The sequence below is a fragment of the Triplophysa dalaica genome, chromosome 12, assembly GCF_015846415.1.
Source record: "Triplophysa dalaica isolate WHDGS20190420 chromosome 12, ASM1584641v1, whole genome shotgun sequence".
Taxonomy (NCBI): domain Eukaryota; kingdom Metazoa; phylum Chordata; class Actinopteri; order Cypriniformes; family Nemacheilidae; genus Triplophysa; species Triplophysa dalaica.
This window is the reverse complement of record NC_079553.1, coordinates 2,415,334-2,516,265: the sequence shown is the minus strand read 5'-3', so window position 1 is coordinate 2,516,265 and position 100,932 is coordinate 2,415,334. Positions and strand designations below refer to the sequence as shown.

General features: G+C 37.2%; 6 protein-coding genes and 1 long non-coding RNA gene across 11 annotated transcripts; 4 read left to right on the top strand and 3 right to left on the bottom strand.

Moving 5' to 3' along the window:
* The first annotated feature begins 7,738 nt into the window (after window positions 1-7,738).
* On the top strand, window positions 7,739-42,214 carry col6a4a (collagen, type VI, alpha 4a). Its single transcript, XM_056762854.1, has 41 exons — window positions 7,739-7,790; window positions 16,649-16,745; window positions 17,196-17,786; window positions 18,105-18,659; window positions 18,789-19,406; window positions 19,497-20,051; window positions 20,140-20,703; window positions 22,182-22,757; window positions 22,982-23,557; window positions 23,668-24,017; window positions 24,196-24,274; window positions 26,265-26,410; window positions 26,811-26,903; window positions 26,989-27,042; window positions 27,819-27,890; window positions 27,992-28,018; window positions 28,981-29,025; window positions 29,246-29,299; window positions 29,432-29,494; window positions 29,649-29,714; window positions 29,805-29,858; window positions 29,946-29,981; window positions 30,192-30,254; window positions 31,731-31,793; window positions 32,213-32,275; window positions 32,369-32,431; window positions 32,523-32,573; window positions 32,664-32,699; window positions 32,804-32,866; window positions 32,938-33,000; window positions 33,085-33,120; window positions 33,240-33,276; window positions 33,380-33,391; window positions 34,152-34,645; window positions 35,033-35,123; window positions 36,053-36,721; window positions 37,513-37,612; window positions 37,706-37,824; window positions 38,902-39,072; window positions 40,197-40,241; window positions 40,422-42,214. The coding sequence occupies exons 2-41, from the start codon at window positions 16,670-16,672 to the stop codon at window positions 40,592-40,594; spliced, it is 7,662 nt and encodes a 2,553-aa protein (XP_056618832.1). The 5' UTR covers window positions 7,739-7,790; window positions 16,649-16,669; the 3' UTR covers window positions 40,595-42,214.
* A 2,127-nt stretch (window positions 42,215-44,341) lies between these two features.
* Window positions 44,342-58,362, bottom strand: pik3r4 (phosphoinositide-3-kinase, regulatory subunit 4). 2 transcript variants are annotated; one of them, XM_056762851.1, is made up of 21 exons: window positions 58,167-58,362; window positions 56,570-57,329; window positions 56,354-56,487; window positions 55,664-56,267; window positions 54,446-54,580; window positions 54,156-54,377; window positions 53,851-54,024; window positions 53,612-53,757; window positions 53,204-53,407; window positions 52,365-52,566; window positions 52,239-52,259; window positions 51,257-51,354; window positions 50,614-50,836; window positions 50,337-50,502; window positions 49,552-49,716; window positions 46,290-46,501; window positions 46,030-46,161; window positions 45,347-45,447; window positions 45,181-45,269; window positions 44,982-45,102; window positions 44,342-44,886 (listed from the first exon to the last, which is right to left on the bottom strand). In XM_056762851.1, the coding sequence occupies exons 2-21, from the start codon at window positions 57,285-57,287 to the stop codon at window positions 44,716-44,718; spliced, it is 4,038 nt and encodes a 1,345-aa protein (XP_056618829.1). In that variant the 5' UTR covers window positions 57,288-57,329; window positions 58,167-58,362; the 3' UTR covers window positions 44,342-44,715. The 2 variants fall into 2 exon arrangements, with proteins under 2 accessions (XP_056618829.1, XP_056618830.1); XM_056762852.1 differs by lacking the exon at window positions 52,239-52,259.
* On the top strand, window positions 47,874-49,378 carry LOC130433133 (ictacalcin-like). Its single transcript, XM_056762853.1, has 3 exons — window positions 47,874-47,984; window positions 48,835-48,977; window positions 49,087-49,378. The coding sequence occupies exons 2-3, from the start codon at window positions 48,840-48,842 to the stop codon at window positions 49,225-49,227; spliced, it is 279 nt and encodes a 92-aa protein (XP_056618831.1). The 5' UTR covers window positions 47,874-47,984; window positions 48,835-48,839; the 3' UTR covers window positions 49,228-49,378.
* A 151-nt stretch (window positions 58,363-58,513) lies between the features above and the next one.
* Window positions 58,514-64,694, top strand: decr1 (2,4-dienoyl CoA reductase 1, mitochondrial). Of its 3 annotated transcripts, XM_056763099.1 has the most exons (10): window positions 58,542-58,673; window positions 59,163-59,362; window positions 59,471-59,528; window positions 59,654-59,740; window positions 59,864-60,011; window positions 61,240-61,339; window positions 62,193-62,265; window positions 63,100-63,246; window positions 63,558-63,620; window positions 63,702-64,659. In XM_056763099.1, exons 1-10 carry the CDS (start codon window positions 58,611-58,613, stop codon window positions 63,759-63,761), a joined length of 999 nt encoding a protein of 332 aa, XP_056619077.1. In that variant the 5' UTR covers window positions 58,542-58,610; the 3' UTR covers window positions 63,762-64,659. The 3 variants fall into 3 exon arrangements, with proteins under 3 accessions (XP_056619075.1, XP_056619077.1, XP_056619074.1); XM_056763097.1 differs by having other exon boundaries at window positions 58,514-58,566; window positions 63,558-64,694; XM_056763096.1 differs by having other exon boundaries at window positions 63,558-64,672.
* A 528-nt stretch (window positions 64,695-65,222) lies between these two features.
* calb1 (calbindin 1) lies at window positions 65,223-73,566 on the bottom strand. Of its 2 annotated transcripts, XM_056763101.1 has the most exons (11): window positions 73,362-73,566; window positions 73,004-73,080; window positions 70,601-70,675; window positions 69,849-69,929; window positions 69,688-69,744; window positions 68,746-68,823; window positions 68,591-68,646; window positions 68,459-68,498; window positions 68,319-68,372; window positions 66,465-66,536; window positions 65,223-66,377 (listed from the first exon to the last, which is right to left on the bottom strand). In XM_056763101.1, exons 1-11 carry the CDS (start codon window positions 73,438-73,440, stop codon window positions 66,264-66,266), a joined length of 783 nt encoding a protein of 260 aa, XP_056619079.1. In that variant the 5' UTR covers window positions 73,441-73,566; the 3' UTR covers window positions 65,223-66,263. The 2 variants fall into 2 exon arrangements, with proteins under 2 accessions (XP_056619079.1, XP_056619078.1); XM_056763100.1 differs by having other exon boundaries at window positions 68,591-68,823.
* Window positions 73,567-77,400: 3,834 nt separating this feature from the next.
* Window positions 77,401-90,557, bottom strand: pnp4b (purine nucleoside phosphorylase 4b). The gene is made up of 6 exons (XM_056762771.1): window positions 90,436-90,557; window positions 89,292-89,464; window positions 84,514-84,617; window positions 80,466-80,641; window positions 80,182-80,372; window positions 77,401-78,571 (listed from the first exon to the last, which is right to left on the bottom strand). The coding sequence occupies exons 1-6, from the start codon at window positions 90,456-90,458 to the stop codon at window positions 78,333-78,335; spliced, it is 906 nt and encodes a 301-aa protein (XP_056618749.1). The 5' UTR covers window positions 90,459-90,557; the 3' UTR covers window positions 77,401-78,332.
* A 954-nt stretch (window positions 90,558-91,511) lies between these two features.
* On the top strand, window positions 91,512-100,358 carry LOC130433168 (uncharacterized). Its single transcript, XR_008908546.1, has 3 exons — window positions 91,512-91,644; window positions 96,131-96,353; window positions 98,802-100,358. It is a non-coding gene; the product is annotated as an uncharacterized LOC130433168 (long non-coding RNA).
* Window positions 100,359-100,932: the final 574 nt, after the last annotated feature.

The window sequence follows — 100,932 nt, the reverse complement described above, 5'->3', positions numbered from 1 at the left end:
ATTGTATCACATACTTCGTTTATGCTAAATTGCTTCATAATAAATTAAAGAAGGTAACGAAACAGCTCTTACTCATCTAGAAGCAGCTCTCGTTATGTTTTATGAGTATGAGTTTTATGCGTGTTTTTGTTTACATGTACATGTTATTGTTTACATGTACATGTTAAATAGTTGTACTCAAACGCTAGAAATGCCCTTTAGTGTATGATAGCTTTGTTGTTGCTATTCTATCATGATAACAAGGAACATGTGACGGACACCAAGAAACGGTTGTTTTCGAATAAACTAAAATAGATTCCAAAACATCATGATATCGACCAAAAGAAATGTGGTAAAAAGAAGTCAGAAATTCAAAACACACTGGCATTATTAAGGTAAGATTGTAACATTGAGGTTCTTTCAGGGCCATAGATTAAAAATGGCCTTTAAAATGTTAATGAGCTTAACTCTGACCTCTAGTGTTGAAAATGCTAATCGAGTCTGGGCATCGTTAAGCTTTCTCAGACATTTCTTGTGGCTTCATGACTTTATTTATATGAAGGAATTAAAGAAGCCTCAACATATACTAAACACAGCCTAATTCTATGGTAATATGAATCATTTTTATTTAACAGTACATTAATGTGCAATGTATGCTGCAGTATCAATGTGTTTGTGCTTATGACGGTCACATTATATTCCAATGTAAAATGAGGACTGAAATAATATAGTCAGATGTAAAATTTTAGGAACAGTAAATAAACCTTTACAGAGCATCTATATATTGTTTTTAATGTTTTTTTGTGTGCATACGGTCAGGTGTCCCTCATGTTTCCCTTTTTTTACTGTATTCTTGTGAATTTTAAGTCAAGTCACATCAATTCAAGTTAAATTATATCCATCAAATCGAGATTTTTTGCAAATGTTGCTTCTCATGTTTTTGTTTATGCACAAATTCAGTTGTGTGGTGAACATGAAATGCCTAGAGATGGTTAATACCAAATAAACTGGCTGTTGGCAAGACATGAAAACATCAGTCTGGAGAATTTTATTATATTTTTTCTTTCATTTAAAAAAAGAAGTAAAGTTGTGAAGTTGGAGTGACTTGATGAGCAACAGATGATATCATCTGTCAGTGTCTCTCCTGGCATGTTATAGTTCAATATGGTTCACATTCTGTTTGAATTCAGTTAATATATGCCGTATGGGTGACCTTATGTAAGGGAGTACAGTCATTGTGCATCTGGCCACGGTCAAAAAGTTGAAAATCCCTATGACATGCCAAAAATGGCAGATAATGAGCCAAAGACAACAGCCATCTGTTTAATAAAATATGTTTATTTAAAAAACACTTTAAGCTCACATTTTAATGCTGCAATTGCCAAAAAGTAAGTGTAATAATAGAATTCTTCCATGTTAAAAACATTATTTCATTACTGTTTTTCATTTGAAAAATCATGTGGCAGGTTTTAATGTTGGTTTAAGAGTGAAACATGCAGAAATCATTGTGATTCCTTCTAAACTTCATACATCTTTTACACAAGCTGTATGGGCCAACTATGGGTCAGAAAAAGGTTTCCCCTACACCGCATGATGGTAGTAAATATGTGATAGATATATAGATGTGGCAATATGTGTTAAAATGATGTTGCAATGGTAAACAGTGAGTGTATGGCTTTTGGAATGAGAAAAGATTTCAATCTTTTGTCAGAAGTTGGAAGCCTTTTATTTCACATGAAACAAAATGTCTAGGTAAAACTCACACACTGGCTTTAATTTTAAAACAAGTATACTTGAGGCCATATAAAACTGAATACATTACTGTGGAAAGGAAGTTTCCATTTAAACTCTTAAAAGTGTTCACACCATATGTTAGACTGTAAACAAAGGAAGCTCATTTGGATGATTGCTGTAATTAGGAAACTTAATCAAAGGACATCAAACTGCTCCTCGACTTCAAAATCACCACAGACTTCTCTCACAGGTCTAGTTGTTACATGACATTTTTCTGCTTCTCCTAGTGTAACAGGCAAAACAATTACAATACAGCAAAGCTGAACTTTTACACTGAAATTTATGGAACAGATTCTTATTGCCCCCTGGGCAATAAAAAATTACTTGAATTACTTACAAAGCCTTGAACGGTTTAGCCCCTACTTACTTAACTGAGCTTTTATCACATTACAACCAATCACGCTCTCTACGATCTCAAAACTCAGGACTTTTGATGACACCTAGAATAACTAAATCCACCAAAGGGGGTCAAGCTTTCACATATTTAGGACCTAAACTCTGGAATAGCCTTCCTGATACTATTCGAGGGTCAGACACACACTCCCAATTTAAATCTAGACTAAAGGCACATCTTTTCAGCCAAGCTTTCACTTAATGCATAGTTAATGAAGCAGCTACGCTAATTTTTCTCTTTCTGCCTCCGTCTTGGGATGCCCATCCCGAGGTAGGAAGAAATTACGCCAGGTGCAGATGATCGACATATGGCCGTCCCCAACTAGAGATTACACCAGCTACAGCTGCATACTGACTGACCATCCCAGCTCCATCTAAGGCAATTCCACCACCACCCAAGAGAAATACGACCATCCCAGCTCAGACCACTCCATCCCCAACCAGGAGCAAAGACGGACTACTTGTCACATTAATGCTGAAGTTACAATACTTGGTATTTAATGCTAAACTTACATCCCGTGTCAGCAGTTTGAAGTTATAGCTGCATTCAGTGGCCCTGATTGGAGGTTCCTGGGTGGGAGTTTGTGGGGAGTGGGGGGGCTCGTTGGTTGTGGTTGGGGGGATTCATTTGCTGGGGCTGTGTGGGTCCGGTTTTGTTTTGTGGTCGATGTCAGACAACAGAGGAATAAAGTTACAACATGCCATTACTATTTTCCTCGGTTGTTCATCTGTTTTCTGGTGTCGATTGTGGAGTGGGACTGGGTTGGACCTGCACGGTTTTCGTCGAGTGGGACTTTCTAGGTTACGGATGGTGGACTCTCCCTCTTCCCCGTGGATATTGGCTCAGTGGCTTTTGGTCGGGGTCACTGAGTGCAGCTATGACATGTCAGAGGGGATCTGGCCCTCCCGGCTGAGCCTGGTTTCTCCCGAGGTTTTTTCTCCATTAATCAATCATTGGAGTTTGGGTTCCTCGCCACAGCAGGGCAGTGTTGGCTTGCTCACCGGGAGACTGCATTTATTTATTTATTGTTTATTTATTAACTAGATATTATTTATTAGAATGATCTCACTCGTTCTATAAACACCATGCACTGTGCTGTGTTTTACCTTCTCTGTTTTTCCTGTTTGCCCCTGTAAAGCTGCTTTGGAACAATGCACATATATGAAATGTGCTATATAAATAAACTTGAATTGAATTCTTATGATGAGTTATGTTTCTAGTTGAATGTGCAGATCTCCTTAAAATCAAATCTCACTATATGGATGAAAATCTTAATAAGATCATGTGGACGGCTAATCTTAATGCGTGTTATCCTTGTTTTCCTTATTTAGTTATCACACTTCCAACTCAATTTTAACATTAAGGATGTTAAAATTATTTTGCATGGATAGGCACAGCGACAGGTACTTTGCAAAATCCGATCCAACTAATTTTTAAAAAAAGACTTAACCGGTTTTGTATTTGGGTCCTCCATCTGTGTCCTATAAAGATTGTGTCCATATAAAGATTGTTCACTCCAAAATGTCATCCTTTAGACGCTCGTTATTTCAGACCTTAATGACCTACTTTCTTTCTCAAAACACAAAATAAGATATTTTGAAGAATGTTGGTAAAAGAAAACCGTTGTTCCCCATTAACTTGCATTGGCTTTGTCTCCATACAATAGAACTTAATGGGGACCAACTGGTTTTGTTTACCAACATTTTTCAAAATATCTTATTTTGTGTTCTGAAAAAGATAGAAAGTCATACAGTTTGCAATGAAAAGAGGGTGAGTCAAGGATAATCATTTTTTGTTTTGGTGCAAACTGTCCCTTTCATGCCTTTGGTTTCTGTTACTCTTTTTTGACTGAGGAGAAAGATATTTCAACCAAAACTTCCACAGAATCACAGCATGCTTCTGGCCTCAGTGATCCATCCAAGTTTTCTTTTGGCTAAAGTGCTGTTATTATTAAAGGGAGCCTAATCTGTACCAGAAAAGTAAGAGCTTGGTTTCACATGACTATCTAAAGGCCATGAAAAGTGGGCGATAATAAGAAAGAACTTTACTAATGATCCAAACGGCTGTTGAGAAATGTATTATAACAATGTTTCTCTTTTCCCTGGCCGCTGTCTGCTGCCAGTTCTCGCAGTAAATCACAGTTGATGTGATACTGATTAATGACAACAAACTTTTGTTTCGTTCAGGCTCCAGAGAAGTATAGCCAACAGCTTAACACATCAATCTCTGGCTCCCATTGACTTACATTGTATGGGCACAAAAACAATTCTCAAATTATTTTCATTTGTGTTCCACAGAACAAAACTGTTATATACCGGTTATAAACTACGAGGTTGAATTTAGATTTTTGAGTGAACTATCCTTTTAGTAAAGGCATTATAGTTTTCTATGACAAGCAACAGTTACAGCAAACAGTTAATAGAACTTTCTTGAAACTCTGCACTGTTCGACAGGGCTTTTAAAAGAGTCTCCGGAGTAGAACGAGGCAAAGTTGATGAGGTAGTTGTAACGTTAGATATCAGGATTAGTGCAGGTCAGGAATGCCATCCGTTCCTTTATTGCAGTGATACACAAATCAGGCTCGAGAGAGGTTCTTTAATGTCATACGCCAAGCAATCTGCTCTGTCCGTATTAAGTCAAACGTGGCATGTTCTTGAACACTTTGATTAGCTTTTTCAGGTATGTTTTATCAGAGTTGGGGCTAAACTCGACAGGAATATGGATCTCGCGAGCCAGATTCTGAGGATAACTGCTTTATTGATGCACGTTAAAAGCACCCCTTGAGCATCATAGGGACCTGTTATGTTAATCTATTAACACTTCCAGAGAAAATGATTAAACATTCTATTTGTCGAATCATATCGTAGATTATTTAGAGCATTAAGGCATGAAGATAATCTATAATTATGGTTTGGAGCCAAAAGATTAATGAGGAACTATGTGAAGCAAAAAGCAAAACATGAACCTATGTAGGTAACTTTCCAAAATGAGAGTAAGAATAACTTCCTGTCAATGTGTGCAGCAGTGCTTGAAGGAGGAAAATCATCCAACAGTAAGACAACAGTTGGGGTCTTGATTGTTGTTCAGGGCATTTCTTTTAATAAAAATGTCTTATTTTTGTGTCTTGTAGTCAATGTATTATAGTCAATGTGCAGATTAGAAAAGAAAATCTAAATGTCTTGATAAAGAACATTAAATACATAGACAAATAAAACTTGAGTTTATGTCAATGGTCATACAGAAAAGTTAAGGTGGTCTCACATGTGCTTCTGATAAAATCGCAGTAAATGTGGTTTTATGTTTAGAGGAAAACCAGGTGCAGACCCACAACATACCCAATTGACTTGACATCAACTTATCTTAATTATCCAAACCACATGTGGCAAATGTTTTTTTTTTATTGCATATACATAACTGCCAAATATGACAAAGCTGTTTCAAACAAATAAGTGATCGGAGGTAAAGAAAAAGGGTAGTGAAGATATTTACACATATGACACTACAGATGTTAACCTTTAGGAACCTCAGTGGATACAGAACCTAATGCTATGTGGTTTATAACCACGTTGGTTCAACAACATTTCTTGTTACTGGAAAAACAAACAGACATCTTTTATAGAGTACATTGTGGTAAAACATTTAAATGGACATAGAGAACACAGTTTTAAAGCTTAATGTAATAACGTTATATACTGTTATTTTTAAGTTAAAGCTGAGGTGATAAAGATTCCCAAAGAATCCACTTTGTTGGCAAACTTAAACAGTCATTTAAAGTGTGTTTGTGTAATGACTCAAACCAAAAACAACATTTTCATAGAGACATTAGCCAAAATAAAAGGCATTTTTGGATAATCTTCCAGTTTTGTTTTGAGAAGCAGATTTTACACAAAATTAAGACTTAGATTAAGACTTTCAAGTAAGTCTTTGTTTTCTTTTTATAGTATACAATTACACCACTCAGTAAATTATGTTCGAGGGTTTTTTCAGGTATATAAAACAATACAGCAAAACATGTGTCTCATGCATATAAAACATGTAGATCATTGGATTGTCATTTCATGTAGAAAGAAAACAATCAGAGACTAGCAGAAACAGGAATGTTTTCTATTAAATAAAAGCTGCCAAACAGACCCTGCCGTTTTTATAGAATTTCTGAAGAACTTGTGATTCATTTGATTTTCTCTTGAGAAACCATCTGTTTCTCATAAAAAGGTTAAAAACCTAAAACATTTTTTTAATAGACTTTTAAATAGAGTTGTCATGTTAATACAATAAACAAACAAGGTTATGCTAAAATATAAATGCTCTATAAATATTCATAATGTTTTGCAAACCAAAGTTCGCATTAATGTACTCTAGTAATGTAGGCTACTGAATAACCTTAATTATAATAGCATGCATCATTTTCCATTCTGTTTTTTCTCTAATTTAATCTATAAAGAAAAACTTGCTGTTATTAAGTGCGAAGTGTCACCACGAAGTACAGTGTGTAGAGACAACTACAGCATTAAACAATTGGTTGTCTGTGGTGTTGTCACTTTATAATCTTGCTCTGACCTTAGGACAACACTACTGATAAAGATCGGATTATCCAGCCAATAGCAGACTTCATTACGTGATACATGACGTGATTCTTGCATGCATTTATCAACTTTATTTATATAGTGCTTTTTACAATTTTCATTGTTACAAAGCAGCTGTACCTACATTACACATATTGTCTATAAGCAAAACAATTAAAGTTATACCTTTAAAAACAAGAAAAAGGTGAAAACACAGAAGACGGACGCACCCACAATCAAAACACATCACACACAAATGCGCAGACACACGGACGCGCGCGCACACGCACAGACAAGCACGCACAGACAAGCACACGCACAGTGAAAGCATTTAAGATAAAGGAGAGAGAAACACACGTCAAATATTAAACATAGTATAAATTCCTGTATGCGATATTAATTAAGTAAACTTTAAAATTCTTATTAATGTGGTTACAGCACTCTAATGCTCCAGTTATTGGTAACTTCCTTGTACAGTACAATTATCTTTAGTTCCTTATGAATCTTCCTGGATTGTTGTAAGGTTCCCACACTAAGATTAAATTCATGAAATGGTTGGGGAGTTGACTTGAAGTTACATCCCAGGGTGAAGGAGATGTACTGTACTGGGATTCATTCCAAGTTATATTGCTCAAAGCTTTGGAGTGTGAGGAGAAAAGAGTGTGTTCTCATCTCACTAACATTTGCTCTCTGGTTGACATAGCCATCATTATTATTCCCTTACCAGACATTTTGGTAACTATGTACATTTGTGCCTATAATAGTTACTGGATTTTGATCTGACTAAAAACGATAAAATCTCAACCAGACTTAATAATCTAACGTTTTCTATGTTTCCCTTTTTGTATTGTAACGAAGTAAATAAATAAATACTGCTCTGCTCTTGAATCTATGTAGAAAAACAACTTGATTGGAGAAATTAATATATTTAAAAATGTATTAGTAGCTTACATGTAGTGAAAAGACTGAAAAAATGGAGGAGGGGTTATGAGGAGTGGTCAGCTAGACTGGTTTACACAGGCGCTCGTGCAGTGCATCTCTTGTCTCGCACTCCAGTAGATGTAAGTACACACGATGCGTTTTTTATCTTGAGATGATTTAAGTATAGGCTTACAGATTAACCATTCTTGTATATGCATTGCATTAAATTATGTTTGTCTTATGCATTTCACTTTTTAAAATTTTTGAAAATCGTTTGGGGTTGAAAATATTTTTAATTTTTATTTATATGCATGACTTTCAGCATCATTACAGCCATTATGTTTTCATTCATGTGCATAGTAGCCTATTTGTGATAATAGTGATGCAAAAAAATAGCGCAGATTTGCACTGGTTGTGCTTTTACGTGATATTTATGTTATCAAATAATAAAGCCTGCGGACAAAAAGTTAGAGAGAGAGAGGTGAGGGTCGTGCATGCCTTTGTTCTGTTACGTGTGTGTTTCCAAGGATCATAGGACTAAATGAACACGAAGAAGCTCTTTCACAGGATTTCTTTTACCAAAGTAGTTATTCGAAGTTAATCAATAATATTAATTTAATTTAATAAAGAAAAAAAGAAATATTTTAGTAAATACAATTAAATAAAAAATCTATTTTATTTTGCGAGTGACTTTGTAAAGGGCTGCTGACATCACATCTTGTAATGCGCGTTCATGTGCAGAGCCATTGGAGAGAGAGAGAGGGGCCCTGTCCCAAATGGCGCACAAATTTCGCAGTCCGATGGCTGTCTCATTTATCTTTTTAGTGCTCAGAAGTCTGCTCGCGAGCGCCTCCTATGTGCCCTCGATGACGCAGACTCCACTGAAGTCCCCTACCCAGGAATCCTTGCGAACGCCCAATCACAGAACAGATGAGAGGAGTGTCGTGGATGTCAGACATTTACGTAAACATGACGGATACATTCTTAAATGTATGTTTTGATAAAATTCAAAATTAATTTATTAATTAGTTACTAAATCACATTATTGCTTATTTATTTTCGATTTTTTTTTAATGTATTCATTTAACGGCTTTTGTCTTTAAATGGGTTAGAAGTTTACCTCAGTTGGTCTGTTTTGTCGCAGCTCCATGCGTTACTTGTAACTTCCGGTAAGTATTGAGAGCCTCCGTGAACTGTTCCATTGAAGTCAACGAAATTGACGCAACTCTCTCTAATGGCTCTGTTCATGTGGAGTAATCTACCAATTATCATTGTTCTTTTTCTGCATCTCCCGTGCGGGATTTACATGTAAACGAAGGTTAAAAAAATTTTGCGGACCCACAAAAAAAGTTTAAACTGCAGTCTCAATCTGCCATTGATTTAAATGGCACTGACAGACAGCGTTCTCCATGTATTGCAATCGGAACCCCCTCACTGGGTTTTGGAGATAAGCAAGGTAACATCGGCTGGTTACCCACCTGGTGATTTTCAATCTTATATTGACACGTTAGAACAAACAGGCATTAATATTTTATAATAAGAAAGTAATTTCGTAAAACTAGGTAAACGCTTTGTGTGTTATTCCTTACGTAGAAGAAGTAAACTGTGTCATCATCTTGATGCTTTTGATTGAATCAGGTGTTGTCGTGATCTTAAAGCATTTGAGCTTGGTTTAAAGTGTTTATTTTGGTGTTTTCTGCGGAATCTAGTTAAGGACTTCCGGTTCTATCGCTCCAAAGTCTATGGGGTTTTTAAATGGTTTTTTGGTAAATCGGCCGAATTAAGGTCTGTGGTAAACAAAACCTCTAAATTTTTTCAACGTTTTATTCTATGACATAAAACACACCCATTATAACTCGCTTAAGATTTTTTTAAAGCATTATTGTGTTTTTAAAACGTCGGTTGCTTACAAGTTGCTAAAAGCGATCACTTCCGTTAGACGTCATCGCGTATATAAAGCTCACAAATAATGCAACATGGGCACACAATCTCTTAAAACGTAGATGCGGATTAATTCACGGAGTAATTACTTACCAGGAAACACATTTTTACTAAGGTTGAAAGAGTTGTCGGAGGCTTGGTGGTGGTGACGTTGATATCGAGCGACCTTAAGTGTAGTCTGTTTAGCATTGTGTTAGCTTGTTACTTCTGCCGATTGTATTTCGGCTTCAAAAGTAACAAATGTTGTGTTAACTTGTAAAGATTATCTTGATAGAGAAAACGGGCAAATATCATAAACCTTTGTTAATCACAGAACTTTTTTTTGCGATTTTCCAAAAGTATATTGTAAAAGTGCATAGGCTTTGGGTCGAGGGAACCAGTGCGGCGCTTACCTCCGTGTAATCCTACAAAAATAAGTAATCTCTGACACTGGATTGAGAAATGGGCCTTACTTCTTGACAGACTCTCAAATGATTGGTTCGGTGATTCATCTGTTTTATCCCCTCCTTTCTGTCAGCCTACTTTAATCTGATTGGTCAGATGATCAAGTCTGCTGTTATTGGTCTACTGCATAGGGAACGTAAGCGGGCTGTACACCAAGTGAGGCAAATCTGACACTGAACTCGTTCTCTTGATTCAGAGTCTACTTCTTTTTCCCCAAGCCACTCACTTTTCCGAACATTACACACTGCATGAAATGTAATGTTAAAGGCCATTGTAATACTTACTCTTTAATCAATCCATTTATGTAAACTTTTCATGTAGTACATACTCCGTATCATTTTCAGAAAACTTTCATACCAAATAATTCCTGTAAGACGTGAGAGCTTGCATACAGTACAAAGTTGCCAATCAGATATGAGGATGAAACATTATTGCAACACTTCCCCTGGGACAAGACTGAACTCCATCCAAATTGTATCTACAATAAATTACATCTAGAAATTGTGTTCATATTAAACAAAATGCAGTATATGGAAAAGTTATAAGAATAAATAATATTCTTAGAAAAGTTAGATCCATTAATTTTGGCTCAAAAAAGCCTTTTAGTCTTAAAGGTACCCTCTCCTGAAAAAGGAAAACTCTCAAAGTTAACAAAAGCGGTTGGGCCTGTTCCGTTTAAATTCCTTACCCTTCGGCTCGCCTCCATTTGCTGTAATTGCCCCGGATGCCTGAGTACTCACTGCCATGACCCGGCCCAGCTGCGACAGACAGTGTCATGAATTACTCATCCTCAAATCGTTCGTCAGCCCAAGGAACTCTGTTTATATTCAGAACACAAATTAATTCACGAGAGCATCCGGGATCAACACTGAACAACGCAACCGTGTTAAGCTATAACTAAAGAAGAGATGCTGCATTTTTTAATTTAAATATGACAGAAAAATTGGTCAAATGATAATCTCAAAATGATGAGTGTAATATATATATATATATATATCTTCACAGTGTGGGGAAAAATATATAAGCATCCGGCACAACTCCCTTATCCAGGCCCTGATAATCTCAAAGTTGGATTACTGCAATGCTCTCCTTGCTGGTCTTCCTGCAAAGGCAATCAAACCACTCCAGCTGGTTCCAGTTAAAGCCCGTATCAGATTCAAGTCACTAATGCTTGCCTACAGGACTATCACTGGATCTGCACCGGCATACTTTCACACCCTCCTACACCCCACCAAGAACCCTGCCTTTAGCAAACCAGCGGCGTCTTGTATTGCCTTCTCAGTAAATTGCATTCCCGCTCATTCTCGTCACAACTACTTCCTGGTGGAGCATTCTTCCTAACTCGGTGCTTTCAACCCCATCTCTCACAACATTCAAAAAACGACTTAAAACCCATCTTGTATGTGAAAAATTAAAAAAACTAAACTCTCTTTCTCTCAACAAGTATTGGTCTAGCTTTTGTTGAAACTAGTTACTTTGTATTAGCACATATTGTATTATTGCTCCTGTATGACAAATCGCTTATTGCTCCCTGAACTCTCTGTAAGTCACTTTGTATAAAGGCGTCCGCTTTATGACTAAATGTAAACATAAATAGCCTACACCCCCTACGGACAAAAAAATTGATATTGGCCGGTTTCACAAACACAGTTTAGCTTAAACCAGGACTATGCTTTAGTTGAATGAATAAAGATATTTATGTCGCTTTTATAAAAATGCCTTGGAAGAAAACATTAATGGTGTGCATCTTGAGACAAAACAATGGAACTAATATATTTTAAGACATTTCTGGGCAAGTCATATTCAGTTAAGACGTGTCAAACATTCAATTTAGTCTGGAACTAGCCTGAAGCCTTGTCTATGAAACCAGGCCATTTTGTCCTAATAATTTCTGAGCCAAACATGGCTAGATTTAAGGAAAATGTCAGACTCTTTGGTTCTCTTGATATGTCAACTCTATTTAAACAGTTTAATTACTTCCACATGTAAGACCTGCTTTTCTCTTTTATACAAGGACTCAACAATCTTTTCCCTCAGTTTCGGCCAGCTGATTCTCTTATCATTCACTTGGTTGTTCTCACGAAAGATTTAATAATGATTTCTAAGATTTGTTCATTTGTCCCAATCTGCATTTAATCAGAACATTTGACATGCCTGGAGGAAATTCGCATAATAAAGAGTCTGACTGCCAAACTGCTGCATACAAAATTCTTTCTCTGTTAGAAGTCGCCTGAAATAAATATGTTTTCCACATGGCTTGCTTTTGCGGGTTTGTTAGAATACATTTTTTTTATTACCTTGGACCGCCTTTAGCTTTGATTACAGTACGTTCAGTGTCAATGTCAGTGTCATCGTTTCAATAAGCTTCTGCAATGTCCAGAATGTCCATTTTGTGCATTCATTTTTGGCCAAGATCTGTATTGATAATGTGAAAGTCTGACCGCAGCACATATCAAAGATTCTCAATGGGGTTAAGGTCTGGACTCTGTGGTGGTCAATCCATGTGTGAAAATGATGTCTCATGCTCCCAATACCAGGATGAATCCTGGTATTGTCATCTTCGAAGATGCCCGTGCCATCAGGGCAGAAAGAACCTATTGAAGGAATAACCTGGTCATTCAGTATATTCAGGTAGTCAGCTGACCTCATTCTTTGGACACATAATGTTGAAGAACCTAGACCTCCAATCCAATGGGAGGCTCTTACCTGTTTGCTTAGTTAAATCCAGGTAGTGACTTTGTTTGGACGGGCAGTGTAGATTAGATGTCATTTCCTTTGCGCTCCTGCTCTGGAATGGCTGGTACATATGCATATGTTTACGAGCATGCGTTGTGTGGTGCTTAAACCCGGATCTACTGTGAATGTGGAAACTTAATGAACTGGCCTTGTTCATTGTTTCATACTGTTGTGTGAAGTATGAAGTTTTTACATTCAAAAACATCAAAATCAATAAATATTATGTTTCTACCCAGGTTTTGAGGCCGGCTTGACAAACGCTCGGTTTTAATGGGCAAGAGTAATGCATAGTAAAAAATGTTTTAACTCGCATAAGATTGCTGAGCCATTAATATCGGATCCAATATTGACGGCACAGCACAGTTTTTTTATTTAAGTCTCTCCGCAAATCCAGCGTCGACCCGTTCCTTTTCCACAAAGGAATCCACGGTAATGTTTTACCCACGTGAGCTGGAACGACTTTAAAAATAAACTTCAACTATGTATTACTAATGTCGGAATCCGAAAGAAGGTTATGCAGCGACTGTGTTCCTCCACAACCATGCACTGACTGCACAATACCTAGCAATCTTAAACGGCATGTTTATTGCTTGCTAGCTCTAACTGGTACCGCGCAACTTGTGTTACTTCAGTACTGTCATGGGCAAACCAGTGGGCGGGGCTAGAGAAGTAATCGTTAATATTCTTCTGTGGAGGCAGTGTTCCACAGTGACGTCATAGATAGGTGCATTCCAGGACCTGCCGTTCGCTTGGCCTGGTGTCAATAACAGTTGTAATTTCAGGAACAAGGGAGTTTTCAGCTCACTTTCAGACACTTACAGGATGTTAGCTTGAACATGATTCTCTCTTATATAACAAAAGCTCGGGTTAAAATTGATGTCTTAATTCATGACTCCTTTAACACGGAAGTCAGGATATAATCTAGTTGAATTTAGTCTGTATTTTTGTTTTATACTTTATATTATTAAAGCTGAACTACTGGAGTGACATGGACTATTTCAACGAGGTCTTTACTCACTTTTCAGTGCTTTGAAGTTTGGTTGTTGTAGTCTATGGAGGAGTCAGAAGGTTCCCGGACCTCTTCAAAACTATCTTAGTTTGTGTCTGAAGATAAACAGAGGTCCTACGGTTGACGTCTTGAGGGCGATTAATTTGAGTAATTTATGATTTTTTTTCGGCTTTTCCTAAAAGGATGATCTCAACAGGCTGAAAGGGTGAGGCTATAGAAACTATACGAGTTTTGGCTATGGGTACAAGCTTTTGAGCTAAAGTTTGATTTTAACCATATGTTACCTTTGTAAAGCCCACGCAATTTGTAACTGCACTGGAGATCCAGACCAGGTGCTTGTGAGCGTATGCACCATGCTGTCATCTGTCTTGACAGTAACAAAAAATCTTACCATGGAAGATCGTTTGCAAGGTGTTAAACGTATACAGCTGTGTTATAACCCTACACAATACATCAAACTGATTCTAAAAAAACATAAAAGCTTTGTGTTTATTGGATTTGTATGTGCACCGCAACTACGATGTCTGTCACTATTTAGATGTTTTCTCTTTGGGAAAGCACCTCTGGTCAAGGTGAAGAACACAAAAACCAGCAAACACCAAATGCTAAGCTCTGTAAAGTCTCTCTATGCCCATCAAATGCCATGGCGGTGAGTCATGCATGTCTGAAGATTAAGTTAGGGGTTGTGACTTCATTGTGATTGGTTGTTTAAGGACCAGTCAGTGAACAGATATTATTTATTTGATAAAAAGCAGATGTTTTTATTGGTTTAAACCCAAAGCCAGGTGTTGCGTTTCAATGGACGCAGGTTATTATGGGGTTAAGTTCTGTTGCGTTCTCTGGCATTAACATTTTGATAGCTTCACAGCGTGAGGTAAAATATATAAATGGCCTTCACTCTACAGACAAATCATTTTAGATATTTAGTCCTAATAATTTCTGAGCCAAACATGGCTATTTAATATACTTGAGATCATAAGACCGGAAACAGGCATGAAATAAATATTACAAACAGAAATTTGTCTCAGGAAAATGTCAGACTTGGTTCTGTTGATCTGTCAACTCTATTTTCACAGTTTAATTACTTCCACATGTAAGACCTGCTTTTCTCTTTCATATAAGAACCCAACAATCTTCTGTTCCCACAGTTTCAGGCAGCTGATTCTCTTATCATTCAGTTGGTTTTTCTCAGTAAAGATTTAAAAAATGATTTCTAAGCTTTGGTGTTTTGTCCCAATCTCCATTTTATCAGAACATTTGATATTGTTCATAAATTGAAGAACACTATACATGAGATCACAGCCTGGAGGAAATTAGCATAATAAAGAGTGTGACTGCCAAGCAGCTGCATACAAAATTCTTTCTCTGTTAAAAGTCTCCTGAAATAAAGATGTTTTCCACTTGGCTTTCATTTGCGGGTTTGTTAGAATAGCAAAACTTTTTGAGCTGAAGAGCAAAGGATGTGAATATAGATTAGATATCATTTCCTTTGCGCTCCTGCTCTGGGATGGCTGGTACACATGCGACTTTATCTGTGTAGGAAATGTTTATGTTAAAATAAACAGGATTGGAATAGACGGAATGGATTGAAAAATACTCACATATGTATGATCTGGAGTCCAGATGGAAAAGTTTGCTTTGAAATCATGTGCCATAGATAATGGAGTGTTTACCGTCACCGGATAGCTGGGTGGGTGTGACAGCAAGAGTTAGAACCCAGGAGCAGGCAGCATTATGTGGGTAACAAAAATACTTTTAATAAAAAGAAGCAAAACACAAAACAAAAACCCACGATGGGGTAAATCAAGAAAACAGAATAACATTAAAAAACGGCAGAACATAGACGACTAAGACTGGACTAAACTAGGAAACACTTGACATAAACTCTAACTAAACTCTGATTAAGACTTACTTGACAATTTAACGTTAACAAGGAACGAGAGGGTTGGAACAGACACGGACCGGAGAGAGAGTATGGCGATCAAAAAGATCTTAAATTCTCTCTCTCCACATGAAACCTAAGGCTTTTCCATGACTATGCCACAGACCAAGAATAAACATGACATGTTTAGGCAGAATCATGAAGTTTACAGTAATATCTGGTTTCAGACCACACTTAAGTCCATAGCTCTCCGCATTGTACAAAAGTTTGTGGGTACAATTTTCTACCTTTTTATGTTGAATTTGTCTACTTGTTTTATTAAATGTCCATAATGACATTTGCACTTATTGTAACCAATAACATGACTTAATCAAATAGTTCAATGCAAAAGCTGTGTCGAGATGCATTTCTTGTGTTGCTGAAATTTGTAAGTATTGCAAGCTGTTGTGTTCTTCAAAATAGGAGCAGACTGACATTCCTTTCCATCCCACCATGAAAGATTGGTGGTCTCTGGCAGTGAGTGCTTGTCTTGAGGGTTACTGGGTCATTGTTTGATGTTTGACCTGAGATGTCACAGATGACCTGCTCAGGCCAATTATAGCAAGTCTTTACAGAGAAAGCAAGCATTTATTTGCCTCTTTTGGTAAACGTATTGTAGAATATAATGTTTTTGTTGTAGTAGACATACAGAATGGCTTTGTCTATGAGTGCTGTTTGACATTGCTATTTCTGTCTGTAAAAGGAATAATTCACCCCAATACTTCTTTTAGCACTTAAGCACTCTCATGTCATTCCAAACCAGACTTTGTTTGTTCATCAGAACACAAAAGAAGATATTTTAATGAGCGTTGCTGACCAAACAACATTGACTTCCATATTGTCGATTTTTGTGTTTCGCAAAAGAATGAGTAATATTCAGGTTTTAAGTGACATAAAAATGTGAATAAATAGTCACTGTGAGGGAATTATAATTTTTTTCTATTAAGCCATAGGAGTGCTCTAAGACAATGGGGATGACACAGGGATTTCTTTTTGGCTTCATCGTTGCATCATGTTTCCTTGCGAGCATTGCACAACAGAAAGGTAAATACTGTCCAACATGTCTGATTCACTAAAATATATATGCTTTGAATTGTTTTTCATAATGGAATAAGTGTTAAATCTTATAGGGACAGTTCACCCAAGAATAAAAATTCTGTCATCATTTTCTTACCCTCCTGTTGTTTCAAATCTGTATAAAGAACTTTGTTCTGTTGAACACAAAGGACGATATTTAGAATAATTTATGGAACCAAATTGCTCTGGCACACCACTGAGTACTCCTACTTTGAAGTCAATAGTGTCCTAGAACTGTTTGGTTACAAACATTTTTTCAATCACCGTTTTTTGTGTCGAACAATAAAATGTATACAGGTATGAAACAACTTGAGGCTGAGTAAATTATGACAGAATTTTCATTTTTGGATGAACTTTCCCTTTAAATTCAGAATGTCAAGTGTTATAGTGTTTTGTACATTGTGCTTGCATCGATAGAATGCCAGGATGAAACTTTGGCCTTTGACATTGTGTTCCTCATGGATAGTTCCAGCAGCATCGCCGTTCGAGAGTTCAGAGATATGAAGGCGTTTATCCGTAATGTTGTGAAGGGAATGGAAATCGACTCTAAAAACGTGCAGGTTGGCCTCGTTCAGTTTAGCATTGATCCCCACAAAGAAATTCTGCTGGGGGACTACGCCAACAAAGCAGACTTGTTTCAGAAAATAGACAAGATCCCTTTGCGACAAGGAGGCACATTCATGGGGAAAGCTATGACCTTTCTTAAGGAAAGCTATTTCACTAGCGCGGGTGGTAGTCGGATCGATCAGAAAGTGCCGCAGATCATCGTGGTGGTCACAGATGGAGACTCAACAGATGATATAAAGGCACCTGCTGAGGCTCTTCGAGCAAAGGGTATTATCATCTTTGCCATTGGCGTTGGCGAGACCAATAGCACCCAGATGAGGTCCATCGCCAGCAGCCCAGCTGAGCGTTTTGTGGTTAATATTGAAAATTACGAAGCGCTGAAAGAATTGACTACAACAATGATGCAGACTGTGTGTGTTTTGATGAAGGATCAAGGCAAAGGTAAATGAGCTTCTGTTTCTTCTGTAAAGCCTGTGTCCATTATGATGTTCAGGGCAAAAACGTACTAATTGTCTTTCATAAAGAAAATTAAATTCATTTCCAAATTTAGTACATATGAATATTTTGCTAAAAAACCTCACTATTTTATTTTAAATGAACATATAAATCCAATTCTTATTTATTTTTCTATTTAATATTTTTTACATTTAGTGCTACAAATTCTATATTTAGAAAAAATATTCATTAAAAGTTAAATATAAAGGAAGTCAATTTATTGGTTGTTTTTATTGTCATGCCTGCATTGCGTGTCTGTTTCAGCTATTGCACAAAAGTTTGCCGACGTGTTTGTCCTGGTGGACAGTTCGGCTACGACCAAGAAACAAGAGATAAGAGATATTCTCACCCAACTGGCTGTTAACCTCAAGGTGGGCGACGGATCGAATAAAATCGCATTGGCACAGTTTGGCGGGACCGTCGTCAAGGAGTTTTTATTCAGCGACTACATGGACACAGCGAAGGCAAAAGAGTACATAACCCGATTTGAACCTAGGCCCAAGGGAGATCGGAAACTAGGAAATGCCATGGATTACGTTCTTAACAACTTTCTTAACACGGAATCCGGCAGCAGAATTTCCGGAGGCTACAAGCAGTACATACTGGTAATGAGAGTTGGAGAATCTTCAGACTCTGTGCTCGGGGCCACACGTAGAATGAAAAACGAAGATGTGACTGTTATAGACGTGAGATTGGAAACAGATTTACGCCGCCTGACACCTGTGTTAAGTGGTTACGAGTTTAAACAGGATATCACACAAATAGCTACGGATATCACAGAAATCATTGAGACGGAGGAGGTTTTAAATGTTACAGGAGGTTTGTTTGTTAGTTACTTGGTGCAACTTTAAAAGTTATCTTGATGGTGTTTTATTTTGCTGCCTTGCATTAAAAGAATTTTCTCTAAGCAAGCTATTACATTCTCACACAGTCTTTGTCTTTGAACAGATTGCAAATTGGCCCAAGTAGCTGATATTGTGTTTATCGTGGACGAATCAGGCAGCATTGGGCCAGAAAACTATGATCTGATGAGACAATTCTTGCATCGCATTGTGAGCGGTCTGGTGGTGGAACCTGAAAGCGTCAGGGTGGGATTGGTGCTTTACAGTGACAAGCCAAGTGCTGGATTCTTCTTGGACTCTTTTGGGAACAAGAACGACATTCTGAACTACATTAAAATCCTTCCATACAGAGGTGGAGGAACCCAAACAGGCGCAGCCCTGACGTTTGCCAAAGATAATCTCTTCACTGAGACAAGAGGCAGCAGGAAAGCTCTTGGCGTCAAGCAGATCGCCATCATCATCACAGATGGAGAGTCGCAAGATGATGTCACCGATGCTGCCCCTAAACTTAGACGTTCGGGAGTCACCGTGTATGCCGTCGGGGTGAAGAACGCCAGCAGCGAGGAGCTGCTAAAAATTGCATCTTACCCCCAAAAGCAGTTTATGTTCAATGTGGAAAGTTTTCAGATGCTTACGTCGCTGGAGAAGAGTCTTAGTAAGAGCCTTTGTAAGGATGTGGTTAACAGAAGGTTTGATAAGGACAACAAACACACCCTTAAACAAGGTAACGTGGGATTGTATGTCATATTAATCAGTTAATCTTTTTTGCTTTGGATTAGTTGATTCTTATCTAATTCCGTTCTGTGATTTTTAGCATGTGTGAACACAGAAGAAGCCGACATTTATTTTCTCCTCGACACTTCTTCGGGCACTCGTGCAGACTTCGAAGACGTGAAGAACTTCATACTATTCCTTCTGAAGTTGTTCACCATCGGACAGTATCGTGTCCGCGCGGGGATCGTAAAAGCTGACCGCACGCCCACGCTACAGTTCAGTGTGAAGGACCACAAAACCAGGGAGACCTTAGAAAAAGATGTGAGAAACATGCTTCAGCCCAGCGGAGGCCCAGAGATGGGCGTTGCACTAACGTATGTGGCGGAGCGCTTTAGGGAGGCTAATGTTTCTCGGGAAGCTAACGTGCAAAACATTCTCATTATCATCACCGATAAGAAATCTCAAGATGATGTGAGTAAGCCTACAGCTGAGCTGAGCAATCTAGGCGTTTTGGTCTATGCCGTCGGAGTGGGGGTTGCCGATCGGGATTATCTCTTAAAAATGGCGGATGACTCAAAGGTGTTTTTTGTCACAAACTACGATGCTTTGAATGTTATCAAGACCGATGTTCTTACCGATATTTGCTCACAAGAAGGTAAAACTAGAATTGTTTACAGGAAAAAATGATCACGTTTTACTGGTTTGGTTTACTGTGAGCTCATCTGTATTGTACTTTTTTAAAGCCTGCAGGAGCCAGGTGGCAGATGTCATGTTTTTGATTGACGGCTCGACTAGCATTGCAATCGAAGACTTCATTTCAATGAAGACATTCATCAATAAATTGGTAAATGGGTCTGTCATTGGACGAGATGATGTGCACATTGGTGTGGTCCAGTTCAGCACAGACCCAAAGGAGCAGTTTCCCCTGAATAAGTTTTATGACAAGACAAAACTGCAGGAAGAGATCGACAAAATAAATCAGTTAAACGGGAACACTTACACAGGAAAAGCTCTCTCGTTTGTTTCCCCGTATTTCGACGTGGGCCGCGGTGGCCGCCCTGGGATTTCACAGTTCCTCATAGTTATCACTGACGGGGTGGCCCACGACGGGGAGGTCGCTGCCACCCATGCCAAAGCCATCAGGGACAAGGGTGTGGTCATTTACTCAATCGGTGTGGGCAGTGTTGACACCGCACAGCTTCTGTCGATCAGTGGGAGTGCAGATAAAGTGTACCTGGAAAAGGATTTTAAGGGAATTCAGACCTTAGACAAAGACCTTCAATTCAAGATGTGCTACACGGTCACAGGTGATTGTACACGTTTCATTGTTGTCATTTTTACATAACTGTTCGCCACACAGACCTGTTGAGAAAACCAGCTTGGTTTGTGTTTTGCATGCTAGATTAGTATGGCGATAGTCCATAGGATAGATAATAACTAGTAGTAAAATTATTCTGAGATCAAAGTGACTTTTGAGAGATTTTGGGTATATGTGAGGATTCTATAGTCTGTTTCTCGGGAAGAATCTGAAAAGGAAATTGTTCATTAAAAGGAAGGAAGGAGACGAGAACCAGAAGACATTTAAACATTCAAAATAAATAATACGGCGGCGAACAAAACATAAATACAAATACAAACAAGTTCGGGCCCGGTCCTCTCTCTTCGACGGTCCGGTCACTCGTTCTCTTATATGCTCCTGATCTCCTACGTGATTCGAGACCGGTGCGCGCACAGCTGGCACTATTTAACAATTACTCACCGATCTCGAACCACGGTCTCGCCCCGCCTACTCCACTACAGAGATGTCATTAATCTCTAGAAAAAAAAATAAGACATGCAACAATACATTGTTTCATTGAATATTGTGATACAAAAAAACATCAGATATGGAACTTAGAGCTATGGCGATTCTTTTATATTATGATTTTTTAATAAGTTTAAAGACGCAGTCACACTAGACTCCATTGACTTCCATTCATATGCATGCAAAGGGCAGTTCATCCCCAAAAATCGGTCACCATTTACTCACCCTCAAGTAGTTCCAAACCTGTATTAACCTCTTTGTTCTGATGAACTCCGTGAAAGATGCTCTGAAGAATGCTTGTAACCAAACAGTTCTTGGCCACCATTGACTACCATAGTAGAATAAATGACAATTGTAGTCAAAAGTGCCCCAGAACTGTTTGCTTTCCTACATTCTTCAAAATATCTTCTTTCGAGTTCAGCAGAATTTTTTTTCCTACTTTTATAGTCAATGGTGGCCAAGAAGTGTTTTGTTACAAGCATGCTCCCAAATATCTTTCTATGTGTTCATCATGTGAAGAAATTTATGCAGATTGGAACAATTTGTGGCTTGGAAAAAAACAAACAGAATTTTCGTTTTTGGGTGAACTGGTCCTTTAAGAAGTTATCTCTTAGCTTAGGTTTAGCTTTCTTTATCCCTTTCTTAATTTTAATTTTAAGTTAATATTATTTTTTTCTTATGACTGACGTATATTAATTTCATTCTTTTTTTATTTAGATACAGAAGGTTTGGTCAATGTTTTATTTTTACAAATATTGTGACACAATCGTAAGCATACACCTAGTATTGTGCATCACTAAGTGTATAGTTACACCACTCAATACATCTAATTTATGTTTTTTCTGTATTGTGTACTGTATATGTGAAGAACACATTATTATCTCCAGTAATTCATATTATGTTTTCAAGCACACCAAAAATAAAAGGCTGCCATCTAACAATGTGAACGATCATTAACACTTTTTTTTGTTTCACCTGTAGATTGTCAGAAAGAACTGCTGGCCGATGTCATTTTCCTTGTTCAGTGCACCAGCCAGATTCGTTCCCCGGAGTTTCAAAAAAACATCCTTAACTTTTTAGTTTCTGTGGTGAACAGCACACAGGTCAGTGACAATCTCATTCGCATTGGCGTCATTGTCTACTCGGACACTCCAAGTCAATTCACTTTAAACCAGTACAGCAGTAAACATCAGGTACTTGATTCCATAAAAAATCTCAAATATTCAACTGGAAACGCCAACACAGCTAAAGCCCTTGAATATTCACTCGCTTACTTCAATGAAGAGCGCGGTGGGCGCCAGAAACGGGGTATCCCTCAAATGTTATATTTGATCACAGACGGACCGGCTAGAGACAAAAATAATTTAAAGGCACGCGCTGAGGAATATGCGGCAAAACATATCAAAGTGTATGGAATCGGAGTAGCGAATGCCAAAAGGAGTGAGCTGGAGATTATAACCAAGAACAAAAACAACGTTTTCCAGGTTGATAATTATAAGGCTCTTCAAGGTTTGCAAAATAACATCTCCGGTACGCTGTGCAACATGTCAAAACCAGGTAAAATATTTTGTACCCGTGTATATTTTTGTAAATCAGTTGATGAAACAGTACAAACATTTTTATTCCCAGAGAGTATAATACATAATGCTAAATCTACAAATGGGTTAAAATTTTTTACTAAAGCTTCAAATCAACCCATTGGCAGATATTTCTAGCATAAAATAAAAAAAATTATGTTTAGATCACGATCAGCATTATCTCAAATATCATCTCTCTTTAAGAATGTCAAAATGAAGTGGCGGACCTGGTGTTTCTAATTGATGGATCTGAAAGCATCAAAGAAGATCAATGGAAAACTATGATTGCCTTCTTGCTCGACCTTGTGGACAAGCTCCGTGTCACACGGGACCTTTTCAGAATTGGTGTAGCCCAGTTCAGCACCCGGTATCAAAAAGAGTTCTACTTGAATGAGCATGAAGATGCCAAAGGCGTAAAATCAGCTATCCAGCAAATCACACAAATTAAAGAAGGGACCAAAATTGGAGCGGCGCTTCGTAACGTTGTGGAATTCTTTGAAGACGGCAAAGGCAGTCGCAAACAAAATGGCGTACCACAAAACCTTGTGCTCATTACTGATGGCGATTCGAGTGATGATGTGACCGCCGCTGCTGATGCTCTCCGGAATATGAACATTAATATTTTTGCCATTGGTATAGGGGAAGTCTCCATGTCGCAGCTCAGTTATATTGCCGGCTCGCCGGACAGGTTATTCTTGGTGGAGAACTTTGACAGCCTCAATCTGAGGGCAGCAACATTTGTTGACGCCCTTTGCACCAATTATCAATCAATTAGTCCAAGTAAGTAATAGTGCCATTTGTCTGTGTCTAACGTAAAATTGTGAGAATCCTAATCACCTTGTGGTTCGACTTTGTTGGCAATGACAACTTTCAACTTGTTTCTTTGACAGGTTGCTCCATTGACATCGCAATAGGATTCGATATCTCAACGACCAGTTCGAGTTCTCCGTCCATTTTCAAGAGCCAGCAAAAGCTGCAGTTTAGTCTGCACGAGATTGTCCGCGATGTGTCTGTCGTACACAACCTGTGCTGTGCCACCGAACCAACCATCAATAACAACATAGGTTTCCGTCTGGTCAGCGCTAATGGACAGAAGATTAATGATTACATGTTCGCCGGGTACAGTGAAGATGTGGTTAATAAAGTGGTGGGGCTTCAGAATCCACAAGCACTGAAATTCAACTCGAGGCTTCTGGGCTCGTTTCAGGAGATGTTCAAAGCTTCTAAGTCTTACATCAAGGTGAGTCGGGAAGCTATCAAAAGAGGACCAAACCATTTGTATGAAAAAGTGAACTAAGGATAACAATAAGCACGGACTAGCAATGGTTGATGTTATAACAAAATTTAGGTGCCTTCTCTTAGGACCAAGTTGGTTTTTATTCCATTAGAATGCTGATTTTTTTGGGTGTCCCCTTAAGGTGCTGATCATCTTCACAGACGGATTGGATGAGCCTATTGAGCAGCTTCTGGATGCTGCAGAGAAACTCAGGAAAAGTGGTATGTTGACACATTTTGTTTTTTGCAATCATGTGGATTTCATGATGCGCGAGGTGCAGCTGGAGGGCAGCAATGATTTTCTCCATAGTAATTCATTATCACTATGTTTAAAGACCTGAACAACGATCAGGTAATCCCAAATATCTGTCAAACCTTACTTGTAATAATCACTAGTTTCTTTTAAAAGAACAAGACTTTAATAAATAGATAAAGTGAAATATCTCGCATTTAGCGTTTCTTCCCCATAGAGGTCCATTATAAGGAAACGGCTTAACTTACCGAAACAACGACCACGAAATACCAAATTAAATCCATTTGTTTACAGCTGATATCAAACATAAACATGATAACAGAAAAGTTCTCAGTTTGTCGCTGCCTTGAGCCACGTTATGTGGTTTCTTTATAATGAACATCTATGGTGAAAAACAAGTTTAACGTCAGACAATTCTTATCACAGGAATTAGTGTATCGCAAGATTTGACATAAATGTCCGCTTCCCTGGTCATTGTTTAGGTACGTTAAACCTCGGAAATAATTTGCTGCCTTCCATCTGCACTTTGGGCAGTGCCGTGACGTCATGTGCAAATAACCTACTTCTTTAAAAGACTTGTTGGATTTAATGTCTGTTCGAAGCTACTTTACGTCTGAGGTGCTCTTATTAGGATATACAGTAACAGAAAAATGGCATTATTTAAAAAAAAAAAATATTTTGCCATTTTGTCATTTTCAATCTATGTATATAGTAGGTAAGAGTGTAAAAAATCCTGCAAAATAGGAAATAGTCTGGCAGCTAGGGCGGCAGAGAAAAATATAAAATGGCTTTTTAGTGAAGTAAGAGGACATGTTTGTCTCATTTTTCACATTATACAAACCTGTTAATTTACAGTTTATGTCTGTAATTTGGCTTTTTCACTACATTTCAAAAATGTCTGAAAATTCTGTAATATTAAACAGGGAAAGTATTTTTTTTTACAGTGTAAGTAAATTTAAGAACTTTATGTGAGACGTATATGTAAGACCAATGTAAAAAAAACATGTTTCCTAAAATTCAAGAAACTTATTGACAACATGTCTCCTGAAATTCAAATAAAAATATTGTCTTTTTTATTTGGATTTATTAGGATTCATTAAAAAATTGAAAAATACGATTATTGTGGACATGAAGATAAAAATCCGACTTGTCCTGTAGATGCATTTCCTCTCAGGAGAAGCGTCCAGTCTTCGCTCTTGCAAGATCCGCCATCTAAATGGCGAGTCCGCCATGGTGCGAGCGCAACAGGCTCTGAAAGGGAGTGAGAGATGAGACTCTGATTGGTTTACTGCATGTTACGCCCAAAAAACACCCATTACTCCTTAAACCTGTTGACTCTCGGAGTCCTTTTTGAGCCAACACATGAGAACGCATGTTGGAACTAAAATGGCGGTAACTCATGAATTCATTGGAATAAAGACTTATGGTCGGTCTCGATTGAAAAAAGAAAAGTAGCTGATTATTGCTAAAAAAAAATATTGTAAAAAATATATAAAAAAAGTTTATGCTTTTATTTGATTAAAAAATACGGGTCGCAAGCGGATAACAAAAAATCTCAGCTTACTCTTTATAAAAAGAATCAATTATTCTCCCTACAAAAATTATTTAAAAAAACCCAAAGAAATTTGTATTTTAGAGTCTTAGAGCTTTCCAATGATATATAGATTATCATGATTTGATTAGAAATTACATGCACAATATTGATCCAAACTTAGGTGTCCCGTATACGGAACGGGTGACTGTTAACAGGCTACGAGAATCGGGACATCCCGTTTAACCAAGCGCCCGTGCGCGCCGACCGTTTTCCTGTCATTAAACTAGCAAAAGTGGATTCGGACAGTGAGCGTCTGCTAAATGACTAAATGAGTACACCTGCGGCATGCGCTTTAGACCATGCACTTGGATCGTGAAAATAGGGCCCTATGCTTACAAAAGCTTATTTTGTGGTATGCTAAACAGGTGTCCATGCTCTACTAACCGTGGCACTGGATGGATTTAGAAACACTGCTGATCTGCAGAGGCTGGAGTTTGGACGAGGGTTCGGCTACAAACAGCTTCTCTCCATCGGCATGCAGAATGTGGCCAGTGTCATGCAGAAAGAGATCGTAAGTCACAACGAATCACATGACACAGAATCATGGATTGCCCGTGAGTCAAAGGCTGGAACTTTGAGGCAGTCAGACATGGTGAACTGAAATGCATCCGGAGAGCTTATTAATTCCTTTTAGTTTATGGAAGTACACAAGTTGCCTCATGAGTCGCTTTAGCGATCAAGCAGTGTTATGACTCTGGTGTTGATGAATGGCTTCCTGTGAGAAGAAGGGTTTGGCTGCTTAAGAGAGGGTAACAGCCGTAAGTACTTTATGAGGTTTACAATACAGAGAAGAAAGATGGGAGGATGTCTAGTGCCTGGTTCAGTTTGTCAAAAACAGATTTTGATGTGCCAAACATAATATGAAATGTCTTTCCGTCTTTCTTTATCTCTCACTTTCTTCTAATCTTCAGGATACAGTTGCTTCCAGGTTGTGCTGTAATGTGCTGTGCAAATGCTCTGGTAACCAGGGAGTACATGGACCCTACGGTCGTCCAGGGCTTAAGGCATTTATGACTAAACTTACGCTTAACGTTTACCTAAAATTAGAGAAAAAAAAGTTTGTGTCTCACATACTGTACTTCTATACAGGGATTACCCGGACAGAAGGGAAATCCTGGATTCCCCGGGGATGAAGGAGAAGTTGTGAGTTGTTCATTACTTCAATTTACATCGCATTTCTTTTTCAGATTGTTCTGATAAAATATCTTTATGCCTTTGCACATTACTGTGTTACTGTGTCTTTACATAATAATTCAACTAAAAGCTAGAGATGCACCGATACGAAACGTATCCACCTATACAAATATATAATGATACAGATTATGAAGATTAAACAATTATTAATTTACTGAATGTTATTAATTCATATAATCACTATTAATATTGAATACAAACAGGTAATGTTTCTAAAACTGTTGTTCTATATACAGAGCACAGGTTCATTGCATTGCATATCGGCCCTGGTCATCAGGTGTTTTCAAACTATCGCTTTATTTATGTCGATTATTGGCCGATATATCTGTTCATCTCCATTTAAACGTATATAACAACTCTTAGTTATTTATGAGTCATTTAAGATGATTTTTTAGTGTCCCCTGTATGGGTCGTTCTGCAACCAAGTCAACTATGTCATGAAACTCCACATAGGCCTATATGCAAGAAATGGCTTTTTGAATATCTTTTCCCCGTAGTGACCTCATGTATGTGTACATGAAAGAGTTCAATCAAAGGTCATTTTTAAGCTGCTATGCTGAGGAGACTCTATTTGTAGCACTATTTGTAGTTTTACAATAGGATTCTGGATCAAAATCCTAGGCATATATTTTAAACCAAGAGTAATGATGAATAAGTTGAGCCTCTTTTAATATCTAATGATGTTGTATGACTCTCATGTACTGTTCAATAAATGCGTGTTGCAGGGTCGGAGAGGGCCGCCCGGTTTCAATGGAACACAAGGATATCAGGGATGTCATGGAAGGAGTGGAATGAAGGTACATAACAACCATTCAATGCTTTTTGTACCACATGGTTTTATATTTGCCTTTAATGCCTAAATATTCTAGCATTTATTTTTGTTTGTTTTTTTCGACAGGGTAGCAGAGGTTACAGAGGTGAAAATGTGAGTTTTATCATTTTTTTAATACATTTCCATTTCATAAATATGTGGATTGCTTTGGACTCAAAGCCATGGCATAGGGCAGTGGTTCTCAACCAGTATAGTATTTCAATGGAAACCATTAGTTTCTGTGATGATTTCTTTAGTTTTTATCAGCTGGGTTGTTACATTTATAATCTATAATCATATACAGGTATGTCGCCTAATTATTACTAGACAGGATTCATTAGCCGCCATCTGTTTTTGGATTACTTTAGGGAAATTCTTAGCGTTATGGACGTGACATTTTGCGTTATGGACGTGACATAAAAATGCTCAGAGAATGAATTTGTTACGATTATATTGAACCATCTGTTTATATTTTACTGAACCCTTGTTGATAGTCTTAACATAAAAAAAATGTCATAATATAAAAAAGTTATTTTTAAAAAAGGGAAATAAACATGCGTTAGGGATGTGACAAAAAAAGGACGCGGAGACGATAAACTTTGTAGGATTTCTTTAAAACAAAATGCACAATCCTGAAGCAATAATACCCAATGTATGGAGAAGTGATGCCTCTTTATAGAACATAAAATAGTTACTTTATACTTATTTTCATTTGTCCATTTATGAGGAATATGTAGCGTTATGGATGTGACAATCCTGAAAATGGCTCTTACCTGACTACGAATAATCATACACTAAAAATAAAATAAAAGCTTTGATAATGTGAAGAGAGATCTCACATGGGTATTTGAGCCACCAAGTGTTAAAATCTGCTGGTAAAAACAAAAGAAATTCGTGGTAAGGTTGATAAACATCTGGAAATTTACGTTTCCCCCTGTGAGTCGACTTGTTTTATAGGGCTGCACTTAAATTGAGTTCCTGTCTTTTTCGCTTTCATACGACATGTTATTGCAAATGATGTAACCGCTGTTTGCTCATTAAGCATCTGAGGTTCATTTCATCTTTTCCTTTCACAGGGAGATGCAGGAGAAGATGGTTTGAATGGAGTCGATGGTGAACAGGTAGGAAACATTTTGTGGATTTGTGGCTTTCACTGAATAGTCTTGGACTACATAAAAATATAACTGATAACCAAACACACATCTTTTATTTGAGCTGGTATTTAAATTGGTATTTAGCCGATTTCTGCCAAAGTTATTTTACTGAAACGTTTTAGGGAGTTACCTTTTACCTTTAGCTTGCTTACTGAGGCCTTTCTAAAATGTATTTTTTTCATTTGAGGGGGTCGTTGGAGGAGCAGGGAGTCGAGGGGAGCGAGGATTTCCAGGCAACCCTGTAAAGACCATGTTTTCTGTCTCTCTTTCTCTTTCTACTTATTTTTTATTTTTTTGCAACTTCACAATTATCTCTAGTAATATAAGTTAAGTGCAGGTGAAAAATGTGATGTTTATTGTTTCAAAACGGCAGGGTCCTCGCGGCATACGTGGAGACCCTGGAGTCCCAGGACAGAAAGGTCTTAGAGGAGATCCGGTTAGTAGACTTTAGCTGGACATCGAAATATCTGTAATTTACCAATTCAGGTAAAACAAGATTGTAATCCTTTGGCTGCCTTTGTGTCCTGTAAGCGACATTTGGAAAAAGAAAATGCAGTAGTGCCTTGATGTTCGATTTATATTATAAACAGGGAAATTCAGGATTAGACAACAACTCCCCTGGTCCTAAGGGTGATGTTGGCAGCCCAGGCGTACAGGTATGGGACCTTATTATACATACAAAACATTTTATTTCAGTATTAATCCGAGTCTTCCATGCTGACAAATTAAATCTTATGCATAAACAGGGTGAACCAGGTCCAGATGGTTTTGTGGGTGAAGCTGGTGATGCTGGCAGACCGGTAAGTTTAGATATCATAATATTGTATTAAGGAATACACATACTGTATAAACCCTGTTTTTATATTGATAGATTTTTATTGTTGTAGGGGTCGAATGGCAGAAGAGGTTCTGTTGGTCAACCGGTAAAGTACTTTGAAAATATCAGTATTATTATATCAGGATTTTGCTCAATTTAAGAGAGGTTATCATCTTTTAAAGGATAATGCTTGTGGTATATTACACATCCCACAAATAAGATTTGCATGTGTTTTCTTGTCAAATGCATGTTTTTAGATCAAACTAAATAAACTGTGATGCAAACAAATTGATTTAATGAATGAAATTGTTTTCAGGGTCCCAGAGGTCCTCCAGGAGAGTCAGGGTCACAGGGACCTCCTGGGGCTTCGGGTCCATTGGTAATTTATAAATTGATTCTATTTTTTAAAAATCTGTTTTTAGAAACTATCATTCCTATGCCCTACTCCCTTAGAAGGGCAGAGCCCTCAGAGTTTAGACTTTGTAGTGAATAACACATTTGCGTGCCATTATGTAGATGTCTGGAATGCACTTTGCAAAGGAAACAACATAATTTCCTCATTATCACCAGCTGGCATGTTCCTGTGACAACGAAACATTATGTCCGTCAGCAGATGCCGCTGGTTTATTTATTTTCGGGATCATACACTTAGACCTCAACACCAGAAACACAACCATCAATGGGGACAATCATGAAGCATCATTCATTACAAAATAAAGAACTCTTAGCACAACAGGCATTTTCAACAACAACTCCATAAATAAAGTTAGCAAACACACTGGAAACCTAAAAAAAATATTCAAAACATATTTGCCACAATGGATGCTGGGAACTTATCTGTTTGTTGAGATTACACACTTGTGCAAGTTTTGGACAAAACTTGAGTATATAATGCCAGTTAAACACTTTTCAAAATATAATATGTAGTGTTTATATGGCGGCAGGCCATCCACTCACAAAAATAAAGTTTTTATATACTTAAGGTTGGAAATTTACATAATATCTTCATGGAACATGATCTTTACTTAATATCCTAATATTATTTTACATAAAATAAAAATCTTAATTTTAACCCATTCAATGTATCTTTTACTAAACATGTTCCCATGCTACTCAAGACTGGTTTTGGGATCCAGGGTCACATATGTGAAAACTTGTTTTGTGAAAAGTCTTGTTTATTTCTAATTTACCAAAATATCGTACTTAACTCATTCGCCGCCAGCCTCTTTAAAAAAAAGTTGCCAGCCTACGCCAGCGTTTTTTAACATTTTCACCCAAATTTAATGGCTACAGTAATTTTCCTTAAAGAATATATGGAATGAAATAACAGAGTCTCAGCTTTTAAACAAAAGAAACCGTATTCTTCTATCTTCATTTGTTCGTTTTTTATCACTCCGTAGATGTGGGTGGGTTTCTTTAAAAATGCATCACTTTGATTAAACAGCTGAGATAATTGCCGTTTCTTGTCAAAGATTCCGCCCAGATTCCACTCAGAACAATCATTAAAAACATATACGTTCTAGGTTCTGGGATTCTGTTCTTTTTGCCAGTGGTGTGTAATAGCGCCACCTGCTGTACAACAGTACAAACACTGATTGCCTTAATAACTCGCCTTTGGCGGGGAAGCGTTTTTTTAATGACGAGATAACTCGTCAATGGCGGTGAAAGAGTTAATGATATGAGCTCAAAATGTACTTGAGCTAAAATTCCACCAAAACATTGATGCTAAATGAAAATAAGTTTACCACAATGATTTGCACCACAGAAATGTATAAGAAGCATGAAGTCGGCCGAAGCAAAAGATTCTTACACTGTGTTATTTTCTTCACATTTGTTCTCTTGTGTCTCTGTTTAGGGTGCTTTTGGTCAACAGGGTCCTGTCGGGCAGAGAGGTTTTCTTGGTCTGCCTGGACCTCAGGTATATGTTCAAATAATAATTTAACAATCTTACTGTAGAAAGGTTCATTAAAAGGAAGGAAGGAGGCGGGAACCGGCAGACATTTAACAAAGATTTAATATAAATAATATAACAGTCGGCAGCCCCTCACGGACGACCGCCGGCGAACAAAACATAAATACAAAACACAAGAACATAAATATAAACTTAACATATGTTCGGGCCCGGTCCTCTCTCTTCGACGGTCCGGTCGCCCGTTCCTTTTATATGCTCTCTATCTCCTACGTGATTCGAGTGTGTGCGCACAGCTGGCGCAAATTCACAATTACTCAACGGACTCGAACCCCGGTCTCGCCCCGCCTACTCTACTACACTTACGTTCTTAGTGTTGCCCTTCATACAGAATCTAATGAATGAGATTATTGATCTCTCTCAAACAGGGATCTCCTGGCTCTCTAGGAAGGCCTGGATCTAAAGGAAGCATAGGCTCCAGGGGACAGAAGGTATGACCTTCATTTCAATAATCTTTATTTAGAAATCTCTGCATTTGAATGCTAAACTCTATTACTGTTTCTCGTCTCGCTGTTGCCTGGCAGGGTCAGCCTGGTGATCCTGGAGTTAAAGGAGCTCTTGGCCTCCCTGGCGTCAGAGGACTCCAAGTTAGTCAATTCAACTGCTGTTTATATTAGATTGATTCAAAATGTTTTACAATTCTGAGAATTGATGGATCTTGTTGGATCCGTTTAACAGGGAATAGACGGTTCGGATGCTTATGGATTCCCAGGACCCAAAGGACAAAAGGTTGTGCAGCGTTATGCTGATATATTTTGTTCTGGTGAAGTTTAATTTGGCTTGATTCGATAAATCTGATACTGTTTTACTTTGTATAAGGGGGATACAGGTTTCCCAGGTTATTCAGGACTCCAGGTGAGTCTACATCCAATTCCATCCTCGGAAGAGCAGAATTATATGTTGTAGGATGTGACCGTGTGTTTTTATCATAATACAAATCTCACACCATTGACCTTCAGGGTGAGCAAGGTGATAGGGGCATAAATGGAGGTGTTGGTCCTAAAGGCAACGGTGGAAGAGGGGTAATAACAGTATTCCACGTTTTAATTGTTAGCCTTAAAGACTCAGTTGTTAACTGAATTTTTGAAAACAGGGTAACGCTGGAAGGGCAGGACCTCGTGGTGATCCTGGTAGTCAGGGGATGCCTGGACACAGGGTATGTCGATATTATTCATATAAATCATACAATTATAAATATTTGAAGGTTGAAGAATCCAATAGCTTTTCTGTTGTCCTGTAGGGTCCAAGAGGACCGGTAGGAACCAGGCAAATGTCTGTAAGTGTGTGGTTTTCTTACGAAATGCTTGAATGTCTTTTGATGTTTTATTTTCGGTCTTGTCTGGAAGATACAGTAGAATTGATTTATTATATTCAGACCTTGAGTTTTTTTTCTAGGACTGTTCGCTGATATCGTATGTTCGAGACAACTGTTGTAAGAAATTTGATCTCGTCTCTATTTTATCTAGTCAAAATCATTTATATCATTATGGCTAAGCTATGTATTAACCATCATGTTGTTTTTTATTTCCTGACAGTGTGCTGTAAAGGTATGTCACAATTCTTTGCGATTATTCAATTACAAAGGAATGTGGAAAAGAGAGGCACAAATAACCCATTATTACAGATGAAATCTGTCATTTTTGGGGGGTTAAAAACGATCGAAAATGTGACCCTGGACCATAAGGGTCAATTTTTTGAAATTGAGATTTAGACATTGTCTGGAAGATGAATAAATAATCATGGTTTGTTAGGATGGGACAATATTTGGCTGGTATACAACTATTTATTTTTAGGTTAAAATCGCCTTTGAAGTGGTCCAATAGAGGTGGTGCAACAGGCCGTTGCTAAGAAGAAACAGGTTTGTTTTAACGCTATCTGTTGGCTTGCCCCTGTAATGCCATTGTAGAGAGTAGATGAACCTGAAAGCAGGTATTCTAAGCTTTAAATAGATAGCGTTTTTTTTCCAAAGAACAGTCTGCAGCAAGAGAAGTTTGATGCCGTGATTTATTTTTTGTTCTAGATTTTGCTGCATCCACTCACAAAGATAAAGTTTTGTACCTATATTTTTATGGAACATGATCGTTTACTTTATACCCATACAACTTACGACTGGTTGTGTGGTCCAGGGTCACAAATTAGTTTTTTTACAAGTACATAGAATATCAGCGTTAAAAATGTTTCTGCAATAGTAATGATGAGTTGATAAGATTTCATTGGAATCGTCAGTTTGACATAATTTTTAAAAGATATGGATGTAATTTTAAACTATGAATATTAATAATTTTTCCCACCTCAATTTCTCATAAGATAAACCGAAATGCCCTGCCAACCCCACCGATCTTGTGATCGGCTTAGACATGTCTGGAGACGTGACCCCTCAAGCCTTCGAGCGCATGCGTTCCACGGTCCTCACCCTGCTGGACAACATCAATGTCGTGGAGAGCAACTGTCCCACGGGGGCGCGTGTGGCTGTGGTCTCCTACAACTCCTACACCAAATACCTGATCCGCTTCACAGACTATAACCGCAAGCAGGAGCTCATTCAAGCCATCCAAAGAATCGCCCTTAAAACCTCTACCAGTCGTCGCAATATCGGTTCCGCCATGAGGTTCGTTGGCAGGAACATGTTCAAGCGCGTACGAAAGGCCACCCTGATGAGGAAGGTTGCTATCTTCCTTTCCAACGGGGAGTCTCAGGACACAACATCTCTCACCACAGCCATTCTAGAGTATAAAGCTCTGAACATTAATCTTGGCGTCATCGGATTGAAAAATGTGCCTTCTATTCGAAGAGCATTTGAGGTAGTTATGGACACTTAAAGTAAGAGTTCACCCAAAAATGAAAATTGGGTCATCGTTTAGAACACAAAAGAAGATATTTTAAAGAAAGTTGGTGACCCAACAACGCCGGCACCCATTCACTTCTATTGTATAAACACAAAGCCAATGCAAGTGAATGGGTCAACAACATTCCTCAAAATATCTTCTTTTGTGTTCTGTGGAAGAAAGAAGGACCTACAGGTTTGAAATGACAGGAGGGTGGGTAAATGATGACAGCATTTTCATTTTTGGGTGAACTATCACTTTAATGCACTTGTTTGTGCGTGTGACTAAGAAATTTGACGACAAAATAAACACAAACTTTTCTAAATCTTATGCCATATTTCTGCTATATTTTGTGTTATGCAGGCCGATGAATCTCAAAGTTTTATCTTCACCGTGGCACGGGACAACCAGATAGCTTCTCTCAGTAAGATCCAGAATTGTGTTATCTGCTTTGGTAAGCATCCCTTAATCACTTAATGTATCTTAAAGGGATAGATCAACTAAAACCTCCAATTTGGTGTTTATTTACTCACCCTCAGGCCATCTGAGATGTAGGTGATATTTTTTCTTGAGTAGACCCATAAAGAAGATTGTTTGGTAAATCCACAGCCCTCTCTGCTTCATATAATGGGAGTCTATGGGGTCCACCTGTCTAAGAGTTCCTAAAGCAAATAATTCCAAAAAGCGGCTCCTGGCGACGTTGTGTGAAGTGACTCGCTCGATATTTTCATAAATTTGAACGTCATTTTTAATAATATTAGCCATACTGTACAGCCTCAACACTCCCTTTCTACAGGTGGCACTAAACGTACCAGACGCTGGCGTGCCATCCACCACCAAATACTACAAGAAGAAGATTGCGATTGTGTGCAGAGGCAGCACATTATGGTTAATATTGTTAAAAATGACGCTCAGTTTTATTAAAATATCAAACGGTTCGCTTCACGAAACGTCAAAACGTCACCAGGAGCCGCTTTTTGGAATTATGTGCTTTAGGAACTCTTAGACAGGTGGACCCCTTAGACTCCCATTATATGAAGCAGAGAGGGCTGCGGATTTACCAAACAATCTTCTTTATGGGTCTACTCATCTCGGATGGCCTGTGACTGAGTATATAAACGGCAAACTGGACTTTTTGGCTGAACTATCCCTTTAAGTCCTTGCTTAGTTTATATAAATGTTTCCAGAAAAGTGTACAAAAATTAAACATTTCATTGATTTTATTTTCGTTACACTTACTGTATGCCGGTCTTGTGTGTTTCTTCTGACTTCACTTCATGAATTTTAAGAGAAACATCTAAAACAGAATTCTCTCCCCATGGTTAAAAGTACAACCTCTCCTGTGAAATGAACTGTGATAATATCTATACGTTCTCTCCTAAGATCCTTGCAGACCAGCTAAAGATTGTGATGGCACCAACCTGCAACCCTCTTCTCAAGAAGTGGACCTTGACCTGGCCGTGATCGTCGACGGTTCCCGTAGCATTCTGGCCGATCAGTATGAGGGAGTTAAAGAGGTTCTTGGCAGTGTACTCGATCAGATTGTCGTGAGCAATCAGCCCAGCAGGGCAGACGGACAGGCGAGAGTTGCTCTCTACCAACAGAGCTCTACATACAGCGAAGCCCAGTCTGGTGTGAAAGTCATCTTCAACTTCCAACAGTTCCAAGATCATAGTCTAATGAAGAGAAGCATCGACCAGGAGTTAAAGCAAACCGGTGGCTCTTCCACGCTGGGTCTTGCAATGGAATACGCCATCATGCAGAGCATCCTCACGGCTCCTAAGGCGCGTAAAAAGAAAATGGTGCTGGCCATCGTCGGCGAACAAACAGCATATCACGACAGAGCAAAGCTGGATTTTATCTCTAGGTTGGCGAAGTGCGAAGGTGTGGTCCTGTTTACAATGACAGTGGGCGACCACTTTAACAATACTCAGGTGGAGGAAATGGCCAGCTATCCTCTGGAGCAGCACATTATTCGCCTGGGTCAATTGAAAGACGGAGAGCAGGACTACGCTCAGCGGTTTTTAAGAACATTCTTCCACATCCTGAGTAGTAAGAAGCTTTTCTTTTTCTTAAAGTGACAGTTCACCCAATTTTCGTAATTTTGCAGCTTGATGTCGACATATGACTTTCTTTCTCCTGCAGAACTCAAAGAAGATATTTTAAATCGTTGGTTACCAAACAATATCGGCCTCCGTTGACTTCCATTGTATGGACGCAAAACCACTGAGACATTTCTCAAAAATATCTTCTTTTGTGTTGCACGGAAGAAAGTCATGTAGTTTTGAAGAAAATGACAGGATTGAAATTGCTTAAAGGAGCTTTGCTAAATGTAAAAAGTAAGACGAAATGACTCGTAATGCCAATTTGATTTTACTTATAAAAAAAAATTGAAGGCATCAAAAACCTTTTAACAAGTGAAGCTGTCATGAGCAGATGATCAGGGGCGGACTGACAGGTAGGACATTCGGTCAAAGTCCAGAACGGCCGTGCAACCAACGCTCTATGGCTGTGACCAGGGAAGATCGGTGGACATATTATAAACGAGAATGCACGCAACTCGAAGGCATTAGCGAGTCGGACACATGTAATGCAATGCACACGTTACTACATACAACCACCACCCCACCCGTTGTCAGAATTGATCAGAGGACCGATGGCATCAAACAAGCCCTCGCCGCAAGCCAAACAGCCCCCACTAGTCAACAGAATTGATGTAGGGCCAAAATAATCCAGGGCCGAATTTGCTTTCCAGTCCGCCCCTGCAGATGATTATCTCTGGGTGGGGTGTCACTTAAAAATGGCTTTTCCACAGTGTTAATGTAGTGATTTTGTGATTGCAGAGAATATCAACTCATACCCTCCACCATCACTCCAGAAGGAGTGTAGTAATTTTCAAGGTCAGACTTCCAACTTTCAGCCTGCAGAGAGGCCCGTACAAAGGTATCCCATAACAAAACCGGTCCAGTCCTCATTTAATGCAAAACATCAGTTACTACAAACTTGCCCACTGTCTTATAAATGCCATTTCTTCAGGGTTCCTTTCCCAGCCACTCCATCTGCGACAGCTAATGTGGAACAGGAGACGGAGGAGACCGAAGACTTGCAGTCCTCAGGCCGTGGAGACTCACTTAGACTCGCTGACCATGAATGGAGTACGTTGTTAAAACCCTCTGAACAGTCTTTGAGTGCTTCTGAGTTCCTATTTATTTGTTATGGTTTAAAATGAATGTCTGTCAGTATGACTGAGCATAATATTAATAATAGTTGTACAAAAATCATGTAGCAATACTTCTTCACAAGGCTCTCAAAAATGTTAATTCAGTCATCCAAACATAAAACTGCTGCGTTTTCTTCTGGTCACATGTTTAAGCAAAAACTGACATCAAAACAGTTGCAGTATTTTAAAGATAATTACATTTCGTGTTATAAAGTTTGACAGTAAGATTTTGTATATTGTATCTTACACCCAAATGTATCTAATGGCAATATAAAAAAGTCCACACGACATCTCAAAGTTTTCAAACCCAAATATTTGTTCCGGATGTTCATTTGTTCTAGTGGATGAGGAAGTGAACTATTAAACATTTAGAAGTCTGGCTGGTTTGAATGTCCTTAAATAAGCACAACACAGGTGGCATCCAGATTGATTTATGGTCGTGTCAGGCCTCTGGGCACACGTTTAGGGGCCCCTGACCCTGCAAACCCCTTGCACTTCTTGAAACTAAGCAAGCAGATGTCAATGTGATGTCAACATGCTGTGTGCATTGGCTTTAGTTGTCGTGTATATTTGACAAAATAGTTTTAATCATTAATTTTTTTTAAATATTTCGAATTTACAGTAAGTCGTTTGTAGTGAATCAATGTAAATTCTTTGTTTCTATAGCTGTGTTAATGCCTTTGAGAGCTTTGATCTCGGTTTTGGAAGAAAAAAAATTCAAAACCTTAATCATAATTCTTTAGTAATAGTAACATAAGTATGTTATAAAATTACATTGGGAAACATCATTTATATCAGTATTCACTTTAAATAACATACCACATATATTAAAACAAACCAAAAAGCAATTAGTTCTATATAACATTAACATGAATGAAAACCTATGAAAAATATTTGCATGTGTGTGTTTGACAGTAGTTTAAACTTGACAATAGTGTTGTGTAAATCACTGTTTTCCTGTGTAACCGCATGCATACGCTGCATGTCCCCGTATGGCTCTTTCTGTTTTCAGGTCAGTGTCACCTAAACGACGACACGGGCATCGTCTGTGGTGAACATGTACCGCGCTGGTACTATAATGGTGCAATCGGTGCATGTTTGCCCTTCTGGTACGGTGGTTGTGGCGGTAACAGTAACCGGTTTGCTTCAGAAACTGAATGCATGCAAGCCTGTGGAAAACCCAGTAGGTTCTTTGTTAATATCTATCTTGCATTCTTGAACACAGACTCGTTTGTTAATGTGCTAGGAAACTGATTTTTATTTCAAGGCTTTAGGATGCTGTGTGTACTTTCTAAACACATAAGAAAAGTCCCTTGTTTTAGTAAAACTCAGACGTAGCAGGTGGTTAATATTCTTATCCCTATTCTGACACTTGTTCGTTTTTTCATTGATTTCTTTGTCAATGCGAGACAAGATTTTTTTCTACACTGTAAAAAATACAACTTCAGATTGTTCTCCCAACAAAGGTGATTAAGTAACTTGGACAAGTTTTTTTGAGCATGCTGAACAAAATTAGTCTAAATGTGGTACCAACAAAGATTATTTTGTTGACTGATCTTATATATCTAAGTGACTGTCTAAAGCGCGTCAAGAAGTTTGACCAATTTACCAAATTGTGTAATCTCAAAAAACAATTCTAGTTTTTGAAAGTTCCCAGCATGCATTGCAGAATTTTCAGTTCAGTGCTTAAAATTATTAATATTATTGCTATTTTAGTGTTTGCTCTCTATATTTTTTGTTTTTGTTGTCATTGTAAGTTACCTTTAGTATTTAGAGTTTCTTTTTTAACTATATGATGTTTTATGATTGTTAACACGATTGAGGCTCATATGCTCAGTGTTGACGTATGAAGTAAATGACACAGTGAGGTCACTACTAAAATGTTTAAAACACAAACTACTTAAGCAGTTACTTAAGTGGAGTAGGAATATAATAATTGAACAAATATAAATTAACGTTATATAAAACATAATCTTTTGAGTTGGGTCAACTTGGTGAATAGTTGAGTGAATTCAGAAATTTGATTGTTCTATATGTATTTTAAGTTGGTTCAACAATTTTTTTCAGTTGACAGTCATGTGACACATAGGTGAAATACTTGGCCAAAAGTTGTGTAAACTCAAAAAAGCTAATTTAAGTTAAGTCAACTTTTCAATTTTTGCAGTGTATTTTCTTTCACATTTTGAAAGCACAACACCGGAAAGGGGCTTTTTTATGGTGATGTTACCTTAGTGATCATGATACCACTGTTAATCCTTAGCTTTGCATGACTTGTGAATGACCTGTCATTTTATTTACTCTCTCCAGAGCCTGAACTACCAGTGCAGAAAGAGGAAACAACAATATATGACGGTAAGAAATGAAACACCATTTCTAGTGATCTAAAAGAGACGGGTTAAATTCAAATGTAAACAATATAAAAAAGTAATGATATATTAAATGTAATAGCCATTATGCAAGAATTTGCTGAATACAGTATTGCCTTAATTGTATTATGCATTTTTTTCTGTGTTTTCTCTCTGATACACACAGATGCATGTCTCATGAAACAGAATGCTGGACCCTGCAGTCAGTATGTTTTAAAATGGTACTATGACATCCAGCAGAATGAATGTGTCTACTTCTGGTTTGGAGGATGCGAAGGAAACAAAAACAGGTTTGACACGCAGGAGCAGTGTGAAGCTCTTTGCTTACAGAACACTTAACCAGGACTACTCTTTTTCAGATGACACTTCACATTTAGCAACTGTTTCATGTAAATTACATAATTTTGGATTTGGTACACGATAGTAAATCGTACATACGGTTAGCTCGGTTTCATCATGGCAAACGTTGCATTGTCATTTTCATGCATGTTGTGCTGGAAAATTAAAATATATTTTACCACATGAACAAACTGTACGAGCTTTTAAGTGATCCATCTTCTAATTATTTTTGTATTGGTTCAAATGTTCATAAAAGGTTTTCGTTGATGAAATGTGACACAGAACTAAGAAAGTGGACTATTAGATTTGACACTGATTAAGATTTTGTAACTTTTTTGTATTTTAAATGTATTAGAATGTGACTGCTTGTATACATAATACGTTTGTAATACATGTATAGATGGTTTCAGAGCAACATCATAAATAAACGTTACTGAGCTTGTGCACGTTTGTTGACGGAAAATTACTTCCGGTACACGTCTGCAAACAATATAGTGTATATAAATAATTATTATAACAAGCAAAAGAAACCGAGAAGAACCGTTTGCTAAATTTGCCTCTCCAATATTTTGAATGTAGACTGCGATACTGAGCTCAACCACTAGTTTTCAATGTACCGTACGTTTTTTAAAAGTCGGCATGAAACGGAAGTAGCAATTTTTTTTCTTCCATATCCTGACATATATCCGAGTGAAACTTCTGAAATGAGGAAAATGTAGGGCGGGACTTAGTTCATGGAGTATTGACTGGTCGCCAACAAAATGGAGTCAGATTTGCAATACAGTTTGCAATCTGTCTGTCATTGCAGCCCCGCCCTCGCGCCATTCCTCCAGACAAGAAGCGAAGAGATGTCGTTTAGAGTCGAGGAAGAAGTTTAACGTTTTTGATTAAATATTATAAGTGCAAATTATTATTTTTTAAATAATGATGTGCACGGATAAATCATTTATAATCAATACTGAAACACTGTGTAAATCAATTTAAATTGACCTTTTTACTTTCATGCCGACTTTAAATTCAACAAATTGTTTATTTAATACAATTATTATACAATAAATGAATAACAAAATATAATGTTTATTATTAGCCACTAACCATACCGATAAACAGACAGACCGGAAATGATCCATCGGCCAGGCACGTGTGTCTGAGTAAACCGTCTCTACATGTTTTGTGAAAAGTATTATACAAATAAGATTGACCTGACTGTGTTCCCCTTGTGTTGTTTACGTTAAGTTTCATATGTACTAAAAAAAGAATGTTTTATACCATTTTTACTGTAGGCCAGATACAACGTTATACATAAATGGTCATATACATTGGGCAGCATTTCTTATAAGGTTGAAAAAATGAAAATCATCATACTGTGGATATCATCTGTGCTGCACAAAATGCATTGATGCACCTAAACACATTGACATGCACGGCAGCAGATTGTTAGATTTGGACGTTTTTGGCATTTGAACATGCACCAGAGTTACTACTGCATAGGAAATCTTTCTGGTCACATCACATACAATGAAACACATAAACGTACATACTGTAAGATGTATAGTGTAAACATAAGAATAAACTGTGCTAAAATATGCTAAATTGGTTTCAATAAAAACTCAAAGAGCACTTTTTTGTGCAGTATTGTATTGTATGCATTCCTGTAACCTTGATACAGTGGAAGTTTGAGTCACATGCTTTAAATCGGACAGAAGCTACATGCATGTAAGTTACATCTGCAGAAACAACATTTACTGTATAATACTGTTGTGTGTGTAACATAAAAGACTTTAAATAAGGTCCCACTACCGCTGTAGGATACATGGCTTAGTTTCTTTCAAATATGTATTGTTCAGACGTACATTCAAAGGGTTTCCGTACCATAACTTCCAGACTTTGACAATACCGTCTCTAAGACATGACTTTGAAGCCCTGGGAGGTCTGGGATGTTGAGATGTCAGTGGTGACTGGCTAACTCGCTATGTAAATCTGTTAAAACACTAACAGTGCATTTATTTATTTAATTAATTTAATTTTGTAATTACTATAATTGTTGTAATTATTATAACTGCAATATTTAATTTATATTCTATTAATTGGTTCATTTAATGTTGTGTGTTTTGTGGTATTGGGTCATAATCCAGTTTGTGTAGTATCTTGGGATACTCACAAAAAGAAGACTCAGAGAAGGCCATCATTCTCAATGGTCACTTATTGATGACCCATCACTTCTTCAGACATGCACACAAACCCTTCGTTACATCTCAAAGGGCTCATCTCTATTACACGATTATAAGTTTACATTCAATGGACTGAATATGAATTCTTGAACGTCAAAGGTCCGGTACAATTGTTATTACAAAACTTTTAATAAACATTTAAAACAACTTTAAATACACTTAAAAAACAAATCAACTCAATGTGAAGAGTTTATTTGGAAAAAACAGATAACTTAGTTTACAAAAATTCAATCATGTTTTTATTTTGTTAGTTAGTTCAAAAGAACAGAATTGCAGTTTAATTGATATTAATTTGAATGCACAATTAAACATTGTTTTGAACATATTTTTTTGCAAATCAACTCTTCATTTGCTAATCATCGTTTCATGACGTCATCTAGTCGTTCTTCCGTTTATTGTCTTAACTGTTACACACAGAACCATTATTTGTACCCTTCATTCTGAAGAGCCCTTCTTCACAGCCTCTTGCAGCGCTCCATACACAACGCGTTACTGCCCCCTGCTGGACAAATCTCAAAATCCACATACAACACTTGGTGGCGGGATATTTAAAATAGAAAAACACAAGACGAGCCCCTCCCGAAACCCTAAACCTAACTCACGTGAAAGGGAAGCATAATCTGATGGTAGCACAACATGTCAGAACAGCAGTGAACGATCATTTTAAATAATTTAATAATAAACAGAAACCGCAGAGGTAATGAGAAAAGTAGTTTCTGAAGTTAAAATACCTGAATATTCATAATTATTTTTTTGATGTCAAAGTGAAGAAAGTAACGTTGCTGAGTGTATATTTGTCGAAACTTTATTATGCCATGCTGGCCGTAACTTCACGTTGCATCGAACTTCCGGTGGACTAAAACGGGCTTTGCTCATAAAAAAGTTTTCGTTTCGTTTCATTGTATATTCATTTGATTCATTTTGACAAATTGTGATAAAACAAAACTTTAAACTGCAAGGAAATTTAATGTTTAAAAGTGTTTTCATTACTGTCTCTACCTCCTGCCATTCTCAATCACCTAGTGAAATCCATCCTATTTACGGCCTAAGCTCCTCCCACTTGCAGTTTGTGGCGTTAACTCCTCCCACCAGCAGTTCTCCTGGCTGCAGGCAGCCATCACTACTTGGAGTAGGGTGTTGGCCATAATTTACTTGTTCATGTAAATTCATTTCATCCATCCCATACTTCTGACTCCCAGTACACAATGCAGGTGGGACCCGTTCTCTTTACACAGTTTCAATCTTAGACCAAATACAGAAGATTTAATTCCCTATTAACTTTTTTGAGGCCGTGATGAAACTGCATATAAATTCTGTTTATTACATTCATAACTCTTGCTTGCGTACACTATTAATATTTTGATAAGTAATCTGTAAAAATGTTGCTGGAGAGGTTTCAATAAAGATTGAATTCCTTATAGGCTTTCTATCTTTCTCACTGGTTTTTACATTCAGGAACACAACTTAAATTCCATAAAAGATGATTGACAAATCAAAAACATTTTCCAAATATTGGTTATTATTCTGTTTTCATTCAAATTTATTTTATTGATATATTGGATATAATGTAATGTTATGTACTTAACTGGTACTCGACAATAAAAACTCTGATCACTACAGTGTATTTTTTTGTGCATTATTTTACCGTATGCATTCCTATAACGGCGCTTACAGTGAAAGTTTCAGTCCCATACTTTGCATGTCTTTCATTCTGAAGTTGTATATACATGTTCCGAAACAACATTTATACTGTGTCTCACTACAGGTGCTGGATACATTGCTTAGTTTCTTTTTAAAATGTATTTTATTTTCAGACAAAATTATATTAATTGGCATATTTAAATTCACATTGAGCATGTTCGGACGTCCATACAAAGGGCACGGCACAACTCATTTCCAGACTTTGACAATACCATCTCTAGAGGACGTGACTATGAAGCCCTGGGTGGTCTGGAAAGTAGCGATGTCAGTGATGATGTCATGATGGCCCACAGGGAGGGACTCGGGGCCACGGCGAGGTGTGTCTTCGGTGGATCCGCTCTTCTGCTTGCTGTGAATTTCCTGGTGAGGTTACGGGAGACAAAAATATATAAATACCCGCTGAACATCTCAATGTGAAATGAACAGACCAAGAAAATAAGGTAGTAGCTTCAAACCTGTACTACTTCCGTCCCCTCGATGATCTTGCGGTTGTAAAACACAGAAGGACAATGAAGAGAGTCATTCGCACCACCGGCGACAATGTACGACCTCTCGGGGTAGGCCAGATCCCAAAACCTGTAGAAAAATAATATATACTATGTATATTTCATAATAAATGTTCCAACAGTGATTTGATTCGCTAATAAAGCACACCTGATTCTCATGTCAGATCCAGCTGTCAGTAACAGAGGGTTTCCATCAGCGGGACTGCAGTATATCCCATTCACACTGTGAGGAGATGGCTGTAAAACGCAACAGATGGATCAGATCAGGTAGGGGTCTCTTAATGGGATTTGTTATGGAGAAGGTGACAACATACCTGCATCTCTGAAAGTGGAGGGGTGGAGCTGGCCCACAGCGTAAACTTCCTGTCTCCTGTCTCCATGTCCCACATGGACACCTCATTGTTACCTTGCACAGCTAAAGAGACAAGAAAACGTCTTTACTATCACATACTGTGTGATTGCATATCACTGTACATTTATTCAGTTAAAGGTGCTGTGTGTTATTTATTTGAGGATCTATTGATAGAAATGCAATATAATATACATAACTATGTCTTCAGAAGTGAATAAAGACCTAACATAATGAAGCTTTATGTTTTTATCTTAGAATGAGCTATTTCTCTCTACATACACCGCTGGTCCCCTCACATGGAATTCATCATGTTTCTACAGTAGCCCTAAACGGACAAACTGCTCTGCAGAGCCTGATTTGTAAATACGTTTTCACATTCGGCAAAGAAGCAAAAACGTGACCATATCTTAGTTCTGTGTCAGCCACCATAGTGCTTCAAAAGGGAGGGGCGAGGGTTGGAGTGAGCCATTGGTTGCAATTAGCAATCTCACCACTAGATGCCACTAAAATCTCCACATCTCCCCCACATTTAAGAAATCTTAATCTTGTCAGCTTTAGTATATGTGTAATGTATGAAACCCGGCACAATTAAAAAGGGGAATTTGATAAAGTTCAGTTTGGTTTAAAGAACAGAAGTTGACTCGCCTGCGATGACGGACGACTGGTAGAGTGGATGCATGAGCAGCCGCCTGATTCGAGCTCGGGTTGGATGGGAGTGGCTTGAAATTGGTAGCTGAAAGCGCATATCCCAGCATGCCATAGTGCCATTGCTTGTGCCTTTAAAGGGCAAAAACAAAAAAAGCTCTGTCAAGCTAAAATGTATTCTTTTAGAAGTTTATCAAATCTTACAGTTTACTTAAAGTGATACACAACATATGTTCATTTCTGAAGGGAAGCAGACTCACCCACACACAGCCAACACTGGTGCATGTCAACAGCGAAGGACGTAATGAGTCCCTGACGCAGGTCGTGACGGAGGGTCCAGGCATTGCTGTTGCTGCGGAGGTCCCAACCCACCAAGAAACCATTCACGGTGGCGTAGGCCAGCACCGTCTGCGGCCCGGAGTTAAAGTGATGAACGTCCACCACACAGCCCTCATCCTTCAGATCCAAAAACCTGAAAGAGACATAATGGCTCAGTTACCTGAACACCTGGGTGTGAGTTCTGCAAACATTCAAACACACCCAAAGGTTTCATGTTTCTCTTTATATGTTGGAACTGTTTCAAATGAATGTCTGTCAAATGAACAGAAGGTTTGAGTCTTGAGTTCTTTGCTGCTATAAAAATGAAAACAGCATTTGGTAGAAATCAGATGTGTTGCGCAAAATGAATTAACACATGAACACAGTGACATGCACAACTGAGACGTAAAGAAATCTAATTCAATCTGAATTACTGTACAGTAGGTTTGAATTATGTATACTTGTTAAGTACTTCAATAACGTCAATAACCTACTTTCTAACTCTGGAAATCCCACTTTCAATTGTCACAGTTCCTGAAATACTAGTTTTCTTGAATTCCATTTTGTGGTTCTTTTGTTTTTTGCTCACAATTCATCCTCGCCCATGATTTCTTTATGACATGATGCACCTCCCTTTCTCCCTCAGCCTTCTTTTCCTCTGTACTAGTCTTCTCCAAAACTAACATATAAAGCAAATCCTCACAATGGAGAGACTGGGATTAAGACCGGGGTAGGGTTACACCAGCCATTCGCAAGTTCTTTCTTACAGAAGATACAGAAAAGAATAACCCCCTTAAAAATAATCACATTTTGTATTTACTATAACATCCAAGAGAGAGACATAACCCCCTCGTGTCAGTATTTTGTTGAAAAACCTCATGCTTTAATGACGGCCATAAATCTCTTGGGATATGTCTCTACTAACTTTGCAGATCTAGACTTTGCAATATTTGCCCACTCTTCTTAGCAGAACTACTCAACTTAAGTTAAATATGATGATGACCTTTTGTTGAATGCGATTTTCAATGGGGTTTAAGTCTTTCACCTGTTTCTCCCTGTGGTCCATTTTGCTAAAAATGTTTTTATGTAAGTTCATCACCGACTCGGCACGCACAGTTGATGTGTATTGCATGTCAATGCAAGCCCTGTATTGTTATGAATATATTTCAATGCATCAAACATTTTGTCAGCGATATCTGTACACATGACAGAACATTTGAAACGCCCTTTTCAAGAGTGCACTGATAAAAACGTATGCATTTCAAGTTCCATTGCTAAATTATTTGTCATGACTACATTCATTTGTACTGAGAGTGCCACATCAACAAGTCAGTCAACCAAAATCCTTGCTGAATTCAATCTCCCTTGAGTAATCATAGCTTTGGTTCCCTTAAACAGTCATAGGAAGGTGGTTGCTATACATTTGCCCATGTGTAACTAGCCGTTAGCTTCTGCATTTAGGAACTGGATCAACTAGCTGAATGAGAATTCACGTGGACAACAGATAATTATATAACAAACAACCAGATAAGATGAAGGGTGTGCCCCTCTCTGCGTATAAAACCGCCCGTCTCTCCAGCATCAACATCACTCTTGATTCCTTCTTTGCTTGTTTGGAAACTCTACAGAAATCTGAGGTGAGTAAATGTCAGGTGGGGTTTGGTTCTAACAGACATATTTTAGGTCCAATTGGTGCAGTTTTAACGGGCTAAACTCAATTACTACCTGCTTTACAGTGAAGCATTCAATCACTACATCTGAACCACAACCGATGTACATCATTGGCTGCGCAAAGTCCTTGATTTCTGCTTTCTGAATTTTTTTTCTTCAGTTTAAGTGGAGGGCTTCAAACGTTTTAGGACGCTAAGTTTGTTATTATCCTTAAAGGTTTTTAATCTATATAAAAATTGTTTTTGAGACAAACTACTATTTGGTTACTTAAAGGAACAGTTCACCCAAAAATAAAAAAACTGAAAATCTGTATGAATTACTTTGATCTGATGGACACAGAGAAAGATCGTTGGATGAATGCTAGTAACCAAACAGTTCTTGGAAATCATTGACTGCTATGAAAGGGAAATTTGCTATATACATTTCTTTGTTCTGTTGAACATATTTTACAGAATGTTAGAAAGCAAACATTTCTGGGGCACTTTTGACTGCCGTTGTCATTTTTTCCTATTATGGTATTCAATGAACACCAAGAACTGTTTGGTCACAAGCATGCTTTGCTGATCTTGTGTCCTGTATTCATACAGAAATGAGTTTGTTCTCAAACAGTTGACAGCAGAGGTGTGGTCAGGGCGTTGGCCATAATTCACTCATATAAATGAATTTCTTCCATCCCCTACGTCTGACTCCCAGTGTACAATAGTTCTGTAACCTGTTCTGTATGCAAAGCTGATAGTGGGTGTGACACTTTCCATATCCTCTACTAACTGTCAATGCTAAATACAGTAGATGAATTACCTTTCTTTGTTTTCTTAGTCAACATGTCTCAAATTCAGAAAGCCATGGCAATGTTGATTGCCACCTTTCATAAATACTCTGGAAAGGAGGGAGACAAGACCACTCTGGCCAAAAACGAGCTCAAGGACCTGCTCAATGCAGAGCTGGGTGATATCTTGGGGGTAAGAGGCAACTGTTTCTTCTAAACATTTTCTTTGAACCGTTTCTGTACACTCATGCTGTCTTTAAAACTGAAATTCACAAGTGATTTCAATTTTCTGTTTGTTAAAGAAAGCAGATGACAAGGCAGCTGTCGACAAGATCTTTGAGGATCTGGATTCAGATGGTAGTGGCTGTGTGGACTTTCAGGAGTACGCCACTTTAGTCGCCTGCATTACTATGTTGTGTGATGAGCAGTTGGGTAAAAAGTGATTCAAAGAAAATGCTTGCTTACACTGATTTCAGTTCTGTTTAATGTATTCCCTACAACCTTGCATGTGTACACGGTTCATTTAACACTCTGTTGAGCAAACTGAGCCGTCACTGGGAGACAATGTATCAATAAAGATTGAATTTCTCACAAGCTTATTGTCTCGACTACTTTCTGTTATTTAGCACCACACAAACAAATCCTGAAAGGTTTAACTTCAATTCCAGGAAAAAAGGATATGTTTTGTTTTCATTTACACAGTGCTGACATATTTGGAATTGAGGTTAGGACAAGTGGGGTTAGTTTTTAATAAGACCTGCACACACCTGGTCTGACAGGACTGGACTTTGGGTGATTTGGGGGGCTTGTTCGCCTCCACTGCGAGAAGCTGGATGGAACCATTGTCTGATGCCACAGCGAGGTAATGTGACCCCTGGCAAAAGGTCAATGTTTTCACAAAGCCTCCAATCCGAGAATACGTCAGCACAGACCTGAAAAGATAATGTGGTGTTTATTGGGAACATTTTCCGTCAACATCACTGTTTCTACATCAGTATCATAAAATTGATTTAAATGCAGAAAGGCATTACTTGCTAAATAAAGCAATGAACTAGAGAATGAAGAATGACTAGAGAATGAAATGTGTTTAAATTAAAAAGTAAATGAACAAAGCTGTAGATAAAAAAAAAAATGTAAATTATATAAAGTTATGTCTGCTTCGGAGTAGTTTTGAGATATTGAGCTTCAAAGTTTTTGCATTTCATATAGCAAAAATGATATGGGGAACACATCTTTTTCATACAGTACATGAAAAAGACTATGGAATAGGTTTCTGTATCTGTAAAATCACTTCCTGTTTGGAATTATAAGGTTCTATCTGCAAAACATTGATTAAAGCTATACTTTTTCAAGCAACACAAAAAGTGTTGTGATAATGTGTTGACGTGTATAAAAAAAATGCAATTTCATAGCTTTATGATATTTATTTCATATTTTTGGACGCATAACTGCGGATCGCGATATGAGCATTTGTGATCATTTCTACATATCTAGCAGCCTTACATAACAGTAAAAAAAACGTAGAAAAGAGTCTTTGGAAGATATATCTCACCTTGTGGTGGTCGTCTTGCCCTCCATTTTCTGGCTGTCCCAGATTTTAACACTTCCATCATTTGAGCATGTTGCAAAAATGGAGTGTTCGTCTGAGACTCTGATTCGATTCACAGTGGCTTTGTGCTCGTGAAGATGGGCCACTAGGAGACCTTTTGGATGCCACCCTAAATTGCAATAGTTGGTCACCGTGGAAAAAATGAAAAGCTATTCTTACAGACACAACAGCAAAAACCAAACAAAGGTTGGACAAAGAGTGAACAATGTGACAGCTCTACCTGGCAACGGAGGTTTGCTTTCCCACTCTGCACTTTCCATCATCTGTTTGGCCATGCGCTCGGAGTTGCATTGCTCTCTCTTTTGCTGCACCAGCTGCTGCAGCTCTGCCTTGCATGTGGTGATGCGGCGTTGATACGTAGACGTTCCGGTTACGGACTGCACCACCTGAATAGTGGGGAGTGCTGTGGCTTTTCTGGGCTGCACGCCTCCGCTCTCAGGTACCTTTTGAGAGTGAAAAGGAAGTTAAAAGCTAAAATCCCGATTGTTGAAGCACATGCCATTTCTAAGGCAAATACAGCATATCAGGTAACTAATACGGCTCAACGGTTTAAGAGGCTACTGACTGCACTTGAATGCATTACAGGCAAATGCACAGTATCACTGGTGTTTCATGAAAGCGCGTCAATGTTGATAAATGAAAGATGTTAAAAGATGGCAAAAAGGGTGAAGGAGGTGAGTGCAGGACAGAGATAGAAGGAAGGGGGGATGGATAGCACACTGTCAGCTCAGTGGTCGACCTGGGCAGAGAATGAAACATGAGGGAGGATAAGAGTCTGTGAGGAACTCTACAGATAGTAGGTTCTCTCCACCCAGAGTTCCGTTGGGTTCCCCACCACTGCTCGGAACTAGAACATTAGGTACCGTCGGAGGTGTCGGGGCGGAGCTGGGCGTCTCCAGAGAACCGAACATGCTCTTCCACTCTTCGTTCAAGTTAGAATCCTGTTTCGTATGTTTGCGAGCTGAAGGGGAAAAAGAATCCATTTTAAAAGCCGATTTTTGACACAAGACACTTTTTTTTTTTTTTTTACATTCAATGCTCCATTAAAATAATAACAAGCAGACTGGCATATGGAAAAAGTCAGGCAATAAATTTATAAATGTTCAACACAAATTATATGAGTTAATATTATTATAGTTAATATTAGTTAACTGAAAATAGTATCAAGGCAAAAAATCTAATGTTATTTCCCAAACAAAATTAACTTAAGTGTGACAAATTTTTATCTCAGCGAATAATATCTCACTTTTTGTACAAAGCAAACCACCCACAGTTTTGCTGCCATACAGTTATAAAGATGCAAATTGGTTCTCATTTTACTATGTTTGTGAAATTTTCTCAAAACATTAATCAATATGACATTATAAAAATGTGTAATATCTAATATTCGTGCCTCTCAAATGCCCATTATGCCTTAGAAGTCCGGGAAAAAATGAGAGGAAGCTCCTGATTTTGGATTTATAAACATTTCAATGAATTAATTTGTCACACACACGAAAACGACACATCTTTAAATTTGTAACAAACCGACTGCAACAAAAAGCATTATTAGTATTATTGTGTATGAATTATTTATATTATCTGGTAGTTGACATATATAACATAAATGCGCCCTATGGAGTGACATGGCACATGTTTAGAAAACAAACTGTAAATAATATATTATTTTATATGACGAATATAAAATAACATAAAATAGATTTTTCTTCATTGTTAGTGTTTAACATTTACAGTATATTTGTCAGCTACCAAATTGTGAATTCGCAGTTCTGAGAAAGGTCTGAGTTAGTCAAGGTGTAAGATGTAAACGTAACACCAAACAGAAGTCAAGAACTAGCAATATACCAGAGACAGTATTGATGAAATCTGTACACAAATAAAAAATATAATGCATTAATTTCAATGGTAAACCAATGGAATGACTGGGCTTAATTAACTAAAGTACAGTAATAACGGCAGCGTGCAGCACACCTCTTTTGTCTTCTGACTCCTGCTTGGGTTTGATAAGGTCCACCTGTCGGCCGGTGATGCCCAGCGTTCCGAGATCAATAATTCCGCTGTGAGCACCATCATTCAGGTGACTCTGGTCTATGATGTTGGCTTTGGCCTTGTTGGACTTGAGCATGAAATCTTTGAGAGCCAAAAGCTTGTCCTCCTCAGCTTCTGTCATTCCCTGAAAGAGATCACATGATTAGAGCTTAATGTGATCAGTGGTCTCCTGGCTCAACATCTTTGGGTTAAAGGGAAAGTTCACCCAAAAATTCAGTCATCATTTACTCACACTCTCGTCGTTTCAAACCTGTATGACTTTCTTCCTTCCATTGAACACAAAAGAAGATATTTTGAAGAATGTTGGCCCCCATAACTTCTACTGTATGGAAACAAAACCAATGCAAGTGAATGGAGGCATGTTTCCAACATTCTTCAAAATATCTTCTTTTGTGTTCTGTGGAAGTAAGGAAGTCATACAGGTTGAGTAATTGATGACAGAATTTTATTTTTGGGAGAACTTTATTTGATGAATTATATGAATTTTATTTTGCTTGAAATGTGGAATTCCTGAAACAACAAGGGATGTTACCACAAGAATACTTTACTTGCTGTAAATTGTTTATTCAAGATGCAATTAATAAATTCTAAATACTTTATCTTTACTTTAATAAATAAATCGTTCACCGTTTTAATGTATGACAAAAATTTTGTTAGTCTAATGCTAAGTTCCCTTTTAAGTAACCGTGTACATTAACAAGTATACATGAAATACAACTACAGAAACAGCGGGGCAGAAAATGTAGGAAGGTTTCTAACACCTGTGACAGAAGTTTCTTAAGCAGCTGAGCAATCGCAGGGTCCTCTGGAATGGGGCATTCTGGGATGGAGCCGTTGCGTTTTTTTTGCCGGAGCAGCAGGTGTCGGAAGAGGTTGCCGATGTCTTTGGAGCGCAGTGCATAGTCGAAGATGGAACGACTCACTGGCTCTTTCAGCACGCTGAGCAGCACGATCTTTATATCAATCTGCCAATATCAGCAAAAAAACGTGTCATCAATACATACCGAATAAGACTAAATAAAGATTCAACTGCGAACCCTAATTAAAATCTTTCTCCAAACACTACGATGAATGACCTTCAATAAATATTGAGTTCTTGAGAAAGAAAACGCTTATTTGTAAAGGCTGAAAATCGAAGAATGTAAAGGATGACCATGATGTTTTCTTACCTGTATAATAGGCTGGGTGATGAAGGGATTGAGATGGGGCATGAGTTTGCAGTAGACGTCAGCGATGTTTAGATGCTGAGCAACCACCGTGATGAAACCCACAGCTCCATAGCGGATCCACAGATTGGGGTGACACGAGAAAGGAGCTTTGGGATAGTAACATTGTAATTAATACAGAATAGATTTACAAAGCCGACTGCATATACTTAAGAAATACAAGACAAGATTATTTCTCTCACCAATATCACTGACAAACTCATAGATGTGAGGCTTCTGCAGCAATCCCAGTTGACACATGAAAGTAAGAGCGTTGAGCGCTTTATAAATGACAAACTCCTCAACATCACTCAGGCCCTGCTGCAGAAGAGGCTTCAGGATGGAGGAACTCTGCCAGCCCACATATGCTGCGACACCTTCAGGGAGGACAATATCTGGTTACCAGGGTGCTAAGAGTATGTTTCTGACTCGTTCAAGTGGCTTCAAGCATGGTTCTAGCACAGAATTATGGAAGATCAATTGCAAGAACGTTGTGGTGGCAGCTTACCCACTATGCTGTCGAAGAAAGCCCCACGGAGGTGCCAGTCATTTTTGTCATTGAGGAAGGTGATCATGTGGGAGAGGAGCACGTCGTTGGCCTTCTGCCGGCCGAAGAACACGCAGAGGCGCGTGATGCCGTTCTCCATCAGCGTCTGTTTGACGATGTTCTCCGGATCGCTCAGTAAAGTCACAACCTTCTGCTGAACCATCTCATGTAGTGCCTGCAACTCTACAGACAAGAGATGAATAATCTCCACAACGGACGCATAAGTCTGAATCTCAGTTACCAATATTTACCCGAATCGTAGTTTTCATTGGGGTGAAGGATTTCTTCTGTGTCTTCTCCATTTACGTCTTGTTCAGAGCTCAAATTGTTCTCTTGCACGAGCTCCAGAAAACGCAGAGCTGTCTCAGCTAAGTGAGCTATGTTTTCTATAGAAACCACAACACATTAGGTTGATCATTCATTATCATCATCATGTTTTTATCTTTCATGTATATATTTACGTTGAAATCCACTTGAAACATGCTTTTGCAGCCCATTTTCCTTACTGACACAATTTAACAATAGGCCCTTTTCACATGACCTCACACATCTTCCGTTCTGCCGCTTAGTAGTGTAGCGTTACTTCCGCTAGCGCCTCAGAATGGACTTTACCAAGTCCCTTCCACAGCTGCCACAAATACAGCAAGATGATGTACAACATCATGCAGACACATTTTCGCTTACGACACGATCAAAGCTAGATAAAGGATACAAATTCTTCGTTCAACAGTACCTGTTTGATTATGAAGGTAAGTATTTGGTTTTCCTTTTGTGTTAGCAAAGGTGCTATGATAAGAACTTGAATACGTGTTCTGTCAGTCTTATTTTCACTGTTGTTAAATTTCAGCGCGACGGCAAAACAGAAGTTTTCTTCTTCTTCTCCGTCTTTGTTTTAAGACGGATGTTATGATACACTGCTTTGAGAAAAGGCGGAGGGTAAATAACGTCATTGTGAAAAGGGCGTATAGATTGTGAAAAATGGGCATTACAAAGTAAAAAGATGGCAGATAGAGCAATTAGAAGAAAGAGGAAAAAGATGGATTGATGATGACATCATCTAAAAATGGTGCCAAAAAAGTAAATAGGCTTCATTTGACTTAGAATTTTCATTTTTAGGTGAACTATCACTGTCACCATCTTGTCCTTTCAAACCTGCATGATGTTCCTTCTTTTACAAAACACAAAAGAAGGTATTTGGAAAAATGTCAGTAACCGAACAATGGCAGTACCCATTGACTTATATTGTATAGACCGTTGTCTGGTTACCAACATTCTTCAAAATATAGACAAGTCAGTGGGTACTACCGTTGTCTGGTTACCAACATTCTTCAAAATATCTTCTTTTGTGTTCTGTAAAAGAAAGAACGTCATGCAGATTTGAAATGAGAAAAGGGTGCCTAAATGATGACAGAATTGTCATTTTTAGGTGAACATTCACTTTATCACACAAACAATTCCTTCTATTTTACCCGCATAAGCAAGTCTGACAATCGTGGCTTCATCTTGGGCCAAGTGTGCAATCCCAGGCAAGATGTATTCCGGGTAGATATTAACGTCGTTCCGAGGAACCTCCTTGACCAGCGCGAGCACTTTGGTCAGCGTGCGCACGGCTTCAGCCCTGACGCGGGGCATGGAGTCGTTGCAGAAGTGCAGCAGGTACGGTGTGATTCTGTCCAGCAGTATCGCCACATTCAGCCGACCTGCCAGATGCAGTACCAGCTCCAGCGCAGCCAGCTTGGAATCGCAAAAGCGCAGCGTCTGGAGACAGGAAGTGATCACAGACACCAGCACCACCAGACCCTGCTCCTTGGAAGAACTAAGCTCTTCAGATGCCTTCTCCTGTTTTTCTGGTTTCCCAGCATCCCCGCACAGGTTGTTGAGAATGTTCTCCAGGTTCTTACGGATCACCAGCACCCTTTCGTCAGCGGACTGGAAGGTCTCCTTGGCAAACTGGGCCATGTAGGGTTGGAGGAAGGTGTAAAAGATTTCTGGGAAAGCTTTGCCTCGCTGATGTTTCAGGTATTCTTCGGCCGTCAGACGTTTTTCTGGTTCTCGCTGTACCATTTGCAACACCTAGAGATTCAAAGGACGTAAGTTAGCATGAGTTTAGGGAAACGAATGCTAAACATCTATAGAAAGGAATGTAAAGGAAATTGTACCAGCTCTCTTATACATCGATCCTCAATTTTCATCAGCACTTGTTCGGTTTGGAAATGTCCGTTACGGTAAGCCAGCAACTGTGAGAGATCGAACAGTGGAACTCCTTCTGTGAATAGCTCTGCAATCACACATCCTGAAAAAGAAAGAATACAACAATGTCAATGCAGAATCAGACGTCCCATTATATTCCACGACCATCGTGACAACATTTATACCAGCTGAGAAGATGTCCATGGGCTGCTTGAGCTCTCCTCTGGTCCTCTGGCCACTGCTGGAGAGATCCACAAGCGGAGTTGTCTGGTCGCTTTCTGTTGCAAACATGCTGCCATCCACAAATCTTTCGGGAGCGATGTAGCACGTCCTCCTCCTCGACGTGTCGAAAAAGTAGTTGAAATCTGCAGGGTTGTCCTCTGGCAAGTACGTGGGTTTAAAACTAGCAAAGTCCGTAAGCAGCACCCAGTTCCAGCTTGTTACCATCACGTTCTCGGTTTTAATGTCGCCGTGACGCACACCGGATTTATGGGCCTGATCCACAGCATTGAGGATCTGGAAGGCGATCCACTTCTTCTCCACGTTGTTGAGGAATGGACGTGTGCTGATGCGGTCGTACAAGTTATCACGCACGTACTGGCGAAAGAGAATGGCTGCTTTTTCGGTGAGCGTGGCTTTTTGAAAAGGGAGACAGTTTTGACAAGAGTGCAGTCGGATTTTCAGCTCCTCCAGCTCCTGCTTGTAGCTGGTCAGGGGCAGGGAGGGGTCCTGGATCGCGAAGACCTTAACCACCACCAAACCCTCTCTATGTTTGGCTCGGGCCACTTTGAAGAACCGTGTACTGCCCAGGCTCTTGTCATACTCGTAATCATGGATGTCTGAGAAGTAACTGTCCACTGCGAGTATTTGCGATGGAGCGATTCCTGCGAGCTGATTCCCCATCTTACTGGGTTAGAGATGGTCGTCCACAAGACAATTCTCTACCTAATAGGGATTAGATAGACAGACAGAGAGACAGAAAAATCATATTTAATTTATATGACTAGACGGCTGGATATTTGTCATCAAAACACATGAAGTACTTTCATTTTTTCTACAGTTAACTGTGCTAAATTGTGGTATACTGTATTGTAGTATACTGTAGTCTATTAAATGTCATACCGTAGTATACTATATATATATATATATATATATATATATATATATATATAAGTATTATGTCATAATGAATATGTTAAATGGATTAACAGTAATAAATACTGTATTCTTTTCTGTTTACTATAGCAACAGTGTAAAACAGTATTTTCATATGGGAAGACTCTACCTATACTGGAAAAACAATACACTATTTTAAATAATATTTGCAAGATAATAAGTAATGCATTACACTATTTAACTGCTATTTTACATTATATGAATAGCTGAATTATTTAACATTAATTATACATGTATAATTCAAACAAGCATTATAACATTATTTACAAGTAATATACAGGGAAACATATTTTCGTTGTGTAAGGGTTGTAACAGTTATAAATCTTTCTTTACATGATTACTGAAAATGACTTGGAATTCCAGTATTAATATATAAAAGACGTGTAAAATCATGTTATGCATCAGTTGTGTCCGGTGTCTACTTTGTATCACATTACAGTGTCATGAGACATGAATTGCTGCATCATATCTGTTAGCAACAGTAGCTAAAATGACACCAAAACTCAAAGCAGATGCATTATTGTTATGTTCTCTAAATATAAACTATCAGTGACATATGTTATGTGTATAATGAAACATTAATGTAAATATAAACATTTTGTTTACCTGATGTTCGGGTCCCAGCGTTGGCAAATAAAAACAGGTTAGCTGGACATCTTGTTCATTTCTTTCGGACTCAAAAGACGATCTACATCTTAAACGCGTTAATACTAACGATACTAGCAAAATGTACGAAATGATACAAAATACAGACACTGACGTCAAAGATCAGATCCGTTTGTTATTATATCAGAAGTGAAATGAGGGATAAGATTGTGACAGCATTGGCTGATACGGGATCTGATCGTGACTCATTACAGGCACGCTATTGGAGGGATGCGTTGCACGGCTGATCCTAGATCAGCGGAGCGAACCGGAAACCGGAAGAATAATCCGGAAGTTTCGGACTTTTATCGTGGAGTCGTTTGACGCGGCTACGATGATTCTGACTTCAATACTTTGCAAGGTTGTTTTTTCTTTGAACTCTTTAAAAAGACTTCTTTTGACAACATGGTGCTTTTTAGAGGGCTAAATAGATTTTTAACCCCGACTAAGTTTGTCACTCCAGCACGGGTAGATAAATATTTTTATATACTTAATTTTCTCCTCGAATTTTAATGCAAAATCGTTTATTTAATTATTATAATGTCTCAAGTGTTGTGTATTGATTTTATAGTTTGGAAAAAATGTATTATATATACATTTAGATCTATATAGATCTATATAGATATATATAGATATATATATATATATATATATATATATATATATATATGTGGGCTACTAAAATGTTCGAATGAATGGGAATATATAAAGTGACACACTGGGATGGATAATAATGCACGTAAACATGATTGACGTTTTACACCTTTTGTCTTCCAAAAAATACAAATTGATTTAAATATTAAACTAACTTTGAATATTTGTACTTATTGTGCATACGTGGTTTACCTTCTGAAAGTATTTATGACCTTTGACCCACTTCCAACAGTTTCTTTGTAGTCTGCTTCTGGTTTAGCCTTATCTTTAAAAATCTGAAATATTTCTTGTTTGCATCCTCAGTTATTTGGAAATGGGACAAACAATTTATACCAGAGCAGTTCCTCTCCAGCTGGATTCTTTCCAGCGTCTGAAGGTGTTATGCTTCCTCCAGGGACCTTTCAAAACAAGGTGGCCTTCATCACAGGAGGGGGCACTGGACTCGGGAGAGGCATGACCGCCAATCTATCTGCTCTGGGGGCACAATGTGTGATAGCCAGCAGGTTAGTCATCCATCTTTCATCTATATCTATGGTGTTGCGGTAATGTTTTGTCAACTAAGTAACATCCATAGCTTTAATAATGTAAAAAAAGTCAATCTGTTATTGCAGAAAACTTGACGTTTTGAAGAAAACCGCTGATGAAATTTCACAGCAGACAGGAAACAAGGTACATGGATATTATTGCACAGGTTGCATTTAAATTCAACTTGGTGTATCAGGACCGTTGTGATTTTTGTTGAATTAATCAAATGTATTTATTTGTTTCATATGATAAATGTGTTGATGTTTAAGGTTCATGCCATCCAGTGTGACGTGAGAGATCCAGCTTCAGTGGAGGCTGCTGTTAACCAGCTTGTCAATGATGTCGGTCTACCTGATGTAGGTTCAAGTCCTCAAATCCACATTAAAGAAACAGTAGATTCTCCAAACACATAAAACTCCTAGATCTGACTAAGCCTGCAGATTTTGATATGATCCCCTCTTTGGTTCTCTGTGCCACAGGTGGTGATAAACAATGCTGCTGGAAACTTCATCAGCCCCTCAGAGAAGCTTTCACCTAATGCCTGGAAAACCATTACTGACATTGTCCTGAACGGCACGGCCTACATCACACTGGAGGTTGGAAAACGTCTCATTAAAGCTGAGAAGGGTAAATACTATATTCATAAGGTTATAGAAAATAATTTATTAATAACTTGAGCATGTTTACATTATTTCCACATGTATATTTAATGGGAATATGAAATATTGTATGTTTAATGGGAATATGAAATATAGTATGTTTAATGCGAATATGAAATATAGCATGTTTAATGGGAATATGAAATATAGTATGTTTAATTGGAATATGAAATATAGTATATTTAATGCGAATATGAAATATAGTATGTTTAATGCGAATATGAAATATAGTATGTTTAATGCGAATATGAAATATAGTATGTTTAATGCGAATATGAAATATAGTATGTTTAATGCGAATATGAAATATAGTATGTTTAATGCGAATATGAAATATAGTATGTTTAATGCGAATATGAAATATAGTATGTTTAATGCGAATATGAAATATAGTATGTTTAATGCGAATATGAAATATAGTATGTTTAATGCGAATATGAAATATAGTATGTTTAATGCGAATATGAAATATAGTATGTTTAATGGGAATATGAAATATAGTATGTTTAATGGGAATATGAAATATAGTATGTTTAATGCGAATATGAAATATAGTATGTTTAATGCGAATATGAAATATAGTATGTTTAATGCGAATATGAAATATAGTATGTTTAATGCGAATATGAAATATAGTATGTTTAATGGGAATATGAAATATAGTATGTTTAATGCGAATATGAAATATAGTATGTTTAATGCGAATATGAAATATAGTATGTTTAATGCGAATATGAAATATAGTATATTTCATAAAAATATGAAGTTTCGTATATTTAATAATAATAAGAAATAAAAATATTTTTTTTATATTTTTGTTTGTTTTGTTTTTTGATTTGTACAATTTTTTTTAGATTTGATTAGTTAGTATGACCACTAGATGGCAGTTACCTGAAGTTTCCTGTGGCTTCTTGCACATCCCATATGTAATATGTTGGAAATGTTCCATAAATTTAAAAAAATCACTAAAGACATTTTTCCAAGTACAATAGTACAGAAAGTGGCATGTAATCTATTCAGATGCCTTGGCTCCATGTGTGATTTTTATCTCTTTTTTTTCTATAGTAATTACAAATGTTTAATTACCCTATGAAGTCGAAGTGCAATATGCATTATGCACTGAACATTTTGGACACACACTATATTTCCTGATAAAGTTAAAAAGACTTTGAATTGGTTTGTATCTATTTGAAAAGGTGCTGCCTTTTTGGCCATCACCACAATCTACGCTGAGAGCGGCTCTGGGTTTGTCGTACCAAGCGCTGCGGCTAAATCTGGAGTCGAAACGCTGTGCAAGTATGTACCCCCTATTTACCTCCAGAGTCAGACAGCATTTCAGGTGGCACTCGCTTAGCAGGCTGTGGCTTCATTTGAGGCGAATGTCAAATGTCCTTCTAATCTATTTTTCAAGGCCTGCATACATTAACATAATGAAGGTGGCGGTTTGTTTCATTTACATTTTAATTGTGTGATGGGATCTTGATCTTTTTCCCTTACGGGGGTTGGATCATGATTAAGGGATGCTAAATATTCCAAGAGTAACAACAGGGAAAAACAACAACAGATTATTTACCTCGGAGCTCTGCTCGGTATCTTATTATAAAGATATTCTCTCATGACATGTTTGACCATTTTCAAAGTAAAATGTCTATTGTTATATGAAATAGTAGATTTGATGCCAATTCATGAGCACACGATGGACTACACGTAGAATGCATGCTTTTCTGTCATAGGTCTTATTTTCTAATGGTTTTGATTCCACGGAGAAGTTATACATCTTAATAACTGATTATTTGACATATAAGTCAATTTGACATATGCAGTAGTATCAATTTTTGCCTTTTTTGTAATTACACGATTAGACAAAGTACTTTTATTGAATACAGCTTTTATCGATTGTATCTTCTTTGAAGCCTTTCAAACGCTTCATAATGCTGTACCGTCATGCACCGTCATACCCCTGTTTGATAAACCTCACAGTCGAGTCGGTCTCCGGGAGATAATGGCACTTGAAGCGGTGATGTCTGATAGATATGATGACCAGATATCCCTGGAATTCATGGGACAAATTCCGGATCAGTCAGAACCAGTGTGAAAGGTCTGAATTGAATCATTGTGTGTCCTCAGATTGTTTCTCTCATACCCACAGGTCTCTTGCAGCAGAGTGGGGCAGATACGGTATGAGATTCAATGTCATTCAGCCCGGACCAATCAAAACCAAGGTATTGTGCTCATAAAAAAGATGAATGAATAAGCAAAGAATAAGACCCTTATTTTGTTAAATAATTTACTTGCATGTCTTTTAAAAACACCTCAATATATTTGGCAAGCCGAATGTGCTTTTAATCATTCTCAGGATATACATTTTTGATATCAAGAATTATAATTTTTACTAGTAAAATGTAATTGTTGATATCAAAAATTAATATCCTGAGAATGATTCAAAGCTAATTCTGCTTGGCAAATATTTTGAGGTGTTTTTAAATACATGCGAGTAAATTATCTAACAAATTAAGGGTCTTGTAGAATGGAATACTACTAGTAACAATTGCTATTACATTTTCACTAGTAAAAATGTGATTTCTTGATACAATTATTTTTATTTTAACTAGTAAAAAATATAATTCTTGATATCTGTAATTGCGTTATTATTAGTTAAATAACACAATAGGCTGCCATTCAAATTTCAGATATAAAAAATGTATTTCTTACATGTTTAAAAAATATTTCAGATATCAACGCAATTCTTACTAGTAAAAACCATAAATTTTGATAGTCAGATTAAGAGATATTAAGAATTAAGTTTTTTACTAGTTGAAATTACATTTTTGATGTCAAGAAATTATATTTCTGTGAGTGTTGGCGTGATTGTTGATATCAAGAATTCATATTTTTACAAGTGAAAATGAAATTACCGATATCAAAAATAGCAATTGTTACTAGTAGAACTTATATTCTTGATATCAAGAATTATATTTTTTTACAAATAAAGCTAATTCGGATTGCCATACAATATACCCGTGCCCCTGCTTACAGCACCCCCTATCTTTCTGAAGGGTGCTTTTAGCAGACTGGATCCCACGGGCATGTTCGAGAAGGCTATGATGGATAGGATACCCACGGGTCGTTTGGGCGCTCCAGGAGAGATCGCCAACCTCGCCGCCTACCTCTGCAGCGATTATGCCAGCTGGGTGTCAGGCGCGGTGAGTTCGGTGACCTTGCATCTCTCTGGGCAAGAGCGCATCCAACCATCTTCCCCCATAGGGCCTCTCCTTTTACAGCCAAAAAAAGACAGAGCCAAGGGCATAAACTGCCACCCTCTCCCTCTATATTACTCTCTGTGATGGGTAGCGGAGGGAAATTGTGGAGGATTAGAAGAGACCGTTCTCTAGAGATCGATATACACAGGCTGACACATTACTGTAATGGCCCTAAAGTTAAGGATCTCTGACAGAGAATCTCATTATCTGTTTTTACAACTTTTGCAGCTTTAATGACTCCCCTGTCCTTGCAGGTCATCAGAATGGATGGAGGTGAATACGTCTCCATGGCTGGAGAGTTCAATGAACTGAAGAAGGTGATTTTACCTCAGTCTAACACATGTGTAGAACAGGGAGTAATGATTACTTCATCTGTTGACCTTGATTTTACTTGGCAGGTCACAAAAGAGCAGTGGGCCATGATGGAGTCAATGATCAGAAGCACAAAAGGATCTTAGACCTGCTAAGACAGAATTCCCATTGTGAAAGTGCAGTAACAGTTCTAATGTCTTCTGTTCTTATTGAGTATACCTCAAAATGTATAATGTCTCAATATTGTTGAACCAGAAAGTCTATCAATAGATAGACAGTCCTGCCTTAAAATGCTGTTGTAAAGTCTACTTTACGCTGTCCCATCCAATGGTAACAAACTTGGGTGCATGTGAACTTGTCTTTACAATCTTGACTGTCGTTATTTTAATGCATCCTCTAAAGTCGCAATTGATGAGCATTACATTTCAACAGCTTTCTGACTAATTCAAATGTGCTGTATTTTTCATTATGCTTGTTATATTTGTCAAATATACAGTAGAACAATCCAACAAATTTTGCATTGATCTTTCTTCATAGAACTATATAATGCCATTCATCGAAAAACGCCGTAAATGATAGCAAACACGTTTTTTTTATTTGATTGTTTAAAGCTTTGAACGTCATTTTGTACCTGTTTTCATTTAAATTTCACATGAAGATACTCTAGTCTAGAGTGTTTTCTTTTTGTCATCGTTGGGTCCTAGATTAAAGTGCCATTGACCAGAAACATTTCAAAAACACATTACTGCTTATCAATACTGCTTATTATATCACCATTTATTAGCTAGTGCAAGATTGTGACAAACCTTTTGATTGTTGGGGAAACAGGACAGATTGTGGCCCTTAAATGTCTTTATAAAATGCTTTAATTCAGTTCTGTCTGTCCAAAAGTTATGGTGCCTTTCTTGATATGTCAACTTTATGACTGGGATGCTGTTGCTGGGGTTTAACCTGCATAATTCTTTGATATTATGTAATGAATATATAAAGATTGTGTAGTATAGATAAGCACATAGAAATCCTACATTTCGATTAATTAAATAAGTGGTATTCAGAAATATATACCAGTTTGCTTTATTGATAATTGAACTTGCATGTTTGTTTGGGCACATTTAACATGGTTCATTTCACAAACTTGCTCATTTTATGAGTTATTTATATGGACATATTGGTATATAATATTTTATATGATATATTTTCTGATTATGTACAGGTTATATGTAGGTTTTTGATCATTCAGGGCGTCAAGTTTGTGTACCCCACTCTATGATTTAATACAGTGTCGCTGTCCTTCCAAGACCTCTGATGTCCAAATTTGTTTTAGGAAACAAAAAAAAACACAGTACTGTTTTAAAAATTAAATACTGTGTTGACAAAGTTGACAAGCACTTTTTTAACCTTTATGTTATGTATTTGCAAAACCCAGTGACAAACATAAAGGGTGACTAATAATAACGGTTTATGTGTGGAAGGACAGCAGCAACATCTAGTCTTGAGATTTTAGTTAAATGTGGATTAGAATTCTCAATGCGTACTTTTAGAGAAATAACAAGTAATATTCAACAGTATCTAGACAAAATCAACAGACGTAAAATATTAGAATCGTGTTCATTTAATATTTTAATCTCTTTATTCCAATAGCATTTTTAATGCATTCTTGATAATGGAAAATAAAATATGTAAGTTAATTGTTTTTTTCTTTTGAGTATGTATCCGTTTGGTAACAAATCAATCAAGATGTACAGTAAATCTTGCCTACACAAAACCTGACTGTGCATCTCTCCAAGGTCACCGCTTCAATTTCCAAGATAAGATTTTTAATCTTTTTAAACTCCAAATGTAACTCTACAGAGAGAAACTCTGCTATTGCAAGCGCTTACTCATGCACCATGTCAATGCAGGACTTTACACTGAAGAATGGTTTTATTTACTAAACAAACTAACATAATGCATATTGTGATAATGTTATATGAAACTAATCTCTGTGGACGGAAGAAACACGTACACAACGCACACAAAACATATGTCATGTAGTCAGTCTTTCAATAAGTTTAATATCTTCTTACACAGTGTCTATTGTGTCCGGCATAGAAGAGCTGGTCATCGTTTACAATGCAAAATAATGTTGATCTAACATCAGAGACAGGACCGGGGCGATGCGTTACACTCGCCATGTGCTTAAAGTCAGAAATGCCTCACGAGCTGCCATCCACAAACATGCATCGCAAAATAAATGTACAGTAGTCCTTTAAAGTTCGATATAGATCCCACCAACAGGTCATGTTTTTCAGCATTCTGTACGACGTTATTGCTTATGGCTACAATATCGTTTGATAAATGTCAGCGTGTATATTTAATGTTGGAAAGATATTTCTTACTGTGTAACGTTTCCTCTTTGTTAAAGAACATGTTTGATGTATGCGATGCGCGCAGTGCAGTTCATAATCATCGTATCTGTTATTATTGAAAAAATCTGTACAGTTAGAAACGGTAGAAACAACGAATTGAAAGTAGGTGTTGTGAAGTCAATGTTCGGAATAAAAGAACGTAAATATACAGTACATATGATCTAGCTATGTTACACCTGACAGGTGAGCGGTGGGCGTGGTTCTGGGATGGTATGAGTACAGAAGGGTTGGTGTCCTGTTTCACATCTCCTCTGTGCACAACACGAGCGCTAACTCTGATCTGTAGAGCTTTCCCCCGTCAGACAAAGCCATGATGGCGGTTTTATATGTGGGGATTTTTTTTACTTCTAGCATCTGTTGAAGAAAGAACATCTTTAATGTTTGCATTTGATTTATCTCTGAGAATGAAGGTCCAGAATAATTGGTCTGTTAGACTTCTACCTTGCTGTTTTTCTCACAAAGATCTTTGAGGAGGGCGTCAAGCTCATTTTCATCCATGTAACCATTCCTGTCCTGCGAGAGACGGAGAGCAGTGTGAGCGTTAACAAGCAGATGTTTGTGACAGCCACTGAGGAAACTCAGCGTCATGCCACTTTACCATCATTTCCTGTATTTGCCGCAGAGACATTAGTGATGCCTCATGCGATGTTCTCTGGGGAGAGATTGAAAATCAGGGCATTGAGGATCGGATTCGCACAGTCAATGCAATGACATGCTGGGTCTCGGGGTGCTCATCTGGTTCTCTGGAGAAATAACAGCCAGAGAAACTGGGCCTTTGACTTCCTTCAGATGGCTTAAGACATTTAAATGTCCTCCTGAAATAGCAATGTACTTTGAGTTGAGATTTTCTCCTGAAGAACACAAATAGAGATGTTTGGAAGAACGTTGGTACCCAAACAGCATTGGCCCCCGTTGACATCAATAGTATGGACACACAACCACTGAGACCAAAATATCTTCTTTTGTGTGAGTTTAGAACATGATTTTTGTGGATGAACTATCCCTTTATTGGTCGGTTGAAAGAATTGGTCTTAAGGTTTTGGGCGTATGTTGTCTTCTGCAATAATGCTCTGTCTTTTTCAATGACAGGTACGTGTGGAATCTGAACCTGCCAGTCAAGATCAATATAGATCAAGTCAATGTCATCAACAGTAAAGATTTAGACCCAGTAAGGGACACAGTAATGCATTACAATGAAGAAGGGACAGAAATGTTAGAAGTTGTTGGTAGGGAATCTTACAGAGAACCGATCATTTTTTGGACCGGTGAATAATTGGGTCGATACAAGAGTATTGATAAGCTTCGTGACAAACGGTACCGTTATCGATGCTTGCGTTGTTTTATCTCTGATTATTTGGGCGTTAAATGATGAATTAGTCATTTTCCATCCCTGAATGATGGAATATCCGAAGTTTGCTGGACGTATGTGTGATGTCTAGGTCCGGATTTCCCAGTTGTATTTGTAATCTGCTTGTTTTGCGTGTTTATGACTGAAAGAGTGGCATGGTTGCGCTTGTGGAGCTTTCAGCGTCCGCGTTTCACAACGAACGAGAAAGCTTCCGTCAAACACCCCTTTGCGCGATCCCGTCAAATAAAAGTCCTTTATTGAGAACAAGCTATAACATTGTTTTTAATAATTCGGCCACGGAGTATATTTACTTACTTTAGTAAATGTGCTAGTAAAATTATAAAAATAGTACATATAATTTAAAAAAAAATAGTACTTAAATTTATGTAGATCCATAACCAGAAAGGAAAAAAGAAATAAAGTCTGCCAGCCAAATAACCATAGTGATGTAAAGTAAATATGTTGAATTACATTATGATGTGCTCCTATGCACATGCTAAGTGCCGTGAGTGGTATGCTAAGGAACACAAAGGTTTTGTTATGTGGCATTCTCTGTTTGCTCAGAAGCATTTGTAAACTGCAGTTCTAAAGCTCAGCTGTAATAAAGAAACTTAAAATGTTTAACATCTTTTCACATCATGTGTTTTTGCATCAAATTATAGAGCGTAGTATCGATAACAGTATTGAGAAGTACCGGTCTCGATAAGCGGTATCGATATCGGTATTGATAAAATGTTAACGGTATCACTCCCTAGACGTTGGCCGTGATATCCAGATAAAGAACTGTCCTTGCATACTAATGCCTGCTTTCCTCAGTGCTTCTACAAATACAGACACTGTGGTTGATTGTGCCACTTAGTGCCCAGCCGTAGCTTTTGGCTTCATGTGCTCTATTTTAAGATCGAACAAAGGATTTGATGAACAGATGCATATTTTTCGGGACTTACCTGATCATAAAACTCAAAAATCTTGTTGAACTCTTTTCTGGCCATTTTTACACCCTGATGAAAAGAGCAAAACAGTTTGTTCAGATTAGAAGGTTATGTTCAGAATGATAGTGTAAACGGAATTCTTAATGGAGCCAAACCTGAAATTTTAGTAGAAAGTTCTCCTGGTCTGGTAACAGCCTGTTTAAAAGTAAGGGACGCCACATTCCCAATTTTCACATCAACGTTCAAAGCCAGTGATAAATATTTATGCATTCGCAAAACCCACTAACCTCGCCATTTCTGACAAACATAATTTCCCGTCTCTATTCGAATCGAAGATTTTAAGCTGTAAAAATTCAAACAACATTTCCTCTATTAAATTGGAAAACACTCCTAGGTGGCACCAAACGCAGCTAGATCTTGTTAAGATTTGGAGCCGTTTTACCGTAGTCTGTGTGTATTCCTCTAATTTCTTCTCATCGTATGGTTTTTTGGCCCTCTGAAGTAAATCTTTCAAAAAGTTCTGAAAAACACAATGTTATTTTATGTTACTTTTACAGTCTGGCAGAATTCACGGACTAATATATGGATGCTAAAGTAAAGTACTCGCAAAAAATGATGTCCAGCTGAGGCTAATTTAAGCTCATTCCTACATTTAAGTACGATTTGCTTTTGAGCCAGTGACGTTAGGTTTAGGTCCTGGGCGTTTATAATTATTTTAGTGTAAAAGGTCTTTTGTTGAGGAGACCTTGAACTTCATGCTCATTTTAAGGGTTCCATATAGCCACAGAGAAACAATGAAGACACCATTCCAAATGTTCATTTATGCAGCATTTCTAGATGTATTGTGGCCAGTCCAGAATCTGTTATCACATAAAAAAAAAATTACTTTTCCTCCATACATGTACAAAACACTGTTAAAAGTGAATATAAAACTTGTTTTCTTTGCATTATTTGAGGTCTGAAAAAAATAAAGAGCAGCTTTTTTGTTATTTTGACCTTTTTCTCCAGTTTTCATTTTTTGCAAATTAATGCAGTAGAAACAATATTTTTATTTGAAATTTGGAAGAAATATTATCAGTAGTTCAAAGAATGAAACAAAACTGATCAATTTTCCCTAAACACATACCTATAAAAAGTATATTCATAAAAGCTGAAAATAATTTACATTTACATACTTACAGTATTTATTTCTGCAGATGTGTTTTTATTAGGTCACAAGAAGTATGTATTAAAAATGTATAACTCATACAATTCTATAAGCATGACCTTTTTAAATGGAGAAGATTCGTCCTCAAATCTTTTAGTATTATTAGAATTAATAATATTTCATATTTATTTATAAAATATATTTAATGATTATAAATTATAAACATAAGTTTCTGACCTTAAGTTCATCAGCTTCAATGTATCCGCTGTGATCAGCATCATAATTTCTCCAGGCCTGAAATCGAACGAAAATAAGCAGAATCTCTGTGAATATTGCCCTGTGCGGTAATTTCAATATATAATTTTCAGGAAATAATTTCGGTTAAAATCAGTGTGTACCTTCATAAATTCTGCACAGGACTTTAACTGTTGTCTGAAAAATAGCAAAAAGTTTTCCTCCGTGGGTAATATCTGTACCAACTGCAAGAGAAGAAGGATGAGATCAACATACAGTCTTAAATGTCCCTAACTACATCTCATACAAATGAATTTCTATGAGAAAGAGAGGGTAACGCTGTGAGTCATGAAGAGATGTCAGTTAATGAAATGTCAAAGTCAGCAAGATCTGAGTGTATCCATTTAGAGATAACATCTCAAAGGAGATGCTCCTGAGAGCATCTGACAGCTGCCCTGACTGGCAGAAATCCATGTGCTTCAATGTGAACAGCAATACAGATTTCTTTCAGGAATGATGGTCTTGAGTCAGTATTAAATGGCATTTCGTCTTTTGCAGAATTTGAGTGTTTTATATTTCAGAATTACAGGCAGGTGGCAGTTTCAAGAGCCACACATTTACCTTTGTCAACATGCCAAATCCTTTTCGTTTTGTAACTTAGACACTGCAGACGACAGCATTACACTCAATATTGCTGGTGACAGGAATGTGTCATGACACATGTCATAAAATCTTTTCAAGACCTCAGCTTGTAGATTTATCATTCTTACATTTACATATAACAGATTGGCAGACACTTTTATCCAAAGCACCTTACAGTGCATTCAAACTATACGTTTTTTATCACGTGGGTGCTCCTGGGATTCAAACCCATAATGTCATACTTTACCATCTGAGGCACAGGAACACTTCTCACCTCAATGATACCTATTTTTCCATCTGCATTCTGTTCATATTTCTCCACGAAGGCTTTCATTTTGTCTGTTAGTTCCTAGAGGAAAAACATTCAATGAACAGGCAGTCCGTAACAATATATTCAGCAATTCTAAGAGAACAAAGCTTCCTGCGGTTACAGTCTATTTACTACAGAAGTTTTTGCTTGATTCATTTTTTATTCACCGAGTTGCTGATGTGTAAGAATACCAATATGCAAAGACAATTATACATGCTGTTATCTTCAGTCCTCATTGCACAATGCTGATTGTGTTTTCCTTTTGCCCTTTATACACATACGGCAGAATGCTCTTTCCTTAAACAACCTTCCCAAATAACAGGCCATCTTGGCATAATGTAGTGTAGTACAGAAGTAGAGTATGCAAAGCAAGTACAAAACATCACATAGACAGATAAAAATGGACAAATATGAATTTGAATCAAAATATTGATAAGTGAACATAAATTAACTATCACTTTGCAAGATGTAAACACTGGACCAGAGCCGCTCCGGTGTCATTTTTTTTAAATCGTACATACATAATTACAATTTAAACATATTTGTTTAACATTTTGATTTGGTTGTATATATTTGTGGGTAGTATTTTCTTTCACAACTTTTGTGTTGTGTTGAAAAAACAGAAACAGGAAGTTCTTCTGGACCAGTCTTGAGCGTTGTGTACGTCATCCGAAGTTGTCTTTGTAATTATATTTATAAAATTACTGTTTTCCTTTTGTCTCATTTCTATTATGTGTTTGTTTTTATCATTACAGTTGTAAAATACTCATCTTTATATTCAGTCATGTATATTGGTTAACATTATTAAGGTTATTTTACGTTATGGTTTTAAGTGAAGTATTTTGGATTTAGTAGCTACTGAAATTTGAATTGAACAGTATTAAAGTATTACTTTGAAGGTGTTTAAAGGACCCTTAAAAGTTACATGTCTCAATGTTTTTCTGTTTCATGCTGTATAAACCATTACAGAACGTATAAAGTTTAGCTCTGCATAGATCGCTTTTAGGGGTTATATTCTTTGCAGACATGAATCACAAGAAACCTTTGCCGAAGAACACATTAGTTGTACTTGAATTAAGGTGCAGACACAGATAACACAGAACAGATCACAGTGTGTGAATAAATGAATATATGTGAGGCTTCTGAGACACATTCACTGTATAACAACTAGAAAGCAGAGCATGACGACATCATTAAAGATGAGAAATGAGCCAGAGGTTGATTCTCCAGTTCTGTCATACTTCATCAGCTCCTTCATCATCATCTTTACCTCTAATAGGTCTGAAACTCATCGACATGGAAATCTCAATGAAACGACGGCTCTGGATCAAGTGATAAATAGTGCGATAAAGGGCCCTGACCTCCAGGATGCATCCTGCACCAGTATTCAGGTTGGGGATTGGTCAGATTTTGTCCCCAATAAAACACGTGAATACAGTCATGACAATAGGCATTAAGTCTAGAGGATATTTATCTGCAACGGTATAATGCAAATGTATGGTGTCAGCACTGGTAACTGGAAGGTTGCGTGTTCGAGTGTGATGTGCCCTCATGTGACCTTCAGTAATGATTTGGGTGACAGCGTCTAACTACTGTTATTACTACAATATTTGAGATATTCAGACAGATTATCAGGCATCTGTTTGGCAATGTGCCCCATAAATGTTGTTTTTGTTGATATTTCAACTGCAAGACTGTTTTCCAAACTCTAGATTGAAACAAACAACGATTCAGGCCAGTTATGAGTCCACAAGCAATTCCCTTCAACAAGGCTGATTAAAAGGCTCTTTCGTCTTGTCTTTAACACAGTTCTTTGCTGTTCTCTTATTGATAACACTTACAGCATGACAATCAAGTAATTGCAACTACAGAAGATTGCAGTTATTGTACGACAAAGCAGGATTCATCCTTTATTTATCCTCTGTGAGGCAGACGAGCGCAGGAGCAGCAGATGCGCATGGACATGCAGGACAGACTGACTCTAGAGTACTGACTGAGACAAGCAGAGATAAAGTCAAAGTCTCTCTTTCGTCCTCTCTCAATGCTTTTTTGGTCTGACAAGATCATATATTGTAGTTACTGCGTCACTCGTTTTACAGAACCGAAGGGGATCCATCATACCCACGGAGCATGACCATACGCATATGCTGTATAAACAGATCTTGTGAAATGCGTATTGCTAAATTACTTTTATTGTGTCCTCAGTTTTTGTTTATTTTTAAGCCACACTGTGCAGCATGTCGTAATTAATAAAACAAATATTCTCATTATTATTATTAATATCATTGATAAAGCGCAATATTTTGCAGTTATCTCAGTCTATTTGCTTTAAGGACGCAGAAGGTAAAAGAAAACTGGTGTACTTACCAGTCCTGCTTGTTTTCGTGCTTGTTGTAGTTCTTTGATAAAATTCTGCAACTCCTTCCCCTCGATATATCCATTACCTGAGAGCATTTACAGCCCAAATCAAACACACAACACATTTTCAAGTCACAGACGACGTCTGCCAAAAATACATTTCAAAAACGCACATACTGAAATGACTAACAATTTTTCGTTTTCCCAATTCTGAGACCGACAGTAATTCACGTCAGATTAATAAAATAAACATTTTCAAGCAAACTTTGAAAAACCAGTTGCAAAGGTGTCAAAATAATCCCGAATTGTTATATCCCCAAAAACTCTTTCACTTCACGAAATCCACAATAAAAGGGAAAGAAATTACCATCGTTGTCATAGTGATGAAATATATCCAGGAACTGAGAGGCGGAGATCTCTACTCCTTGAAGGTAAGCGTTTGCCATGTTTTTGCCGTGTATGTGGTGCTGATGTTTCGCACTGTGATGCTGTGATCTAGTTTCTGAGGTCTCCAGTATTTAAACGTGCTTGCGCCCTCCTCCACTCTGATGCGCGCACCTCTGTCTCCGCAGGTACAGCGCGCACTCCAGTGACTTACTGCTGAGCCACCGGGATGTGAGGCGCATTTAAATGAGGACTGATGTCACACAAACTAAGACCACATTGAGTCTGTAATAAACTTGATATAGAGACTGTGGAACATCTGGTCACATAAAATGCCATTTCACAATCTGATCTGCACGAAGTGCGCTGTTTGGCACCATTGAATAAAGATTTTCATTAGGCAAAATGTCCACTTCGGTCCCAACCTTCATTGTGATTAAAAGTATAGCCTACTGAAGTTGCTGGGGAAATTATTTCTAAAGATCACAGTAAAATCATAAGAGCTTGTTTGGGTGGAAAAATCGAGAAATTTATATTGATATTGTTTGCTTCACCGATTTGGTTTGGAGGGCTCGGAGGGTTTAGATTGTTTCTTAGTTTTTTTACAATATTTAGGCTACTCCAAGCTTTAAGATGTTACATATTAGTCATTTATAAAAATGAATTAAAAAATGTTGTGACTGTACATGTTATGAGTTGAGACAGTGTGAATATGTGCAAAAACTAGGTAATGGGGAAAGGGTCAGGGTAAACTCAGAAGCCAAACAGAGCCAGAAGCTTTATTTTGCCTTGTGTGTACAAACTGATGTAACAATATCAATTTTTTTATACGGTTATCATGGCCAAATAATTAACATTAACAATATTTGTAAATTTTTGTTTAAAGATAATAAAACAAGTTAAGTTAAATAAAATAGAATTTCATTAACATCGGTTTTTTTTGTTCCTGTCACATAAGCATGGAACAAGAAAAACACTTTAATGTGGCAAGCCATCAGAACCGAACCAAACCAAAAACCGAGGTTCGTATTTATCTGTGGATGAGCTGTATTGTTACATCACTAGTATATATAGTATATACATATGGTTTTCAAATCAACCAATTATCAGTCAAATTCATCTTTTAATTTTGTGTCTTCTCATCTTTTGGCCAAGAAATCACACTTTAATATTGAGTTTTACGATAAGAGAGAGATTGTCTGTAACCATTGTGGCTCTTAAAGGGACAGTTCACCCAAAAATGAAAATTCTGTCATCATTTACTCACCTTCTGATTGGTCCAAACCTGTATACATTTTTTGTTCCGCTTAATACAAGGAAGAAGTTTGGAAGAATGTCAGTAACCAAACAGATCTCATCCCTTATTGACTTTTATTTTATTTTTGAAATCATCATATGTGTAGGATTAACACAATTTCAAAGACCATTGTTTTAATATTATGATTATTGAAAATACCTGTATGCTGTGACACCCCAACTAATGCAAACCTGAATTCATAGAAACAATTTACTTTGTTTACAGAAAGAATTCCACTGCTGGATTTGTTGTTTTTGTTCCGTTTCTCTTGTTTACAGAACATTAATTCATAAAGATAAGCAATGACCCGGGAGATAATTGCTCGTGTGTTTTTAATGAGGCTCTCTCCCAGACAAATGACTGCTGGCTCTCTGTCACTGCCACCCTGCCTGGCAGGTAGGCAGACAGACGGATAGATGGACAGCTCTCCACACAAGTCCCCTCATGCAATTAAAAACCTCACTGGTAACCTGACAGACTGGGGGAATGAGCTTAAATTAGAATACATGGTGTTAATGGTCACTCCACAAAAAAGATGTGCTTCATGAATCGCTGACAACATCAATGGTTCAAATGACAAAACCAAAAGAGATTTGTCACCTGCAACTTCATGTAGTTTTGTGTGGGTTTGGATAGGTGATATTTGTTTGGGTCTTAGTGACTGGACACTGTTTTCTTCATGGACACATGAGTGTATAGTAGATGTGTTGTCTGACAGTTGTGTTGTGAGTCCAGGCCATTATGAAACACTCCTGCAGAGTAATGTTGTGAGAAGCTTACATCACACCTTAAGAGCACTGTGGCACCTGCACATGTAAACAACTCATCTACACCTCAGGTGCTAAGATACACACCATATGATGTCTGCTTTATTTTTACAGGACAATGGTTAAAAATACTTACTTGTTTTTGTTTTATTGGTGCTTTATTGAATACTGACTTCAACCTGTTAATCAAACTTGGGTTACATTAAAGGGACGTTTCACATAAATATAACATTTTTGCCATTATTAATTTACCTCGTGTCATTTAAAACATGTATTTGATTGTTCTTCTGTGAAATGCAAAATCATATTTCGAGAAATGTCCCTGTGGTTGTGTATCCATACAATGGAAGTCAATGGGGGACAGCGTTGTTTGGTTACAAACATTCTTCAAAATATCTTCTGTTGTGTTCTGCAGAGGAAAGAACACAGGTGGATTTATCATTTCAAAATCATTCAGACAATAATTAGATTTTAATTCACAGTTTTGATGACATTAAAGTGACATTTCACATAAATATAAAAATTCTGTCATTATTTATTTACCTCGTCATTTAAAACATGTATCTGATTCTTTCTTCTTTGAAATGCAGAATAATATTTTGAGAAATGTCCCTGTGGTTGTTTGTCCATACAATGGAAGTCAAGGGGGACATAATTGTTTGGTTACCAACATTCTTAAAATTATCTTCTTTTGTGTTCTGCAGAGGAAGAAAGTCATACAGGTTTCGAATGACAAGAGGGTGAGTAAATGACGAAACTATTCATTTTGTGTGAACGATCCTACATTCTAACGCCCTGGCTATAGATCATACAACAACACACCGGAGCTTTCCAACATCTGCCGTAGTTTTGTGAACTCTGTGACTTGGCATAATTGTATTAGGAATTTGAAAACTCCCTTCAGTACAATATTCCTACATTTTGTTATTCATGGAACAACAACGTGTCCATTAAGCAGCTCATTGTTGAGCAACCGGTGTGAAATAGAAACCATCTTTGAGTTATTATTTTTTGTCTTGATCACTCATATGTTTACTTAATTACTTGCTTATTTGTGTTTTTGTTTGTTTTCATGGTAGAAATGTCTACACTGAATTTATCATGATCTGCAAAATGATTGCATTAATTGTTTTTAATCATTTGCAGTTCAGCCATTTGCTAAATGATTTATTCTTTCCTCCAGTTAAAATTTTTATTGCAGCTTTTCCTCATCAGATCCCGATTGGCTTCTGCACAGATTTGGTTATTTGTTCGGTGTGTTTTGGAACACCTCCATAACCTAGTGACAAGTCAGGACAGCACAATAAACATTTTATTCTTTGTAAATATATGTCAGAGCTTAAAAAGTTAAACTTTAATTCAGAAACGGATTTAGGAACATCCAGAGTACAGCAGAACTTTTCAAGCTCCAAAGAATGTTCAGAGGGGACAAATATTTTCTGCTGACTCCAAAAACAGGAATGCAGCTGTCGGCGATAAAATTCATTTGAACCCATCACGTTGGTTTCTGTATTTGACATGCAAAGAAAATCAAAGAAGGTTATGCCCGCAACGTCCACGCAGTCAAAACTCTTGATTAAGTCAAAATCTATTTTATTGATAGGAATACTTAAAAGATGGCGCTAATTAGCAGAATGACTTTTTGACCCTCAAAGTTGCATCTTGGAAGAGAAAAGTCTTTAATGAACAGTATTAATAATTCAAAACTTTGTCCCCCAAGATTACATAAACGTGACTAAAGATTTTTCCACAGAGGTGATAATTATATTTAACAAAATCCAGTGAGAGCTGAAAAAGTGAAGGACTGAAAGTGTATGATGTAATCTCAACTGTGTTCACCATAGTTAAATTATTCAATTAGTGTTCTTACATGGCAATTCCTAGCATCTTTTATAGCATCATTTAGTTTCTATTATCACAAGCCTATAAACAAAGATGAATCGGTCTTCAGAGCATCGTAAAGCAAAGCTATATTTTATTATTTAATTTAAACATCGGATGAATTAGGACTAATTATTCAGCTCATGCAAAGTGATTTTGCTGATGTTTCATAAATGAAAAAAAGTATATTAAAACTGTGTACAGCAATCAATTTAAAACTGCAGTCATTTAGATTCGCCAGCAACATTATGTATATTCCTCTGAACATCATTTTGTTTCTCAAGTTAAACCTTAAATCACATGAAGGAATAGATAAACATGATTTTTGTATCACATCGAGAAAGCATTAAGTCTGTTACCTGTCCACAGTATTATTATAATTTTATTGGTTCTCAAAAATGTTGATTTTTAACATTCCTGCATCATCATAACAACAGAGGTATGTTGATTTACAGTTTTGCTCTTTTGCATTCTTGTAATGCGAAGTTGAATACAGAAAAACAAGATGAAAATCATCCGCTGGAGATCAAGTACATTCCCTCTAAAGCATAGGAGGTCTGCTATATACATGAAAGTTTCAACCATCCACATGCACTAAAGATAAACAGTCTAAACCAGTGGCTCTCAAACTTTGTTGTTGTAAGGCCCCTTTGTGTAGAGTGCATCGCTTTGCGGTGCCAAATAAAGATCTACAATCTTGTATATTTAGTAAACCAAAAACATATTTAGTTATATAATGCTGGAGCATCACTTTTTGGGTTGGTGGTCGTATTTTTCTGAAGATCGATTGCATATAATCTATGATAAATTTCTATATTTTAAAAAATGCCACACAATCTGTGACACCCTGGATACGTCTTAGGGCCCATTGGTCCCGGTTTGAGAGCCCCTGTCTAAACGTCTTAACATGAATCATTTAAGTTCATCGCGTTTTGGATAAAAGCGTCTGCTTAATGACTAAATGTAAATGCACGTCGATGCTTCCCTTGATTCATCGGTCTGATTGACACTACACAGCATTGGGGTTGTTGTTATTGATGGTCTCCACTTGATGAGAGCGAGCGATGAATGTCATGAGCACGTTCTGAAGCATCTCAGCTCTCATTTTGCTGATCTGCAGAACTTCTTCGTGATTGACCTTTTCCTCCCGGCTGTAGTCCAGAGAAACCTTATTGGTGATGAGCGAAAGGCCCAGGACACTCAGTCCACAGTGCTTGGCTACAGTCACCTCTGGTACCGTGCTCATGCCTGCAGCCACATCCAGAGAGAAACATAATTAAATGGCACCAAGATGGCACAATACAAAAGCATGTCCATGTCTGGGACTTTCTTACTTCTTGGGAATAATAATTGGAAATATTTTTCCAGAAATATTATTCATTCTGATAGTAATCTCAGCTCAATTATCAAAACCCACCCTTCAGCTCATCAGAGGACCAGAGTATGTACTGCTGAGATCACTGATTAACCTAATTACATTGATTGAAGTGGTCTCTTTGGCCCTTTGGGTGGGCCTAATCCTTATCAACAGGACAGGTCTCCTCCGTCTGCCATAATATGGCACATCATTAACTAATTTGTATGAAGGACCTATTTATGAATATGCACGGCACACAGAGGAAAACAAGTTAAAGCATTCCAATGAAGAGCTACTACCACAGACAAGTATTTCCATAGATTAGAACCAAGTGCATATATTTTTAAACATATAAAGCAGCAATTCCTTATATTTTATTTAATATAGTGTAATGTTTCAATATATAAAAACATTAACTCAAACAACTCAAAACATTCATGTTCTGCATTTGTCTAACTAACCAATAACGGTCTATGTTTTATGTTTAAAACGTTTGTTGTTCTCCCATGCTTCCCTTGCTTTAATCCTCCTAACATGGCCCTGTAAACTTTAGGTACTGTAAAGCGTGTTGAAAAAATGTGATATGCTCTACAACTTGTAAGTCGCTTTGGATAAAAATGTCTGGCAAATGATTCTGGTTCAAGCATACAAGAATTTGTTTTTCCATATATTTTCAAATATAAACAGTCAAATATATGAATTGGTTCCAAAATGAGATAACTCAAAAATAATGTTGTTTTGTCATGCATTACAATCAATATCAATCAAACTGCAGTTGGTTTGTTTTGATTTAAGCCATAATAACTGAAAAGAAAATACATTGAACTAACACAATAAAACACAATAAAAACATGCTAACATAATAAAAAACATGCTTTTTGAAAGATTTTAAAATCAAATTTTGGAACCAAAATATACAACCAATAAATATAGAAAAATATACTTTATTTTCCTGTGGTATAGCTAATTTTGTGCTGACTGTTAGTTGAAACATTTACAAATTCTTGAATATAAATACAGTATTATGCCCTATTTTTAAAGTGTATTGTTACATCAAAGATAGCTTCTTCGATGTATTAAATGGCACCTATTTTACAGATGACAATGGCAAATTATTATTTGCATTCTGAGCAGTTTTGAGATATCGAGCTTCAAAGTTTTTGCAAGATTTTCCAACTTTTTGTTGTCTTAAAGAAGTTCCGTAATGTACATAACATACAGAATAACATAAATACACTCTTTGAATTGATATGTTCATTTTAACACATTGTTTTGTGTCATTTATTTTGACACACATGGTGCTAATAAAACAGAGATCTGTTGTCATTACCTAAACACAAAAGGTGTTGTTTTTAGTATACATTTTTAATGATTTAGTTTTAATGAACCCTTTGGAGCCATTTTACAATTGTCTTTGTTAGCCAATATTATTAGTTGAGGTTGTAATAGTTTCTAAAAGAAAATGAATAAAAACAGGAATAAACATGCAAATAGTCCATACCTACAGAATCGCTCCCCAAAATGTGTAACATGCGTGCCTCAGCGATGGTCTCAAAGTTGGGTCCGCTAACCATACAGTAGACCCCCTCACGCACAAAATTGGAGTAGCCCAGCTCGGCAGTGATGTCTAGAGCAAGCTTCCTCAGGGCTTTGCTGTAAGCATCAGACATACAGGGAAACCGGATCCCAAACCTAAAGAGATGTACAGTTTAAGATTTCACCCTGTTTTATTCAACGAAAAGTAGCGCATACCAACGTCCCCGTCTCAATTTCCATTTTACATACCGTTCATCATTGGGCCCACACAGCGGGTGCTGTCCAGCAAACCCCGGCAAGTTAATATGATCCTTAATAACCATGATGTCTCCCACTTTAAAATCCTGACAAAGACCTCCAGAGGCATTTGTCACGATAATGGTCTCCACACCCATCAGCTTGAAGATTCGAACAGGGAATGTGACCTGGAAAAATACCCACAAAGGATGCAACAAAGGGTCTTCAGGTATTGTACGTTCACTAGACCCTTAGTACTAAATGAGTTTGGCTTTCGTGTTTAGCTCAAGTAGGGAAGCATATGGCTAGTAACACCAGGGTCATGGGTTTGATTCCCAGGCTATTCATCATTTGGATGAAAGCATCCGTCAATAGCATGAAAGTAAGTAAATAAACCACATATACACATATTAGATATTAAATTGAAATTTATTATAGAATGAAATAATATTATTAAAATAATATAGATATTATAAATAGATATTATAGAAAGAGATTTACATTTATTAAGAATCTGCTATGAAACTACATGGCCAGCCACAGCTTTCAGTAAGGATGAAACAAGCTTCAGTAATTCCAAACTGGATAAATATAAGATCGGGGAGCAGAATGCCATTAAGGGATGTGTCAGTATGAGCAGAAGATGAACAATGAATTTTCAGGCTCAGTATAGCATCGCTCAATAGAGATGTCACAGTTTGTCAGTCTGTGCTTTGGCTGATGAACCACAGTGGACGAACCAGGGTGGACGTGTGGGGCCGCCACCAGCAACACTTCCATTACAACTGTACACCGACGGGTCAAAGAGGTGCATAGGCATTTGTGGAAAATACACCCCAAACCTATAAATCAAAGACGACATCTTCATGGGTTAGAGATCATGTGGCTGCGTTACATAGATGGTTCCAGGGCAGGGCTGGGAAGTAAAATTGGCACTGGCTTTTTTTGTCCCATATCGGCCCTCTACCATCTGTGGACGTGGGGGGGGGGGGGATTTGCATACGTATCATGTGCGTCTGATCGGCCAGAGCATCCGTTCCGCCCCCAAACGATAGCGGCCAATCAGGAAAACACCCGGAACGCCATATGGCCAGTCCGCCCCTGGGTGGTTCAATAATTACATATCATTTAGCTCAGTTGCCTAGTGTATTTTTTATGTTGTATAGTGAAAAAAGTCACATAAACCAAAATAAATTATGTTAAGCTCCAATATAGTATAAACAGCAAAGGAGGTAGAAAATATCTTTAAATATGTGTAGAACACATTTATTTAGGAAATACAAAACAACACTATGAAACCAACCAAATGATCCGTTTTAAAATCTCTCTATTTGATTCATGTACAGTATCTGAAAGACTGAAACACTCACAGACAAGCTTTAAGTCTGAACACTGTACAAACTACTTTGCTCCCCAAAAAAATCAGCAGAATCATTCTTCACAGCAAATGTCCAAGCAATCGCTTAAAGATTCAAAATGCAATGCATTCCGTTTAGCAAGTTCCCATCATACACTGTAAATGAATTGCGCTGATTATTAGTGCAAATTTATTTACTTCTGATATTGTGGGTTGGAACAGACTTTCGCGATGATTCATAGATTTGAGTCAGCCAAATGCTAATGGACTGATCACTCATTCACAAATGCACAAATGAGTCAAACTCAGCTTGATAAAGGATGCAATAACCTGATTGGTTAGTTAGCTAATCATGCAGAGTGCATAAAGGTCAACATGGAATGGCACGTCACTGCAATGTGTGTATTTTAGAGTAAAATGTAGTATTTCTGTGCTTTATTCACTCTGCCAGGGTTCGTACAGGTATTTTTAAAAGTTTTTTCAAAAAGTAATTTCATACTAAGGGTTCTTAGTCCCTTATTGGACAATTCTCCTGGAAAAGCATGCCCACGTGTCATCCAAAGAGCAAAAGATCACACTCACGCACAAGAGTGAGAGAAAGAGCACGCCCACGTTTAAACCAGCCAGCACGAGAAAGAGCACGCCCATCAATGCAAAGGTACCTGGCTGACGGAAGTTTAGCAGTGTTTGTTTGCTCACTTGCATTTTGTGATGAATGTTATATAAACGGTGGATTTGGAGATCGTTTGAAACTGATAGATGGAGCCGTCCCAGCGCTGAAAGATGCTGCACATGAACCGTACGCGGTGAGTCAAACTAGGTCCTATGTGTTTTGTTGGCAATCGGCGTGTACGTGCATAATTTAATCGACACAAATTTATAGCGATGTAAGGCCGTCGTCTTTTTTTGGAAATAATCTTACAGCCTTATCTGTCTTTTATAAATTTGATCAAACTAAATACTATTCGAAGATAATAAGTATTTAATACTGCTGTATAGGTACTCAATATTATTATGAGATTGACAGAAACTGCGTGTGAAACCTCATCTTTCAAAACTGACGAGACATTTATCCAAATTCCTTGCCACCATGTAAAACTATAACTGCCAGAAGAAAACTTTACACACATTGTGAATAAAGGGATGGGCAATATTACATGCACAGATAAACACAAAAAAAAAATACTTGGACAATATTATACCAAATTGGGAGCATACTATTTTCGAAATATAATGATTTTGTATGTACCCATTTCAAACAAGGATAGTACGCACATTTGACTGCTGCTTCAGTGTGTTTACACGGCACAAAGAAAAATAGCCATTATGACATTGCAGCCAAAGCAGTGTTTTGTAAAGGCTAGAGGTTAATAATATAGTGGTTAATAATGCACTGATGACTATACCCTATAGCCACACATTAGGAGTAAAAAGCTTGTGTGTTGCTGTAGATGGGCATGGTGACCATGACAACTAATTCTAATGCATTGTGTCATGTTGTCAGGCCTGCAATTACTATGAAGGTTCCACTTCGGGGCAAAAGGTTGAAGGTAGCTCTGTAATTTGGTAAAAAGAATCTCTGTTCTCTTGCACAACAGACAAATAATTCCGCTGGACAGATATGTGTACATTTGAGATGGTGAGATACTGTACATGAAAATTAATTGTATTTATTCTAAACACATGGATTTAGTTTCAAATAAAGAATGAAAAATAGTCTGTTTTTATGTTAGTACAAGAATCGTTAACATTGTAAAATTATATATGGCTACAAATATGAAAAACTGTATAAAACTAGGAAAAAAAATTGAACCTAAAAAATTACCTTTTTTTAAATAAATAAAATATAAACTAAAACAAAAAACTGTTTTTTTTAACCAATTTAGCAAGATGAAAAATAAATAAATACGAAAATTACAAAAAACAGATACATTGCTAGAAATTCAACTTAAATTGACATGAAACAGAAATAAATGCTAATTCTATTTATGAATAATAATAAGTTCTATAGTGGTGTTCACATCAATGTTTCATTTACTTGTGTAAAACTTAATTAAACAAAGTTGACTTATTGCATACAATCAATGCATTCTGACAACCTAAAATTAACTTTACCCCATCTAATCACACAAAACTGTTTTCTTTGCTAAAAGGTCATTCTCCACAAAAACATATTTACTAAAAGAATATTTTCATCCACACAAACCCATTGACCATTACTGGCATTATTCTACAGCTGCGATGTGGATATAGTCTGAGCTTCTGTGAGATAAGAGTGACGGGTTGTTTGTTTCTCTGCACCTGCGTTCTCAGCATTCATGCGGTGTGGTTTCTGATTGTGACAGATACACTTAATGGCCCATACAGGAGGTGACAGCTCCGCTCTGTTTTTGCAAATAGGATCGGTTTTCATCGAGTTCTCTTGTCCTTGAGCCGACGTTATAAGGAACAATATGAAACACACAATCCGGACATTGATTGCATAAAATAAACTAAAAGCAGATTGACCTTTACCTCAAGAAACCCCTGCATATGTAAGATTTATAATAGGATAGTCCTACCCCTTGACAGTCTATTGAGAGCCAAGTTAATGGTGCAAGAATACAAGAGAGCAGAAAAATTGTAAACACGCAGGATTTTTAAAAATCTTTTTGTAAATCAAATTTTTTTGTAAATCAAAATAAAACATAAAGTTAAACTCACCTTGCACATTGAATAACCCTCGTAGAGGTGAAACCTTCCTTGCATGAAGACACAGGACTTGCCTTTGATGTTACCAAATACAAGACGCCCCTCATGACCAGGAACTGTCCAAAAAACACAAGTATATCACAGCATAGTGTTCAGAACTTTCATCATGGCATTTAGGAAAAATGGATTCCTCCCAACACTTTAGTATAATGTTTCTTACTTGGTGAGTAAGTTAGAAGGAATTACTGCAGAACTAACAGGCAATTCCTCATTAATACTGACATCTGCTCTATTAACTACTAAGTAAGATGTGTTATATCATCAGTATGGAGCAGCATTTTATCATTTTGTTAAGTTACAGTTAATTAAACAAAAGCTTTTGAATTCACTCATTCCTCCTTAAGAACTACTATTAGTTATCTACTATAGATTCTACATATATAACTAAGTAACTACTATTAAACAGTCAGATACACAATTGACCATCACAATAATCAAGCAGTGGACATTTCTTCTTATTTACTATTGCTAGTACTTCTATTATGGAAAAACACTGCTATTGCCACTATTACTGTATTGGAAATGCAAAATATATTTCTTGGAAAATTTGAAGTGACCCATTACTGATGTATAGAGAATAACTACATAATTGTGAGAGAATTACTTAGAACCTGGAACAGTATTCTAAAGTGGAAATGTAGGGAACCCATTAAATTAGGTGGTAACTCTTAAGTAATTATTAATGTGTTCCCTACATTTCCACTTTAGAATACTGTTACACCAGTCTTTGCCTTACATACAGGGAAATACGGTAACATGATATATGCTGTGGAAAACAACCACAAATTCTGTTCTTGAAGATCATAAACCTGTTTGAGGTAAGTGGCTAATTATGGAGTGGTGGAGTTGATTTCTGGTAATTGAAAACAAAAGAAAATGTGTTTGAATGACTCTTTGGAGTACAAGAATTCCATGTAATACATATTTAATTTCTATAATAGTAGTAGTAATAGTGGCAATAGCAGTGTTTTTCCACAATAGAAGTACTAGCAATAGTAAATAAGAAGAAATGTCCACTGCTTGATTATTGTTATGGTCAATTGTGTATCTGACTGTTTAATAGTAGTTACTTCATAGTTATATATGTAGAATCTGAATGAGTAGATAACTAATAGACGTTCTTAAGGATGATTGAGTGAATTTATTATAGTAACAAAATGATAAAATGCTGCTCCATACTGATGATATAACACATCTTCCTTAGTAGTTAATAGAGCAGATATCAGTATTAATGAGGAATTGCCTGTTAGTTCTGCTTACACATTAAGTAAGAAACAGTATTCTAAACTGTTACCCAGATTGGATATCCAGGGACTTTTATTTTCAGGGCTAACTCTTAAAAACACAAACTTTGTAAGACAAAGCTGCTTCTAAAATAGTTTATGTGAGATTGAATTGTAATTTGCTTAAAAGGGTCATCTGACACGGCTAAAACGAATATTAATGTTTACTTTAGATGTAATACAATGTGTATACACGTTTTAAGGTTAAAAACGCTGTATTTTCCACACACCGTGCATGTTTGTATCTCATCTTTTCTCCGCCTCTCCGAAACGCACTGATACTTTACAAAGCTCATCGCTCTGAAAAGCTCAGTATGCTATGATTGGCCAGTTCACTAGTGCGTAGTGATTGGTCGAATACTGCACGGAAATGTAACTGCCTCTTCAAATATTCAGAACATCAGGCTGTTCCGGTACAATGAGATTTACAAGACCACCCCCATTACTTGCATGTAGATTTGGTGCGGTATTAGTCAAATTACACCACGAGCTGACGTCAAGTTGTGGGGGTGTGGTTACACGTTGTTTTTCAGGCAGGTCTGGGTGAGCATTCGCTTCTAGATAAAATACATCTTTTCTTCCAACACTTAAATGTTTGCAATTTAACGTGTCTAATACATGCACGGGCAACTTATAGCACACAAATGACAAAGAAAAACACGTACTTCCCACGAATGACCCCTTTAAACTTTACTGGTTGGAATTGCTCTAACACAATGTAATGCATTGGTAAAGCTGCCTTGATATGATATATAACCTCCCGCCGTAAAGCATTTACCCCTTTGCTCTTTCCATAATATATTGCGTCTACTCAACGAAAGGAGATATCCATCTGATGATGCATGGCTCTGCAATAAGTACACAAAGGGTCACATTCTGCCATCCATTAGAGCAGCCATCTCATCCTTTTCGATAATGTTATGGTAATTGACTAATAATGATGACTTTTCCCAAGTCTCAGAGATCCCGCTGGCTTGGCTGTATTTGAAAGTTCATCGATTTGCATTTTTTTCCTCATTCAGCATACTGATAGCATCGAGCCAATCAGAAGAGTTGTTTTGCGCCGCTCATGGAGGACTGCTGGTGTCATCAAGGAGTGCATCATTAGAGGAGTAACAGGTGGAACTAACTTTCCTAAAAAGATGATAAGGCTGCAGTTTGTTTGTGGTTAGAGAAACTCACTTTGATTGAGCTAAGTGTAACCTTGAATTCTGGCTGATGAGATTTGTTTGGCCCTAAAACCTGCAGCGTAATGAGGTTCTGGTGGAATAATAGCTCAATTTTTTCAAGGGCCAATCGGTCTTTTCTAGCTTGAGCGATGACAAATGGCTCTCACAAAAACTCAGACTGAGAGGGGGGTGTTACACTCGGCGTGAAATGTATTTCCAGTAACCTTCCAGAAATGAACGAGCAAATGAAGCTCAGCACACGCAGGCTGATTTTCATTTTAATCAGACGCCACGCAATTTGGCCAAACAATGTGTGTAATGAGAAAAGTTTGGAGATAAATATAGCGAGGCTTACAATTTTCCAATTAACCAAACTTTAATATTTTAATCAGAAATGCATAATGTGCATATGCATAGAGTAGCTTGAATCAAAACATGTACTTATTGAATGTAGGTTATCAAAAGCCAAAAATGTTCATTAAGAATGTTTCTCTAGTGTGCAATGGTTGGTTTGAAACAAACATTGATCAAAATCGCATAACTTGGATAAACGCATCTGCCAAATGTATAAATGTAGCCATAAATCAATATGTCACTCAAGAACAAATCAAATTCAATCAATGACAATAACATGACCGCTCTGTCACAGAGACTTACATGATATCTGATTGGACAGATTTATATGTTAGTCAAAGTCTATTATTCCATAATAAACCATAATCCAAGTAAACACATCTCCTACAGGTGGTACAACTATGATTTGATGCAGCTTCTCAAGATTATTCACCTCAACATATAAATATTTAAATCTGTCCGCGATATCATAGTATGAACTCCCCGTGGCAAATATTAGAAGCTATTTTTGCTCCAGTCATATTTTATTCATAGGCAGTAGTTATTCATTTTGTAGCTCATATTACCGGGAGCTGTGCGTAATTTGTTAGCCATACAATACAATGAGGGACAGTACAGAAAAACTGATTCTGATTCGTCCATGCATTAGCGCCAACTCTCCGGTGCATTTTTACATGCTGACTAAAAGGATATGTAAATTATCAAAACATCCGCTCCATTCACTTTATTATTGCTAAGATTTCAAGCGTTGCTCACTGACTTGTTTTCTATTCATTAGGGATTAAGCCAATGAAGAAAAGTAAAGGCTGTTATTACCTACAACTGAGTCATATTCTTTATAACCAATATTTTGTCCAAACAGCACTGAAGATTAAAAGGACAGTTCAGCCCAAAATAAAAATTCTGTCATCGTTTATTCAGCCTCGAGTTGCTCCAAATCTGTAACATTTCTTTGTTCTGATGAACACAGAGGAAGATATTTGGAAGAATGTTGTAATCAAACTATTTTTGACAACGTAAAAAAATTAGGCAACCTGATGCAGTAAGACTTTTGTGTTGACTCAACGTTCATTATTTAATTCTTCAAAGTAATGATACTCTGCTTAGCCAACTTAAATTTGTTTATTTTTGTAATGCTGACTGTCTTATTTTTCTAATAAAGACATTATTGTCACACCGATTACTGTTGTTCAGGAAATTCATACATTTCTGTTTTGTGGATGTTAAATTAGCCAAATGAAATATTCAAAGTTCTCTTTAAAACAATAAACAAGTTTATTTGTCTTTTACTATAATTGTAAATATTTTCTGCCTCATACAGACCCAAACTTTGATCAAATAACTGTTTAAACAGTTTGTGTTGAGTGTTTATGATCCAGGCTTGGGTCATGCAATTACATCTCAACATTGAACACACAATTCTCAACCATGGTAACCATCATTCATTAAGAGAACTCTCAACTCAACTGATAACAAAAAGTAACAAAGATATTAAAGCATAAATGAAGCCAGCAAGAACTAAAACACTAATCTTTAAAAGAAAAACAAATAAGAAACACAGAATTGAAAATGCTACAATGCATCTTGGGAATTTTCAAACTATGTTCAGAATACACTGTTAGTAGAGAAACTTTCTGATGCATTTTGGCCAAAAACTTCAGAAACTAAGCCAGTCAACAAAATAATCTTTGTTAGAAACAAGTTTAGATGTCTCATTTTGATCAGTATATGCAAAACAATCATTTCACTCCATTTGGAACAACTTGGTAAATGAAGACAGAATTTTCATTTTTAAGTGAACAGATGCTTTAAATACTTGTAGAACTTTTTTAATCTATGCACTGTACATATTGTTGGCTTTTTGAGATTGTAATGACCCACACATGTATTTCAGCGATGTTTCCATCACTCCAGTATCCAGTACCTGTGCTCACTGGGAAATTAGGAATATCCTCATAGCGGACGTCCTGTTTGTTAGAGGCGTTCTCCGCGAGGAGCCCCAGACCCGAGCCACACACGATGGCGATCTTCGGCCTGTGTCTCGTCCTGCTCAGCAGCCATTCTGTAGTCAGTTTACAGTCCTCGAATGAACAGCAGCTTCAATGAAAAGAAGGAAAGAAGGATGGGCATATAAACAGATTACCAATGCATTAAATTAAATCCTACATGATTTATGAAATCGATCTCTTGAATATGACTTGCATTAAATAAGAGTTCAAAGTAATCACACATAGTGCGTTGGATGTAACACAACCTAATTTCAAGGAGGCTTTGAGAGCTGCTCTGTGGTGATTTTTATACATTAAAGGGTCAATGTGGTTTCATATTTAATATACCTGTATATACAGTATATGCACTCATAGGCCATTAAACATGAACTTAATGGGATAGTTCACCACTAAATGTCATCACTTACTCGCATGAGGTTAGATGAGGTTGAGGAAATGATGATTTTTGGGTAAACTATCTGTTGAATTTGTGAGCACACTTTCAAAACACAGTAACAGAAAGTTTGTATGCAGATATTTATGTGCAGATATTTGAGCACTTCCCAAAGCAGACATCCACTTAAATGCAAGATCCATCAAACTTAATTTGTTATTTGACCACTAACAACAGAAATCATTTTTATCTGATGTTCCAAATGTTCCATTAGTTGTGGATTTTATTTTTAAATTCAGCAGCAGAGACTGTTTTAAGCGATTAAATTTAATTTAAATGTAAAGAATATGTAAAAAATGTTTTGCCATTTCCATAGAGTTCAAAAAAATAGACAAAAGCTAATTTTCACCATGCAGAACTAAAATATCTATTTAATTGCATCTCATTTGAGAATAATTTTGCTCTATTGTGACTCATCTGTGTTTGACAGGGCTGCTGTATTTTTATTGGCATTACTTATATGATTAAACAGATAAAGGCTTTCAAGTTGTTTTAATACAACAGATGTGAATCCACATTACATTATCAATTCCCTTATTTTAGTTCATTTAAGTTGTATCCAAAAGTTTGTTTTTATGTTTTACAGGGTGTGTAAATTAAATCTATAATATAAAACTTCGATTTACCATGAGTTTTCCTTGGTGTGCATGATCTCAGCCTCTGGCAGTCACAAACAGACAGCACCTAGAAAAAAAGTGTATCCTATGAGAACAGATAAGAGAGAGAAAAAAAGGTGTACACTCTGTAAAGTCTCGTCCCATTGGCTGCATAAATGGTGGAGTGGGAAATCTCCACGTCCATTCCAAGAAATTATACCATCCCCTGAGAAACTTGACATTTCACTCACTAAAATGAAAAAAAAAACAGACAGGTCCAGACAGTTGGCATACAGGAAATGCATGACACTGCCTTTAGTTTAGCCTATGTGTAACTTTTATCAAAAATGTTGTAGTTAGCTCATGCATGCGAGCGCGATTGTTAACAGAACGAAACATGTAACTGGCATGTCTGTACTGTACCAAGGTCAGAAATTGCTACAAAGCCAAATTTACAGTAGTGGATAATATAACTGGTAGCCGGGTTAAAAAACAAATTTGTGAGTGCAGTTAAGCACAAATGCATTATCCTTACTATCTGTTTGCCTCATGACCTTTGTCGGCTTTGTTGAATAAATCATGCTTTCTATCAAGGTTTTTTTTTGAGTCAGGGGTCCAAGGTAGCACCTGTTAATAAGTAAAATACCCAGATGTGATTGCATAACAGTTACATTTCCAAGGCACGCTGACCAACAAGGACAGAAATGTCAATGGATTACTTATTTATTCTACTTGGTGCAAAGATGAATTTACCTTTGTTCATTTACTGGGTGACATAAAAAAGATAGTATATGATAGTATATGTATTGTATACATAAAGTAGGTGATTAACCTACAGTTTTAAGCAAAATGTTCATATACTGTATAAAAGTTGTACTGTAAAACATTTAAAGATTATTTAGTTGATAAAAACATGTATCCAAATAATATCTTCACCTGGTTTCCGTGACATGATATACTGTATAAATGTACTTTATTATTTGTCACACATTTTAATATGACTTCTCCTATTGCTACTTTGTCTTTATGATTGGTTTTCATGTGATGACGCGTTACAGAGCTGACGGGTGAGACTGACTGTGACTGTTTGTCCAGATGTCCAGTCTGCCAGCTGTCTCACCAACAGAAATTCTCCGTCAGAGCCACAGGGTCCCTTCAGGTAACCAACAGGAAAGGGGAACGTGTGCGTTTGGTCAAGGTAAATGTACTTTACCGGCACAGTGCCATCTGGATTCACAGGTGAAACATGCTTTTTTTAAAGTTACCTTGTTTTGGTTTAAATGTAATTATGTCAACGAGCTTTTATAAGAGTTTACATGCAGCAACTATATTGTATCTTACATTTCTATAATAACTATTGCAGTCATTAAAGTGAAACAATAAATAATCATTCGCACTTTTCAGGTCACATACACAGAAATAAGCAGAACTTTCACATTTTTGATTACTGTTCAGTTAAAGTTCTTACCAAATCTTTACAAGTTGGACATAAATATTTAATTTATGCTTTTTCATGAAACGAAGTAGACAGACCTTTCATAACTACAATAAAATTGCATTTTTTGAGTTAATTTTTTTACATATTTTTTAGTCTTAATATGCATAAATTTAACACTTCGATTTATGCAACCCAAAATGAGCAAGAAGAAACTGATCTCAGAACTTGCATTGGCCCAGTTCCTGCTCACTGGTAACATAACACATGTTACAGGCTTTATGTAGCTTCGCAGAGTCTAAGCACACGCACCACTCTTCTAAACAATGTTCACCACAAAACTGAAAAATATGTCAAACTCTTATAAATATCTAAGATACGTGAACATTAACACTTACAAGTCTTTAACCTTACTAAAAACGTGTAAATAAATCCTATTTTTTAAAATGTTCTCTCCTAATGTAGTCTGGCGCAAAGCATGCTGGGATTTGGAAATTATTCTTGACTAATTGTGTTCAATTAACTTTTTTTAAATTGAGTAAATTGAACAAGGAGTAAATCAATTTTTTTTAGTTTTAGTAAAAACTTCAAGTTAATTTAGCAAAATTATCTTTATACTTTACTCAAAAGTAAAAAAGTGTTTCAGGACCTTAAAACATCTAAGTGAGTGGAAAGTTTTTTATAAAACTTTACATTACTTAATCTGTTTGATTATTTTGAACATTTTGGTTGACAGTGTTGCTATTAGTTATTGTCATTATGAAGACCCTCCATTGACTTCTCTGTCAGATATTTTGGTGCACAATAATCTTATAATCTTTTAAACCACTTCTGTTAGACCATGCTGGAATATACTTCAATACTTTTGGATGGTGGTCTTATTTTCTGATGTTTGAATGCATAAAATGTATGATACATTTCTATATTTTATATAATGCCCCAAAATATGTGCTCCCCTGCATCAATCCTGGGCCCCCGTGAGAACCACTGCCCTAACCCTGCACCCTACACTCTACAACTGTCATAGAAATCTTTTGTTCATTAAGACATTATTTGGTCTGTTTATTAAGTACATTTGCCTTTGGGTTTACCAATCCTTGTGGGTATATTCCATACATCTCCCCTTCACACACAAACAAACAAAACAATACTTGATGACAAATGAAACTCAAAACACAATTTCACCCAACACTGACTTTCCTCTATGAGCTGTCATCATGAGTGACTCGTTGACCCCTGCTGCGAACCATATTATCTTCATAAGATTGTAATAATAATGCGTGCTTTTTAATAACTCCACAATTTAGCACGCACTCAGAAGTAAAATGAAGTAATGTTTTGTTGTACAACATATTTGCTTTTATTTGCTCTACTTTGGGAGTCTATGCGAAACAATTGGGGTGACATGTTTCTCATTGTCCCTAATGGGCTTCAGAATTTTAGGAGATGTGGGAATCTCACTGGCTGTTAGTTATTTAAAGGGGTAATATGACACGGCTAAAACAAATATTATCGTTTGTTTTAGATGTAATGCAAATGTGTAAACACGATTTAAGGTTAAAAAATCTAGATTCCCTTTCCATGTTTCATATACCAAGTGCTTTGAAATCAAAGTTGGACTTTGAACAACCTGTAATTAATCATCTGAACTTTGCCTTTGTTGAGGGCAAAGGTTAATGATCCATCAAGTCTAAATTCACCGAATGCCTGCGATGATCTGTCAAGCCTGTAATCTCTGTAGTATCCTGTCTGGGTTTTCCATTAAAAAAACAACATGCAACTTAAAGGGATAATTCAGCCAAAAATGATGTCATAATTTACTCACCCTCAGATTGTTCCAAGCCTGTGTACAGTTCTTTGTTTTGCTGAACACACAAAAAGATATTTAGAAGAATGTCAGATCTCGCCCCCCATTGACTCCCACAGTATTGTTTTTTTGCCAACTATGGGAGTCAATGAGATATGAAATTTCTTCCTGTGTGTTCAACAAAAGAACGAATTGTACACAGGTTTGGAACAATCTGAGGGTGAGTAAATGAAGACAGAATTTTCTTTTTTGGGTGAAGTATCCCTTTAAGATGACTAGATTAATGACATTACTTCACAAAGAGTCAATAACATCTTACTTTTGAATCAATACATAATCTTTGTTTAATTGCCATTCCATCTCTCCTCTGTCAGAAAGCAGCACTTATTTATGCCAAAAAGGTTCGTCTCTCTGGGGGCATTTTTAATCTATATGATTTCTACACATCGCTCACATTGTACTTTGATCTCCAAATAAGTGCATAAAGAAAACACAGTCACCGGGTGTAAACATGAACATCAGGATATTTTACATACAGACACAACAAGGCCTCAGAGTAAAATACCAAACAAGGAAAAGCCGGAATCACAGAATGTTTACATTAGTTGCAAATCGAGAAGCATTCATGTATATCTATAATTTATTAGCTGAGCGATTTAAACATGTACCAACATCTGCACTAGCATCGTTCCAAACTCTTATGTCTGCTGCTTACTCGATGGCAGGGGTCAGGGTTTGTGAACCTATGAAATATGAAAATTGCACATAAGGGTATCATAAAAGCACCAGAAGTATTTTTATTTTATACCTTTATAACTTATTTTTACATAGTCATGTATATTTCTGTGAATGTTTTTGGGATTGACAACTGTATTTAATAACAAGTGACTGGAGAAGCGATTAAGGAACCTGCTATTAATCCCGTCAACTCTCGCGATAGTGTCAATGCGTAACTCTGTGATGAAAAACACCTTACAGCGACTATATATAACGCAGTTGTCGATTCCTAGTAAACGTAAAAGTTTCATTACCAAAACTGTTAAAAAAATCCAGAAAAAAGGGTTGGTTGATTCATGTCTAGTCGCGAGTTCAACAAAGTTCAACTTTGCGTGCTTTTGTTTGTAACTGAGTGTGGCACAGCGTCAAACTTGCTCCTGTGGATGACACAATCAAACCTTCAGATGGCACGCAGCTCATATCTCTCCATCTGTCTGTGTAACTGCAACCCTGCACTAAAACACGATATAGAGCTTGTTTATCGACGTCACGCTGCGTTGAATGTTGCGCCATTTTGGGAGGATGGCTGCTAGTGTGTTCAATGCAGTGTTTTGTGTTTCTTCTTTGATTAGGATGTTTAACTATAGTATGTCGGTCTTGCTGTGTTAAAAACTTTAATAGCATTACGCAGAGCCGTTCAGGAAAAGCCTCTGGATCTCTCACTTTCGATGTCTCCATATATCAAACAAAATACGTAACGGTATCAAAACAATTATAACAGCGGACTACAATCCGGCACTATAACATGCAACAAAGGGCGTGACTTCAGCTTCACATTCTCTATACACAAACATGCCGCCTTGTTTTGACGGCGTTTGGCATCCACACTAGCACAACATGAGATGCCGTTGCGTCACAGCCCTATTATAGAATTCGGATGTCTATGTGAGACCTGAAGCGTTTTTATTTGTGTAAACCCGTATTCTGTTGTGTAAACGTGGCTTGTAAGTGCTTTGTTAATAATACTACTATATGTAGTTAAATACAAATTTTTAAGCAGTTTCATGTCTTTCCTTGAATCACTTAACTAATCAAGGTCGATATAAGAAATTAAAAGTAATAATTAACTAAATACTTTTGGGAGAGAGTAATTTGTACAGTAATCTAATTACACTATTGGATGTGTCAACAATAACTAGTAATTAATTACTTTTTCAGAGTTACTTACCCAACACTGGTTGAGTCATACCATCAAATGAGCTTAATGGCTCAAAATACGTACAATATAGCTTTTATCTATTCATATACAAATTTTTCATGCTTATCTTTTATATTATACTAACCTGTTTTTTGAAAGGGGATGGGTTTGCACATTGAGTGGTTGGTGCGGCGTTATAAGATTTTGTGATTGGAGATTTTTGTTGGGTGCTTTAGCAAGCAAAGTTAATGCATACCTTGATCGTTTGTCAACCAATCAGATTGAACAATTCAACAGCCCCACTGTGTAACAATAAAGCAGCTCTTTTGATTTAAACAGCAAAACAAACTTATTAACATATGTCTTTGTGAAAAGCCAGTGTCATTCTAGAACCTTAACAATAGGGTGCTGAAATTGACACAAAGCTGGCAATGAGACCGTGAAGTCAAATTGGTTGTCTACATTTCTAGATCTCTTGACAAATTTTATTGGAATATTTCGCATCAGAGCTGATTTTATTTACTTTACTGTACAGTATTTAAACTCTGATCTTTTTTCATTTCTATAGTGATATTCACAAAGGTCTGGAGCTCCAAAATGTCATCAGAAACACCATGAAAACATCATGTAGTCCATATAACTCCGGTTCTCCTGGCAGCATGAAAAATTAACCATCGCAACATTTAGTTGTGCTATTGCGTCATCACACTATCTACAATTTCTCGAAATATAATGAGATGTCGGTTTCTCAGCATCCCGTGACCCACACTGAGTCCACTTGCTGGAAACAGGTCTGGCATTACTTCATTTTCACAAGCATTAAAATGACGATTTGAAATTTAGCATGTCATCGGGTAGAAATGATCTCTCTTGGGTTTGAGAGATGCTTACTGTCACTCATGGATGTTTTCTAGAAGAGCTGCTGTTAAACATAGTTTTCCTTGTGCACTCCAAAGGAGAGAGTAATTCTCATAGCTAATCAGGCCCACCGAGAGTCAAGTCACATCGAGTGCTGTGAGTTAACCACCCCACAGAGTATTAGACTAGTATTTCAGGGGGTTAATTAGACTGAGTTACAGCATGCTGATTGATTACTCACTACAGAGCGTCATGGGGGATTAGCATGACTAAAGGTCAAGAAAAGAAAAGCGTGTAAATTTGCTCTGCAAAGGTATCAGAGGCAGTATCTGAAAAGGCTTAGAAAATTGAGACCCTGGACAACAAAACTAGTCTTATGGGTAAATTTTCCGGGATTTTTGAATCATCTGAAAGCTTACTAATTATGTTTTTATTGATATACGTGTTGAGAAGGATAGGACAATATGTGTCGGAGATACAAACGTTTATGACTTTGGAATCTGAGGGGGCAAATAAATCGCCTTTAAAGTAGTCCATCAGACGCAGTAGCAGTCCATCCACTCACAAAAATAAAGTTTTTATATATTAAGAGATTGGAAGAATAAGAGGATTTTTGAAAATTAAGGTTTATTTTTAATTTAGTCAAGTTATTTCACTAAAGAAATGTTAACATAAAGTTCACACTAAAGAATAATAACAGAATTTCTTAAAATAGCCCAGGGCATAAGTTTACATACCCCTGATTCTTAATACTGTATGATGTAAACAATCAATGACAGTTTTTATGTTTGGTCACAGTTGTTTAAGGGTTTCATGTATGTCATGAGTCATTCGACTGTCAGCTGATTTTCAAAACAATCACACAGGTCCTCCACAATCTTTGCTTTTTCAGCATTTCTGGATATTTGATTCATGTCCGGCAGTAACTGTATGATGTTGAGATTCCTCTTTTTACATTGAGGACAATCAAGAGTACACAACTATTACAATAGAAGAAACATCCAGTGCTGCCAACAAAGTCAACACCATTCATTTAAAGTCAGGTGGGTGTAAAACCTCTGAAAATGGATTTAGTGTAAAAAAATATACAATTTCCTGAAAAATATTTATGTATTTTTAAATAAATGAAACAATAACAATTTACACCGAAACCATTTTCAAAGGTTTTACACCCACCTGACTTTAAATGAATGGTGTTGTGTCACGAAACGTGTGGTGATAGAGAAGAACCCAAATGCAGGCAGCGGTACGGGGTAACAAAAGATTTTAATAAACACAAAACAAAAACCCACAATGGGGTAAAATACAGGGGATAAACCAAGACTGCCAAACAGGAACGAAAAACTCACGTAAGGTAACAAAAATCAAAAGGATCAAAAACAGGAACAGAGCACTGGAATTGAACGCTGGGACACAGCGTATGGATAAATCCTTGGTACAAGAGTTAAGACAAGCAAACGGACATCCAGGTTTACAAGTATGTACAAAAACAAACGAGCACAGGACAGAGAATACAAGGGCATTAAATAGGGAGACGAACAAAGGATAATTACAATAGGCAGGTGTGGGTAATAAAACACTCAAGGGAAGCTAACGAGGAGACGAGAGGGGCGGGGCCATAGACGAGACACGAGAAGGCGCATGACAGCCAAAATCTAAGCCATGCCATGTCCTTCTCACACAAAACCCTAGACTTAGTCATGACTCCGCTGCAAGAATAAGAATAAACATGAGATGATAGCGGAATCATGACATGTTGACTTTATGGGCATCACTGAATGTTTCTATCTATTGTAATAGTTGTGTACTCTTGATTGTCCTCAATGTAAAAAGAGGAATCTCAACATCATAAAGTTACTGCTGTACATGAGTCAAATATACAGAAATGCTGAAAAAGAAAAGATTGTAGCTATATTATCTAACATTACGAAAGCACAGATCGGTATACAAAGGATGGTACATTATTCTGAGCTCAGCCATGGAAGGGAAAACGAGTTCAATAATCACATGTGAAACTGGAGCGATGAGCTTATTTAACAATGCAATAGAAAGCCGTAATAATTTTGGGGGAAAGGTGCACGTGGTCCATTTACTTTTTCCCATCATTGTGTGTGTGGCAGGTGATTATGACATTAATACAGCTCAATGCCCCAGGCATCTTTATCAGAAGTGCACATCACCTGCAGCTCGAAGATAAAAGAATGTTGGTTGCGGCGATGACAGGGTTAGATTATGAGCGATCGCATTGCTCTCTGGGGAAGTCACTGGTGTGAATTGAAAATTGAATTGAGACAAGACTCTCCTATATACTCTTGATTATTTTGTTTCCTCACTTTCGGGAATCTTTACTCCGATTTACAATCTTCATTCTTTCTTGGCAGAGATGCTTCCCCCCCTTTGATCTTCCATATGGCTGTTGACCTGAAAAACACATCCCTGAGGCAACATGTGATGTGATCTTGGGTTGACCATTATGAGATCTGGCTGGGGAGAAGGCCAGCATACATCAGATGGTGATTGTGCGGGAGAGGTTACAAATTGTGATACAATGTCTCCTTTTTAACCACAATGCTGGTAGAAAGGTTATACAGTGGAAAGAAAGAAGTCGGTCCTCTCATACCTGACAAGTTAAAAGGTTAACGCTCATGTATTTCATGAATGCGATTAATTCAGTTTCACTTCATCTCAATGGGAGACCCGTGTGGTTTTGCATATTTTGAGTTCATTATAGGGACATTACAGACAGGGCTTGATTTTGGCTGATCCGTGGCTGTATTCGGGAAGTGGGGGCCTTTTGTTCCTCAAATGTCAAACACTTAACATGTGAGCACTTCAACCACGCTTGTTTAGGCAGAGATCGGGTCTCACAGAATAATACAAAGAGACAGAGGTCAGACAAGATCAGACAGAGTGGAGGCTGCCTAACAGAATCACTAAATGACTGCAGGATATAATTTGGTAAAAGAGTGAATTAATGGGACCTTCCTGTTGGTTGTCTTCGTTAGAATTTTTTCTAGCTATTTAAAGGGATAGTTTATGCAAACATGAAATGATCTTATTTACCCTCATGTTTTTAAAAAGCTGTATAAGGGACTTTCTGCTGTGAAACACGAAAGAAGATATTTGGAGAAATGTCTTTGTAGTATTGTGTCTTCTGTGTTTGAAACGACATGGGTTTCAGTAAATGATGAAAGAATTAAATTTGTTTGTAAACTATAACTGTAATATTTGGAAAAAGATATGTTGCCTATTTCCATCTGAATGAAACAAAGTCCGAAATACTCTTCGAATATATTGCTTAAAAAATTAGAAAGAAAAATTGCTTGTACACTTTGGGTACCCGATAAACAACATATAGTGTTTATGCTGCCCCACACACAATCCTTTGCCAGAAGCTAATGTTTTACACGAGATTATTACCCAACCTTCCTTTGCAAATTGTTTCACTAAATGGAAATATGTATATTATTTTTGCACATCATATAAAAACACAGTCTAGCTAATGGTTTTCTGTTGACATATCATCGTAGGTACTGCAATGATTTTTACACTTCATGTGAAGATCAACCACAAGGCAGCCCTTACAAAAACAATGACAGATGTATCCAAGAGGACGCATGTAGAGTAAGAGCTAAATATTTTGCGTCAGTGATAGTGTGAGGTTTAATGTAGTATTACAAAGAGTTATATTGAGGTGTACCGTTGGGAGTGTATTGTTATTCTCATCTCGGTGGTACCCGGTGTTATAATTTCATGCATGATCGCACACACACACGCTGATGCTTGGCCAAGTAGCCTTGTCTTGTCAGCAGCTGCAGTGTACTTCTAACACATCTGTTGAGACAAAATATATATAATATTGGGACAAATTTGTGAGATCTTGTCACTTGTGTAATGTAATGTAAAATGTATAGTGTTTTTCTTTAAAGTTATAAATGGATGTTTGACCCACTAAGATTCTGTCATTATTTTCTTACCCCAACATGTCTTTCCAAACACGAATGGCTTTCGGTGTTGACTCTTTTGGATTTTTTTTGTCATACAATCCGAGTAAAATTGTGATCAGAAGCTCCCAAATGCTTTAACTGTATTACATTAAAACCAAGGAATGGTTTGCATTTTTGATGTGCCCGACATTACTGTAAATACAGATGAGACGATCACAAACATAAACACACAGGTGGTGCCTTCAAAATATCTATTAACATCATGTTTTTTACGTTTTGCCCTGGTATAGTCTTGACTCATTGCTGATGGGAAAATCATATACTATATTAAACCAGACATGGATTTAAATCAATGAAGGCAACTGTTAACTGGACGGTACACACACCTAACATGATTTGAACCTTATGACACTTATAAATCTACAGCAAATTTTGGCATCTAACTTTCAAGCCTTGTGCTCCCCTGAATAGGGGAAAGAGATTTCGCATTGATATTATCTCGCCTGTCCATCGTAGCAAACACTTCCTATAGGCCATTGGTTTTATGGTACTGCAGGTTGTAAAT

Excerpts from the sequence above, each read along its gene's own strand:
- col6a4a (XM_056762854.1), top strand. The coding sequence starts at position 16,670 with ATGGGGATGACACAGGGATTTCTTTTTGGCTTCATCGTTGCATCATGT. Across the intron at positions 20,052-20,139 it reads CGATATTTGCTCACAAGAAG|CCTGCAGGAGCCAGGTGGCA; the intron begins GTAAAACTAGAA and ends ACTTTTTTAAAG. Across the intron at positions 29,300-29,431 it reads GAGGATTTCCAGGCAACCCT|GGTCCTCGCGGCATACGTGG; the intron begins GTAAAGACCATG and ends TCAAAACGGCAG.
- LOC130433133 (XM_056762853.1), top strand. The coding sequence starts at position 48,840 with ATGTCTCAAATTCAGAAAGCCATGGCAATGTTGATTGCCACCTTTCAT. Across the intron at positions 48,978-49,086 it reads AGCTGGGTGATATCTTGGGG|AAAGCAGATGACAAGGCAGC; the intron begins GTAAGAGGCAAC and ends TGTTTGTTAAAG.
- pik3r4 (XM_056762851.1), bottom strand. The coding sequence starts at position 57,287 with ATGGGGAATCAGCTCGCAGGAATCGCTCCATCGCAAATACTCGCAGTG. Across the intron at positions 54,025-54,155 it reads TTTCTTCGACAGCATAGTGG|GTGTCGCAGCATATGTGGGC; the intron begins GTAAGCTGCCAC and ends TCCTCCCTGAAG. Across the intron at positions 50,503-50,613 it reads AAGCAAACCTCCGTTGCCAG|GGTGGCATCCAAAAGGTCTC; the intron begins GTAGAGCTGTCA and ends ATTGCAATTTAG.
- decr1 (XM_056763096.1), top strand. The coding sequence starts at position 58,611 with ATGGTGCTTTTTAGAGGGCTAAATAGATTTTTAACCCCGACTAAGTTT. Across the intron at positions 58,674-59,162 it reads AGTTTGTCACTCCAGCACGG|TTATTTGGAAATGGGACAAA; the intron begins GTAGATAAATAT and ends TTGCATCCTCAG. Across the intron at positions 60,012-61,239 it reads TCTCATTAAAGCTGAGAAGG|GTGCTGCCTTTTTGGCCATC; the intron begins GTAAATACTATA and ends CTATTTGAAAAG.
- calb1 (XM_056763100.1), bottom strand. The coding sequence starts at position 73,440 with ATGGCAAACGCTTACCTTCAAGGAGTAGAGATCTCCGCCTCTCAGTTC. Across the intron at positions 73,081-73,361 it reads TCATCACTATGACAACGATG|GTAATGGATATATCGAGGGG; the intron begins GTAATTTCTTTC and ends AAATGCTCTCAG. Across the intron at positions 68,499-68,590 it reads TGTTTGTCAGAAATGGCGAG|GCTGTTACCAGACCAGGAGA; the intron begins GTTAGTGGGTTT and ends ACTTTTAAACAG.
- pnp4b (XM_056762771.1), bottom strand. The coding sequence starts at position 90,458 with ATGCACACCAAGGAAAACTCATG. Across the intron at positions 84,618-89,291 it reads TAATTTCCCAGTGAGCACAG|TTCCTGGTCATGAGGGGCGT; the intron begins GTACTGGATACT and ends TTTTTTGGACAG. Across the intron at positions 80,373-80,465 it reads TGTGGGCCCAATGATGAACG|GTTTGGGATCCGGTTTCCCT; the intron begins GTATGTAAAATG and ends ACATCTCTTTAG.